The sequence below is a fragment of the Prionailurus bengalensis genome, chromosome X, assembly GCF_016509475.1.
Source record: "Prionailurus bengalensis isolate Pbe53 chromosome X, Fcat_Pben_1.1_paternal_pri, whole genome shotgun sequence".
Lineage (NCBI taxonomy): Eukaryota > Metazoa > Chordata > Mammalia > Carnivora > Felidae > Prionailurus > Prionailurus bengalensis.
In genome coordinates, this window is record NC_057361.1 from 46,205,433 (window position 1) to 46,349,196 (window position 143,764).

At 46.1% G+C, this 143,764-nt stretch overlaps 3 protein-coding genes and 3 long non-coding RNA genes across 29 annotated transcripts; 5 read left to right on the forward strand and 1 right to left on the reverse strand.

Annotated features, from left to right (window-relative positions):
* Positions 1 to 2,424: 2,424 nt before the first annotated feature.
* On the forward strand, positions 2,425 to 6,061 carry LOC122476976. Its single transcript, XR_006295631.1, has 2 exons — positions 2,425 to 3,381; positions 3,551 to 6,061. It is a non-coding gene; the product is annotated as an uncharacterized LOC122476976 (long non-coding RNA).
* Positions 6,062 to 11,495: 5,434 nt separating this feature from the next.
* Positions 11,496 to 16,759, forward strand: LOC122476978. Of its 3 annotated transcripts, none has more exons than XR_006295637.1 (3): positions 11,496 to 12,781; positions 13,930 to 14,079; positions 14,249 to 16,759. It is a non-coding gene; the product is annotated as an uncharacterized LOC122476978 (long non-coding RNA). The 3 variants fall into 3 exon arrangements; XR_006295636.1 differs by lacking the exon at positions 11,496 to 12,781 and adding an exon at positions 13,127 to 13,558; XR_006295635.1 differs by lacking the exon at positions 11,496 to 12,781 and having other exon boundaries at positions 13,125 to 14,079.
* A 7,057-nt stretch (positions 16,760 to 23,816) lies between these two features.
* LOC122477020 lies at positions 23,817 to 26,074 on the forward strand. Its single transcript, XR_006295648.1, has 2 exons — positions 23,817 to 24,774; positions 24,935 to 26,074. It is a non-coding gene; the product is annotated as an uncharacterized LOC122477020 (long non-coding RNA).
* A 12,577-nt stretch (positions 26,075 to 38,651) lies between these two features.
* FAM156A (family with sequence similarity 156 member A) lies at positions 38,652 to 85,924 on the reverse strand. 22 transcript variants are annotated; one of them, XR_006295726.1, is made up of 6 exons: positions 85,630 to 85,923; positions 76,905 to 77,058; positions 43,309 to 43,514; positions 43,014 to 43,099; positions 42,617 to 42,737; positions 38,652 to 39,110 (listed from the first exon to the last, which is right to left on the reverse strand). XR_006295726.1 is itself a non-coding variant. In XM_043570725.1 (5 exons), exon 5 carries the CDS (start codon positions 44,890 to 44,892, stop codon positions 44,236 to 44,238), a length of 657 nt encoding a protein of 218 aa, XP_043426660.1. In that variant the 5' UTR covers positions 44,893 to 44,996; positions 50,412 to 50,675; positions 76,905 to 77,058; positions 78,005 to 78,244; positions 85,630 to 85,880; the 3' UTR covers positions 43,565 to 44,235. The 22 variants fall into 22 exon arrangements, 17 of the variants coding, with proteins under 17 accessions (XP_043426660.1, XP_043426665.1, XP_043426657.1 ...); XR_006295725.1 differs by lacking the exon at positions 38,652 to 39,110 and adding an exon at positions 39,463 to 39,779; XR_006295728.1 differs by lacking the exons at positions 38,652 to 39,110; positions 85,630 to 85,923 and adding exons at positions 78,005 to 78,244; positions 78,391 to 80,321 and having other exon boundaries at positions 41,751 to 42,737; positions 76,973 to 77,058.
* A 22,100-nt stretch (positions 85,925 to 108,024) lies between these two features.
* On the forward strand, positions 108,025 to 131,516 carry GPR173 (G protein-coupled receptor 173). Its single transcript, XM_043570340.1, has 2 exons — positions 108,025 to 108,932; positions 128,626 to 131,516. Exon 2 carries the CDS (start codon positions 128,724 to 128,726, stop codon positions 129,843 to 129,845), a length of 1,122 nt encoding a protein of 373 aa, XP_043426275.1. The 5' UTR covers positions 108,025 to 108,932; positions 128,626 to 128,723; the 3' UTR covers positions 129,846 to 131,516.
* A 2,333-nt stretch (positions 131,517 to 133,849) lies between these two features.
* On the forward strand, positions 133,850 to 140,863 carry TSPYL2 (TSPY like 2). Its single transcript, XM_043570368.1, has 7 exons — positions 133,850 to 134,835; positions 136,145 to 136,222; positions 136,347 to 136,458; positions 136,546 to 136,691; positions 136,823 to 136,920; positions 137,234 to 138,069; positions 140,131 to 140,863. Exons 1-7 carry the CDS (start codon positions 134,011 to 134,013, stop codon positions 140,304 to 140,306), a joined length of 2,271 nt encoding a protein of 756 aa, XP_043426303.1. The 5' UTR covers positions 133,850 to 134,010; the 3' UTR covers positions 140,307 to 140,863.
* The last annotated feature ends 2,901 nt before the right edge of the window (positions 140,864 to 143,764 follow it).

Genomic DNA, 143,764 nt, shown 5'->3' on the forward strand with positions numbered 1-143,764 from the left:
TGACTATCTAGCATTCTCCTCTCTCATCACCACAAACAGGACGCCCTGTTCTCCAGCTCCCTCCCTGGAATGCCTGTACAGCCACAGCTGTCAGCCCTTTTGAGAGCCACCAGTTTGAGGGCCACAGGGTTACTTCAGTGTAGATTGTGCTCCCCTCATCCCCACGTAATGAGAAAAGTTTTGTTTTTGAAAGATTAACGTATTGAGCCAATCTCAAGTGCTTTAAAAAAAAAAAATGTTTATTTATTTTTGAGAGACAGAGATAGAGCGCCAGCAGGGGAGGACCAGAGAGAGGGAGAAAAGGATTCCGAAGCAGTCTCCAGGTTCTGAGCTGTCAGCACAGAGCCCTAAAGCCCCATGCAGGACTCAAACACACAAACCTGAGATCATGACCTCAGCCCAAGTAAGAAGCTTAACTAACTGAGCCGCCTAGGCGCCCCAAGTGCTGCTCTTTTAATTGATTATGTGGTAAATAGGAGACTGGAAAAAAGGTTGCCAAACCTCCAAGATACTCCTGGACTGGTCACCTAGGAAGACACACCCGGGTTTGCCCCAGAACTCCTGGAAGACATCACAGGCTTTGGGTAAGTTCATCTCTGCTGCCTGAGTATCCTTAATAGTTACCAGGCACTGGTGGGAGCAGAAGACTTAGGATTGAAGCTCTCTGGGTACTGACGTTACAATTGCTGACAAGCATCTCCTAGGAACCTTTTAAAACATGGTGTCTGTCTTCGAACTCTGAGTTTATTTTTATGGATCGTCCCTGCTGACGATGGCACAAGGGTTCATGATTGGTAATCCTCTCTTTTATGTTTCTTTCTCAGCTAGCCAATCCCTTTTTGCTTAATAAAAATAAGAAACAAAAAAAGCAAATCCTAAAGCTTTCCCTTTGGGATCTGGATATACTATATACGAGTCTTGTCAGCATGAAGGTCAAGCAAAGATGAATGTTGTCTCCCAGTATTGGAGGAGTACATGACACAAAGAGGTGGCCGATGGAGGTAAGGCTCTCAGGTCAGACTCCCCTGAATGGGAGGGGACAAGTGAGATGTATCAGACAAGTGGAGGAAAGGATTTTGCACCGATTTGCGTTTGGGACTCAGAGGAGTTCACTTTGCAGGCTGACCCAGCAGTCTCTTTGGGCAGAGGGATGGCTGAAGTTTAGGAACTTAGCTTTCTGGAGCTGATCTTGGCTCCTGCTGTGCTGTGACCTCCCAGAGGCTGCATCCCCAGGTAAGGAAATGTGGAAAGTGAGTGACTCCCCATCAGGGGTTAATGAAGGAGGACTAAGCATGCAGCAGACTAGGTGACCCTGCAGCTGAGGCTGTGGAGCAACAGCCCTTCCCACAGAAGTGATGGACGTTGAGACCAAGAATCCAAGAGGTCTCCACATGCCAACACAGGTGAGCTGAGGCTGGGTCAGCCAGGAAGCAGCAGGTACTGGCCAAGAGGAGAGAGGAAAAAGCAGGTTTCACCAGCCACATGCAAGGTGGTGCAGGTCACTTCACCAGGTGGACCAGGGACACAAGAGTCCTCCTTCCCTCAGAAACCACCCGGGACACTGTGAGCAACATAAGGATTTCATACACCCCATCCCAGCACCACCCGGGGAGACTTGTAAGCCACACATACACCTTCCCCACTTGGAGGCAAGAAGGAAGGTGTGGTGGAAATCTGAGCGACTGAGCACTTCCTCAGCTAGACCAGTCACATGATTGATATCAAAGATGCTTAGCAGATCATCAATGAATTCAGTGGGGTTTTTGCTCCTTTTCTGTGTAGTCCTGAGAGTGAATAATCATGAAGATCACATCAGCCAGAGAGAATCAATTACCCACCGTGCCCTTGTGGTCTGAGGAGCACTGGTGAATCTGTGATCCCAGCTCACCATCCCCACAGGCCCCTGCTCTGTCCACCCTCCAATCAGTCCATGTTAGAGGAGGATGGGGCATCCTTGCCTTGTCCTCTCCTTTAACTAGGACAACGTTTCATGTCCCAGAAATGGACCCCCAAAGCAGAGCACAGAAGGAAGAGCAGACCAGACAGACACAGCGGAGTAACTCATAAGAGCTGTCACTGAGGTGAGCAGGTCCTTCTCAAGTCTGTCATGCCCTCCACGAGTGATGCCAGGCTCCATTCTCCTTTAACAACACAGGCCCCTTTTTCCAGGGCCTGAGCCATGCATAAAATGCTGTAGCATCCTTTAGGGCTGGAGAAAATCACAAACACATTAGAGCTACTCTGCTTTCATTGCTTCCGTAGCCTTCTGGGACCTCACTGTTGTGCAGGATGCTTTTTTGGGGGGCTGTGGTTCCTCCCCCAGTTCCTTCTGAAGGCATCTCAGGATTATACCTCTCTCCTTCCATCCTCTACGATACACCCATCCCTTCAGTCCTAGCCAAAGCACATTCCCATTCTGAAGTGAGATCTATCAGGCAGTGAGAGGGAGGGAGAAGGGGCTGTGTGCTGGAAGGGGGTGAGCCATTCTGTTGTCATGGCAACATTCTTCTGCAGCTCCTCACTGGGTCACTCAGTCTCAGGCGTCAGCTTGCCTGAAGGTCCAGGATAGATGGGAAAGCACTTGTCTCCCTCTCCTTGTCTTTTTGTGATGAGACGTTGAGATGATTTAAAAAGAGAAAAATGGTTACCAGGGTAACTGAAGCTTCATCCATCTGACTCAAGAGGAAAAAAGCCCAAGCCACAAAAGGGAGTAGAAACTAAACCACAGGATGTATCGTGGGAGGCCACCCATAGAGAAAGGGTCCTGACTGTCAGTAAATGTGCTTGTTACACACGCACACGTGGATACAGAGGAGCACTGCTTCCAGCCCAGAGCAGCACACTGACTGAGGCAATAGGTACCAAGGGGGAGACCTGATGAGACAATGAGGAGGGAATGCAGGCCAACCCAGATCAAGCAAGGCAAGAGGGGCAATGTACCTTTTCAGTAGTTATCTACCGGTTCTTTCACGGCTTATTTGAAATCCGCATTTCATTTCCACCTATTTGTGTAACTACTTATTTAGGACAAACTCTATCCTATGTCACCTGTGTCCTCTCCCTTTTGTGGTACTAAAACCGATCACATAAAATGTACCATGTTAAGCATGTTTAAATGAGCATCGATTGGTTCCATCAGGAAGTTCACACTGTTGTGCAACTATCGCCAGTATCATCCATTTCCAAAATTTTCATCATCCGACCTGTATCTTTGTACTCTTTAATTAAGAACCCCCCCCCCCCCCCCCGCCAGTACCGCTTCCCCTCCGCGCCTGGTAATCACTACGTGTGGAGAAAAGCCAAAAAGCAGACGACTTAGAGACGCAGACATCCAAGTTGGTGAAGAACCTCGGCAGCAGTTTAAGAAAAGCAAGTTGAAAGGTAGAAAGATTTTATGCCAGGGCTGCATGTTTTATTGGGTCCCTAACACGTAGAAAAAACCTATTTCCAGCCAGGGCAGCCAAAAGCGCGCATGCGTAAAAGGAAGGTCCTGTTTTTGTTTTGTTGTTGTTGTTGTTGTTGTTGTTGTTGTTGTTGTTGTTTTAAAAAGAAGGCAGCTCTGAGTTTTTTCAAACTCGGAAGGCGGGGGAAGAGGTGGTCCGAACTGGTACAGTGCGCAACACTGCCACCTACTGGCCAGAGAAACGGAACGACACACATCACAAAGGAAAATCCATCGTTTCCTCTGTTCGCCTGTAAAGAGCCCTGCAGATCATAGCTGAGGTGGCAAAGAGGAATGCTGCTGAGGGGGAGCGAAGGCTGCGGTACAATCGAAGTGGCCCGGCCGAACGGTCTTCGGCACAATAGCCTTCTATGGTCCCGCCCCGGAACTAAGCCAACAGAAGCAGGAAGGCCCGCGTCCGGAAGTTCCGGCGCCCGGTAGAGGAAAAGGCAGGGCTTCGGGATGCGTTCCAATTGTGAGGGTCTGAGCCTGGTTCCGGCGACTGAGTGAGGTCCTTGCCAGTCTGTGTGCCCAGCTCTGAAGACGGTTTCCATACTCGTCCAAGGCCCCAAACCCCTGTTATCCGGCTGCTATTCCTCGATCCCCGGACTCTCAGACCGTCCTTTGGGCGAGGCGTGTCCGAATCCCCTGGTCATTGTTCTGCCCACTCCAGCCTGTGAACGTTGGTCCCAAGGCACAGTTGCTATCCTCCTCTCAGCCCTCCCTCCCCTGCTGCCTCCAGGCCTATCAAGGCCCTAGAAGACGAACCGGCCACCCCCGGTCCTCTCCGTCCTCAGGGTTGTTCTCCCCAACACGAATATCCAGCTGCCCGTGGACCTGCCTTGGACCCTGGACATCAGGAACCCCGCTCCCCTCCCTGGAGTCGCTGTCTAGCATTCCTCTCTCTCATCACCCCCAAAAGGCCTGTTCTCCAGCCCCCTCCCTCTACTGCGTCTACAGCCTAGGCATTAAGCCCTTTAGGGAACCCCCGGTTCCATGGCCACTAGGTCATGCCACATTCTATTAGGCCAGCTTAAGGGGCTATAAATTGTCCCGCGCAAAACAGGTCTTTGCTCCTTCCTCTCTCCTCTCCTGGTACACCCTAATAAAGACGAAATCCTGCAACCTCCTGACCTGTATCTTTTCTCTATCTGCAGTAACCTTCTAGTGCTCCATGACCCACGCTTCTCAAGAAGTTCAATGGTAATACGTTAAAAAGAAGAAGAAGAAGAAGAAGAAAAGAAAAAAGAGCAGTTATCAGACAGGAACTCTCACCACTTCACAGCAACACCTGATCTGCACCTGTATCTCTGCTATCCCTGTGGAATAAAGGACCTTATCCTACCTGAGGCCAGGCCCTTCACCTGGATCCCATGCCCATCTTCTGGAGGAGGAGTAGGACTTTGCAATGATTCCAATGATCACCTATCCATTTATTTCTCCATCATTCTGTTATCTATGATACAAGAGGCAGTAAAACGTAAAGCCATCCCTTATCCCATATCTTTCTGAGACACTGCCACATTTCGCTTGCTGTAAACAGCAAGTCTTCCCTTGTTCTGTAACTTTTTTTTTTTTTTTTTTTTTTGCTAACTTCTCCAGTCCAGCTTCTATCAGCCTGCCCCCCAAATGAAAACAGCTGTCAAGGGCACCAGTGAATCCCTTTGACGATGTCCTCTCCTCAACCTACTGTACCTCTCAGATAGCTCTGGTACACTTAACAATTGCCTGGTTCTTGAAAATGTCCCTCCCTCCCTTTCTTCTAATTTGTATTTTGGCCTATTTGAAAATTTACTCTTTGGGTGATGTTCTCGCAACCCCAGTGGCCACTGTGCTCCTTGTCAGTGTTTATTGCTCACTCCCTATTCCACAGGGCTTTTAACAGGGCCCTTCCCATCTACACTCTCTCTGTGGGTTGTTTCATCCTTGGTGCCAGCACAGAGCACGGACACAACGGGACCTCCCACGTTCGTACCTCACGCATCAACCTGTCCCCTGAGATCCACATTTGTCTGTGTCTTTGCTGGATGACCAGAAGGGAGCAGACACTTAACATGTCCCAAGCACGCCTCTTCATGTGACGTGTTCCTTTGGTCTCCACTGCAACCCAGCACCACGTCCTCTGGATTCGATCTTCTGAAAACATCCTGTATCCATCCCGTTCTGTGCTCATCTACTGCTACTGTTTTCGTATCCAAATAAACTGCTCATCTCTTGTCTTCACGGCAGTAACTCTGGCCTACTCCCGTTCCTTGCACATGCTTCTTCCCTCCTTAGGACATTGGTGATCACAGTTGTCTCTGCCTGGAAGAGTCTCTCCCTGGATCCTTACATGGTGGGTTCCTTCTAACCTTCTGGTTTCTGCTCCATTATTGCCTCCTCAGAGAGGCTCTCCGTGACCACCTTGTGTAAAGTAGGTTGTTCCTGGCCTAGGACCTGGGTTATTTTCTTCCTAACAGCCCACTAATTTGCTTATTCCTTGGTTGGTTGGTTGGTTGGTTTGTATTCTCTCACTCCCCAGATAAGTGCTACGTGACCAGCTTGTACAAGAGCACCACACACCTATTAAGAGGGGCTCTCATTAATGTTATGGAATGCCGAATAAAAGGTCACCTGACACCTGTTGTTGCTTTGTTGTGGGTTACTGAAAGGGTATCACTGGGGCGGGGGAGGGTTCCTGGATAATCTCCCTTTAAACCCACAGGAACACGTGTGCCCCATGGTAACTCCTGCAGGTTTTGAGGTGTTTGTACTAATGACACACAAAAAACTTTCTTCTCAGTCGTTAAATTACTTCACTTGCTGCTTAAAATGAGATACCCATGATGAATGAGAGAAAGAAAGAGAAGAGGTTGGCCCATCATAAGGACACCTAGGGTGGGCAGCAGTGCTCTCAAGACTTCATCTAGTGAACTCGCAGGCTGCATAGCAGCAGGCGCGTTCCTTAGTGTCCCTGTGACTTGGTTTCTCCATCTGCACTTAGGACAGTCAGGGCATGTGCCCGTAAGGTGAATGAAACTATTTTCAGAACAAAGCTGGCACCAGGAGTTCTCAGGATGTTTGATAAATCATCGCTTCGCATTGTGAGTGACTGCCTGTGGGAGAATCAGGAGCCTGAGAAGAGCTGCTGGAGGCCAGAGTGTTCCCACGTGTATTGTCTGTATGGGACCCACATCCATGGAACTAGCTAGGGAGAAACTGTCCTGGTTAGGACCGAGCCAGGAACCTGTATTGTAACTCCAGCAGGAAGGCCACTAAAGGCATTGTGCCCAGAATGCGAAGTTCTCAAGCAAACACTTTCATTTTGGGGATTTTACCTTTAGGGCAGTTGTTCTTTAATTCTGTTTTCCAGTCATGTAGACTGTGCTTCCCCCGGTAATGAGAAAAGTAGTTACTTTGAACGATTAAACTATGGAGCCAGTCTCCGTGCTGCTGTTTTAATTCATTATGTGGTAAATAGGAGACTGGAAAAAAGGTTGCCAAACCTCCAAATACTCCTGGACTAGTCACCTAGGAAGACACACCCAGATTTGCCCCAGAACTCTTGGAAAACATCACAAGCTTTGGGTAAGTTCATCTCTGCTGCCGAGTGTCCAGGTGCTGGTGGGAGCAGAGGATTTAGGATTGAAGCCCTCTGGGTACTGATGTTACAATTGCTGACAAGCATCTCCTAGGACCCTTTTAAAACATGGTGTCTGTCTTTGAACTCTGAGTTTACTTTTATAGATCGTCCGTACTGACAATGGCACAAGGGTGCATGACTGACTGGTAATCCTCTCTCTTTTATGTTTCTTTCTCAGCTAGCCAATCCCTTTTTGCTTAATAATAATAAGCAAATCCTAAAGCTTTCCCTTTGGGATCTGGATATACTATATACGAGTCTTGTCAGCATGAAGGTCAAGCAAAGATGAATGTTGTCTCCCAGTATTGGAGGAGTACATGACACAAAGAGGTGGCCGATGGAGGTAAGGCTCTCAGGTCAGACTCCCCTGAATGGGAGGGGACAAGTGAGATGTATCAGACAAGTGGAGGAAAGGATTTTGCACCGATTTGCGTTTGGGACTCAGAGGAGTTCACTTTGCAGGCTGACCCAGCAGTCTCTTTGGGCAGAGGGATGGCTGAAGTTTAGGAACTTAGCTTTCTGGAGCTGATCCTGGCTCCCGCTGTGCTGTCTCACCTCAGGGGCTGCATTCCCAGTAGAGGAAATGTGGAAAGTGACTGAGGCCACATGAAAGGGTCCATGAATGAGGTCTAAATAGGCAAAGGACTAGACCCTGCAGCTGAGGCTGTGAAGCAAAGGCCCAAGGGTCAAGGGTGGTGATGGAGGTTGAGACCAAGAATCCGAGAGGTCTACAGATGCCAGCACAGGTGAGCTGAGGCTAAGTGAGCCAGGGGGCATCCTGTGCCCATGAAAAGGAAGACAGGGACATGTAAGTTTCACTAGTGAAATGCACACATGGTGCAGGTAACTTCACCAGGTGGACCAGGGAGACGAGAATCCTCCTTCCCTAGAAACCACCCAGAACACTGTGAGCAACTTAAGAATTTCACAAACCCCCCTTCCAACATCACCCAGGAGACTTGTAAACCACAATACACCTTCCCCACCTTGGAGGCAAGTAGGGAGGTTTGGTCGAAATCTGAGTGAGTGGGCATCCTCAACTAGACCAGTCACATGATTGATATCGAACACGCTTACCAGCTCAGCAATGATATCTGTGTGCTTTTTGTTCCTTTTCTATGCAGTCCTAAGAGAGGACAGTCACGATAAAGATCACATCAGCTAGAGAGAATAAATTAACCACAGTGCCCTTGTGGTCCAAGAAGCACTAGTGAATCTGTGATTCCCAGCTCACCATCCCCACAGGTCCTGCTCTGTCCACCCTCCAATCAGTCCATGTTAGGGGAGAATGGGGCATCCTTGCCTTTTCATCTCACTTAACTAGGACAACGTTTCATGTCCATAAATGGATCCCAACAGTGGGGCACAGAAGGAAGTGCAGACCAGACAGACACACAGAGCGGAGTAACTCATGAGAGCTGTCACTGAGCTGAGCAGGTCCGACTCGACTCTGTCATTGTCCTCTCCACGAGCAATGCCAGGTTCCAGTCTCCTTTAACAACACAGGCCCTGTTGTCCAGGGCCTGAGCGGTAGAGCTTGTCCTCAGAAAATGGTGTAGCCTCCTGTAGAGCTGGAGAAAATCATAAAAACACATTGGAGCCACTCTGCTTTCATAGCTTTCATAGCCTCCTGGGATCTCAGTGCTTTCTAGGATGGTTTCTTTGGGGCTTTGGTTCCTCCCCCAGTCCCTTCTGAGGGCATCCCAAGTTTACACCTCTCTCTTTGAATCCTCTACTGTACATCTATCTCTTCCCATCTAGCCCAAGCACATTTCCATTCTCGTAGGAGATCTAGCAGGCTGGGAGAGGGAGGGAGAAGGGCCTGTGTGCTGGAAGGGAGTGAGGGATTCTGTTGTCTTGGCAACATTCTTCTGCTCAACCTCAGGCATCAGCCCCTCTGAAGGTCCGGTCAGATGAGAAAGCACTTGTCTCCATCCCCCTCTCTTTCTGTGATCAGACATTGAGATTAACAAAAACCAAAACTGGTAACCAGGGTAACTGAAGCTTCATCAATCTGAAGGAAAAAAACCCAAACCAGAAAAAGCAGTAGAAACGAAACCATAGGATGTATTGTCTGAGGCTGCCCACAGACACCGGGTCCTGACTCCAATAAATGTGCTTGTTCCAAGTGTCCTGTGCACCGACATGTGCACATGTGGATACAGAGGAGCACTGCTTCCAGCCCAGTGCAGCACAGTGACTGAGACAAAAGGTACCTACAGGGGATGAGACAATGAGGAGGGAATGCAGGCCGACCCAGATCAAGCAAGACAAGAGGGGTAATGTACCTTTTCAGTAGTTATCTACAGGTTCTTTCACGGCTTATTTGAAATCTGCATTTCATTTCCACCCATTTGTGCAACTACTTATTGAGACCAAAGTCTATGATTATCACCTTCACCTGAAAGATGTTTTTTCTCGCTTGTGGTGGCAAAATATCCGTCACAAAATTTACCATGTTAAGCATGTTTAAATCAACATCGATCGTTTCCACCAGGAAGTTCACGCTGTTGTGTAACTTTGATATCGCCAGTATCATCCATCTTCAGAGTTTTCATCACCCGACCTATATTTTTGCACCCTTTAAATAAAAACCCCCAGTACCGCTTCCCCTCGGTCCCTGTAATCACTACGTGGGAGGAGGGGGCTGGGGGGGGGGGGGGGGGAGAAATGAGCCAAAAGCCAGACGACTTAGAGTCGCAGAAATCCAAGTTGGCGAGGAACCTAGGCAGCAATTTAAGAAAGGCAACTTGAAAGGTAGAAAGATATCCCAGTGCTGCGCATTTTCGGTGGGTCCCTAACACGAAGAAAGAAGCAATTTTAGCAAGGGTAGCCAAACGCGCGCATGCGTGAAAGAAAGGTCCTTTTTTTTTTTTCCACCCCCCCCCCCCCCAAGAAAATCATTCCGAGTTTTTTCAAACTCGAAGGGCGGGGGTGGAGGTAGTACTAACGGGTACAGTGCGCAACACTGCCACCTACTGGTTAGAGAAACAGACTGACACACATGGCGAAGGAAAATCGATCTTTTCCGCTGTTCGACTGTAAAGAGCCCTGCAGATCGGAGCTGAGGGAACGAGGAGGAATGCAGCTGAGGGGCAGAGAAAGCTGTAGCACGGTCGATGTGGCTAGGCCTAACCGTCTTTGGCACAGTAGCTTTCCGTGGTTCCGCCCCGGAATTAAGTCAACAGAAGCAGGAAGTCCCGCCTCCGGAAATTCCGGAGTCCGGTAGGAGAAAGGCCGGTCTCAGGGGTTCCTTCCATTTGTAGGGTTTGAGCAGGATTGCGGCGGCTGAGTGAGGTATCCAGCAGTCTGTGTGCTCATCACTGAGGACTCCTTCCATACTGGTCCAAAGCCCCGAACACCTGTTATGCGGGTGCTATTCGTCGATTCCCGGGAGCTCCGACTGTCCCTTGGGCAACCGAGTCCGGATTCCCTGGTCATTGTTCTGCCCACTCCGGCCTGCGTACACGTTCTTCCCGTGGCACAGTTGCTGTAGTCCTGTCAGCCTCCAGGAGACAAACCGGCCACCCGGGTCATCTCCGTCTTTAGTGTAGTTCTTCCCAACCCGGGCATCCCGCTGTCCTCGGACCTCCCCTGTGCCCTGGACTTCTGGAGACCCTGCTCCCCTCGCTGGTGTGACTATCTAGCATTCTCCTCTCTCATCACCACAAACAGGACGCCCTGTTCTCCAGCTCCCTCCCTGGAATGCCTGTACAGCCACAGCTGTCAGCCCTTTTGAGAGCCACCAGTTTGAGGGCCACAGGGTTACTTCAGTGTAGATTGTGCTCCCCTCATCCCCACGTAATGAGAAAAGTTTTGTTTTTGAAAGATTAACGTATTGAGCCAATCTCAAGTGCTTTAAAAAAAAAAAATGTTTATTTATTTTTGAGAGACAGAGATAGAGCGCCAGCAGGGGAGGACCAGAGAGAGGGAGAAAAGGATTCCGAAGCAGTCTCCAGGTTCTGAGCTGTCAGCACAGAGCCCTAAAGCCCCATGCAGGACTCAAACACACAAACCTGAGATCATGACCTCAGCCCAAGTAAGAAGCTTAACTAACTGAGCCGCCTAGGCGCCCCAAGTGCTGCTCTTTTAATTGATTATGTGGTAAATAGGAGACTGGAAAAAAGGTTGCCAAACCTCCAAGATACTCCTGGACTGGTCACCTAGGAAGACACACCCGGGTTTGCCCCAGAACTCCTGGAAGACATCACAGGCTTTGGGTAAGTTCATCTCTGCTGCCTGAGTATCCTTAATAGTTACCAGGCACTGGTGGGAGCAGAAGACTTAGGATTGAAGCTCTCTGGGTACTGACGTTACAATTGCTGACAAGCATCTCCTAGGAACCTTTTAAAACATGGTGTCTGTCTTCGAACTCTGAGTTTATTTTTATGGATCGTCCCTGCTGACGATGGCACAAGGGTTCATGATTGGTAATCCTCTCTTTTATGTTTCTTTCTCAGCTAGCCAATCCCTTTTTGCTTAATAAAAATAAGAAACAAAAAAAGCAAATCCTAAAGCTTTCCCTTTGGGATCTGGATATACTATATACGAGTCTTGTCAGCATGAAGGTCAAGCAAAGATGAATGTTGTCTCCCAGTATTGGAGGAGTACATGACACAAAGAGGTGGCCGATGGAGGTAAGGCTCTCAGGTCAGACTCCCCTGAATGGGAGGGGACAAGTGAGATGTATCAGACAAGTGGAGGAAAGGATTTTGCACCGATTTGCGTTTGGGACTCAGAGGAGTTCACTTTGCAGGCTGACCCAGCAGTCTCTTTGGGCAGAGGGATGGCTGAAGTTTAGGAACTTAGCTTTCTGGAGCTGATCTTGGCTCCTGCTGTGCTGTGACCTCCCAGAGGCTGCATCCCCAGGTAAGGAAATGTGGAAAGTGAGTGACTCCCCATCAGGGGTTAATGAAGGAGGACTAAGCATGCAGCAGACTAGGTGACCCTGCAGCTGAGGCTGTGGAGCAACAGCCCTTCCCACAGAAGTGATGGACGTTGAGACCAAGAATCCAAGAGGTCTCCACATGCCAACACAGGTGAGCTGAGGCTGGGTCAGCCAGGAAGCAGCAGGTACTGGCCAAGAGGAGAGAGGAAAAAGCAGGTTTCACCAGCCACATGCAAGGTGGTGCAGGTCACTTCACCAGGTGGACCAGGGACACAAGAGTCCTCCTTCCCTCAGAAACCACCCGGGACACTGTGAGCAACATAAGGATTTCATACACCCCATCCCAGCACCACCCGGGGAGACTTGTAAGCCACACATACACCTTCCCCACTTGGAGGCAAGAAGGAAGGTGTGGTGGAAATCTGAGCGACTGAGCACTTCCTCAGCTAGACCAGTCACATGATTGATATCAAAGATGCTTAGCAGATCATCAATGAATTCAGTGGGGTTTTTGCTCCTTTTCTGTGTAGTCCTGAGAGTGAATAATCATGAAGATCACATCAGCCAGAGAGAATCAATTACCCACCGTGCCCTTGTGGTCTGAGGAGCACTGGTGAATCTGTGATCCCAGCTCACCATCCCCACAGGCCCCTGCTCTGTCCACCCTCCAATCAGTCCATGTTAGAGGAGGATGGGGCATCCTTGCCTTGTCCTCTCCTTTAACTAGGACAACGTTTCATGTCCCAGAAATGGACCCCCAAAGCAGAGCACAGAAGGAAGAGCAGACCAGACAGACACAGCGGAGTAACTCATAAGAGCTGTCACTGAGGTGAGCAGGTCCTTCTCAAGTCTGTCATGCCCTCCACGAGTGATGCCAGGCTCCATTCTCCTTTAACAACACAGGCCCCTTTTTCCAGGGCCTGAGCCATGCATAAAATGCTGTAGCATCCTTTAGGGCTGGAGAAAATCACAAACACATTAGAGCTACTCTGCTTTCATTGCTTCCGTAGCCTTCTGGGACCTCACTGTTGTGCAGGATGCTTTTTTGGGGGGCTGTGGTTCCTCCCCCAGTTCCTTCTGAAGGCATCTCAGGATTATACCTCTCTCCTTCCATCCTCTACGATACACCCATCCCTTCAGTCCTAGCCAAAGCACATTCCCATTCTGAAGTGAGATCTATCAGGCAGTGAGAGGGAGGGAGAAGGGGCTGTGTGCTGGAAGGGGGTGAGCCATTCTGTTGTCATGGCAACATTCTTCTGCAGCTCCTCACTGGGTCACTCAGTCTCAGGCGTCAGCTTGCCTGAAGGTCCAGGATAGATGGGAAAGCACTTGTCTCCCTCTCCTTGTCTTTTTGTGATGAGACGTTGAGATGATTTAAAAAGAGAAAAATGGTTACCAGGGTAACTGAAGCTTCATCCATCTGACTCAAGAGGAAAAAAGCCCAAGCCACAAAAGGGAGTAGAAACTAAACCACAGGATGTATCGTGGGAGGCCACCCATAGAGAAAGGGTCCTGACTGTCAGTAAATGTGCTTGTTACACACGCACACGTGGATACAGAGGAGCACTGCTTCCAGCCCAGAGCAGCACACTGACTGAGGCAATAGGTACCAAGGGGGAGACCTGATGAGACAATGAGGAGGGAATGCAGGCCAACCCAGATCAAGCAAGGCAAGAGGGGCAATGTACCTTTTCAGTAGTTATCTACCGGTTCTTTCACGGCTTATTTGAAATCCGCATTTCATTTCCACCTATTTGTGTAACTACTTATTTAGGACAAACTCTATCCTATGTCACCTGTGTCCTCTCCCTTTTGTGGTACTAAAACCGATCACATAAAATGTACCATGTTAAGCATGTTTAAATGAGCATCGATTGGTTCCATCAGGAAGTTCACACTGTTGTGCAACTATCGCCAGTATCATCCATTTCCAAAATTTTCATCATCCGACCTGTATCTTTGTACTCTTTAATTAAGAACCCCCCCCCCCCCCCGCCAGTACCGCTTCCCCTCCGCGCCTGGTAATCACTACGTGTGGAGAAAAGCCAAAAAGCAGACGACTTAGAGACGCAGACATCCAAGTTGGTGAAGAACCTCGGCAGCAGTTTAAGAAAAGCAAGTTGAAAGGTAGAAAGATTTTATGCCAGGGCTGCATGTTTTATTGGGTCCCTAACACGTAGAAAAAACCTATTTCCAGCCAGGGCAGCCAAAAGCGCGCATGCGTAAAAGGAAGGTCCTGTTTTTGTTTTGTTGTTGTTGTTGTTGTTGTTGTTGTTGTTGTTGTTGTTTTAAAAAGAAGGCAGCTCTGAGTTTTTTCAAACTCGGAAGGCGGGGGAAGAGGTGGTCCGAACTGGTACAGTGCGCAACACTGCCACCTACTGGCCAGAGAAACGGAACGACACACATCACAAAGGAAAATCCATCGTTTCCTCTGTTCGCCTGTAAAGAGCCCTGCAGATCATAGCTGAGGTGGCAAAGAGGAATGCTGCTGAGGGGGAGCGAAGGCTGCGGTACAATCGAAGTGGCCCGGCCGAACGGTCTTCGGCACAATAGCCTTCTATGGTCCCGCCCCGGAACTAAGCCAACAGAAGCAGGAAGGCCCGCGTCCGGAAGTTCCGGCGCCCGGTAGAGGAAAAGGCAGGGCTTCGGGATGCGTTCCAATTGTGAGGGTCTGAGCCTGGTTCCGGCGACTGAGTGAGGTCCTTGCCAGTCTGTGTGCCCAGCTCTGAAGACGGTTTCCATACTCGTCCAAGGCCCCAAACCCCTGTTATCCGGCTGCTATTCCTCGATCCCCGGACTCTCAGACCGTCCTTTGGGCGAGGCGTGTCCGAATCCCCTGGTCATTGTTCTGCCCACTCCAGCCTGTGAACGTTGGTCCCAAGGCACAGTTGCTATCCTCCTCTCAGCCCTCCCTCCCCTGCTGCCTCCAGGCCTATCAAGGCCCTAGAAGACGAACCGGCCACCCCCGGTCCTCTCCGTCCTCAGGGTTGTTCTCCCCAACACGAATATCCAGCTGCCCGTGGACCTGCCTTGGACCCTGGACATCAGGAACCCCGCTCCCCTCCCTGGAGTCGCTGTCTAGCATTCCTCTCTCTCATCACCCCCAAAAGGCCTGTTCTCCAGCCCCCTCCCTCTACTGCGTCTACAGCCTAGGCATTAAGCCCTTTAGGGAACCCCCGGTTCCATGGCCACTAGGTCATGCCACATTCTATTAGGCCAGCTTAAGGGGCTATAAATTGTCCCGCGCAAAACAGGTCTTTGCTCCTTCCTCTCTCCTCTCCTGGTACACCCTAATAAAGACGAAATCCTGCAACCTCCTGACCTGTATCTTTTCTCTATCTGCAGTAACCTTCTAGTGCTCCATGACCCACGCTTCTCAAGAAGTTCAATGGTAATACGTTAAAAAGAAGAAGAAGAAGAAGAAGAAAAGAAAAAAGAGCAGTTATCAGACAGGAACTCTCACCACTTCACAGCAACACCTGATCTGCACCTGTATCTCTGCTATCCCTGTGGAATAAAGGACCTTATCCTACCTGAGGCCAGGCCCTTCACCTGGATCCCATGCCCATCTTCTGGAGGAGGAGTAGGACTTTGCAATGATTCCAATGATCACCTATCCATTTATTTCTCCATCATTCTGTTATCTATGATACAAGAGGCAGTAAAACGTAAAGCCATCCCTTATCCCATATCTTTCTGAGACACTGCCACATCTCGCTTGCTGTAAACAGCAAGTCTTCCCTTGTTCTGTAACTTTTTTTTTTTTTTTTTTTTTTGCTAACTTCTCCAGTCCAGCTTCTATCAGCCTGCCCCCCAAATGAAAACAGCTGTCAAGGGCACCAGTGAATCCCTTTGACGATGTCCTCTCCTCAACCTACTGTACCTCTCAGATAGCTCTGGTACACTTAACAATTGCCTGGTTCTTGAAAATGTCCCTCCCTCCCTTTCTTCTAATTTGTATTTTGGCCTATTTGAAAATTTACTCTTTGGGTGATGTTCTCGCAACCCCAGTGGCCACTGTGCTCCTTGTCAGTGTTTATTGCTCACTCCCTATTCCACAGGGCTTTTAACAGGGCCCTTCCCATCTACACTCTCTCTGTGGGTTGTTTCATCCTTGGTGCCAGCACAGAGCACGGACACAACGGGACCTCCCACGTTCGTACCTCACGCATCAACCTGTCCCCTGAGATCCACATTTGTCTGTGTCTTTGCTGGATGACCAGAAGGGAGCAGACACTTAACATGTCCCAAGCACGCCTCTTCATGTGACGTGTTCCTTTGGTCTCCACTGCAACCCAGCACCACGTCCTCTGGATTCGATCTTCTGAAAACATCCTGTATCCATCCCGTTCTGTGCTCATCTACTGCTACTGTTTTCGTATCCAAATAAACTGCTCATCTCTTGTCTTCACGGCAGTAACTCTGGCCTACTCCCGTTCCTTGCACATGCTTCTTCCCTCCTTAGGACATTGGTGATCACAGTTGTCTCTGCCTGGAAGAGTCTCTCCCTGGATCCTTACATGGTGGGTTCCTTCTAACCTTCTGGTTTCTGCTCCATTATTGCCTCCTCAGAGAGGCTCTCCGTGACCACCTTGTGTAAAGTAGGTTGTTCCTGGCCTAGGACCTGGGTTATTTTCTTCCTAACAGCCCACTAATTTGCTTATTCCTTGGTTGGTTGGTTGGTTGGTTTGTATTCTCTCACTCCCCAGATAAGTGCTACGTGACCAGCTTGTACAAGAGCACCACACACCTATTAAGAGGGGCTCTCATTAATGTTATGGAATGCCGAATAAAAGGTCACCTGACACCTGTTGTTGCTTTGTTGTGGGTTACTGAAAGGGTATCACTGGGGCGGGGGAGGGTTCCTGGATAATCTCCCTTTAAACCCACAGGAACACGTGTGCCCCATGGTAACTCCTGCAGGTTTTGAGGTGTTTGTACTAATGACACACAAAAAACTTTCTTCTCAGTCGTTAAATTACTTCACTTGCTGCTTAAAATGAGATACCCATGATGAATGAGAGAAAGAAAGAGAAGAGGTTGGCCCATCATAAGGACACCTAGGGTGGGCAGCAGTGCTCTCAAGACTTCATCTAGTGAACTCGCAGGCTGCATAGCAGCAGGCGCGTTCCTTAGTGTCCCTGTGACTTGGTTTCTCCATCTGCACTTAGGACAGTCAGGGCATGTGCCCGTAAGGTGAATGAAACTATTTTCAGAACAAAGCTGGCACCAGGAGTTCTCAGGATGTTTGATAAATCATCGCTTCGCATTGTGAGTGACTGCCTGTGGGAGAATCAGGAGCCTGAGAAGAGCTGCTGGAGGCCAGAGTGTTCCCACGTGTATTGTCTGTATGGGACCCACATCCATGGAACTAGCTAGGGAGAAACTGTCCTGGTTAGGACCGAGCCAGGAACCTGTATTGTAACTCCAGCAGGAAGGCCACTAAAGGCATTGTGCCCAGAATGCGAAGTTCTCAAGCAAACACTTTCATTTTGGGGATTTTACCTTTAGGGCAGTTGTTCTTTAATTCTGTTTTCCAGTCATGTAGACTGTGCTTCCCCCGGTAATGAGAAAAGTAGTTACTTTGAACGATTAAACTATGGAGCCAGTCTCCGTGCTGCTGTTTTAATTCATTATGTGGTAAATAGGAGACTGGAAAAAAGGTTGCCAAACCTCCAAATACTCCTGGACTAGTCACCTAGGAAGACACACCCAGATTTGCCCCAGAACTCTTGGAAAACATCACAAGCTTTGGGTAAGTTCATCTCTGCTGCCGAGTGTCCAGGTGCTGGTGGGAGCAGAGGATTTAGGATTGAAGCCCTCTGGGTACTGATGTTACAATTGCTGACAAGCATCTCCTAGGACCCTTTTAAAACATGGTGTCTGTCTTTGAACTCTGAGTTTACTTTTATAGATCGTCCGTACTGACAATGGCACAAGGGTGCATGACTGACTGGTAATCCTCTCTCTTTTATGTTTCTTTCTCAGCTAGCCAATCCCTTTTTGCTTAATAATAATAAGCAAATCCTAAAGCTTTCCCTTTGGGATCTGGATATACTATATACGAGTCTTGTCAGCATGAAGGTCAAGCAAAGATGAATGTTGTCTCCCAGTATTGGAGGAGTACATGACACAAAGAGGTGGCCGATGGAGGTAAGGCTCTCAGGTCAGACTCCCCTGAATGGGAGGGGACAAGTGAGATGTATCAGACAAGTGGAGGAAAGGATTTTGCACCGATTTGCGTTTGGGACTCAGAGGAGTTCACTTTGCAGGCTGACCCAGCAGTCTCTTTGGGCAGAGGGATGGCTGAAGTTTAGGAACTTAGCTTTCTGGAGCTGATCCTGGCTCCCGCTGTGCTGTCTCACCTCAGGGGCTGCATTCCCAGTAGAGGAAATGTGGAAAGTGACTGAGGCCACATGAAAGGGTCCATGAATGAGGTCTAAATAGGCAAAGGACTAGACCCTGCAGCTGAGGCTGTGAAGCAAAGGCCCAAGGGTCAAGGGTGGTGATGGAGGTTGAGACCAAGAATCCGAGAGGTCTACAGATGCCAGCACAGGTGAGCTGAGGCTAAGTGAGCCAGGGGGCATCCTGTGCCCATGAAAAGGAAGACAGGGACATGTAAGTTTCACTAGTGAAATGCACACATGGTGCAGGTAACTTCACCAGGTGGACCAGGGAGACGAGAATCCTCCTTCCCTAGAAACCACCCAGAACACTGTGAGCAACTTAAGAATTTCACAAACCCCCCTTCCAACATCACCCAGGAGACTTGTAAACCACAATACACCTTCCCCACCTTGGAGGCAAGTAGGGAGGTTTGGTCGAAATCTGAGTGAGTGGGCATCCTCAACTAGACCAGTCACATGATTGATATCGAACACGCTTACCAGCTCAGCAATGATATCTGTGTGCTTTTTGTTCCTTTTCTATGCAGTCCTAAGAGAGGACAGTCACGATAAAGATCACATCAGCTAGAGAGAATAAATTAACCACAGTGCCCTTGTGGTCCAAGAAGCACTAGTGAATCTGTGATTCCCAGCTCACCATCCCCACAGGTCCTGCTCTGTCCACCCTCCAATCAGTCCATGTTAGGGGAGAATGGGGCATCCTTGCCTTTTCATCTCACTTAACTAGGACAACGTTTCATGTCCATAAATGGATCCCAACAGTGGGGCACAGAAGGAAGTGCAGACCAGACAGACACACAGAGCGGAGTAACTCATGAGAGCTGTCACTGAGCTGAGCAGGTCCGGCTCGACTCTGTCATTGTCCTCTCCACGAGCAATGCCAGGTTCCAGTCTCCTTTAACAACACAGGCCCTGTTGTCCAGGGCCTGAGCGGTAGAGCTTGTCCTCAGAAAATGGTGTAGCCTCCTGTAGAGCTGGAGAAAATCATAAAAACACATTGGAGCCACTCTGCTTTCATAGCTTTCATAGCCTCCTGGGATCTCAGTGCTTTCTAGGATGGTTTCTTTGGGGCTTTGGTTCCTCCCCCAGTCCCTTCTGAGGGCATCCCAAGTTTACACCTCTCTCTTTGAATCCTCTACTGTACATCTATCTCTTCCCATCTAGCCCAAGCACATTTCCATTCTCGTAGGAGATCTAGCAGGCTGGGAGAGGGAGGGAGAAGGGCCTGTGTGCTGGAAGGGAGTGAGGGATTCTGTTGTCTTGGCAACATTCTTCTGCTCAACCTCAGGCATCAGCCCCTCTGAAGGTCCGGTCAGATGAGAAAGCACTTGTCTCCATCCCCCTCTCTTTCTGTGATCAGACATTGAGATTAACAAAAACCAAAACTGGTAACCAGGGTAACTGAAGCTTCATCAATCTGAAGGAAAAAAACCCAAACCAGAAAAAGCAGTAGAAACGAAACCATAGGATGTATTGTCTGAGGCTGCCCACAGACACCGGGTCCTGACTCCAATAAATGTGCTTGTTCCAAGTGTCCTGTGCACCGACATGTGCACATGTGGATACAGAGGAGCACTGCTTCCAGCCCAGTGCAGCACAGTGACTGAGACAAAAGGTACCTACAGGGGATGAGACAATGAGGAGGGAATGCAGGCCGACCCAGATCAAGCAAGACAAGAGGGGTAATGTACCTTTTCAGTAGTTATCTACAGGTTCTTTCACGGCTTATTTGAAATCTGCATTTCATTTCCACCCATTTGTGCAACTACTTATTGAGACCAAAGTCTATGATTATCACCTTCACCTGAAAGATGTTTTTTCTCGCTTGTGGTGGCAAAATATCCGTCACAAAATTTACCATGTTAAGCATGTTTAAATCAACATCGATCGTTTCCACCAGGAAGTTCACGCTGTTGTGTAACTTTGATATCGCCAGTATCATCCATCTTCAGAGTTTTCATCACCCGACCTATATTTTTGTACCCTTTAAATAAAAACCCCCAGTACCGCTTCCCCTCGGTCCCTGTAATCACTACGTGGGAGGAGGGGGCTGGGGGGGGGGGGGGGGGAATGAGCCAAAAGCCAGACGACTTAGAGTCGCAGAAATCCAAGTTGGCGAGGAACCTAGGCAGCAATTTAAGAAAGGCAACTTGAAAGGTAGAAAGATATCCCAGTGCTGCGCATTTTCGGTGGGTCCCTAACACGAAGAAAGAAGCAATTTTAGCAAGGGTAGCCAAACGCGCGCATGCGTGAAAGAAAGGTCCTTTTTTTTTTTTCCACCCCCCCCCCCCCAAGAAAATCATTCCGAGTTTTTTCAAACTCGAAGGGCGGGGGTGGAGGTAGTACTAACGGGTACAGTGCGCAACACTGCCACCTACTGGTTAGAGAAACAGACTGACACACATGGCGAAGGAAAATCGATCTTTTCCGCTGTTCGACTGTAAAGAGCCCTGCAGATCGGAGCTGAGGGAACGAGGAGGAATGCAGCTGAGGGGCAGAGAAAGCTGTAGCACGGTCGATGTGGCTAGGCCTAACCGTCTTTGGCACAGTAGCTTTCCGTGGTTCCGCCCCGGAATTAAGTCAACAGAAGCAGGAAGTCCCGCCTCCGGAAATTCCGGAGTCCGGTAGGAGAAAGGCCGGTCTCAGGGGTTCCTTCCATTTGTAGGGTTTGAGCAGGATTGCGGCGGCTGAGTGAGGTATCCAGCAGTCTGTGTGCTCATCACTGAGGACTCCTTCCATACTGGTCCAAAGCCCCGAACACCTGTTATGCGGGTGCTATTCGTCGATTCCCGGGAGCTCCGACTGTCCCTTGGGCAACCGAGTCCGGATTCCCTGGTCATTGTTCTGCCCACTCCGGCCTGCGTACACGTTCTTCCCGTGGCACAGTTGCTGTAGTCCTGTCAGCCTCCAGGAGACAAACCGGCCACCCGGGTCATCTCCGTCTTTAGTGTAGTTCTTCCCAACCCGGGCATCCCGCTGTCCTCGGACCTCCCCTGTGCCCTGGACTTCTGGAGACCCTGCTCCCCTCGCTGGTGTGACTATCTAGCATTCTCCTCTCTCATCACCACAAACAGGACGCCCTGTTCTCCAGCTCCCTCCCTGGAATGCCTGTACAGCCACAGCTGTCAGCCCTTTTGAGAGCCACCAGTTTGAGGGCCACAGGGTTACTTCAGTGTAGATTGTGCTCCCCTCATCCCCACGTAATGAGAAAAGTTTTGTTTTTGAAAGATTAACGTATTGAGCCAATCTCAAGTGCTTTAAAAAAAAAATGTTTATTTATTTTTGAGAGACAGAGATAGAGCGCCAGCAGGGGAGGACCAGAGAGAGGGAGAAAAGGATTCCGAAGCAGTCTCCAGGTTCTGAGCTGTCAGCACAGAGCCCTAAAGCCCCATGCAGGACTCAAACACACAAACCTGAGATCATGACCTCAGCCCAAGTAAGAAGCTTAACTAACTGAGCCGCCTAGGCGCCCCAAGTGCTGCTCTTTTAATTGATTATGTGGTAAATAGGAGACTGGAAAAAAGGTTGCCAAACCTCCAAGATACTCCTGGACTGGTCACCTAGGAAGACACACCCGGGTTTGCCCCAGAACTCCTGGAAGACATCACAGGCTTTGGGTAAGTTCATCTCTGCTGCCTGAGTATCCTTAATAGTTACCAGGCACTGGTGGGAGCAGAAGACTTAGGATTGAAGCTCTCTGGGTACTGACGTTACAATTGCTGACAAGCATCTCCTAGGAACCTTTTAAAACATGGTGTCTGTCTTCGAACTCTGAGTTTATTTTTATGGATCGTCCCTGCTGACGATGGCACAAGGGTTCATGATTGGTAATCCTCTCTTTTATGTTTCTTTCTCAGCTAGCCAATCCCTTTTTGCTTAATAAAAATAAGAAACAAAAAAAGCAAATCCTAAAGCTTTCCCTTTGGGATCTGGATATACTATATACGAGTCTTGTCAGCATGAAGGTCAAGCAAAGATGAATGTTGTCTCCCAGTATTGGAGGAGTACATGACACAAAGAGGTGGCCGATGGAGGTAAGGCTCTCAGGTCAGACTCCCCTGAATGGGAGGGGACAAGTGAGATGTATCAGACAAGTGGAGGAAAGGATTTTGCACCGATTTGCGTTTGGGACTCAGAGGAGTTCACTTTGCAGGCTGACCCAGCAGTCTCTTTGGGCAGAGGGATGGCTGAAGTTTAGGAACTTAGCTTTCTGGAGCTGATCTTGGCTCCTGCTGTGCTGTGACCTCCCAGAGGCTGCATCCCCAGGTAAGGAAATGTGGAAAGTGAGTGACTCCCCATCAGGGGTTAATGAAGGAGGACTAAGCATGCAGCAGACTAGGTGACCCTGCAGCTGAGGCTGTGGAGCAACAGCCCTTCCCACAGAAGTGATGGACGTTGAGACCAAGAATCCAAGAGGTCTCCACATGCCAACACAGGTGAGCTGAGGCTGGGTCAGCCAGGAAGCAGCAGGTACTGGCCAAGAGGAGAGAGGAAAAAGCAGGTTTCACCAGCCACATGCAAGGTGGTGCAGGTCACTTCACCAGGTGGACCAGGGACACAAGAGTCCTCCTTCCCTCAGAAACCACCCGGGACACTGTGAGCAACATAAGGATTTCATACACCCCATCCCAGCACCACCCGGGGAGACTTGTAAGCCACACATACACCTTCCCCACTTGGAGGCAAGAAGGAAGGTGTGGTGGAAATCTGAGCGACTGAGCACTTCCTCAGCTAGACCAGTCACATGATTGATATCAAAGATGCTTAGCAGATCATCAATGAATTCAGTGGGGTTTTTGCTCCTTTTCTGTGTAGTCCTGAGAGTGAATAATCATGAAGATCACATCAGCCAGAGAGAATCAATTACCCACCGTGCCCTTGTGGTCTGAGGAGCACTGGTGAATCTGTGATCCCAGCTCACCATCCCCACAGGCCCCTGCTCTGTCCACCCTCCAATCAGTCCATGTTAGAGGAGGATGGGGCATCCTTGCCTTGTCCTCTCCTTTAACTAGGACAACGTTTCATGTCCCAGAAATGGACCCCCAAAGCAGAGCACAGAAGGAAGAGCAGACCAGACAGACACAGCGGAGTAACTCATAAGAGCTGTCACTGAGGTGAGCAGGTCCTTCTCAAGTCTGTCATGCCCTCCACGAGTGATGCCAGGCTCCATTCTCCTTTAACAACACAGGCCCCTTTTTCCAGGGCCTGAGCCATGCATAAAATGCTGTAGCATCCTTTAGGGCTGGAGAAAATCACAAACACATTAGAGCTACTCTGCTTTCATTGCTTCCGTAGCCTTCTGGGACCTCACTGTTGTGCAGGATGCTTTTTTGGGGGGCTGTGGTTCCTCCCCCAGTTCCTTCTGAAGGCATCTCAGGATTATACCTCTCTCCTTCCATCCTCTACGATACACCCATCCCTTCAGTCCTAGCCAAAGCACATTCCCATTCTGAAGTGAGATCTATCAGGCAGTGAGAGGGAGGGAGAAGGGGCTGTGTGCTGGAAGGGGGTGAGCCATTCTGTTGTCATGGCAACATTCTTCTGCAGCTCCTCACTGGGTCACTCAGTCTCAGGCGTCAGCTTGCCTGAAGGTCCAGGATAGATGGGAAAGCACTTGTCTCCCTCTCCTTGTCTTTTTGTGATGAGACGTTGAGATGATTTAAAAAGAGAAAAATGGTTACCAGGGTAACTGAAGCTTCATCCATCTGACTCAAGAGGAAAAAAGCCCAAGCCACAAAAGGGAGTAGAAACTAAACCACAGGATGTATCGTGGGAGGCCACCCATAGAGAAAGGGTCCTGACTGTCAGTAAATGTGCTTGTTACACACGCACACGTGGATACAGAGGAGCACTGCTTCCAGCCCAGAGCAGCACACTGACTGAGGCAATAGGTACCAAGGGGGAGACCTGATGAGACAATGAGGAGGGAATGCAGGCCAACCCAGATCAAGCAAGGCAAGAGGGGCAATGTACCTTTTCAGTAGTTATCTACCGGTTCTTTCACGGCTTATTTGAAATCCGCATTTCATTTCCACCTATTTGTGTAACTACTTATTTAGGACAAACTCTATCCTATGTCACCTGTGTCCTCTCCCTTTTGTGGTACTAAAACCGATCACATAAAATGTACCATGTTAAGCATGTTTAAATGAGCATCGATTGGTTCCATCAGGAAGTTCACACTGTTGTGCAACTATCGCCAGTATCATCCATTTCCAAAATTTTCATCATCCGACCTGTATCTTTGTACTCTTTAATTAAGAACCCCCCCCCCCCCCCCCCGCCAGTACCGCTTCCCCTCCGCGCCTGGTAATCACTACGTGTGGAGAAAAGCCAAAAAGCAGACGACTTAGAGACGCAGACATCCAAGTTGGTGAAGAACCTCGGCAGCAGTTTAAGAAAAGCAAGTTGAAAGGTAGAAAGATTTTATGCCAGGGCTGCATGTTTTATTGGGTCCCTAACACGTAGAAAAAACCTATTTCCAGCCAGGGCAGCCAAAAGCGCGCATGCGTAAAAGGAAGGTCCTGTTTTTGTTTTGTTGTTGTTGTTGTTGTTGTTGTTGTTGTTTTAAAAAGAAGGCAGCTCTGAGTTTTTTCAAACTCGGAAGGCGGGGGAAGAGGTGGTCCGAACTGGTACAGTGCGCAACACTGCCACCTACTGGCCAGAGAAACGGAACGACACACATCACAAAGGAAAATCCATCGTTTCCTCTGTTCGCCTGTAAAGAGCCCTGCAGATCATAGCTGAGGTGGCAAAGAGGAATGCTGCTGAGGGGGAGCGAAGGCTGCGGTACAATCGAAGTGGCCCGGCCGAACGGTCTTCGGCACAATAGCCTTCTATGGTCCCGCCCCGGAACTAAGCCAACAGAAGCAGGAAGGCCCGCGTCCGGAAGTTCCGGCGCCCGGTAGAGGAAAAGGCAGGGCTTCGGGATGCGTTCCAATTGTGAGGGTCTGAGCCTGGTTCCGGCGACTGAGTGAGGTCCTTGCCAGTCTGTGTGCCCAGCTCTGAAGACGGTTTCCATACTCGTCCAAGGCCCCAAACCCCTGTTATCCGGCTGCTATTCCTCGATCCCCGGACTCTCAGACCGTCCTTTGGGCGAGGCGTGTCCGAATCCCCTGGTCATTGTTCTGCCCACTCCAGCCTGTGAACGTTGGTCCCAAGGCACAGTTGCTATCCTCCTCTCAGCCCTCCCTCCCCTGCTGCCTCCAGGCCTATCAAGGCCCTAGAAGACGAACCGGCCACCCCCGGTCCTCTCCGTCCTCAGGGTTGTTCTCCCCAACACGAATATCCAGCTGCCCGTGGACCTGCCTTGGACCCTGGACATCAGGAACCCCGCTCCCCTCCCTGGAGTCGCTGTCTAGCATTCCTCTCTCTCATCACCCCCAAAAGGCCTGTTCTCCAGCCCCCTCCCTCTACTGCGTCTACAGCCTAGGCATTAAGCCCTTTAGGGAACCCCCGGTTCCATGGCCACTAGGTCATGCCACATTCTATTAGGCCAGCTTAAGGGGCTATAAATTGTCCCGCGCAAAACAGGTCTTTGCTCCTTCCTCTCTCCTCTCCTGGTACACCCTAATAAAGACGAAATCCTGCAACCTCCTGACCTGTATCTTTTCTCTATCTGCAGTAACCTTCTAGTGCTCCATGACCCACGCTTCTCAAGAAGTTCAATGGTAATACGTTAAAAAGAAGAAGAAGAAGAAGAAGAAGAAGAAGAAGAAGAAAAGAAAAAAGAGCAGTTATCAGACAGGAACTCTCACCACTTCACAGCAACACCTGATCTGCACCTGTATCTCTGCTATCCCTGTGGAATAAAGGACCTTATCCTACCTGAGGCCAGGCCCTTCACCTGGATCCCATGCCCATCTTCTGGAGGAGGAGTAGGACTTTGCAATGATTCCAATGATCACCTATCCATTTATTTCTCCATCATTCTGTTATCTATGATACAAGAGGCAGTAAAACGTAAAGCCATCCCTTATCCCATATCTTTCTGAGACACTGCCACATTTCGCTTGCTGTAAACAGCAAGTCTTCCCTTGTTCTGTAACTTTTTTTTTTTTTTTTTTTTTTTGCTAACTTCTCCAGTCCAGCTTCTATCAGCCTGCCCCCCAAATGAAAACAGCTGTCAAGGGCACCAGTGAATCCCTTTGACGATGTCCTCTCCTCAACCTACTGTACCTCTCAGATAGCTCTGGTACACTTAACAATTGCCTGGTTCTTGAAAATGTCCCTCCCTCCCTTTCTTCTAATTTGTATTTTGGCCTATTTGAAAATTTACTCTTTGGGTGATGTTCTCGCAACCCCAGTGGCCACTGTGCTCCTTGTCAGTGTTTATTGCTCACTCCCTATTCCACAGGGCTTTTAACAGGGCCCTTCCCATCTACACTCTCTCTGTGGGTTGTTTCATCCTTGGTGCCAGCACAGAGCATGGACACAACGGGACCTCCCACGTTCGTACCTCACGCATCAACCTGTCCCCTGAGATCCACATTTGTCTGTGTCTTTGCTGGATGACCAGAAGGGAGCAGACACTTAACATGTCCCAAGCACGCCTCTTCATGTGACGTGTTCCTTTGGTCTCCACTGCAACCCAGCACCACGTCCTCTGGATTCGATCTTCTGAAAACATCCTGTATCCATCCCGTTCTGTGCTCATCTACTGCTACTGTTTTCGTATCCAAACAATCTGTTCATCTCATGACTTCACAGCGGTAACTCTGGCCTACTCCTATTCCTCGAACACACCAGGCTTCTTCCCTCCTTAGGACATTGGTGATCACAGTTGTCTCTGCCCGGAAGAGTCTCTCCCTGGATCCTTACATGGTTGGTTCCTTCTAACCATCTGGTGTCAACTCCATTTTTGCCTTTTCAGAAGGTTTTGAGGTGTTTGTGTTAAAGACACAATACTGTTCCCTGTCTTGTTTACTTCTAAATGATTAAATTAGTTCACTGCTACTTAAACTGACATAAGCATGAAAAATGAGAGGGAGAAAGAGAAGAGGTGGTCCCATCATAAGGTCACCTAGGGTGGGCAGCAGTGCTGTCTCAATTTCATCCAGTAAGCTCTCTGGCTGTACGGTGGCAGGCCATGTCTCCCTGTGCCTTGGTTTCTCCATCTGCACTTAGAACAGTCAGGACACGTGCCCACACCGTGACTTGAGATTGTCCATTCTCAGAACAGGGCTGGCACCAGGAATTCTCAAAATGAGTTTGATAGGTCATTTCTTTGCATGTGTGAGCAACTGTCTGCGGGAGAATGAGGAGCCTGAGAAGAGTTGCTGGAGGCCAGAGTGCTCCCACCTGTCTTTTCTTGATGGAACCCACAGCCATGAACTAGCTAGGGAGAAACTGCCCTGGTTAGGACTGAGCAAGGAACCTGTAATGTTACTTCAGCAGGAAGGCCACTGAAGGCATTGTGCTCATAATTGGAAGTTCTTAAGCAAACATTTTCATTTCAGGGATTTTATCTTTTAGACAGTTGTGCTTTCATTCTGTTTTCCAGTCATGTAGACTGTGCTCCCCCCCCTCCCCCCACCATGGTAATGAGAAAAGTATTTACTTTGAAACATTAAACTATGGAGCCAGTCTCTGTGCTGATCTTTTAATTGGTTATGTGGTAAATAGGAGACTGGAAAAAGGGTTGCCAAACCTCAAGGATATTTCTGGACTAGTCAGATTTGAAGATGCACCCAGGGTTTCCTCGTAACTCCTGGAAGACATCACAAGCTTTGGGTAAGTTCATCTCTGCTGCCAGAGTATCCTTAATAGTTACGAGGTGCAGGTGGGAGCAGAAGATTTAGGACTGAAGCTCTCTGGGTACCGACATTACAACTGCTGACAAGTATCTCCCAGTGATGAAGTTTTCGGGTGATGGTGGGGTGGTCTGGAGCTGACAGCCAAGAAAGAATTATTGAAGATGTCTTTGTTGCAAAACAGTGATTTCATTAAGGTATGGGGACAGGACCCATGGGCAGGAAGAGCTGCCTGGGACCCTTTGGAGAGACTGTTTATATATTTGGGAGTTGGGGGAGGTAAAGTCAAGTGGAAGTTTCCAGTGGGACTTTCATATGCTAAAGAAGACTCACAGGATACTGGAGGCTTATCTATTGTCCCTGAGTTGGAATCCCACCCCCCAGCTTCCTCCCCTGCCCCCCCCCCCAGGCTCTGTGCTGACAGCTCAGAGCCTGTAGCCTGCTTCTGATTCTGTGTCTCCCTGTTTCTCTGCACCACCCCACCCTGCCCCTGCCCCTCTCGCACTGTCTCTCTCAAAAATAAACATAAACAAAAATGGTGTAGCATCCTGTACTGATGGAGAAAATTACAGAACCACATTCGATCTACTCTGCTTTCATACCCTTTGTAGCCTCCTGGGACCTCAGTGCTGTACAGGATGCTTTTTGGGGGCTGTGGTCCCTCCCCCAGGTCCTTCTGAGGGAATCCCAAGATTACACATCTCTCTTCGCATCCTCTGCTATACATCTATCCCTTCCCTCCTAGGCAAAGCACATTCCCATTCTCAGAAGAGATCTAGCAGGCAGGGAGAGGGAGGGAAAGGGGCCTGTGTGCTGGAAGGGGGTGAGCTATTCTGTTGTCATGGCAACATGAGCTCTGCTTGACCTCACTGAGTCCTGACATCAGGCTGACTGAAGGTCGGGGCAGATAAGAAAGCACTTGTCTCCATGTCTCTTTCTTTCTGTGATCAGACTTTGAGATGATTAAAAAAAATGGTTACTAGTGTAACTGAAGCTTCATCCTTTTTACTCAGGAAAAAAACAGAAACCACACGAAGGAGGAGAAACTAAACCACAGGATGTATTGTGTGAGGCCACCCACAGACACGGGGTCCTGCCAATAAATAAGCTTGTATCAAGGGTCCTGTGCACGCACAGACACATGCACATGTGGATACTGCTGCGCACTCCTTCCAGCCCAGAACAGCACAGTGACTGCTGAATAAGGTACGGGAGGGGGAGACAGGGGATGAGACAAAGAGGAGGGAATGCAGGCTAACCCAGATCAAGCAAGGGAAGAGGGACAATTTACCTTTTCAATATTGCTAGTATTCGGTTTTTTCATGCATTATTTGACATCTGTAATTTATTTGGATCCATTTGTACAACTACTTATTTAGAAAAAACTCTATGCCAAGTCACCTTCATCTGAAACATGTTTTTTCTCATTTTGGTTGTGCTAAAATATCCATCACATAAAATTTACCATGTTAAGCATGTTTAAAATGAACACTCTGTAGCACTGATGAGATTTTGGGGGTGATGGTAGTGGGTCCAGAGCTGACAACCAACAAAGAATTCTTGAAGACGTATTTGGTGCAAAAAGGTGATTATATTAATGCATGGGGACAGGACCTATGGGCCCTAAGAGCTGCTCTGGGGTTGTGAAGAATGACTGGTTTTATACTTTGGTGTTGGGGAGGTGAAGTCAAATGGGAGGCCTCCACAGGGACTTTGATATACTAAAGAGGACTCCTACCTTACCTGAGGCCTTGGTATTATCAAGCTATGGTTGTTTTCCCTCTAGTAAGTCACTAACATTATGACGGGGAGAAATGTTATACTCTGTATTTGCCTTAAGTATTTGTCAATGGGCTGCAGGTTATAAGGAAATTTAATTTTACCTGTCATTTCCTTCTTGCCTTTGTTTCCCATATCACTATGGAGGGGTGATGTGGGGGCTCCAGGAAACAGTCTACAGGCTTCTAGAGATTAGGCTGTTGATAAGATTGCCTTTTTCTTGTAATTTACTAAATATTTGTACACTGATGGAGATCCAAGTCCAGTAGGACTATGATCTCTTATCAGTTGGCCATTTGTTTTCTTTCCTTTCCTATGTCCTTGGGCAGCCACGAGTGCCTGAGGAATATCACACACATCCCACCTGGGGGGCGGGGGAGGGCAGGGGTGCACTAGCTTGCACTTCAGCCTCAGACCACCCCATACCCCCTCATCAGAACCATGAAGTTCACACTGTTGTGCAATCAGCACCACAATCATCCAACTCCAGAAGTTTCATCACCCCTAATTGTTTCTTTGTACGCTTTAATTAAGAACCCCCCAGTACCTCTTCCCCTCAATGCCTGGTAACCACTAGGTGTGGCAGAAAGTCAATTAGAACACTCAGAGACGCGCAAATACTATTTGCAGAGGAACCTGGCAACTATTTTACAAAGCATTAAGAGTTTTGTCCCAGGGCGTCTGGGTGGCCCAGTTGGTTAAGCCTCCACTTTGGCTCAGGTCATGAGTTAGTTCGAGCCCCCTGTCTGGCTCTGTGCTGACAGCTCCAGGCTTGGAGCCTGCTTCAGATTGCCTCCGTTTCTCTGCTTCTCCCCCGCTCGCACTCTTTCTCTCTCTCTCTCAAATATAAACATTTAAAAAAAGATGTTCTACAGCTGTGCATCTTCACTGGTGTGCTCACCTACTGAGAGAGGTGACAGAACCAGGCTAGACTGCCTAACCGCCCAGGCGCAAAACAAAACAAACAGAAAAACAAGCCCTGGTTTTTGAATAGAAGGCAGCTACTCTTTTTTCAAGCACAAAGGGCGGGGTGGAAGCCCACCGAACGGGGCAACACTGTCACCTACTGGCTAGACAAACTGAATACCGCACATCGCGAAGTAAACTCTTTTTCGTTAGTGTCATAAGAAGAGCCCTGGAGACCATAGCTGAGGGAAAAAAGAGGAAGGCCACTGAGGGGGAGAGAAAGCTGGAGCCAGGCATAACTGGCTCGGCCACACCTCCTTTGGCACAAAAGCCTTCCGTCATCCCTCCCCGGAACTATGCCTGCAGAGGCAGGAAGTCCCTTCACCCAGGAGGTAGAATGCCCGGGCTTGGGGCTGCGCTCCGATTGGTGGGTTCTGTGAGTGCCTACGGTGGCTGAGTGAGGTCCTGGACTGTGTGCTTGCCTGAGTCTGACGAGGTTTCCCGACGCGTCCAAAGGCTCGAATCGCTGATATCCCAGTCCTGTGCTATTCCCGGGCGCCCCGACCATCCCTTTGGCGATGTGTGTATGGATCCCATGGTCATTGTCCTCCTGTTCACCCCAGCTTGTGAAAACGCTCCTCCCTTGGCACACTGGCCGTCGTCTCAACCCTCCTTCCTCTACTACCTCCTGGTCTCCTCAGGATTCGAGTAGAGCACCTGGCCACCCCCGGTCCTCTCCACCCTCAGGGTTGTTCTTCTCCCCAACCGAACATCCCGCTGCCCGGGGACCTGCCTTGGGGTGTGGACATCAGGAACCCCGCTCCCCTCCTTGCTGTCGCTGCCAAGCATTCCCCTTTCTCCTCACCCCCAACAGGATGCCCTCCTTCTCCAGCTCCCTCCCTCTAATGACTCTACATCCACAGTATTCAGCCTCTTGGGGGCTTCCAGTCCATGGACCCCTGGGCCACCTCGTGGTTCACTGGTTCACGCCCAATACCAACACTCCCTGCTTGTATCTGAGCACCAGAGCATTCATGACAAAATTTAAAATCCTACTGAATTCTTTCATCTTAATCCCATGGTCAGGAGAGAATGGCTTCTCACTCCCACTCATCCTGCCCACACTACTAACTACATCACTCACTTGCAATCCTCTTCCATTCCAGTGCACCTCCCTAATAATTCAGGGAGAAGACAGTAGCAATCAGGTGGGGCTTCTCAGAGCTTCCTAAACCCAACCTACCTGATTCTGTCCTGGCATTCTCTGCTGCCCCTCTGCATACCAGCCCCTCACTGCTGCTCGGGATCCCAGGCCTCCCACCTTCTCAGAGACTCTGCTCCTGCAATTGTCTCTCCTCTATCCTGAACCATCACCTGCTCTCTCTACATTGGAGCATTCCACACCCAAGGCGGGGGGGGGAACCCATCTTCTTCCCACATGTCATCTTGCAGCTACTGGCACATCATCTGTGCCTTTCAAAGCAAAACTGCTTCAACTTCTCCTGAGACCATTAGCTCCTCGACCCCCTTCAACAGAGATTCTGTCCTTGTCACTCCACTGCAAGTGTTCTTGTCAAGGCCACCATTAATATCCATGTTGCCTGACCCCACTCACACCCTAAGCACATCGTAGGCCACCTCGGAGGAGCCTTTGGCATTCTGCCCATTCATTTCTCCATCTCTTTCTTTATACATATTTTTTGAGTGGGGGGGGGGGATAGGTCACCACAATTTCCATTGTTTTTGACAATGTGCCAATTTCTCATTATGCTCCTTTTCACCTGGATATAGCATGGGAGGTTGGGTCAATAAGAAAGAAGAGCCAAAGAAAGAGTGTCCGTTTCAGTCCAGGGCAGCAAGGCCCACAGAGCAAGTGGTGGCAGAGGCAACACAGCTCAGACAAGGGATGGGTGTCAAGAAGCGAGGAGGAGCACCAAGGAAAGGAGGGTTTCACCTCATTCACACTTGGGATGCACAGGTACCCTCTGCCCAATGGCCGTCCTCTCTCTTTGGGTAGAAGGGCAGCTGGAGTGTGGATATGTAGCTTTCTGGAGCTGAAATTAGTTCTTGCTGTGGTGTAGGTGTGACCTGGGGGTGGGGGTGGGGTGGGGTGGGTGGGTGAGGGAAGCTGTACTCCACCCTGGGGGATGTAGAATGTGGCTGAGCTCCTAGCCAGAGGTTCATGAAGGAGGCTTTAACCTGGCTGGAGACTTAGATGCCTCTGCAGCTGAGCCTGTGGACTGGACGCTCTTGCCCAGGGGTGGGGTGGAGGATGCAACCCAGATTCAGAGGCACTGGCAGATGCCAGCAAAGTGAGGTAAATCTGAGTCAGTCAGGGACTACCAGGACCCGACCAAGAAGAGAGGGACAAAAGTGCAAGTTACACAAGCCCCATGCACGGCATCACCAGCTGGACCTGGGAGACAAGTGTTGTCCTTCCCTCAGAGACCACGAGGGCACTGTGAGCCACATAAGTGTGTCATAGACCCGCTACTCACATCATCACACAGATTTGTAGCCACACATACCCCCTCCTCATCTTGGGAGGAGGATGCAGGGGGTGGAAATGTGAGAACACTTTCACTTAAAGAGACTGAGCATTTGTATATTTGGACAATTCACTGATTACATCTGACCACATGTAGCTATCATAGTGGATGTAAATTAATGGCTCTTCCTCCCCCCTCCCCTTGCATTCCATAGTCCAGAGGGTCAGCTCTCATGGTGTAGATCAGATCAGTCAGGGACTAAATAAGCCAACGTGCCCATGGGGTCTGAGGAGCATGAGTGGCTCTGTGATCTCAGCTCACCATCCCCACCTGCTCTTCCTCTGCCCACTGGCCAAGCCGTCCATGTGAGAGATCAGCGGTCCTTGTCTTGTCCTGTCCTTTAACTCAGGAAGCTTCAAACATCCACAAACAGACCCCCAGAACAGATGAAGGAAGGGAGCCCCCCCCCCCCCCCAGACCCGCAGAGTGGACTCAGTGACAAGGGCTGTCACCGAGGTGAGCAGGGCCTCCTGATGGCCTCCTTGCCCTCCATGGGCAATTTCTCCTTTGCTACACAGACATTCACTTCAGTGCCTGTGTTGTGTTGTTGGGTTTCATAAATGTTCCCAGAACCAGAGGAGAAAGCCTGGAGGACCGTGTACAAGGCCACCAGTTTTTATTAGAAGAGGTAGAGGTTTTCCTTTCTTGTGTCCTTGGACGGTAAATCATGTGAGTTTCCTCCTGAGAGTTGAGAGGCAGGGGTGACAATCCCAGTGGTTGCTGTCAGACCTGGCAATATCTCCCAAGTTCTTTTCCCCCTCTGTTGGGTCCTCAGCATATCTAATCTCCAAGGTAGATCCTCCCCATGTCCACTATACCTGACATGGCCTCAGGTAGGACACTGGCTTTTGTTCTGAGAGACCAGCAATCAAACTTCCCCTAAAGGACATGTCTCACGTCTACAGTTGCTGTCATTGGCCCCCTGAGTGTGCTTTCCATGAAGGAGAGCCCATTATGTAACAGTAACACAGTTATGCAGCAGGAACAGTACTCCATTCAACAGGCTTTCTTTACAGGAGGCTGTAGGACTTGGAACACATTGATATATCCATTGTCCCACTTGGTTCTTGGAATTCAAAAATCATGCTTTCTCCCACCCTTCATCTTCATGGGACAGTGGTGCCCTGAGGCCCTAGAGTCTCTCAAATGGAAGCCAGGGACTAGTCCTGAAGAAGCCTACACCCCCTTGTGTCACTCTGGGGATGGAAAGACCTGGAGCAAGGCCTTGGTCTCTTCTTCCAGCCATGGTCCACCTGGCCTCCATTCCTCATCGGGGCTCCTCTCAGATAATGGCCTGTCCCTCCCTCCCCCATCAAGCAGTGAGAAGGAGCTTTGGAAAGATGGGGTTTCCATCCCAAAGACCTTGAGCTCTGCAAGTGCCTGGGCTGTGGCCATGTAGCAATGGCAGAATTTGCTTTGGGATTGGACCTTGGTCCTTCGCCTGAGAGCATTCGCCTGAGTTATTTCATGGTGGCTTGCCAGGTGGCCCTGGTGTGTGATCTTAGAGCTGGGCCACTCGCTGTACTTCCAAAGACCCACTGCAACCTGCACCCTGCACCCCCTTCATGGGGATCCGAGGATACACTTTGTGGTGGTGGGAATCACATGGGAGTTCTGTTCTGCTGCTCTACGGCCCAGCCTCTCTGTTCCTCATCGGAAGGACCCCCAAAGCACCCTCACCACCAGATAGGACATGTTGAGGCCAATCTCTTGAAGAGGCCTTAGTTTTACAGAAGACTCAAGTCTATCCAGGCACAGGCCACAGACAAGGTTGCACCAAACCAAGAAACATCTTTTTCGCAGATACTGGGTCTGAATGTGGTGGCCTAATGCCCACATCCCCAGCCCTCCCATCACCCCAAACCCAAGCCCCTTACATCCACTGCTCTCAATGGCATCACTGCTCTGAGCACCCCCAACAGGACTCCTGTCCTCTGATGTCACCTCTGCCAGAACTTCCCAATCTCTCCCCCTCCGTTCCTCTCTAGTCTGACAACTCAATGTTGGACTCTCCCCGGACACCATCCACTGAGGCTTTTACCTGGAAGATGTTGAGTCTCTGTAGCCACATCTGCATGGGTCACAGGGGTAAGGATGGCATGGGAGATGATGGAAGACTTCCTGTAACCCCACTGCTGCCCAATCCCACTGCTCTGCCCTGAAAGAAACACCTGTGAGACTCATCCAACTCTCAACTCGGTCATCTGTTCAACAGTGCTCACCATCCAGAGGAGGTTCCAGAACCTGCATCTTGTTTTGTGTCTTGCTTTTGGGGACAGAAAAGAACATCCCCTGAAAGCACACAGCCAATTGTCTCTACCACCCTGGCCTTGATTCTCTTCAAGCCAGGCTTCTTCAAAGTGTAGACTGAGGAGAGTACTTTTTACCTCTGGATTTCCCTCTACCGTGTCCCCCACCCGTGGAACATTCCTTTGCTAAATTCTCCAAAGAGCTCCATGTTGCAAAACCAAAGTACCCGATGCTGTCTTGGCAGCCTGAACATTCTTTTTTCAAAATGCTGTCTTTCCTCAGCATCTGTGACAGCAGCCCACCCAAGCTTTCTTCCTACTTCTCAGTCGTTAGTTGTAAGTCTCCTTGTTGGCCCATTTCATTTGATCCCCTCCTAAATCTTTTTCTTTTTTCTCCCAGGGTTCCAACTTCTTCCCTGTGCTCTCCTCATCCTAATACATGATTCGTGGGTGACCACATGGCCATCCAGAGCTCCACGCATCTAACTTGATTTCATCTATTTCCCCTTGTATGCTGATGGCTTTTCCCATCAACAAGTCTACCTAAGAAATGTCTGCTGGGCCCCAGGACCCCATGGGCTGAACCTATAGGACACCTCTACTCAGGTGCAAATCCCACAAGCCCTACAAATCTGCACAGGACCCCAGACCTCTATTCCCTGTCTCATGGCTGGACACTGCCATCCACCCAATTCCCGAAGGCAAAATCCTAGAGATACTGCTAGGTGTGTTCTCCATTGTCCAATGACTCTCTGGGACCTGCTCTGGAAAAGGCTAAGCCATGATCCTCACCTTGCCACAGATGTGTGTAAAGTCCCCCAGGAGGGATCCTCCTCGGCAGATGCACTCTGATCGCATCCTGAGCAGAGATTTCCCCTGGTTTGGGTGGCTCCACACAGGAATTCCGAGCAGAAGACCTGGGCCCTGTAATATATCTGGGAGACTGCACTCCTCATCTTCTGTAAGAACTCACAATGTCTAACCTCAATGGATTAGGCATAGCAGTGAGCCCATGATTTGGAATATGGACTTGAATACCCAGAAGGAATCGCTAAAAGAGAAAGTTTGGGGAGGCACGTGTCCATGCATGAGCATGAAACAAGGGACTGCTCAGTTTTATTTTTCATCGTAAATACCTGGACCTAGTTGGTCTCTTATCTGAGCATGTGAATTCATTTAAACATTTAAATTATAATAAAAAGTTATTAAATTATAATAAAGTTATTGTTAAATTATAATAAAATTATTATATAAAAATTATATAATAAAATTATTGTATAAAAAATTATTAAATTATAATAAAAAGTTAAAAAAGGAAACTCCATAACTTGGCAGATAAGCCTGACCGCTGATCCATCCACATCAACTGATACAAATCTCAGCCAATCCATCTTCAAAGAATGATTGTGATCTGTCTGGAGAAGTTATCTATGCAATGCAAAGTTTAAAGTAAGTAAGCACAAGGGATCTTGACAAGCAATAACAAGTCACACGCTTCAACAGCAAATCCAGGGTTTTAACTTCAAACTTTGGTTTTCGCCAACATTGAGAACAGCAGATACAATGTCAGTTTTAAAACCCGCATTTACATGGCATGTTTTTCCTCTCCTCAAGCCTGTGAGATCTGCCAACCACAGCAGGTAATGATGGAAACCTGCTTTCCTTGCAAAGGAGTCTCACATTTCTGATTTTAGGTTTTCTCCTTAAGGATAGTTCTATTTGCACAGCTGCAATCTAAGTTTTCATAGGAGACATTTCCAAATACTGCTTATGTGGGGGCCACATTCCAGACTCGCTAAATCAGGCTCTCCAGGGATGGAGCACTAGCATCTGTCCCTGGTTTCTTTTTTGTCTTTCTTTCTTTTTTTTTTTATTACAAAGTTTATTTTAAATCCAGTATAGTTAACATACAATATTAATTTCAGGTGTACAATACAGTGATTCAACACTTCCATACAACACCCAGTGCTCATCAGGACAAGTGCACTCCTTAATCCCCATCCCCTATTTTAACCATCCCGCACCCCACCCCCCCACCACTTCATGCCCCCTCTGGTAACCATCCCTTTGTTTTCTTGTTTAAATTTTTTTTTAATTTTTATTTTTGAGAGACAGAGAGGGACAGAGGATCTTGAAGCAGGCTCCATGCTGTCAGCACACAGCACCACGTGGGGCTTGAACTCCTGAACCTTGAGATCATGACCTGAGACGAAGTCCGATGCTTAACCGACTGAGCCACTCAGGATCCCCTTCATCCCTTTGTTTTCTGTAGTTAAGAGTATGTTTCCTGGTTTGACTCTTTTTTCCTTTGCTCATTCTTTGTGGTTGTTTGTTAAATTCTGCTTATGAGTGAAATCATATGCTATTTGTCTTTTTCTGACTGACTTATTTCTAATACTCTCCAGCTCCTTGCATGTCGTTGCAAATGGAAAGAGTTCATTCTCTTTATAGCTGAATAATATTCCATTGTATATATATACATCTTGTTTATCCATTCATCCTTCGATGGACATTTGGGTTTCCTCTGTAATTTGGTTATAACAAATGATGCTGCTAAAACATAGAGGAGTTAATGCATCCCATTTGAAGTAGTGTTTTGCATTAAAATTTTTTTTTTATTTTTAAGGGTATTTATTTATTTTGAGAGAGAGACAGCAAGCGGTTTAGGGGCAGAGAGAGAATCCCAAGCAGGCTCCACACTGTCAGCACAAAGCCTGATGTGGGGCTTGAACTAACAAACTGCAAGTTCATGACCTGAGCCAAAACCAAGAGTTGGACAGTTAACCGACTGAGCCACCCAGGTGCTGCTAACAATTTTTTAAATGTTTATTTTTGAGAGAGAGGGAGGGAAAGAGAGAGAGCACGAACAGGGGAGGGGCAGAGAGGGAGACAGAATCCGAAGCAGGCTCCAGGTTCTGAGCTGTCAGCACAGAGCCCCACACTGGGCTCGAACTCACAAACTGCGAGATCATGACCCGAACCGAAGTTGGACACCTAACTGACTGAGCCACCCAGGCGCCTCAATGCTTTGGTATTTCGGGGGGTAAATGCCCAGTAGGCGATAGCTGGATCTTAGGGTAGTTCTATTTTTAACTTTTTCAGGAACCTCCATACTTTTCCACAGTAGACGCACCAGTTTGCATTCCCAGCAACAGTGCAGGAGGGGTCCTTTCTCCAGACACTCGCTGACACCTGTTGTCTCTTGTGTGTTTGAATTTAGCCATTCTGACAGGTGTGAGGTGATAGCTCATTGTGGTTTTGATTTGCATTTCCCTATGATGATCGGTACCTATTATCTATTCATATGTCCATTAACCGTCAGTATGTCTTCTTTGCAGAAATGTGTGTTCATGACTTCTGCCCATATTTAACTGGATTGTCTGTTTTTTAGGTGTTGAGTCATTCTAAACTGCTCCAGGAAAGATCTGATGCACAGATGGTGTTGAGAAGCATCTCTGAGCTTCACCTGTCCTGGTTTAAATAGAATCTTGAACTTTAGAGCCATGTGTGTTACCACTGAAATTAAAAAAAAAAATTCCTTATGTGTCTTCTTTCAAGAGCTATTTTTTTTTTACATGAGTAAAGTTGACACACAATGTTACATTAGTCACAGGTGTATATCACAGGGACTTAACATGTCTAGTGTTATGCTCTGCTCACCACAAGTGTAGCCACTATCTGTCACCATACAATGCTATGACAGCAACTGACGACATTCCCTGTGTTATGCCTCTGATGCAATGACTTATTCATTCCTCCTTCTCTGAAGGCCTGTATCTCCCACTCCCCTTCACCCATTTGTCCCATCCACCCACCCCCTTCCCTGCAGCAGCCATCAGTTTGCTTTCTGTATTTATTAGTCAGGAGCTGTTTGTGACATATTTATTTTACAGCCACACTTAGAACAATTACAGGACAGAGGAGTGTGTTTATGCATCTGCGTCCCCTTCTTTACATGACACTCAGGCAGGCAGAGGGGAGAGAGAAGGGCCTCGAGGCAGTGGGATTTCCATTGTCTTGGTTACCTCTCTGCTGTGTCTCCACACTGGGCTGCTGGGTGCGGCAGGGGGCCCAGTGGGGGGCGGACAACACCCCTCCCCACTCTACACATCTTCCTGTGGCCAGAAGTTAAAGCTAAGGATGAGGCTGGTTACCAGGGAAACTGCAGCCAGGTCCATGGGATTCCTGAAGAAAGGAAAACTCCTAAGTGGGTTTTCAGATGCAGGATGGACCCTAGGAGCCTGACCCCAGCCACGGATTTCTGAGCCAACCATTAAGTTCACCCAGCGGGTGCCTGCACATGAGCGCACACACACACACACACACACACACAGACACACACACACACACACACACACGCACAGACGTGTGCACTCAGCAGCATTCCTTTGTAATGTGCACAGTGACTCATTCTGGTGGGAGCACCTCACCCACAGGGAGGAGGCAGGTGATGATGGGTCGTGCAGGCAGGACCCAGAACATGGAAAGGGAGACGGGACAGTTCCTTAGTGTTATAAAATCAATGGCATACCTTTTCCACCATGACTTACTTAGACATTTGCATTACATTTTCCAAAGGGCTTTATTGGGCTCTAATTACACACCAGTGTCACCCAGTTAGACAGTCCAATGCAGTGACTTGTAGTAAATGTACAGAGTCGTGCAGCCATTGCCACAGTTCAGTTTTAGAACATTTCCTTCTCTCCAGAAAGACCCTGTGTACCCATCAGCGCTCACTTCCCACTACTACCTCCAGGCTGAGGCAGAGTCTAATGTAATTTCTATCTCTGTAGGTTTGCACTTTCTGGGCATTTCCTAGAAACTGACTCCTGCTTTAAGTGGACTCTTGTGTCTGTGTCTTTCATGTAGCTGAACACTCTGGGGGCTCATCCACGTTGTAGCAGAAATCAGAAGTTCATCCCTTTTCATAGATCAGTGGCATCTTACTGCATGGGTTGCCACATTTCGATTATCTATTGACCAGCTGACAGACTTTTTTACACTGTTTTGCTCTCTGGCGATTATGAATAATGCTGCTGTGAACATCTGAGTACAAGTCTTTGCTCAGACATAGTTTTTGTGTCCAGTTTCTCCATGTTTTCGTTTCTTTGCCTTGCATGATTGCGCTGGCTGAAACTTTCAGTCCATGTCGGGCAGAAATGGTGGGAACCGCCATCCTTGCCTTGGTCTGGATCTCAGCGGGAAAGCATTCATTCACTAATAAATATGTGACAGGAGACATATTTTTCTTGTAGATAGCCCTATCAGAATGAGGACATCCCCTTCTGTCCGTAGTTGGACGAGCATTTTTATCACGAATGGGCCTCGAGTTTTGTCAAATGTCTTTGTCTATCAAGATGATCACATGGTTTCTGTCCTCAATATATTACTATGCTGGTTGACCCGAATTGTATTTTGAATGTTAAAGCGATATTGCAACCCTGGGATAAATCTCACTTGGTTAGTTGGTTTTCCCCTTGCAAATGTTGTTGGATTTGATATGCTATTCTGTTGAGGATTTATGTATGGATGTTAATGATAGATATTGGTGTATAGTTTCTTGTGTTGTCATGTGTGGCTTTGGTGCAGGGTAATATTGTCCTAATGGATGAGTTAGGAAATGTTCCTTCCTCCTCTCTATCTGGAACAGCCTATGAGGGATGGATATTATCTCTTCCTATAGTTTAACAGAACTTAGCAATGAGGCCAGCAGGCCCAGGGCTTTTCTCTGTGGGAAGGTTTTTAAATCAATTTTTAAAATTTATTCATTTTGAGAGAGAGAGAGACAGAGAGACAGAGACAGAGACAGAGAGAGAATGTGGAGCAGGGTCAGAGAGAGGGAAAGAGAGAATCCCAAGCAGGCTCTGCACTGACAGTAGGGCTCGATCCCATGAGTCAGACACTCAACTGACTGAGCCACCCAGGTGCCCCAGTGGGAAGGTTGTTAAATAACAAATTCAATTTCTTTACTTGTGATAGGTACATTGAGATTTCTGATTTGAGCATTCCACTCTACCCCCATGCTCTCCCTGTATTTCTTGCCTCCTGGTGGTTCTCCCTCTGCCTCTTGCCTAGAATTTGACATGCTGATGCTTCAGATTCTGTGTCTCCCTCTCTCTCTGCCCCTCCCCCCCACTCCCACTTTGTATCCTCTCTCTCTCTCTCTCTCTCTCTCTCTCTCAAAAATAAACATTAAAAAAAATGCAGAATTTGACATGCTGAACATCTCTGGACATTAGTGGATTCCATCTCCTAGTCTATAACTTGGGACCGTGTGCTGACTCAGATGGGACCCCCAGATACCCACATACACTTGATATGTGGGCAAGGGGACAATGACTTTGAGGCAGGGGTGGGATGGTACCACTGGGTCTGTCAGTCACACCTGCCCACCCATTCCCCATGTGCCCCAGTGCAGGCCATGAGTAAGGGTGGTCAGGAGCACCTTCAGCAAGCCCCACATCCACACTGCCCCACCCCGTTTCTTCTCACCCCTCTCGTCTCCTGGCCACAGAGCCACAGAGGGGCTCCATGACGGCTCTTTGCCACATGTATGGGCGTTACAGGTCTCCCTGATTAAAGGCTCAATCCCGAGGGCCAGGATTGTCTTGTGATTACTCCAAACTTCCCCACCCCAGCAGCCAGCCTTGCGTGGAGTGGGGGAGGCAAGAGTGAGACGATGAAACCTTAACGAGTGGCTAAACATCTGTCTGTGGTTGGTGTGGCTGCTGCGGTAAAGACATCTCTTTATGACTTCCTTGAACTCTGCCAGGTGGGTAGGAGTGCCCCTGCCCTAGTGCATTCAAGGAGGAGGATGGGGAGGATTCAAGGAGGTATCTTATCAGACCTGAGGCTTCCAGCTGGGAAACGTCCACCAAAGTCATTGGTTCTCCGCACTTCACCCCTGGCCTCTATGGAGGTTAACGTTGGTGAGCTGGTTAGGAGTCATGTTCTGAATTCAGTCCGCCTAGGTTTGCCTGTCACCCTCTCCTTCAGTGCCTCTGCGACACTGAGCAACTCACCTGACCTCTCTGTACTCTGCTTTTCACACACAAAGTGAGATCGAAGTCTTGCTCAATGATGGGTTCTGGGAGTGGATTCCATAAGCTGATATATGGAGATATGTAGAATACTGTCTGATACCTAGGACAAGATCAATAAAGTGAAATGCGCATGTTATCCTGCTAACCACACCCCAAATGACCAGTGTAAATTTAGGCCTCAGAGTTTCAAGGAAGAAAATCCCTGCTTTGTTTACTTTCTCCTGTCAAGTGGGACACGAGCCTGGCAGGGTCACCTGAGCACCAAGATCTCTGGAGAGATCACACGTTCAGAACATAATAAACACACCTGCTCTGACGCCACTTCTGTCTGCAGAAGACTCACAGATGTTTGCAGCAACACGGCTCTGGACATTACCTAATTACGGAGACTGAGCGCAAGCAGACTTTCTCTGTAGTTCAGAGGGACTGCACGGGCACTTCCTGGGTTACACAGCACTGGATCTGTGGAGAGGAAGAAGGATGATGCCTCATTAATGCCTCCTGAAATGAAAAGGCACACATGTAAATCCCAAAACAACTCTGAAATGACTCCGTGATGCAGGCATAAAACTGCTGTTCGCATTCCCCACCCCAGGGACACCGGGCAACAAGGTATAGCCCCTGGAGATGCTACGCCAGGGGGGCCGGCACCATCCCCCAGGACCTCATACCGTGGGCAGTGGGCTGTGCTTCCAGCTCTCTGTGGGCAGGAAGACTCTCTTCCACTTGCTCTGCCCGGATGATCCGAAGGCTGCTCGTGCTGCGGGGCTGCAAACGGTGACTCGATGGTGTTCCCTGGTGCCCTCCGGGCCTGGCTCCAAACCTCCTGATAAACTGTGATCTGCTGCTCTAGAATTTAAATGCGGTGACCTCACACCTGACAAAGAACAACCCAATATGGATAAAGAACCTGAATGCAAAAGTTAGGGTTTTTTTTATATGTATATTTATTTGGCAAGGATGATGAGGTAACGGGTCAGAAATTCCTTCGAGGGGAATACCATCCGTGTTATAAAGCAGGGAAACAATGTTCTACACTTAGCTCAGCATACTCATAACGGCTTACACAGACAACACAATAGTGAACCACCAAGTTCCAGTTCCATGTCCCTTTCTGCACCTCCTTTAGCGTCAGTCTCTTGAAAGTGGATCTCCGTTCAGCACACGTCCATTCCAGCAGACCAGTGCTGCTGCTGGGAGGCAGTCCGTGAAATGGCACAAAAGCACATGGCCATCATCAACGGGGCATTCATGCTACAGAGAAGCTCTCTACCGTACTGACAACAAGGCAGGGAGGAGAGGCAGAGTTCGGGGTGGGAAAGTGACAACATGCATCACGGGAGCCATAATAAGGAAGTTACGGACCCCTGGGGTATGCGGTGTCCCATAGAAAGCCCCACAGGGATCCACAAATTCAAGGTAGGAAAGACAGAACCTTCCTGGGATTGGATGAGGGCTCACGCCGATCGAATTTTCAGTCATCAACGCTGCTCTTGTCACTTCTCTGACGACTGCTTACTGGTTGGTCCCCAAAAGAAATCCACGCTCAGGATCATGTCTGGAGCCATTCAGACCTGCGTCACGTGAGGATGAGAGCCTCAGTTTTCTTTCAACCACTGCTTTAGGAGCCTCTGAAACATCCTTTTGCTTTCCTGCTGCATCTCCAGTTGGAGCTTCTCGTCTCTTTCCTGCTGTTGGAGCACCCCTTCGGGCAGCAGGCCAGGTCGGCTGGTGCTCAGGCTGAGGGTCAAGCCGCTGAGGCCCTGTACCAGTGTCTCCCAGGAGGAAGCATGGGGGGCCCCTTTCCTCTCCGCAGACATCCCAGAGACATTTGGCCTATGGCTCTGGCAGTATCGACATTCGCATCTGAATCTGTTCTGATCTCTATCACCTGAGGAGGAGATCCTGGCTTTCCTCTCCACCCGATAAGGTGCCACCTGATCGAGGTGCCGCCGTCTCATGTGCCCCAGAAGGGTTTTCTTCCTCTGAGGGGACGCTGACCTTTCCCACCGCCTCTCTTGTAGGGTTTTCTCATCTCTGTAGCGCTGCTGGAGCAGCCCCTCTGGAAGAGGGGCAGGGTATTTGGTGCCAGGACTGGTTTTGAGGTCACCCAGGCCCATCATAAGCAGTTCCGAGAAGGAAGGAGAGGAGGCTGCCGTGACTTCCCGGGAGGTCTCTTCAGAGATCATCGGGGAAGACTCAGAAATCAGTGTTGAGCTGCATTTCCGGAGCGGATCCATGGAGGTGTGGTCCATGCTCACAGCTCCACCTGGCCCTTGGTCTAGACAGCAAGCTGAAGACAAAGGTTGTCAAAGAGCTGGAAGCTAGCAAGGGAGGTGTGTGGCCAGAAGGACCCAGACTACATCAAATGGTGATAAAAGAAGAAAGAAAACTCCATTATTATTCACCTGACTTAACGTTTCTGAGCCTCAGCTTCCTATCTGTTAAATGGGGATAATAATGAGCCCTACTCCTTATTCTGGGCTTTTAAATAAGAGTATACATTTCCAAGCTCAGAATTCGGATGGCATATAATCAGGATCTCAGGCGTGAGATTAATCATCAAAACCACATCATAGGTAATGAAAAATGGTGCCCTGCAGTCAACCATGTGAATCCCCTGCCCACTTTTTTTGTTGTTGTTGTTGTTGAAAGAGAGAGACAGAGGGCGCGAGTGAGCAAAGGGGGGGTGGAGAGGGAGAGGGAGAGGGAGAGAGAGAGAGAGAGAGAGACAGAGAGACAGAGAGAGACGACAGAGAGAGAATGAATGAATAGGGAGCCTGAAGCATGGCGCAAGCTCAGTCGACCCTGCCGACTTTTTATAACCATTCAAGCATAATTTTAAGAACACTCCATGTGTGACCAGCATCTGCTATACTCATAAGTGTCCATGTACTTTCCAAAAGGAGACAATGGCTAAAATTTCCACCATGGTGACACATTCTTTTGAATATTCACTGGCTTTCATCTAGGTAAAAAGGATGTTCAAACCTATGGAAGTCATTTCATAATCCTCAGTAAGCAGCAATAAGAATTTTACTAAAATACAAGAACAGAGATCAATGAAATTTCTAACAAGACAGATTAGAGAAACTCAAATTAAAAGTTGCTTCTTTGGGGCGCCTGGGTGGTTCAGTCGGTTAGGCATCCGACTTCGGCTCAGGTCATGATCTCGCGGTCCGTGAGTTCGAGCCCCCCGTCAGGCTCTGTGCTGACAGCTCGGAGCCTGGAGCCTGTTTCAGATTCTGTGTCTCCCTCTCTCTCTGACCCTCTCCTGTTCATGCTCTGTCTCTCTCTGTCTCAGAAATAAATAAACGTTAAAAAAAAAAGTTGCTTCTTTGATGGGGCGCCTGGCGGGCTCAGTCAGGCGTCTGACACTTGATTTCAGCTCAGGTCATGATCTCGAGGTTCGTGGGATTGAGCCACATGTCAGGCTCTGCGCTGACATTGTAGAGCCTGCTTGGGATTCTCTCTCTCCCTCTCCCTCTGCCCCTTCCCCACTCACACGCTCTTTATCTCCCAAAATAAATAAGTAAACATTTTTTTTTGTTTTGTTTTTTTAATTTTTTTTTTCAACGTTTATTTTTGGGACAGAGAGAGACAGAGCATGAACGGGGGAGGGGCAGAGAGAGAGGGAGACACAGAATCGGAAACAGGCTCCAGGCTCTGAGCCATCAGCCCAGAGCCTGACGCAGGGCTCGAACTCCCGGACCGCGAGATCGTGACCTGGTTGAAGTCGGACGGTTAACCGACTGCACCACCCAGGCGCCCACGTAAACGTTTTTTTAAAGAGTTGCTTCTTTGAAATAATCAATAAAATTGATAAACCTCTACAGGACTGAAGAAGAAAAAAAAGGAGAAGAGCAAAGAAGACACATCACACTTCTGACTTCTAGCCATACTACACAGCTAGAGTAATAAGAACAGTGTGTTACTGGCATAAGAACTGACACGTGGGCTAACGGAACAGAATCGAGAGCCTAGAAGTAACCCCATGCATGTATGGCCAACTAATATTTGACAACAGAGTCAAGAATACTCAATGGATAAAAGACAGTCTCTTCAATAAATGCTGCTGGGAGAATGAACTATTCACATGTAAAAGAATAAAGCTGGATTCCTATCTTACACTCACAAAAGTTAACTTGAAATGGATTAAAGGCTTAAATGTAAGACTGGAAACTAAAACTGCTAGAAGAATACATAACGACAAAGCTCCCTGACACGGGTCTTGGCAATGGATTTTTGGATATACCACCCAAGGCACAAACAACAAAATCAAAAACAAGTGGGGCTACATCTAACTAAAGAGCTACACACTAAGGAAACCACCAAGGTGAAAAGACAGCATATGGAATGGGAGAAAATATTTGCAAACCGTATATCTGACAAGGATTTAATATCCAAAATATAAAGACCCCATACATCTCCACAGCAAAAACAAAACAAAATAAACTGAAAAAAAACAACAACTAATCATCGAATTTAAAAATGGGTAAAGATGGGGTGCCTGGGTGGCTCAGTCGGTTGAGCATCCAACTTCAGCTCAGGTCATGATCTCACGGTCCGTGAGTTCGAGCCCCGCGTCGGGCTCTGTGCTGACAGCGCAGAGCCTGGGGCCTGCTTCTGATTCTGTGTCTCCCTCTCCCTCTCTGTCCTTGCCCCTGCTCGTGCTCTGCCTCTCTCTGTGTGTCAAAAATAAATAAACATTAAAAAAATAAAATAAAATAAAAATGGGTAAAGGCTATGAACAGACATTTTTCTAAAGATGACGTACAAATGGCCAATGGGTACAGGAAGAGCTGCTGCAAACCACCAATCATCAGGGAAATGCAAATAAAAAGCACAATGGGCTATCACCTCACACCTGTTAGAATGGCTAGCATCAAAAATACAAGAGATAAAAATGCCAGCTTCCATGTGCAGAATAAAGAATACTTGTGTACTGTTGGTGGGAATGTAAATTGGTGCAGCCACTATGGAAAACAGTATGGAGGTTTCTCAAAAAATTAAAAATAGAACTACCATATGATGCAGACATTCCACTTCTGATAGTATATCTGAAGGAAATGAAACCACAATGTCAAAGATATATCTTTACCCCCATGTCCACAGCAGTATTATTTACAATAGCCAAGATATCGACACAGCCTAAGCATCTTTGATAGATAAATGGATCAAGTAAATACACAGACACGCAGACACATACACACACACACACACACACACACACACACACACACCCACCCCACACACACACCCACACACACACACACACTATTATCTGGCCATAAAAAGGAGGAAATCCTGCTATTTGTGACAACATAGTTGGACCTTGAGGGCATTATCTCACTTATGTATGGAATTGAAAAGGAAACTTCCAAATATACAGAAAAAGCTATCAGATTTGTGGTTGTCAGAGGTGGTGATTTGGGGAGGGAGAAGAAAATTGGAGGATGATGGCCAAAAGAAACAAACTTCCAGGTATAAGAAAAATAAGATAAATAACGAAATATAATGTACAACATGATGACTATAGTTAACACTGCTATGTGATATAAATGAAAGCTGTTAAGAGAGTAAATCCTAAGAGTTCCCTTCACAAGGAAAACATTGGTTTCTTTTTCTTCTTTTTGTGTCTCTGAGATGGTGGATGTCAACTAAACTTACTATGGTAACCATTTCATGATATATGTGAGTCTGATTATTATCCTTTATACCTTATCCAGTGCTGTCAATTATATCTCAATAAAACTGGAAAGAGAGAGAGAGACAGAGAGAGAGAGAGAGAGAAGAAATTGGTTACTAACAACAGGAATGAAAGAGGAGACTTCCCTAGAGACCCAGGAAATATGAGAGAAACGATATTATTAATATTACATGAAAATCTCCATACATAAATGCAACAATGTGCAAATGGATTGATTACTCAAAAACCATAAGCCACCAAAACTTACCCAAGGTGAAAGAACATGCATATTTCAGAACCATTTACAGAAATTGAATCAGTTGTTAAAAGCCTATGATGAAAATCCCACATGGTATCACCAGTGAATTCTACCAAATATCGACAGGAATAAAAACACCCACACACAAATTCTACACAATGTCCTCCAGGAAACAGAAGTGGGGGAAATACTTGCAAGCGATTTTATGAGGCTAGCATTTCACTGATACCAAGAAAAGTACTGACCAATATTCTTCCTTAGCACAAGCACAAAATTCCTCAACAAAATACTAGCAGATGGAATCCAGCAATATATTCAAAGGAAAAACAGCATGATCAAGTGGGTTAGCTCAGGAAAGCAAAGGTGGTTCAATAATTGAAAACCAACTAATGCAATCCTCAGATTTAGAATATAATTGATTAATCAATCAATGTAATCTATAGTTGAAGATGAAAGATTAAAAAGAAAAATGATAGCCTCAATGCTATTCCTCTCAAAACCAAATGGCATTTTTCAGTAAACAATTTTAGGAAAACAATTTTAGAAAAACAATCCTAAAATGCATATGAAACAACAGAAGACCCAGAATAGCCAAGGCAACCTGGAGGAAGAACAAAGTTGGAAGTACCCACCCTCCTCATTTCAAAACATATTTCAAGGCTACAGTAAGTAAATCAGTGTGGTAGTGACAGAAAGACAGACACTGGCCAATGGGACAGAAGAGAACCCAGAAATAGACCCACGCATGTACAGTCAGCTGATCTTGACAAGGGTGCCAATAATACGCAATGGGGAAAGGACAGTCTCTTGGACAAATGGTGCTGGGAAACCTGGACACCCACGTACAAAAAGGACGATATTGGACCCTACGTTACACCACACACAAAAATCAACCCCAAAGGGATTGAAGATTAAGTATAAGACGTGACACTGTAAAACTCCTGGAAGAAAACATAAAGGAACATCTGTGCGACACGGGTCTTGGCAAGTGATTTCATGGAAACGACACCAAAAGCAGTCATGAAAAAGCAAAAACGGCCAAGTGGGACTACATCAAACTTAAAAGCTTCTGCACAGCAAAGGAAAACATCAACAAACCGAAAAGGCAATCTACAAAATGGGCAGAGATGTGCAAACCATGCATCTGATAAGGGTTAATTTTCAATATTTATAACAAACTTTTCTAACTCAATAGTTAAAACAAACAAACCAATTTAAAAATATGCAAAGGATCTGAATAGACATTTCTCCAAAGAAGACATACAAATGGCCAAAAGGTATATGAAATGATGCTCCCCTTCACTAAGCATTAGGGAAAGGCAAATCAAAACCACAATGAGATGTCATGTCACACATGTGACACGTGAGGATGGTTATTGTCAAACAAACAAAGAGCAGATCACAAGTGTTGGAGAATATGCAGAAAACTGGAACTGTCGTACGCTGTCGGTGGGAACGCAACTGGTGCAGCCACAATGGAAAACAGTATGGAGGTTCCTCAAAAAATTAAAACTATCATATGATCTTGTTCATATCCAGATGTCCCCTCCAAAACAACTAAAAACAAACAAACAAACAAACCACAAACCAACCCCCAAAAAACCCATCATCTGATCCAGCATCCCACTCCTGGGCATATATCCAAAAGAACTCAAGCCAGCCTCTCACAGAGATGTCTGCATTCCCATATTTACTGCAGCATTAATCGCAGTAGCCAGGATAATGGAAACAACAATCCTGTCAATCGACAGTGGAATGGATAAAGGAAGTGTGACACATCTATACAATGGGATATTATTCAGCCGTATAAAAGGAGGAAATCTTACCCTTTGCATTCCAGGTGCTGTGGATTAAAGAAGCGAAACAGATAATGCTGTTTCTTATCCAGCGCCTTCCATGTGCCAGCTAATGTCAGCTAGGTGTTTTACATTTGTTGTCTCCTGGAAGTCTCCCAACAAACCTTGAGTAGGCAGGATTATTGCCTTTAACCAGGAGGAATTTGAGGCTGAAGGAGAGAGACTGAAGTGGCAGGGTCTGCCCTGGAATCCAGTGTGAGTGTAATCCGAATTTTAGGGCGGAGGGAGGCGAGTCTGGAAAGAAAGGCAGGCACTAGGATGCAGACAGCTTCCGATGCCGTGTGGGTGTAAGGGAACATCATGTGCTCCGTTACCTGCCCTGGGGTACCCCCCACCCCCACCCCGGCACCAGGACAGGCTATCTGAGGACATAACTGGAGTGTACTGAATTGATGCACACAGTGTAAGACGGTGTGTATTTGTGGTCCCCAGGTGGGAGAGTCAGCCTTCTGGTGACGGATCGTCCGTGCATGACGCAAAGGATGAGAATGTATGGCAGAGGAGGAGAGTTTCCAGGGCTGAACACAGACGTGTAATGTGATCTTTATGTTCTTTGCTCTAGCTCACGTGGTGTAAAGCCTGACCTGCCACCTCTCCCATGGCAGCGTCAGTAGGTGTAAAGATAGGGAATGTGGCAGATGCAATTCTGTGAACCATACTTGCATTACGTCATTATGTATTCACAAATGCAACCCTCTCTGCTTGGTATTGTCACTATTAAGAATAATAAGCCCATTTCACAGGTGAGGATAGTAAGGCACAGGGCCAGGTACATTTCTCAAAATGACAGGACTGCAAGTGGCAGAACTGAGTTGGAAGGAAGGTTGTTTAGGAACAGAGCTTGTGCCCTTACCCACGACACGACATGGCTCCCACAGAAAAGAAAACCAAACCCCACGATGCTCCCCATATCCAGAAGTCTGCTTTGTGCTGTGAGTAAAGAGGAAACCCCTCCTCAAACAGGTCTAATCACAAAGGCAATTCACAATCATACAATGAAATCAGAAGTAAGGGTGGGTGCAGGCGGGGCATATTCTGGGGTCTGGTGATGCCATCAAGGACCTAGGTTCTTTCCAGTTCTCTGATCTGTGTGTGTGTGTGTGTGTGTGTGTGTGTGTGTGTGTGTGCGCGCGCGTGCGCGCGCGCGCTTGCTTTCCGTCCTGTGCTTGTCAGAAGAGCCCTGGAAGCAAGGAAGGCAGGTACTGCCATCCCCATCTTAGAACAACAGAAGCTGCATGGCCAGGTCTGGACATAGTGGCCCCAAAGACAACAGGCACTCAGCTATTGCAGGCAGGGCCTTATCCTCTGAGTTTCTGGTCAGACTATGGCTACTGGAGAGCAGGGATCTTTCCTCAGCATTCAGGGCCCATGGTTCAGGCTACAAGTGATGCATGAACACAATTCCACTCGTTTGAGGAGCTGCTCAGGGGCTGGCCTGCCTTCGGTGATAATTTGACCTCCCGTTTTCTTGGGTGCCCCTCTGCCTTTTAGTCAGAATATTAGGACATTCTCCAGGTTCTTCTCTTTGGTTCTAGACAAACTCTTTGTCTCTTAGACCCAGGCGCCCACACGTTTGCTGGCAATGCCTCTCCAGATGATCTGTCAGCCCCAAAAGCAGAACCTAGAAAGTATCCCCAAGGGTGTGAATTCAGGGTTCACGAAGAGGTGACCTTTCAACAAACATTGTGAACAGGGAGAGGAATCTGACAAGCACATTTCTGGGGTCAGGACTTTCCTGTCAAGAGGGAACAGTTGGGAAGAAGTGTCTGAGGCAGAGGCTTCCAGAAACAGTGCAGATACTGCCAGAAGGCTGGAGCAGCTGGGGGGTAGGGGAAGGGAGTGAGAGCCTAACAGAAACCAGGGGAGAACAACGGGTGACAGGCACTAGATCCTGCTGTGCTGAGTCAGCTTCTGTTCAGTCAGCTGGACTGCAAAGGACACCCAAGGATCACAGATGCCGAATGACAGCCTGTATCGGGCTGTAAGTTAGGCAGAGAAGGGACATGGAGAGGACCACTTAGAGAAGAGGCAGGTTTGGACAAAGAGCTGGAAGGACAGTGAGGAGGAGCGCCTTCTTGTGAGGCTGACAGCAGTCACCTGGATTGACACAGCCTTCACCCGTGTGCTCATGTCCCGTCCCCCAAGGGGATTTGTGCTCTTGCCAGAGCATCCCATATTTAACTAGCAGCCTTAATTCACTCAACAATCCACCTACTGGACAGATCACTGTGGGCACCTACTCTGTGCACCAGTCGCTCGGGACTTGGAAAACATTCTCTGAGTTGCCTGGAGCTCCAAGGATCTTGACCCAAGTTCCATTGTGAGACCAGAACTGTGGCCGACGGGGCAACAGTGACCCACACATTGAAAATCCCTTTAGAGCCTCTTTAAGTTTCTGGAATTAGAGCTGGTACAAAAAATCCAATCTTCCTCCTCCTCACAGAGAATCTGAGTACAGAGATGTCCTGTTTACTCCATCCTCCTGTGTCATAACCGGTACACGAGCTGCCCTTTGGGATGAAGGACCCTGGGTGGAGGTCCCTCCTTCGCTGAAGAAACATGTTCTAAGCACCACCCGAATTCATGTGTCAGTTCACTGGACTCAGTGGGGACACAGGGATCACACAGGGTATAGTCTGCAAGCAGATGACCACTGCACATTGTGTGAGAAGAGCGGTGGCAGAATTGAAATCACAGTACCTTAGGGACACAGAGCAGGGCCTCTTACCCCTACTTAAGTGTATGTGTGTGTGTTTGGTCAGGACACACCTCTCAAGGCTGGGGAGGCTGATGACACAGGCACTTTGCTCACCCACAGTGTACAGACATGCACGCCGAAGAACAGAGAGACACCTAGTTAGAGTCGGACTGCAGTCCTTGGGCTACTGGGCTTCAAATCACCAGTGGGGTCTGGTCAGTGCTACGGCTGTGATGCAGCTACTAAAAGCACTTCCTCTGCTTGCCTCTCAATTCGTAATACCTGGTCACCAGTGAGACAGGTAGAGACCTAATTTGGGTGGTGGGGTTGCTTGCAAAGGCTCTCTAACATGGCAAAGTACCACTCCACGGGGGGAGCCCTGGACATTGAAGTCCTGCTTGGCTGTTGGTTCTGAGGCAAGCCTTCCATGCCAAGGGACTCCAGGTCTGTTGGCTTCAGGGCAGCTCATCAGAGGACAGACACAAAATCTTAGAACCTTTCAAGGTTGCTGAGTACCTCCATTTCAAGGTGGACAGGTGTTGGGACCATGATGACTATACAATACTGGAACAATATATGCATTTCAGCAGCTGAAACACAATCCAGGAATATCACTGTGAGTGCAAAGTCGGGCTTTGGAGTCAGGCGAAATGGAGGTGTGATGCCCAGATCCACCCTTTCCTGCACCAGCGACCTAAACCTTTCCGTTTGTTTCCTTGTCTACAGACAGTGGGCTTTGACACTTACCTGAGTTTTTGGGTAATAAAACTGTATATACCAGCACAGCTGAGCTCCTCAACAGCCAGGCTGCAGAAGAGACAGTCACACCGTGTCCTGTGTTAGGGACATGTCAGCATGGAGCAAGTATGCCAGGACCCTGGGACTCTAGTCCACGCCTCTGGCTGAGGTTCGGGTTTGGGGGTTGTGGTGGTGGCTGGACTGGTGGTTCCATCTTTTCTCTTGTCCAAGGGACACACTTCATTTCATGCCTAGGCAGAGGAGTTACAGTGAATGAGGTTAATGCTCACAGTTGAGTCTATGACAAGACAGAACCAGCAGGGGGTGCTGCTGCCCACTGGACCCCACAGGAACTGACAAACTTTCCTCCAGGGGTTTCTGGCACCTGGTAGGGACCCCTAAGGAGTTCTATGAAGGCACTGTCAGGATCCCTTAGAGGGCTCCAATAGTGAGCAGCAGCTGATCTTTGCCTCCTTGATGGCCACAGGGACTAACAGACCAAACCTCTTGTAAAGGGAAGATTAGTTAGTACACTTTCTCTTGTCCCAACAGAAACTCAGACTGCAACTCCGAGTGAAACATTATCAAAACAAAGTCCAAGGGAGGTAGTGGAAGGCATTTAATTTCTTGGGTCAAAGGTGCCATAAAGTGACATATTCTTTCCACGTTTCTGCTTATCCCTCCTCACTGGAAGGCAGGGCCCCTTCACATTGGGAAAGTTTGTGACACATTCCAAACTCCGTGTCCAAGTGCATCAAAGGATCCATATGAAAGGAGATGAGATCTTTGCTGTGTGTCATCCTATTCCTAGCAAGGAAGCCTTTTCCAGAACAACTGTGCTGTCAGATTGCATCTCCAATTAACTCACTGTGAACCAGGGTAAAACATCTATTTGGGAGAATTTATAATGAAATCTCCATCACTTTTCAGTAAAAAGTTTTATTAACAGTGCCGTTTCATCCAGGGATTCCTAGGGTTAAATGGAAATCGCTCTCTACTTAACCTGATAGCTTGAACATCAGTAGGAATCAGGCAAATGAAGGCAGGGGACAGGAGACGCAGGGAGGAGAGAGAGTGCCCAAGCCCAGTGGCCATCTACTGAACAGAAAGAGGTTTAAGTTGGCTGGAATATGAAGTGGGGGTAGAGGAGGCCATCTGCTGAAGATGAGGCATTTGAGGGTAGGCAAGGCCTGCTGTGCCTGGTCCAGGAGGCTGGACGTTATCCCAAGAACAGCAGGAAGACCCTGCAGAGTTTTGAGCAGGGTACACAAGACCAGATTAGGATTTAAGAATGGCCCCTCAGGTAGCGGGATGAAGAAATTTGTGGCCAAGGGTTAATATTGGTGGTAGTTATCAAGCAGAGAGGAGGGTCATGTGGCCTAGGGAACTAACTGTAGTGATGGAAGTAAGTGTCAAGATCTTATTTTGAAGGACGTAGGAGGTTGGACTGGACGGACTTGGTGTTTGAGGGGGTGGTGAGAGAGAGGCAGCAAGGAAGGACGGCTCTAAGAGTCGCTGGCCGAAGCAGCTGGGTAGAAGGCTGCTTTTCACTGGGTTAGGCAACACTGGAGGAGATGCCGATGCATGGGGAGTGGGGGTGGGTGCAGGTGCGTTCACTTTTGGACATGTTGTGTATCCTTGCCTGTGGGGCTCAACCACTTAGTACCTCAGTGACTTGGGGGAGCTGACCTAGCCTCTCTGTGCCTAAGATGCATCCTCTGTAATAGGAGAATGATGCTAATAATTAGAAAACGCAGCTAATTTCTGATTCATTTAGTCCCCGATAATGTTCTCTACTTGTACAGCAGAATGCTGTTTTCAAGTTAGGCAGTCCCTAGGCAAAACGGGAGTCTCTCTGCTTATCCATGTATTGGTTGGCTTTACTTACCTGCCGTGTGTATTTTCAACATGCAGTGTGTTTTGGCAGTGCTAAAAGAAAAACAATTAATGCAAAGAAATGTGTTTAGGGGCACCTGGGTGGCTCAGTTAAGGTTAAGCGTCTGACTTCGGCTCAGGTGATGATCTTGTGGCTTGTGGGTTCGGGGCCCACGCTGGACTCTGTGCTGACAGCTCAGAGCCTGGAGACTGCTTGGGATTCTGTGTCTCCCTGGCTCTCTGTCCTTCCCCTGCTAGTGCTCTGTCTCTCAAAAATAAATAAACATTAAAACAAACAATCAAAAGAAATGTGTTTATCACGTGTGATATGTTAGCCCGTCAGTTTGTCCCTCAAAGAAACAGCCCCCCTTCAGGCCCTCCACTCTTCTTCTTGTAGCCTCACTCCCTCAGAGGGACCTACTTTCTCCAACAGTTCTCTTCTCTGTAAAGTCATCTTTACAGAGTCCCAGAGAGTGCCTAGCACCTGTTGAGTGCAATCTGTCTGTGAGCCTGTCAGTTGTCTCAGGTGTGAAGTTAGGGGACAGGAGAGAGCCGGATGTGTGGATCTGGAAACCAACAGTGTGTGCCTGTATTGCAGGCAGGTGGTGAAGCCATATATACCAAGACTTGAATCAGGGCCCCATCACTTACTCCTTGTGTGACTCTGGGCAGGTTACTTCACCTCCCTGTGGTCAGTTTCCTCATTTGTAAGATGAGGATGATGATCCTATTCTAGGATAATGACTCATGGTTGCCTCCTTCTTTTAGATCAAGAAAATACTACCTTTTAAAACTATAAAGTGCTCTTCAAGTGTAGATTACTTCCAGGGTTAAAAAGAGAATCTCTGCTCATCTAGCTTTCTGCTTGGACAGGCACGAAACATGCCATGCTCATTTTTACCCTGTAGACAATGTTGAACTTCACTCGAGCCCTGAAGAGAGCCACAGTCAAGAAATCTCGACAGGGTTTCATGTTTCAGAAATGGCTTATCGCAAAAGACCACTCTTCCCCCCTTTAACCTAGAAAAGGCTTGCTCCTCATGCTTTGTCACGCCCTACCATATGTCTGTCGGGTGGCTCCTGGGTTTACATGCGACAAGGCCAAACACAGACCTTTCTCCTTTTGCTGATTGGGCCAGACACACAGTCCCTGCAGCTCCCTGATGTAACTGAGATCAGAAGTCAGCCCTCCTGAAACTAGCTAGACACAGAGAGAAACATTTCTTGTTCGTGGAGACTAATCCTGAATGCAGAAACATCCTACCTTAAGTCTCCCCCACTATAATGGGTCTACTCAATCCTTAGGGGAAAAAAAGGCAAAACCACCCTGCGGAGACCGTGTGATGTTCAGATCTGGGCTGCTCTCAGCATTGCAACAACCTGAATAGTGAGGTGCTGTACTAGTTTGGTTTTTGTCTTTCCTAGTATGCACGCATGCAAAAACGACCGGTAAGAACACAAAGATCTGAAAGTGGTACTTCCTGCCACGCGTGCGCCCTACAAAGGAAGTAACCCAACGTCACTCGTCACTTGCAGCGCCTGGAAACTCTCCCTGCCACCTCGGGAAATATGTATCCTGTGCAGTCACTCAGGTGCGCCACAGTCACTCTGGGGTGGGTTCAACCTTCTCTACTCCCTGCGTGGTTACAAGTCCCGGATCCCAAGTACCCACGCCATGGCCCACGGAGAGGAAGCCACTTCACCCCGGGGCACCCCGTTGTCCCTCCCTGTCCCGTGCAGCCGGAGGAAGGTTAAGGAGCACCCGGCTTCTCCATAGTGTCCCATGTCTGTGATGTCACACGCAGTCCCGCAGCCCCTCTTCCTGTGGCTGGTCTCTCTAGGAAGTCGGGAGGTCTTCCCCTCTCGGTGGTCTTAGCCCTTCTCTTCTGGGGAGGTGGGGGTTCAGACCTGGGGCTGAGGATAGGAGGGGGTGCGCTGGCGCAGGGATGGAAAGAACAGGATCCCGGGAAAGAACATGCATGAGAGCAAAAGCGGGAACCTAAGAATAAAAGAGGGAGAATCTCCCTAGAACAAGCCGGGTGTGCATTCGTGTCACAGGACCACCGTTCTTTCTGCGCCACACAAGAGCAGTGCTCTCTGAAAGAACAGCTGTTTTTCTCAGAAGCCTGCCTCTGCAGTGTCAGAACTGAGGTTTGACAACCTGTGTGTGGCATATTTCTCTTTCTCTAATTGGGGATGCCATATTTAGTGGAGATGAGATTGACACTTCCCATGGGCATTGCTAGACAACCCCCCCCCCCGCCCCCAGGCCATAACTGGGCTCCAGTCCGTGTTCCACGGGTTCAGAAACAGTCTGTTTCCTTGGCATCACTTCCTGTATTAAACCATCTGAGGAATTCTGTCTAGGAGGTGACATACAAAAAATAGGCTCTGTCATTCCTACACTGGTATACAATTATTTAGACTGTTGTAATCAGATTACAAGCTCCAATATATAATATTTACAAAAAGAAGGCATGTTTGGTTGTCCAGTTTGCTGAAAAACAGCCAATCCTGGGCAGCAGACATATAAGTGTGATGAGAAACTTGGCTTTATAATTAATCACAGAATTCCATTTACATTTCCAATACAATTTCCTTACATTGACTACTAATGTGTGTATTGGGTGGGTCGTGTGTGTGTGTGTGTGTGTGTGTGTGTGTGTGTCTATGTGCACACGCGTGTGAGTGTTAGGGTGTTTTGTCAAAAACCGAAAAGTGAATTGCCTGTCTTGCCCGAGCCTCTCAAGCTACCAGTAACAGAGAGAAAAGATTTTTTAAAATTCCATATTGTAAGGAGCAGATTGTGAACAAGTTCCTACTGGAGTGTCTTACCTGGAACCTCCTGGGATTCAGCAAAATGTTTTGTGAATAGTTTTTTTTAGGGAAGCACTGGTTCTACTGTTTTTAGTTGAATATGGACTACACTTAAAACTGTACTTGAGATTGTATGAAATAGGTAAGCTAAAGCTCAAGATTGGGAGAACCCAACCCTAGGGAAGGGTCTCAGGGAAGCTAACCACACAGAGTCAATGGTCTAGACAAGGAAGACAGGTTGTTACGAGCTGGAACAGACGAGTTCAGTCAGTCAACTCAGATCAAGCTCTGTCTTTCTGGACAGTTGTCAGACTGAAACATCAGGAAGAGGCCACAAATACCTCAAGTATGAACTTCAGTATGTGACAAAGGCTCTCTATAAACACTCATGTGGCTCAGAAGTGTCAATCCCTGGAAGAAAGCACTGAAGACAGAGGCGAGTTTCCTCACCCTGGGACCCAGATCTCTGAAGCATCATACCCTAGACACAGACTCCCAGATACTTCATGGGCCTCCCACTATGGCTCTCAAAACCCAAAATATCCCATTGACACACTGAGGGAAGCCAACCACATTGACTCAATGGCCTAGACTAGGAAGCCAGGTTGTTCGAAGCTGGAGTGGATGAGATACAGACCCAAGAGAAGGCAGCTAGGAGACCTCAATGCATTGGACATACAATATCAAACCACCCACAGAATTCAAACTCCTATGGAACTCGAGATATGAGGAGAGACACAAAACAGCTCAGAGGCGATAAATTCTATAATACAGATCCACATGCATTTTAGCAACCTGGCAACCTGCAACATAGAAACTTAATAGCTCATAGACCTTACACCTTGCACACAGATGCCATACAATCACAGAGCTGACAACCTTGCATGCAGGCACACAAACAGCACAAAACACCTGTACCGTGAACCTAAGCTTGCTCAGATACCTCCTGTCCCATGACAAATAACCTTTGCAATCTCACAACCTAGAATATGGGCCCCCAGGAGCTCAAATATGCCAACCTCAACAGAGACCCTCAGGAGAGCTCAAACCCTAATTCCTGAAATACATAATGGGAACAGCCCCAGACAACTTACATTCTGCACGCTGCACCTAAAACAGATCACATACCTCACTCACCAGGAGAGACCCCTAATAGCCCAGACAACTCTCACTTGGACACACAACCCTCCACAGCTCAGTGATCTCCCATACTGGACACAGACCCTCTCACAGCTCATACATCTCAAATCCTGGACCCCAAAATGGCTCGTAAAACGACATCTTGTTTTTGAACACAAAAAGTCACTCCATACAGGACACATGTCAATTAGAGACACAATGAGGTCTCACCCAGCCCCATGAGTGAATAGCACAGAGAGACTGAAATACAGAATTACAGACAGCCTTTCTGGGAAACCGCTGTCTCCACAGTATTAGCCCCCATCCCAGTGCACCCATCCAGGCACGTGAGGAACCTCTTTTCCCAGGGATAAATGACCCCAGGTTTGGCCATCATTGGCTGTTCCTGGACAATAACTCAGCTGCACTGGTCCCAGGCCACAACTAGGAGGGAAGCCCCCGCTCACACGTCTGACAGACAGTAGAGCCCTCCACCCATCAAAATGGGGAGACCTTCTAGGTTGGAAGGGTTCATGCCATCTTCAGGAGACTCCCACTGTCCTTAAGGCCCCAGAGCCCTCCTGCTGAGGAGCCGTTGCCTCATTGTGGGGATCGGAACCTGTGGGGAAGGCAGAACAGGACAGTCCCACGCTGCTCAGGGTAGATCCATGCCCTCTCAGTCTTGTGGAAGGCCTGTCCCTCATCCCATTCACCCTGAACACACTGCTCGCTTCAGCCTTCTCAGCTCCTAACCCTTGGAGGCACTGCAGCCACCCAATTTTCCCAGTGTCTATGTGAGCCCCAAACACAAGGACACCTTCAGTCAGCAGGTCTGTTGCAAGCCAGTGAACACCAGTGGGGGAAGGAGATGGTGAAGGGGTTCACATTGCCGTGCCAGGATGACCCGCCACAGACCACTTACCTGACCACTGAGGGTGCCCCTGTTCCACCCGCTTCTCTACCTTATCATCTCCCCATCCACCCAAAGGAAACCTGTCCCCTTCTCTCAATGCATAATTCTGCTTTAAAGGGGAAGGTGGTATGAGGGTGTCCACAGTTCCCGTGGGGCTTTGTGCAAACTGTGAGGCGCATACGTTTCCCCCGCTGATCTCCCACCATGAAGCCAACACCAGAGCAGGCCTATTTGCTCACGGGCAGAATCCACGGCGAGGCTGACGTGGGCCTGCCTGGGGCATGCACCTTGTCCTCCTCAGGGGACACACACACTGGCCCATCTCTCATGCCATTGTGAATTTCCCTCCCCCAGGAACACAGTCTTGCATCTGCAGCCTTTCAGGCACAGGTGTGAATACAGTCAGGGCTTAAGGAACGACTGGGGAGAAGTTCACGGACATGAGAACCCACCTATCTCTTACTTGCCTGCCCTCACTCAAACATCTCTCCTGTCTCATGCTTAAAATCCTATCCTCTAAGTGTTCACTTCTCTGGGTTGAGTAGGGCACCTTGTTTCCCTCGAGAAACTGGCTTGGAGTAGGTCATGAGCCCCTCTTTGAAATATCTCTGCCCATCCAAGACTTATAGTCTGGTGGACACATAACAGGACACTGGAGAAAGATTTAGTGATTTGTTATTGGGCTCATTTCACTATAGTGGGATCCTGGAAGCACTGTTAAAAAAAGAAGTTGCAGGAAGACTGACTAAAGGACAGACTAAGAGAAGCCAGTGATCCCACTGACCTGGGTAGCATCTTCAGCCTCTTTTGCTGGTGAGCAGCCTGAGGTTCCACGGCATGATTCCAAACCCTCCACTTCCACCTCCACTCTTCAAAGCCCCACCTGTGCACCCATAAACTCCCTGAGAAGGACACCCCACCTCCAGCCAATGGGATTCTTTTCCTTGGAAGATCCTGGCAGGCAATCCCATCTAGACTAACCAGTCTAGTGTGGTCCTTAATCTCTGCTCTGCTCACCCATGAGGAAACCATTCATGTGCTCCTCTTCCATGTTCCCTGGTCCCCACTTGGTTAGAATCTGTACAGATGACGGGCTGGGGCCAGAAGTGGGACGATGGTGACCTCCGGAGAGGTGGAGGTCCTTGCATGGTGGTGAGCTCCCCTGCACCCTGCCCGCAATGGTTTCTTTGGGAACACAAGACTCCCTCACTCCAGCTGTACCTCCCAGAGGAGACTGCTTCATCTGGGACTTCAGTGGTACATCCTATTACAGGAAAGTACAACCTGCTGCTCCTCTAGCAACCTTTCACCCTTTCCTGCCACCCCACACCCTGGTAATTTGCCCAGATGGGGTCACATCACCTCCAGCTCCACTCCTCCCCAGGAATAAAACTAATGGGCGCTGCATCCTTCCATCATAGTCTCACTACTCTTAAACTCCCCACAGGGATCATTCCACTTGCATACGCCAAGATCTTGTAGACAGCCTGAGATAAAGTGTCCAGCCTCCTGTCTACATCTCCTACGTCACGAATGGGGTGCTTAGGGTGCCAGCAAAGGGGCATTTGTTACTCCAGTCACACCGAGGGTAGTGTGACTTGGTAAAAGAACTTTGCAGGGCTCTCTGACGGCGTCTATCAAAATTTGATTCTACTGTGTCCCTACCCTCAGTAGAATTTCAGCTTCATGAAAAGAGGAACATATGTGGGTCTTCTCTAATGTCTCCCCAGCACTTACAGTAGTATCAGGCACACAAGAAGGTACTTCAGAGATGTTTCCTTAGCAAAAGGTTGCCTTGATCCAGCAATTTCCATTGCTACGAACTTGTCTTAAAGAAATATTTACACAGCCACAGAAGCATGTGTACAATGAGAATAGCAAATTTCAGGGAGTGGGGGTGGGCTCTAAATGGCCATTGGTAGTCAATGACCTTTGGGAGGGTAAATGAAAGATGAAGTGTTCCTATCCTACAATGGAGCACCCACTGGCCTTGAAACAGAATAAGAGGAGCAAATTTGTACTGACCAGAGATTTTTATTTTATTATTATTATTTTTTTTTCAAATGGGGAGTAGCAGATCAGTGGTAATCCTAACTCAACCAGTGTCTGTAAGTGTATATGTATGTGCAGGTGCAATTTGTAAATACTGATAACAGGGACAAGACGGAAACACCTATCAGACTACAGTGGTCACCTCTGATGATCAAACTGGTGAAGGCAAGACCTGGACAGCGTATTACATCTTCTGGGGTAGGCAACTGTACTTCTAAAATGGCCAAAATCATATTCAAAAGCAAATGCTTTCCTTTACAATATTTTTTTCATTTTGTTAAGCTGTAAGTCACATTCCATAAAATTCACCCTTTTTTGTTGGCTTTTACTATGTACATACGGTTGTGCCAACCATCACCAACATCTAATTCCAGAAGAAACCCTACGCCATTAGCAGTCCCTGCCCAATCCCCCCTCCCAGGAGCCCTGGACATTTACTAGCAGCTTTATGTCTCTACAGATTTGTCCATTCTGGACATATCCACTAAATAGGATCCTACATTATGTGGCCTTTGAGTCTGGCTTCTTTCACTTAGCATAATGTGTCCAGTTTTCGTCCATGTTGCAGCAAGTATCACTACTCCATTCTTTTTATGGCTGGATAATATTCTACTATATGGATACATCACCACAGGTGATATATTCATTATTTGGTTGGCACTGGGTTGTTGGCACTTTGTTGTGATTAATGCTGCTAGGAACACTCGTATACAAGTTTTTGTGGGGGCTTATTCTTTATTTGTCTTGGATATATATACCTACGATGGCATAACTGTGTCATACAGCAGCTCTGTTTAACTTTTTGAGGAGCTGCCAAACTGTTTTCCACAGCAGCTGTGCCATTTTGAATTCTCACCAGCAATGTATGAGGATTTCAATTATTCCACACCTTCCCCAACACTTGTTATTTTCGCTTTTAAAATTATATCCATATTAGAGGGTGGAAAGTTATAATTCATAGTGCTTTCAATTTTTGTTTTCCTAACGACTGATATTTTTGGGCATCTTTTCATGTGCTTATTTGGCATCTGCAGATCTTTTTTAATAGAAATGTCTATTCAAATGCTTAGCCCATTTTTTTAATTGCGAGAGACAGAGAGAGAGAGCGAGAGAGAGAGAGAGAGCGCGCGCACACGCTCAAACAGGGGGAGGGGTCGAGAAAGAGAATCCCAAGCAGGCTCCATGCTGTTGGCCCAGAGACTGATTTGGGGCTTACTCTCATGAACCGTGAGATCATGACCTAAGCCAGAATCAAGAGTCGGTCACTTCACTGACTGAGACCCCAGGTGCCTCCCTTATCCCATTATTAATTGGGTTGTCTTTTTACTCTTATCTTGCAAGAGTTCTTTTTACATTCTGACTACTGGGCCCTTATCAGATATACAAATACTTCTTCCCATTCTTTTGGTTTTTTCACTTTCTTATGGTGTCCTTTAAAGCAAAAACTTTTTCTCATTTTGATGAAGCCATTTTTACCTAACTTTTCATTTATTATCTGTGCTTTTGATGTCCTAGCTAAGAATCCATCACCTAACCCAATGTCACAAAGATTTACTCCTACACGCTCTTACAGAAGAAGTTTTATAGTGTTAGTTCTTACATATGGACTTGGATCCATTTTGACTTAATTTTTATCTGTGGTATGAGGTTTGGACTCAAACTGATTCTTTTAAATGTTGACTATCCAGTTGTCCCAGCACCATTTACTAAAATGACTGCTCCTTCCCCATTTAATTGTCTTGGCACTGTTGTCAACAATTAACTCACCATAGATAGACGGGTTATTTCCAGACTCTCAATTCCATTCTGTTTACCTCTGAGTGTATCCTTAAATCAGTACTACATTGTATTCATTACTGGAGTTTTGAAATAATGTTTGAAATGGGAATGCACGAGTCTTCCACTTTTGGCTGTCTCCTGCAAGATTGTTTAAATTAATTCTGGGTCCATGAAATTTCCACATAAATTTCAGGAGCAGTCTCTCAATTTCTAAAAAGCTGCAGTTAGAATATCAATAGGAATTACACTGAATGCTTGGATCAATTTGGGGAATGTTGCCATCTTAACAATATCAAGTCTCCCAATCGATGAACACACCCAGTCTTCCCATTTTTTAAAATTTGCTTTAATCTCTTTCAACTGTGTTTTGTAATTTTCAGTGTGTAACTCTCACACCTGCTTGGTTAAATTAATTCCTAAATATTCTTCTTACTCTATCGTAACTGAAGTTGTTTTCTTACTTACTTATTTGGATTATTCACTGCTAATGTACAGAAATACAATTGATTTTTGTATACTGATCTATCTTGCACCCCGAACCTGAAGTCTATTTTACATTTATTTTTATTTATTTTTAAACGTTTATTTAATTTTTGAGAGAGAGAGAGAGAGAGAGAGAGAGCACGCGCGCGCAAGAGCGAGCACAAGCAGGGGAGTGGCAGAGAGAGAAGGGTACAAAGGATCTGAAGTGGGTTCTGTGCTGACAGCAGGGAGCCCAATGCAGGACTCAAACTCACGAACCAGGAGATCGTGACCTGAGCAGAAGTCAGACGCTCAACTGACTGAGCCACCCAGGTTCCCAAGTCTATTTTATATTTAAAGTGATTATAGCAACACAGGACTCAAGCCCAATCAACTAATGGAAAGACTGATTCAAACACCAACACTGACATCCTGTGACAGAAAAGGAAAAGAAGAGACACATTACATACAAGGGAACAAACAGGACAGAATGGGCAGACGACTGATCAGAATCCATGCAAGCCAGAATTTTCTGATTAATGCAAATGTTTCTTGAAAATGAAGGTGAAACAAAAACTTTCAAAGAAATAAAAAAGCTGAGAAAATTCACTGCCAGAAGATCTGCCCTACACAACACGTTAAAGGGAGTTCCTCAGGAAGAAGGCAAATGAAATCCAAAGAAAATCTGGATCTATACAAAGAACTGAATAGTGCTGGATGTGGTAAAGTTGCGGGCGTATACGAATTTTTTCCTTATATTTAATCTCAGTAAAAGAAAACCATCTAAATAATAGTAACAATGTATTGTGGGGTTTACGACCTTGGTAGAAATAAAATGCAAGAAAACAATAGCACTAAGGCTGGGAGAAAGGACATGAAGGTACATAGTCCTACGATTCTGACAGTGTACAGGAAGTGGTATAATATCGTTTGAAGGCACAGTGTGAAAAGCAACGATATGTATTAGAACCCTAGAGCAACCGTTTCGAAAAGATGTTTAAAGATATATAACTAGTAAGCCAATTGTGGAGATAAAATGGAATAACACCAAATGTTCAACTGATCCAAAATTATAGAGGGAATAGGAAAGGAAAATGTGAATAAAATATCCATAGGATAAAATATACAGCCAGATGGCAGACTTAAATGTAAACTGTTAACACACTAATTGTACACTGCCTACACATCAATTAAAAGACCTAATTTGTCACTTTAGATAAAAATAGAAAGACCCAACTATGTACTGTCAAAAGGAATCTCACTTTAAATATGAATACATAAATTAAGTTAAAAGTAACTGAAAGGAAAATTTATCGATAATGCTATGGTTTGAAGATGTCTCCTCCAAAATTCCTATGTTAAATCCTAACCCCCATACCTCCTAACCTAGGAGGTGTGGCCTTTGGAAGGTGATGAGGCCCTGGGGCAGAGCCCTCATGAATAGGATTAGGGCCCTTATGAAAGAGGTTCCAGAGATCCTTTGTCCTTCCACTATGTGAGGACACAACCACAAATCTGTGACTTTGAAGAGGGTCCTCACTAGAACCCAACTATGCCGGCACCCTGATCTTGGACTTCCAGCCTCCAAAACTGTGAGATACCAAGTTTGTTTATAAGCCGCCCAGTCTGTGGTATTTTGTTCCTGCACCCCGAACACACTAAGACACATACACCCAGCAAACGTGAATCACAGGAAAAGCTGGAAGGGCTAAATTAATATTACAGAGAATATACTTCAGAATGAGGATTATCACAAGGGGAAAAGACAGATGTTACTTAATAAAAGAGGTCCAGTCATCGAGAAGATCCAAAAATCATGAATGTGCATGCATTAGTAAAAACTGATACAAGAGCTAAAAACTGATAAAACTAAAAGGAAAAACAGAGAAATCAGTTAGCTGAAGCCTTCAACATTCCCCCATCCACAACTGACAGTACAAGTGGACAACACAATCAGAAACTATATGGAGCAGTGGAGCAACACTATCAACAGCCATGGCCTAACAGATGCTTACAGAAGGACAGCACAAGACACCATCTTCTGAAGTGCACACACAAGGTTCACAAGACAGGCCATATTCTGTGCCATAAAGTAAATCTCAACAACTTCTAAACGGCTGAAATCATACAAACTGGGTTCTCTGACCGCAAAGAATTAAACAGAAATTAATTGCAGCAAGGTGTCTGGAAAACCACAGAATATTTTGAAATTAAATGGCATTTCTCAATAATGCAGGGATCAAAGAAGAACCTGCAAGAAGTAGAAAACCAAAACACAGTATATCAAAATCTGTAAGGTGAATCTACAACAATGCATTGAGGGGAATTTTTATCATTAAATATTTACATTAGAAAAGAAGAACTGTCTGAAATCAACTGTCTAAACTGTCACCTTAAGAAATTAGAAAAGCAAAATCAATTTAAACCTAAGGGAAGCAGAAAAAGTATAATGAAGGTTTGAACAGAAATTGACCTACTAGAAATCATAAAATCGATACAAAGGAATCAGTGAAACTAAGAGCTGGTTTTGTGACAGGACCAGTAAATCTAATAGGTTTAGCCAGACTGATAATAAGGAATGAGGGCAGAGTGACATGGATTACTAATATCACTACTGCCAGAGGAGACATCAATACAGATCTTTCAGACATGAAGTGGATGAGAAAATATTATTGAAAATATTATCCAAAAAAAAGATGAAATGGGAAAACCCCTTGAAAGGCCCTGGCTCGCAGGCCCCAGTCAAGAAAATAACACCACTAGCCTTATATCTGTCAGAGATTGAATTCACTAAATCAAACAGAAAACAAAAACCCTTCCCTCACATAAAACTCAAGGCTTGAATGGTTTCACTGTTTAAATTCTATCAAACACATATGAAAGAAATAATGCAGGTTTGAACAAAGTCTTCCAGGCAACTGAAGATGAGGTCACACTTCCTAACACATGTTATAGAGCCAGCAATATCCTGATATGAAAGCAAGACAAAAAATTAAGAAAATAAATAACAGACTCTGGAAAAAAAAAAAAAAAAAAAAGAGAAACCTCACTAGAGTCCAGAGCCTAGAAGGGAGAACCATACCACTTCAACGTCAATTACAGGAAGAACTGTCAGTTATAGACCCAACAGAAGAATAATCAACATGAAAGAATCATGTAGGCCCCAACAGGAAAAGATGTACATTGCATGTCCTGTAAGATACTGACTACGCCTCCAACTCAGCCAATGAGAAACTGTCATTACCCTGAACTCTTGCTTTTCTTCGATGGACTTTCATTCAAAACAACCCTTCCAACTTCCTCCTTCTTCTCCATAAAATAACGTTCCTCTACTTTGCTTATTGGACTTGCCTAGGATTTTGCCTTAGGTTGCTTGTTCCAAACTGTAATTCTCTGCTATTCCTGAATAAACTCATTTTTGCTGGTAAAATAACTGGCTGTTCTACTTTTGAGGCTAACAAGAGCAATAGCACTCATGAACACAGATGCAATAATCCAAAATAAAATATCGGCTGTTTGAAACCAGCAATATAGAAAAAAGACAAAATACCATAGTGAAATGGTTCCACAGCTTTGAGAGTGGTTCAATGTTTCAGAATCACTCATGCTAACTGACCATAATAACAGCCTAAAAATATATAAGCATCTCAATAGATGCATAAAGAGTATTTATTTGATAAATTTACTTGATAAAAACTCCTAGCAAACTAGGAATAAAGAAGGATTTCTAGCTTAGTCTCCTAGGGCTGCTGCAACAAAACTACCACAGACTGGATGACTTCTAAAAACAAGAGAAATCTATTTCTCATATTTCCAGATGCCAGGAAGCCCAAGATCCAGGTGCCAGCAGATTTGGGATGTGAGGCCCTGCTTCCTGCTTCACGGACTGCTGACTTCTTGTCCTCACATGGCAGGAGGGCCGAGGGAGCTCTCAGGGGTGGGTCTCTTTTATAAGGGCACTAATGCCATTCATGTGGGCTTCACCTGAATGACCTGATCACCTCCCAAAGGCCCTACCTCCAATCACCATCATACTGGAGAAAGGTTTCAACATGAATGTTGGGGAGATGGCAAGATTCATTCAGTTTATTGGCAACATCCTTAAGCCGATAACTGGCATCTACAAAAATATCTAAAGCCACTGTAATCGTTAATCCTGAAGGTCTGAATGTTTCCCTCCTGAGACAGGGAACAAGGTAAGTATGCATACTTTCACCACTTCTAGTCAATATTTTCCTGGCTGTTCTAGCCAATAAAAAAGTCAAGCAGAAATAAAGAAGTAAAGAAATAAAGAAGTAAAACAGTCATTATTCACTGGCAACACCTGAATCTGTAAGAAAAACCCATAAAACATTACTTGAATTAAGAAGCGAGTTTAGCAACGTGAAGAGACACATAGTCAGTATGTAAAAGTAAATTCTGCTTCCATATACCAGCCATAAACAATTAAAAATGGAAATTTTCAAAAGCAACGCTACATAGTGTAATGCTGAAAAACAGGATTAAGAATGTGCTGCCATTGTCCCCACTCCCCAACTACAGAGTTGTGGCTCAGAGGTTTTGAAGCAGATAGCTCCTCTCAGAGGAACAAAGTTCATTTGCAAAGGGGTGTTGAGGAGAAGGTCAAGCAAGCCTAAGGGCACTTGCAAAACAGTGGAGGTTGTGGTACAAGGCAAACGGTGGGAGACTGGTAGAAGTCTTGGACATAGAGGATCAACTGTAGGCTGGCCGGATTACCTGAGACAATCAGGGAGAAGAGACAGCTGCAAGGAGCCTGCCTAGGGTCAGAAAAACTCTGAAACAGTAACTTCAGCAGCTAGCCCTTCAAAGGAGCATGGATTTCACTGGTTTAGATTATGAAGCAATATATCCAGGGTATCGCTGAAAACAGTTGAACAAGTAGCCCACAGTCAGTGAACCGGAACAGCTGGGTGTGGTCAGGCAAAGAGACAATCAGAGAGAAGCCTGCCGCAACCAGTCATCCCAAGGGGACAGTAGGCATCCCCAAGACGTCTCTCCCTGAGGACTAAAATCTGAAGCCTAACACAAGGGTGGGGGTGGGCGAGAGTAAGGAGAGAAAACAGACTCCACTAAAATAAACCAGCTAGACACTAAACAACTAGACAAGGAAACAGAGGTAACAAACCCAGGAAGGGGTGGGATGGATCAGTACCCAGTACTGCTCCAATATTTTAGATAGTTAGACAAGAAAAAAATTATGATAATTCAAAAAACAGGAAAGCATGAATAAGCAACAGAAACTGCCGGTGCTTGCGACCAGATGTCAGATTTGATAAAGAATTCAAAGTAGCTGTTATAATCAGGTCCAAAGAACAAAGAAAACCACAATCAAAAAAGTAAAGGAAGGTATGATGAAAAAGTCACATCAAAGACAGAATAACAATAAAGTGAGAAAAATTATTTAAGAAAGAACCAAATACAAGTTCTGCAGTTGAAAAGTGCGGTAACTAAAGTGAAAAATTCACTCGAGGAGATCGACACTAGTTGAACTACCAGAGAAAGATTTAGCAATCTTGAAGACAGATGGACAGCGATTATACAGTCTGAAGAAAGTGAGGGAAACAAATGAAGGCAATAAACTGAGCTGCACAAACACATGGAACACTCTTAACACCAACACAGATGCAGGAGAGTACCAGAACACAGACAGAAAGGAGCAGAAAAAAATATTCAAAGAAACAGTGCCTGAAAGCAACTCAATGAACTCCAAGTAGGATAAATGAGAGATTCATAGACACATCACAGTAAACATGCCGAAAGCCAAAGGCAAGGAGAAAATTGTGAAAACAACAAGAGAAAATGACCAGTCACTTATGAGGGAAATACAATTAATAGCAGTTTACTCAGCAGAAAATATGGAGGCCAGAAGGAACTAACTGGGTAATTAAAAAATTAAAAAATGCTCAACAACCAAGAATCTCATATCCAGTAAGCTATTTTTAAAAATGAAAGTAATGTTACTGAATTGGTTCCTTAGGTATAACAATTTCTTTTTGTCAGAATCTTCAGGGTTTTACACAGATAAGAGCATGTCATCTGGACGTGGAGGACTTGATGGCTACTAAAATAAACCAGACACAGAAAGACAAATACTGGGCTATCTCCCTTCTACGTGCAATCTAAAATAGTCAGACTCCTAGAAGCTGAGGGTAGAACAATGGCTGCCAGGGGTAAGGGGAGGGGTAAATGGTGAGGTGATGGTCAAATGTACAAAGTTACAACTATGAAAGAGAAGTATGTTCTGGAGACCTACAGAGCGTAGTGCCTTTACCTAACAATACTGTGTTATATACTTAAAATTGCTAAGAGATTATCTTATGTTAAAAGTGTTCTTACCGCTAATGATAATCATATAATAACAACCACACCAACAAGAAGAAAGGGTTGTACATGTGAATACCTTTACCTATAGCTTTACCTATCAATCAGACCTCAATAAAACACACCTCTTTGGTACCACTAGTCACGGTAGTAATTTTTACATTGACTTATATGATTGTTAGATTAACTATTCTCGAATGATTTGGCTTAAACTCACTCCATGAAGGCAGTCTTTGTTTACTGTATCGCCCAGGCACCCAACACAGTGTCTACAGTGTCTAGGTAAGAGCTGAAGCTTATTTAGTGAATCATAGTTAAATGAATAGAGTCTCTCACCCTATATTTGCCCCCCACACACACACACACACACACACACACACACACACACACGGTTACCATCATACTTATGCAGCTCAGGGAACAGTGCCTGGGCAGCCACCCCCCAGCTGGATCAGGAGATGGAGGAGCACCAGTGGTGTTGCCAGATGGCGGCTTCGAGCTTCTGTAAGGTGAGGCAGCGTTACTCTCAGCAAGGCTAAGAAACTTTATGAGTCTGTCTATGGTAAAGGCTGAGACCTTTGTGCCTTCACACACTCAGTGTCCCCTCGTTACTGTTCACGGTGGGTCATCAGAACGCTCATCACTAAGTGCAGCGATTCCCTCCCGGACCTCGGACCAGGGTAACCTCTCCCCACAATACTAGAGCACTCTATTTTCATAGCAGAAAAGCAAGGCCAGAAAATGGGATTTTCGCTGTTTGTCCCCTCTTAATGTGTTTTCTCACCTTGTACTCACTTCCATGCTTCTTCTTTGAGTCACCCAACCCAACCCTGCTACTTCCCAACCAATGACTACAACACCTGTGCCTGCATCTCACTTGCTATGTAGGGCTCTACTGGAGGTGGCTGGATCTAACTATTGTACTATGCATTTGCTTTCTGTTTTCTCTTATGAATCCGTAGGCCTCCAGACTTCAAGTAACGTGCTCCAGGTGGCCCACAAACGGAGAATGCTTCAGGTGAGGCTGCCACTCTCACCCACAGCGTGACCAAAGCAGTGCTACCTTGTAAGAACCACACACTGCACCCTGGGGGCCAAAAGAGAGCAGAAGTCTAAGAAATTTTAATAGAGATACTTATCTCAATAGCACAACTGTCTCTTCTTAGGGACAAGCAAGTTGCTGTCTGATTTGGTTTGGTTTTGGCCTGCATCGTCTGTGGCATTTTCATAGCCCTTGCAGACTTAGCTAACCTTCCATCCAAACCTCTCTGCTTCCCTCGCTGCTCTGCTCTACTGTCCCACATAGCTCTCCTCCACTTTAAATGCACTGATTGGGTTTTCAGCTGGCAAGGATATCAAAGCAATTCATTATCTTGAAATGTCAAGATACCAAAGAGACCGAGTCTTTAGAAAAACGACTTTAAAATCTATAGGATTTTATCTGTTGTTTTGTTTCCAAACATTATATATACCATAAACTACTGTCCATAATGATCATGATGAGGATACCAACGCTGAAATCTGCCTCAGCAAACGCGTGTATAGACCTTGATATGAACCAGATCCCGACTTAGTGATGTGCCTGTATTGACTTGTCACCTCACAGTCTCTCGTGCACCTGAGACATCATGTTCTATCCAAGCACTGATCCAGTGTAATCAGGATAAGCTGTCTTACACGTTCACCTGTCTTTTGAACCAAAGGACACTGGACACTGAGGTGCACTGCAGTTTATGGCCAAATCCCATGTCTCTGTATGTTTTTCTCTGACCTGGATTTAACCCTGACCTTGCCCTTGCTGAGTAGGTGGCTCTGGGTAAGTTACTCCACCCCTTAACCTCTACGGGTCTCAGTTTCCTCATCTGGATGGAACAAGGGACGATACCCTTAAAAACACTTACCTCACAGTGCTGCAGTGGATACTCCATGAATTTTAAAATCATTGCTGTAGGGAAAGAGCTAAAAACAAATCCAGGCCTGTAGTAAGCCTCCTGAAGTGTGAGCTTGTATTCCCGTCTCTTTCCTTCTGCTTGTATCCATTATCCTTCCCTCCTGTTTGCTACTCCTTCTCTCTGCCTGCCCCCTGCACACTTTCACCTCATCCTCCACTCCCATTCTCTCCTCACTGCACCTTTCCTAAGACTCTCCAAACACACTGTTTACCACCTCCTCATGACTCAGTTCAGAAAATACTAATACACCAGCCTTTTGTTAAATGAATAATGAATATGAGTGGAAGAAAAACAAATGTTACTGATGAAAACTGGACTGTTAACAGCTTCGTATCTTTACCAGACTCACATCTTCCCAACAGACTGAACTCCCAATAGGAGTTCAATACAACTAATGGCTGTAGAAGCCACCACATGATGAGGTCCTTGGCCTTTACATTTCACTCTTTGAAATGTTTACGCAAATTTATACACTCGTGTTCTATCATCATCCAGTGACCACTTCATTTTCCAAACACTGTACAAAATGTGCAAACAGGTCATTCATTCTAATTTCCTAGAGAAGTTTCCATTCAAGTTTTCCATAGGAGCCCACGATGATGGAACCAAGCATTGCATTTAGGCTTCCCAATGGCCCATAAGGAGAGCTGAATACTCGTTATGCTAATAAAAACACGCCCTCCACCGTGCCCCACAGACTCAATTCCTGAGTCCCCAAGGAGCCGAAGTGATAGTGCTAAGTCCTTCCAGTGAGTCAAAGGTAGTCTTGACACCATCTGTCCAGAACATGCTTCCCGGAAATGTGGGAACAACAACAGTAACAACAACGGCTAGAATTGATCGGCAATTTGCCACATGCCGGGCACTGTCCTGATGACTTTTTTTGTCTTAACACAGTCAGTACTCTAAACTGCCCCCAAGAAGTAGCTACACTTACTACTAACTAGTGTTTCCACGTTGCTAATGGAACCGAGGCACACAGATGTTAAGTAACTTGCTCAGTGGCATCGGGCCATAAGTGGTGCAGGCCCACGTTGCAGAAAATTCACTGTACTGTGTACTTGTTCAGTCAATATTAGGATCCAAGGGCCAGTGCAAAATATTTAGAGTTACACCTAACATATAACACAAACTGATTTTATAGCACGGAACTGCATGGTATACAGAAATTTGATTTCAACAGCAATCACTTAGATGGAAGCTTGACAGGGACTGGATTCAGGATACTCTGTGGAAACAATACTCTCCGAGCCTTGTTAGTACAGCAGACAGCACATCAGTCTCCTAGCTGAAGTTCTTGGGTTTGTGCATCAGAGAAGGCACCAAACTGTTGTCACTTCTGCACCCTCACAACAATGGAGAGAGAAGCCAAGCAGCAGAAAAACGGGACCACTGACTGCCCTGCTCCAGTAGTTCCCAGACAAGGAGTCCTCCTAAGTCAGAACCCAAGAAGTTTTTAAAAATGCACATGCTATGATCCATACCCAGTGAATCTCATTTAGCGTGGTCACAATGTCAAGAATCTGTGATTTTTAAAAAAAATGTTTATTTATCGAGAGAGAGAGAGCGCGCGCGCGAGAGCGAACATGCACGTGAATCGGGTAGCAGCAGAGACAGAGGAAGAGAGAGAATCCCAAGTAGGCTCTGCACTGTTAGCATGGAGCCCAATGCGGAGCTCATTCTCATGAACTGTGAGATCATGTCCTGAGCCGAAATCAAGAGTCGGATACTTAACCAACTGAGCCACCCACGCACCCTAGAATCTGTGATTTTTAACTCTGCCTAGGAAACTCTCAAGAACTTTATTAAATCCCTGTGGTAGCAAGCCTGACTTCAATGTACTGACTCTTTCCAGACAAACACACACATGAGAGACCAATCTGAAAGCACACAGAAAGCAGAACATAATGAGCACAGCCTGAGACTCAAACCAAGGGCAGGGCAGATTTTCTGAGAGGACATCACGACCCCACTGGACGTTCTCCATGAAAGCTTCGGTCTATCTCAAATCCATTCTCTTTGTGGCCAGTGGGTAGGGTTGGTGACAGAAGATGACATTAAGTTCTCATAATGGCACGGGCTTTTTTTGAGGACCACGTAAACCATATGATGTGAGGTTATGCAATCTATTCTCCCCATGTCCTCGCAGCCTTTGGTTCATTCTTACACCCACACTCCACTCCACGTCAGCCTGGCACAACCAGAACTTGGGCGCATGTCTTCCCTTCACCTATCAAAAACCTGCCTTTGACCTTAGGCGATCATCTCCCTCTTGTCCTTTCAGCTGTCCTGTGACATCATCTGCTGTCCCGAACAGGACAAAAGCTTAAAGCCCTTTCCCAGCCCCTTACTCTGGTGTCCATACCTAGAAAGGCTTGTCATCAATGAGGAGGAGAACCCCAGTCCCAGGAGCTAAGAGCCAAGACGAGCACAAAACCATCCGGGCGTGGACATTCCACGGCAGTGGTGACCTCTGAAATGAAGCTTTACCTCACATCTCAGCTGTCCCTGAAACACGTTCTTATCACAGAAAGCAGGCAGAGGATGAGGGTGCCCGGAATCCTTCCCAGGGAGTACTTCCTGGGAGTACCATGCTGCCATGGTATTTCCTCTCACCAAATCCAGGCAAGGACCAGCATATTATGTGGGTTATAACCACAATGGCACATTTTGAAAATTTCAGAGGGAGACTGTGATTGTTGAAATGATTAAAGGGAAGTATCAGTATTTAAAAAGGGAAAGTTTGGGGCGCCTGGGTGGCGCAGTCGGTTAAGCGTCCGACTTCAGCCAGGTCACGATCTCACGGTTCGGGAGTTCGAGCCCCGCGTCGGGCTCTGGGCTGACGGCTCAGAGCCTGGAGCCTGTTTCCGATTCTGTGTCTCCCTCTCTCTCTGCCCCTCCCCCCGTTCATGCTCTGTCTCTCTCTGTCCCAAAAATAAATAAACGTTGAAAAAAAAAAATTAAAAAAAAAAAAATAAAAAGGGAAAGTTTCAGGGAGGCAAATCTTTTTGACAGAGACTTACATAAGGTGGATTTTCCATAAATGTTAACTTCCCTGTAAATTGAGGGATACTTGCATGTTGTTTTACCTGGGAAGGTACCAATAATCCTTGACTGTTTTGGAAAATACATCAATGAAAGCAATTCTGTTCATGGCTTTGTGTCTCATACAACATGCCAGTATCACTTGATATCTGTAGCTGTGCGTGCAGGAAATAGAATGAGGGGAACCCAAATGTACTGACCGGATGGGTCTTCTCCAGGTTATGCTGTGAAAGGACCGGAGGAATTAAGTGGGAGATGTTCACAATGTGATCTGCCAGCGGTCACTGAACATTGCCACTTTGTTTCCATATCTGTCTCCCTCGTGTCTGTCTCGTGGAAGGTTGGAAACACAGCTCTTGGTGTCTTCAGGCCAGAGGACCTGACACTCGGCAGAAGGCCAGTCCACACTTGTGGAATTGAAGTCAAATGGGAATGAATGGACCTAGTGTCATGATGATGAACCACACAGATGCCGGTCTGCAGAGGGCAGGAGGGACGTGCCACAGGTCTCAGTCTTAGGACCAATGCGGTAGGGTAAGACCAGCCTGCAGGACTGATCTCCATCACGTCCCTCAGGGGTCCTAGATTTAACCAGTTAAAACAATTTGCACTAACCACAAAGGTCTAATGTAGAAAAACAGGTAACTTACTGCTTAGTTTTTTGTACGAACCTTCTTTTTAGCTGGCCTGACGCACAAATTCAGGCACAGCACACACTGGTCGAGAAGCAGAACCTGACCTGAAAGTCTTCCAGGCTGAGGCAGTGTCGGGCTGGTCAGGGCACACACACAGGAAGGGTAATCCTAGCGGGCACACGTGATTCTCCTGAAACAGAGTTTACAATCGTTAGGGAGCCCAGAGCTGGACATACACCGAATCTGGCAACACGGCTCACCGGGGCCTCAATGTGGCCTCCCGCCACGGGCCTTCCCCTCTAGGACTCCCTGTCCACTTGGAATATCCATTTGAGCCCTTGGTTTTAGAGGGATGCCTGGAGGCAGTTATTTCCCAAAGTTGTGTCTGTCCATGACACCAGTTCATCCTCTCTCTGAGGGTGGAGGTCACGTGGAGGTGCCATGCGTGCAACGCCCAGGAGCTGGGGCCACCCCTGCTGTCCCACAGTCAGAGCTCTGGCAGGTATGGCTCGAGGCTCAGGAGTCAATTTGCATTCGCAGTGCTCACAAAGGCTTGCAAAGGCTGCACTGAGAGTGTTTCCTTAACAAAAAATAGAAAATTTCCAAGAATAGTCTGGACAGACACAGGCCATTAATGTCCTCGCCTCTTCCCTCTGCTTCTCCCCAGGTGCCAGGTTTGTTTTCTCCACTGTTACAAAATCAGTGCGTACAATTCTGAAACTGAACCTTTCCGTGTCTTTATTTACCCCCTGCTCTCCTCCAAACCTTTTGTAAGGAGGGCCTGTTAGCAAAAGGGACCAAAATATTTTCATAGAAAACTCTATTACATAACGAGAAAGACTCATGATCATTAGGAATTGTTCAGGATGAAATTCTGAATTTTCAAAATTTTCAAAATGGGTTTACATCACCTCCTGTCCCTTTTGTCTCTCTCCTTTATCCAGCAGCCAGGCTAGAACAGGTCATACCCTTGCTGGGGGCAGCTGCTTTGAACAGTGGCCCTGCCTAACATCTTACATCAGCTTTCTCAGACATCCAGGCACCAACAGCCACAACGTACAAAGCCACTTTTAAATCCTCCCTTTTCGCTCTCACTGCAAGTTTACTGAAACTCCTAGCAGTAAGTGGACACTTACCGGGTGACCATACAGGGGACATCCTGGTTGGAATGCTGGGAGGCGCAGCCACAGCAGCAGTAAGCCAGCTGAAGACAAGGCTGGAATGCCTTCCCCTCCGTCTTTGCCTCTGGTTTATGTAAAGCTTTTTCTAGCCCAGGCAACCAATTAAATTTGTCTTCTCCCACGTGCAGGAGACAGCAAGTTAAACTTTCAACATTTTTGTTCACCTTTGGGAAGGTCTGGATCCTTTTCCCTGGCCTCCAGAGAATAAAGACCCAAGTCATAAGTTGGCTACACTTGTTCACCTCATATCATCCAGCATGGCTAAAGCAGCCAAGGCATGCAGTGAGCCAACGCTCTTGGACTTGGACCTTTTATTTTTGCATTCCGTGTGTAACATTTACCTTTCAGAACAGCTCAGCTGCTCTTTCATATCGTGGGCACATCCATAATCACTGAGGCACAAGCAGCTTATCATCTCTACCGTGCCATCCTTTCTTTACGCAAAGTCTTCCACCATATTTTAGTGAGTCAGGGTTTTCCTGCTAGTGAGTCCCATGGCTGCCACCATGGTTTCGGAGGTCCCAAGACCACCCTTGCTTCTGCTGCATCCCCAGGAGGACGTGAAGGTCATCCTCAGGGCTAAGATTTATTACAGCAAAAGGATAGAAAGCAAAATTGCCCAGGGGAAATGGTGCCCTGGGTAACATCTGGAGGAAACCAGTGCAAGCTTCCAAGAGTCCTTTCCCAGGAGAGTCACACAATTTGTGCCTTCAGCAAAAATCATGATAACTCATGTGAAATGCTGTCTACCAAGGGTACCTCGTGAGTAACACAGCGTCAGAGGTTTGGGATGGAGGCTGGTCACGTAGGCACTGTCTGCCCAGCACAGACCAAGATTTCAGATTCCCAGAAGGAAAGGTATTTTCATAGATGTCTATGTGTTGAGATGTTTCATAGATGTTTAACATGAAACATATTGTTTGGACAGTTTAGGAAGAATAAAGCACCCTGCTCAGGTAGGGAATGGTGGGAAACCTTCTGAAATTCAAGTTCCCGGATGCCAAGATAAGGACCAACATGCTGATGTTTGTAAGCACAGTAGTTTCAGGCCTACTATGTTAACTCTTCTCTGCACAACACCCAATAACAAAGCTTCGAAATATATAACCAAGTCAGACAGAACTGAAGGATAAATGAACAAATCTACAAGTAACAGTTATAGAAGTCAACACTCTCTCAGTCATATGCAGAAGGAATAGAAGGAAAATTAGCAATATGCGGATGAACTGAACACTGTGAACTACCTGGATGTAACTGACAAGTATAGAACCCTTCACATATGGAAGTTTCACCAAGGTGGACTGCATCCTGGGTCACGAAACACATATTAGAAGTTATAAAATAGTTGAAATCATACAGAGAATGTTGCCTGAGCAAAAGAAAAAAAAAACCCAATATGTAAGAAAATGTGAAGAGGAAAATCTCCAAACACAAGGAAATTACACGATACATGTCTAAATAATCCCATGGTGCAAATGGCAAGGCTCAAGGGAAATTAGAAAATATTTTGGATACTAACCCTTTATCAGATGAACTGAATGCAAACGAAAATACAACATATCCAAATTTGCAGGATGCAGCTACAGCAGTACTTAGTGTTAAATGTACCGCATCAAATGTTTGTATTAGAAAGAAGAAAGGACCCACGTTAATAATGAAAGCTTCCACCTTAAGAAACTAGAAACAGGACATAAAAATAAAGCAAGAAAATAAGAAAAACAGGATTTAGAGCAAATATCAGGAAAAGAATAGAGATAGTCAATGAAACCAAAAGCTGGTTCTTCGAAAAGGTCAATAAAATTCATAAATTTCTATCCAGACTGACACAAAAAGAAAGATAAGTAAAATAAAGGCACAACTTACCAATATCCAGAATGAAATAGGTTACAGAATCCAGAGAATTTGAATGGATTCTAACAAATAATCTATGCACTTACATTTGGTAATTGAGATGGAACAGAACAATTGCTTGAAAGACACAAACTATTAAAGCTCAACCCAAACAAAACAAAACCAAACAAAACCAAAAAAACAAAAAACCACCACCCAGGTAATCTGAAAAACACACATATATTTCTAAAATATCATTGTTAAAAACTTTCAGGAAAGAAATCTCCAGGCCCAGACGGTTTCTCTGGAAAACTGTACCACACACTTAAGAACAAGTAACAGTGTGCTATCAACAACAGCCAAATTATGGGAAAAGCCCATATGTCCATTGACTGATGAATGGATAAAGAAGAAGTGGTACATATATATACAATGGAATACTACTCGGGGATTAAAAAGAATGAAATCTTGCCATTTGCAACAATGTGGATGGAAGTAGATCGTATTATGCTAAGCAAAATAAGTCAGTCAGAGAAAGACAAATACCATACGATTTCACCCCTATGTCAAATTTAAAAAACATAACAGATGAACACAGAGGAAGGGAAGCAAAAATAAGATAAAAACAGAGAGGGAGGCAAACCATAAGAGATTCTTAAATACAGAGAACAAACGGAAGGTTGCTGGAGAGGTGTTTTGTGTGTGTGGGGGGGGGGGGGGAGGGAGTGAGCTTAAATGCATCATGGGCATTAAGGAGGACACTTGTTGGGATGAGCACTGGGTGTTATATGTAAGTGATGAATCACTAAATTCTACTCCTGAAACCATTACTACACTATACACTAACTTGAATTTAAATTTTAAAAAATTCTACAAAAGTAGTAGAAATATAATAAGAAATAACAGCAATTCTACAACCTCTACAAAGAAATAGAAGAGAGGGACCACTTCTTGAATCATTTCATCAGACTGGCATTACCCTGATATCAAAATCAGACAAAGACACTACTAGCAAATCATTCAATAATATATAAAAAGAATAATACAACATGAGCAAGTTGGATTTACCCTGGAAATACAAAGCTGGTGCAGAATTCAAAAATCAGTTAAGAAATCATATTAGTGTATCAAAAAAAAAAAAGACCCACATGATCATATCAATTGATGCAGAGAAAGCATCTGACCAAATTCAACAGCCATTCATGATAAAAAAAACATTCAGCAAACTATAACCAGAAGGGAACTTTCCTAACCTGGATATAGTGTGGCCACGCACTGAAGAAGTTCTCAGACACCAGACCGAGCGGGTGTGCAGGGCTGCCTCTGTGAGAGAGCAGCAGACTGCATATAGCCCTTATTTCATATTTCATTAGATGGAGGATCAAAGAATATCAAAGCATGGATAGAGAGCACAATGGACCTTTAGACATTAACCAGACATACATTTGGTGGCTACGTGAAGGCATGCAGGAGTACGTGAAGTTTTAAGGAGTGTCAGGGAATTACAGCAGGTTTTGTATCTTAACTGTCCTCTGGGGGATCGTGGGGCTCTGTAGCTCATAATGCTACCACGTTCGACAGCCTTGAGACCAGAACATTGCTGACGTTTCAGCTATTGCCCCGTTCACCCTCCAGGACTTACAATACTTTCTCTAGAAACAACTCCACAATACAGAGCATCTTACAAAAATACCTACACCCTCCATCCTGCTTAATGAGGAAAGACTACATGCTTTCTCCCTAAGACCAGGAATGAGGCTACGATATCCACTCTCCCCTCTGTTAGTCAGTATTTTGCTAGAAGTCCTAGTCACTCCAGTAAGGAAAGAAAAAAGAAAGGTCAGGAAGGAGGAAATAAAACTTCCAATTCACAATGACATGATTATGTATGTAGAAAATCCCATGAAATTACAGAAAAAAAACCTCCTAGAACCAATACGTGAATTCAATGTTGTCACAGCATAGAAGCTGAACACAAAAAAATCAAGCAACTTTCTGCATGCTAGCAATGAACAATTACATAACAAGACAAAATACAGAAACCACCCGCAGGTACCATTTACAATCGCTTCCCCCGTTCCAGTCTATCGAAACATATACAGGATGTATATGCTCAAAACCACAAAAAGCTGAGGAAAGAAATATAAGACCTAAATGAATGGAGACACATACTGTGTTCTTGGGTTGATCAAATCAAAATAATGTAGGCGTCAATAGGCCTCAAAGGAATGCAACATTTTAATACAATTCCAATAAAAAAATCCCAGTAGGACTTTTTGGACATATAGACTGAATTTGAAGTTTATGTGGAAAGGTAAAGGAACTAGAATAGTCAAATAATTTTGAAAATGAAAAACAAAATTGGAGGAGTAACACCGATTTTATGATTTACTGTGCAGCAACAGCCAAGATATGGAAACAATGTAAGTGTCCATGGAGGGATGAATGGATCAAGAAAATGTGCTATAAATACACAATGGAATATTAATTGGCCATAAAAAGAAAATCCTGACTTTTGCAACTAAATGGATAGACCCTGAATGCTTTACACTGAAAGAAGACAGAGAAAGACAAATACTGTATGTTCTCACATATGTGGAAATTTAAAAAGCCAAACTCATAGAAATAGAGATTAGAATGGTGTTTGTCAGGGGTTGGGGAAAACGGTGGTCTTGGGTACAAATTTCCAGCCATAAGAAGAGTAAGTTATGGGGATCTCACACACACACACACACACACACACAATTTATATATATATATATATATATATATATATATATATATATATATATCTCATCACCGTGTATACCTTAAGCTTACTTATGTTATATATCAATAGTATCTCATTAAAGCTGAAAAAATAAAATCATCCCCAGAATGTCCAGTGGGAGCCCCTTCAGGCTATTTTCTGTGTCCTTCTGACATCACCAAATCAGTCTTTGAACTGTCCCTTATTGTTGGTACCACAAGTTTCCTTGAACTGTCCCTTATGATTGGTACCACAAGTTGAGCCAGGCTCATTTGTCCTTTCGCTCTCCCAGCCTGGGAACCCATCACTGAATGCAGAATAATATTTAGAAGCCAGGACGTCGGGGCTAGGTGTACTTATTACTATTGGGATGTTGCTGTTTCCAGAAAGTTTGGAATACATGTATGTACACATTCAAACACACACGCATACATATGTACATCTGTATCTATCAACATATGCACATACGCACACATACATATCATAAAGCATGAGTTCACATGGAGACCTCCAATCCCAATAGAACACCTCAGAATTTGTTTTCTTCCTTTCTGTATTTGAAATTTCCTCTTCCAAAAGTGAGAGTCGGGTCTTCCACATTTAGTGAGTTGACGAATCCTAAAGTATATAAGGCATCCCAGTTGCACACAGAGGCCCACCCTCACATGCTCTGCTGAACCAATCCCTGACCTTGACCTCCACACTCCACTGAAGTTTGAACCCTTGAGCCAGTTAGCCTTCTCCCCATCCAACCCCCAGGGACATCCTCCTTACTACCTTGGGCTCTGTCCCCAATGCAGTCTGCCCCTATGTATGGATGCCCTTCTCACTGTGCCTGGGCTCTGACTCCAAGTGTGGGATGCCCCTACATGCACACACTTGCCTTGCTCTGTAGCACCTAATGGCTTTAGGGCTGAACTGCTCAGGCACAACAGGAGGGAAGGGAAGGGAAAGAAAAGGGAGGGGGAGAGGTGAATATATCTCAATACAATCAATTAATTAAAGGGAATTGGGGCAAATCCAGGCAACATCATGAAGCCAGTGTGTTGGTTTTTTTTTTTTTTTTTTTTTTTTTCTCATTGCTCTCCAGCTTCCCCTTCCTGCCTCTCTTCTCTGCCCCATTTCTTTTTCAGTCCGGACCTCCATCAAGTGTAGAAATGTAATGAGGGGCATGATTCCCATATTATCGCTTATATCTGCTGGCTGGCTGACATCCAAACTGGATGGTGTGGGTCCTGCAGCTCTGACACTCAAGCCTCTCATGTCTCAAGTCTTTCATGATGGAGCACAAGGTTTCACTCCTCTTAGCAATTTCAGGTGTAAACAGGAGAGAAGATTCTGGGCACTTCTTGGAGCCTCGCGTCCTTTATAAAATGGGGATGAAGACCACCTCCCTCACAGGTTGTGGGAAAAATAGAGACAGCAACACCAGACACCTTTCACTGCGCTCTATGTGTCAAACCAGTTTTGAGGGCTTTTGCCAGCATTACAGGACTCCTTGATATCCAGGAACACACTCAGTGGATTTCCCCTCAGTACTGTTGCACCTGCTGTACCTTCTGCCTGTAATGTTCTAACAATTGCAGGTAGTTCCACGGCCTGCTCCTTCACTTCCTCAGGAATCTGCTCAGTCATTACCTTCTGAGGGAGTCATTCCCTCATCACCCTGCATAAATACCAACATGATCCCCACATACTCCTTCCTCCAACCCGCCTTCTCTTTCTATGTAGCACTTGACATCCTCTGACAGTCAATACATTTACTGGCTAACTCTAGGGAATAAGACACTTTGTCAGTTTTATCCTGTGTTGTACTTCCAACTTCCAAGGAAAGTACTCAGGCACACAGCCGGTGATCAGAAAATTCTTGTGGAAGGATGGCTGGGAGTCAGGACCTTTACACACACTTCTAAGTTGCACAGGTACCCTCCAAGACACACACTGGCCCCATTTTATTGATGCTGACACATATTTAATCCTCAGGAAACAAATGACTTTCCCGATGACACACAACCAGGATTTGGGGGTCCGGGCTTTGGAATCATATCTGCCAGCTTCCAAACCCCTCAGTTCCTGGAAAGAGACCTCACAACCACAAAGATAAAAGATTTTACTTCTCAGACACAGACCCCAAACAGCTCAGATACCCAGGGACACCAAAAACAGATCCCTGAACACACCCTAAAAAAGATTCCAAAAATCTCTGCACAAAGAGCTTGCAACTTGAGTCACAGAATACAAAAAAAACAACAGAGACCATACACACTGAAACAACTCCTGCCCCCCCCTCCCCCCCCCCCGCAACAGATCAACGTGTTCACTCCAGGAAACAAATTAAATCTGCTCAGAGACCTCACATCCTAGAGAAGACTCCCAAACCCTGCAGACACCTCCCAAGCTATTACAAGGACCTCAAAATAAAAAGGGAAAGACAGAAGCTCAAATAACTCAGAAACATCACATAACCTTTATCTTTAAAGTCCCCAGACATTTCAGAGAACCCACACCTTGGACTCCCAAACAGCACAGATCCTTTACACCTTAAGATAATACCCCCCACCCCACGCAGCTCAGAGATATCACAACTTGAAACAGAATCACAAACAGCTCAGAGACCTCACACCTGGGGTGCAGACGCCCACACAGATCTCAACCCCACAGACATAAATGCGCAAAAAGCTCAGAAAATGCACCCCCAGATATACAGACACGCACGGCCTAAAGTCCTTATCCCGTGCCGTACAAAATCCACTCAGATAAAATATCCCATTCACTCACAATCTCCTAAAAGGCTCAGAAAGATCAAATATACTCAAACCGTGCCTGTGATGTCCTCTCTAGCCACACACATCCCCAAACTGCTTGACACACTCTACTTCCCAGGCAGGGACGCCAAACAAGCGCATAGACCTCGCCCTGGACTTAATTGATGGCGCCGTGCCAAGTGCGCCCGACTAGGCTTGTGACCGAGTTAGGGCTGAACAAGACTGAAAGAGCTCACGTGAAGACAGTTGCACAGTCACGGCGCGCGTCCAGTGCCAGACTCTGGCTACAAGCGAGCTGTTGCGCCGAACCTCGCCACCGACTGGGGCAGCATCTTCAGCCCCTCGGGGCAGTCAGTCGGTGAGTAGTTCAACTCGGAGAAAAACCGTGCCCTCTGAAAAGCCACACACACAAACAAACACACCCACACCCACACCCACACAAACACACACACCCACACCCCTCGCCCAGAGCTCCTGCCCTCGTTGTGCCTGACCCCGCTAGATAGCCAATGGGAACGGGGTAGACGAAGACAGGGGCGGGGAGTAGGGAGTTTTTCCGGAGCCATTTTGCGCCCCGGGAAGGGCTTACTCTGGCACACTCTCTCCCGGACCAATCATCACCCAGAAAGCCTCTGACCTCGCCCCCTATATATCGGAGAGCCAATCTCTCACCTCGTTGCTGCCCAGCTGGACGTAACCATGTAGAAACGGAGGGGTGGAGTCGGCGAAGTGCAACTGAATAAAGCGGCCTGAGACCCGGTGTTCACATAGGCTCACATGGGCAGGAAGAATGGAGTGGAGCGAGTGGGGAAGGACCTGGCGGCGCCATTAGCGCCTCCGCTGCGACCTGTGGCTGATGCCACACGCTGTATAAGCAGACCCTTAGTACTGTCACATACACAATGGATTATTCCAAAATCGGAGTCCCCTCTCTAGTGGTACCTCCCGGAGTGGACGGTCCTGCCTCTGTGGCCCTGAGGGGTGTGTCCAGTGACGCTTACCGTTCCAGCTCGCGCGCCCCTTAGTGGCGCGTACCTGGAATGGCTGGTCGATGCAGATGCCCACGGACCATTCCAGGCTGGTCCCAAAGGGAGGGAGGGCAAAGCCAGGGTGTAAACCCCAGCTTGCTGCAGTGGTGGACTCGGGAGAAAGTCTTCCTGAGCTGAAATTTACCTCTCTCCGGTGGCCGCCAGTGTAATAGGGAGCGTTAAAAGTGATTTTTTTTTTTTTTTTTTATGTGGTAGGCGTTGTGCTGGCTTATGCCTCCGTGGGCAATGCAAACTAGGTCTAGTGGGGGAACAGGGGCAGGAGGGGTAGAGCACGGGGATGGTGTTAGAGGTCTGCTGTGTGTCAGGCCTTTGTGATTGACTGTCAGTAATAAGTCATTTGTTTCTGTTAGGGAAAGGGCCATCTTCCAGGGGCCCCAAGGACACTGAGAAAGTGATATAAAGACTGCGGACTTTGTCAGCATCCTGTCACCCGTGAACATGTTCCCTAGGAGAATCCTTTGGCCTGTGTAGTTATGCGTCTCACCACAGCCTTGTACTTACTTATTCATTCTCTCATTCATTCATTAATTCCCTCCAAATTATGTGTCAGGCACTATTATGGGTGTTAGGAATACGACCGCGTGGAAACAACAAAAAAACCCCCTTGCTCTCATGGAGCTTACATTCTATTGGGATCATACAGCACAAAAATGTAAGTAATTTGGCAATTGCGATTAAAATTAAATCGGAATAGTGAAATAGAGGGGGACAATTTTTAGAATCAGGTCAAGGAAGGTCTTTCAAAGAATGTGATCCTTGAGCAGACACCTGGAGATGAATATCTGCTAGAAAACAATCCCAGACAGAGGTAGGAGCCAGTAGAAAAACGCAAGAGTGGAACTCAGAGCAGGGTGTATGAGGTACAGTGAGGAGGCCACTGTGGCTGGCTAAGTATGGTTGAGGGAGAGAGGTAGGAGACAAGGTGAGAGAGGTAATGGGGGCCAGATAGTGAAGCACCTTCAGGGCCATGGTGAGGAGTTTGACTATCGTGTTTGAGCCATGGAGGCTTTTTGTTGGTTGGTTGGTTGGTTGGTTGGTTGGTCGGTCGGTCGGTTGTTTTTTTTAGCAGAGAAGCCCCTATTTCAGAAGCCCCCTTTCAGAGGCCAGAGGCCCAGGCCACCCAATACATGGGGATCAGCTCCTTGCTTGCCCTAAGGGAGAACCTTTTTTCTACCCATCTGCAGCTGAACATGCCTTCTTGGACAGTTCCATAGACTCGTGAGCAACCCCGTAACAGTTCCCCATGAGTATCCATGTCAAAGGATGATAGCCTCAGGAGAGGCCAAGCAAGGGTCCTCTTGGGTGAGTGAGGTCCCACCCACGTGGGTGGGCAACAGAGACAAAGTTCCAGGCACAGAGAAGACAGAAAGGAAGATAGCATTAGAGAGACTGAGACAGAGAGACCATCTGGCAGCACCACTGTCCCCACTGAATTAGTACCCACCTATGGGCTCCCAGCTCTGCTACTGGATGATGTGCCTGTCTCTCCAGAGGAAAAGACGCCCCTCCCCAGGGGTATCTAGGAAATACCTCAGCAGCCTGTGGTCTTGGTCTCAGTCCCACTGCTTTGACATACATCAGGACCCTCTGCCTATAAGGACAAGGACACATTTCAGGTATGGGGAGGCTTATGCTGTACACAGGGTTGCCCACACCCCCTCATGACCTTGACTGCCCTCCTTCCGATCTCAGTGCCCAAAAATGCTGCAAGGAGGGAAGTGGAGGCAGGAATCTCTAGGTTTGCTTGAGGCTTTGTGAAAATTGGTGCATTTGAGGTGCTTGCCTCACCTGTCTACCCTTCTACCACCACCTCTACGTTTGTGCATCAAGTATTGTGCCCGGGAACGGGGCATGTGAGTGAGCGCCAGAGAGGGACAGACATCCTGAAAGTGAGTCAGTTACAGGGTCCTTGTGGCCATGCACTAACCTCAGCTTTCCCCCTTCCTGGTCACCTCCTACCTGGCCTTGCTGTGCTGACGTCTCCCTGCCTCCTTCAAAAAGCTTAAGTTACATCCAGTTCCTCCCTCCTCAGGAGCTTAGATTGGCCTCCCTTGCTGGGCCTCAGGCTCCTCACCTGCAAATAGCGACCTTCTCCTTGAGGATTGGGCAGATCAGCTGAGCTAGTACATGTCCATAGGTTTGTCACAGTGGTTGGCCCCTAGCAAGGATGGGAGTAATGCTAAACAGATATTCCTTTGATCTGTATTGTTACCATGGGCTCCTAGGGGCTGTGTATGGCTGAGGAAAGGCCCTCCCTGAGGATGGGGGCCCTAAGCCCTCATCCCTAGCAGGGCAGGCATGGGGGAAAGCACAGCAAATGTGAAATCTCAGGCCTAGTGCTAAGCCCTGTGAGAGTAAGGTGCATCCTGCCTTCCTCTCAAAATCATTCTCAGATGCAGATACATGAACATTTCAGAGACCCACCCCTCTGGACAAAGACTCCCCCAAATAGTTCAGAGACCTCATACCCTGGGATAGAGGCTCACAAATCATTCAGAAGCCTCTCATCCTAGACCCCAACCACAAACAGCTCAAAGATGTCACATGTGACAACTAGACTCCAGTCAGCTGAGAGGATTCCTAGTTGAGGTAATAGCTCCCTTTCAGCTCAGAGGCCTCACACACCCACTCACAGAGACTACAGGCTGCACCCTGTGACACAGAGCCACAAATCTTCAGCTCAGGGCTGCTGTGTGGGCCGTGACAGTGAGTCTCTGTTCAGTCCACCCTATGGGGGAGAGGCCTGGGCTCTTGCAGCCCTCGCTGTCTGCAGTCACCACCACGTCATCAGGAAGGCAGGTTCACCCCAGGGATGCGGAGGTCTCTTAGACTGAAGGATTCTGAGAGACATCTCACGTCTGGGTCCTGGGAATGACCATCGTCTGACCCACCCTGGTCACCTCTGATCATAGCGACTTCTGCATCCTGCCCCACAGGGTGTTAAGGTGAATCCCAGATCCACAAATGGAGGTCGTGGATCCTGTCATCTCTGCCATCTCTCCGCGCCCACTGTGGGATACTGTATCCCGGAGAGAGGGATACTGTATCACTGCCTCTGGCAACCCCCTTAAATCCCTCTGATCATCCCTGTTCTTTCCCTAAACCCCCTCTCCTGGTGGCAGCTGCTTCACCCCTTCCCTCTGCTGAAATCTCTCTGCTCCCCTTGCCAGCCACCAGGTGTCCCCTTCTCCCCCAGGAGCCTCTTTAGCCCCCTCCTCCAGCCCTAGTCTTGGGCCTCAGTTACACCCTGTCCCTCCTGTTTTTGTCCTGTCAACCAGCACCCCAGTTCTACCTCAGAGGACCCACCCAGAGCCTTTCCTGCTCCCTGCAAACGCACAACATTGTGCAGGACAGAGGTCTTCCTGCCACCATGTAAGGGTCTGTAATAATGTCCCTGTTAGGGAGGAACAGAAAATTCTCCAGGATTCAGGTGAAACTCCAGCCCTGGACTGGGGATCCAGGGCAGTCCCCCAGGGCTGGAGGTAAAGGGAAGGTTTTCTGAGAAGAGGAGCTGGGATGAGTGTCCCATCAGGAGGTGGGATGACACTGTGCAGGTCTGGGTCTGTGAGCACAGAGAAGGGACCCTCGGGGGGACTGGGGGAGCATGATCGCAGGAGTGCTCCAGTGGCTGTCCCCATGGGATTTGGCCTCTGGCCAGCTGTGCCCCAAGGCTGCTGGACAGCCCAAGCAGAGGCCAAAGCCCATAAGGACAGCCACTGGAGCACTTCTTAGGAGTTTTTGATTCCCACCATCTGGAGGGCATCATCACTTGCCTTCCTTCTGGCCCCTTTGCCCTCTTCGTGTGTGTTCCCAGTATTCACTGCCCACAGCAGCCCTCTCTGATTCCTTCTCTGAGTTTTCAGCCCCAGCCGAGGCCCCTCTGGAATGGACCACTCCATGCCATACCCCATCCCCAGCAGTGGTCAGGAATTTGGGTTCTGGTGTTTTCCTGAGTGCCAATCTCAGCTTGTTCTCTTCATATCAGCTGTGTGACTGGGGATTTTCCCTTACTGTCTCTGTGCCTCAGTCTTCTCCACCATGAAATAGTGTCAATCCTCATAGGTTGTAGTGAAAAGCAAATGAGATGACCCTAGCAGGAGTTTTCATAGCGCCTGATGCAGAATAAATTTGTGATAAACATTAACCAGGATCATTATTGTTTTTGTCAGTATTGTTTCCACAGATGCCCTGTTTTAACCATCAGTTAACTCCGTTAATAGCCATAACATCTTTGGGAGGTGGTTATTATTATTAATCACTGTTTTACAGATGAGTAACTTATACTATGTATCAGCTAACTATCTTACTGAAGCTCACCAGAGCCAGGAGGGGAGATACCAGCACCCACTCCCAGGTATGTCTGGCCCCAGAGCTCCTGCCCATAATCCCTGGCTGTGCCTTATTCCACAGCAGTGTCAGTGACAGCAGTAGCTGCTGGCATTATAAAAGTAGCCAAAGCTGAGCAAAGACCCTGAAACAAATATGGTCCCCACAACATGAAGTGGAAAGACTAGATATCCAGAGTACTCTCAATCTCAGTGAGTCACTCCTCCCTATACATGTCCCGTGGGCTTGTTTTCCAGGGACTTCTTAGCCACTTGCAGGATATGTCCAGGGATGATGCAAGCAACATGCACCTCTCCCTGCACTGCTGAGTGGGACATGCTGAGGCCCCGTGTTCTATGGACTCTCTGCCTCTGGACCCAGCTGAACATTCACAGCCTCCTTCCTGGCACTCTCCCCTTTGAGTGGGTGCAGTAGCCCACATTCACCCAGATTCTGTTAGTAGACCAGTTGATGAGGAAACTTAAGTACCAAGGGGTTAGATCCCCTTGCTATACCAACGGGTTAGATCCCCTTGCTAGTCCACAGCAAAGCCTGCACCTTGTGACTCTAGGTGTATTGACCTAAAACAGTATTCCTTTCTGCCTCTAGTAGCAGATGTTCTTTAATGGTGCCCACATGCCTCATGCTTTACACACAATTCTGTAACATCCTCATTATCATAAATAGTGGTAATTGTTAGGATAGCAACAACTGTTACACCCTTACACTGACAGAACTCTGGGAGCTTCCTTGCACCTCTTCATCACAGGACACACACATGTCATATGAGAAAGACAGCTGATCCTATTAACACAGCATTCAAGGATTAGTTCAAGACTGACTTAGGATTTGGGGGCACCTGGGTGGCTCAGTCAGTTAGGCGTCTGACTCTTAATTTTGGCTCAGGTCATGATCTCAGCGTTTGTGCATTTGAGCCCCACGTTGGGCTCTGCGCTTATAGCACAAAGCCTGCTTGGCATTCTCTGTCTCCCTCTCTCTCTGCCCCCCCCCACCTCTGTCTCAAGAATAAATTTTTTTTTTAAATTTCCCCCATCTTACTGCCTGGAGAGGGTTTTCAGGCATCAGTGCAGGGAGAGGAAACCCAAATTAGTATAATTTCCCCCATCTTACTGCCTGGAGAGGGTTTTCAGGCATCAGTGCAGGGAGAGGAAACCCAAAACAGAGGCCCATGATCTCCCCAGAGTTGAGGAAGCAGTTGAGAATTCAGGGAGGCCAAGACAAGGAAAATTCCGAGATTAGAGGATCAGAGAAAAGAGAGCTGCGTGGAGGGTGAGAGAACTGCAGAGAGGAGAGAGAGAGAGAGAGAGAGAGAGCGAGCGCACGCTCTGGAGATCTGCATAGGGCTCCCCTAGAGTCTCCAGCTGAATTCTGATCAGTGCATATGTGTGAGGAAATTGCCCAAGCAAGGGAAAAGTACCACCAAAAAAGAATGTGTGGAGCAACCCCAGAGTTCACAGAGGGACGGAAATAGTTCATCTTCTCACCTGCCAGAGGTGAGAAAACCTCAAAATATGCAGGGGTTGGGTAGATCTCACAGCTAGTTATTACCTCAGTAGTTGGGAAAATTTACCATGGACTAAAGGCTGTTCTGGTCACATATAATAATGCTTAAAAGCAAGCCTTAAAAGGATAAAACGGTTTCCAGGTAACTTATCTGCATCCCAGCACAAAGCTCAAAATCACTTAAAGGAATTATTACTGTTATTATAAAACCCAGAACCCCACAGGTAAAATTCACAATGTCTGGCATCCAATAAAAAACTATTGCGGGGGGGCGCCTGGGCAGCTCAGTCGGTTAAGCCTTCTACTTCAGCTCAGGTCATGGTATCACTGTCCGTGAGTTTGAGCCTCGTGTTGGGCTCTGTGCTGACAGCTCAGAACCTGGAGCCTGCTTGAGATTCTGTGTCTCCCTCTCTCTCTGCCCGTCCCCGGCTCAAACTCTGTCTCTGTCTCTGTCTCTGTCTCTCTCTCTCTCTCTCAATCACTCAAAAAATAAATAAACATTAATTTTTTTTAAAAAAACTATTAGGCATGCACAGAAGTAGAAAATGCAACCAATAATGAGGATAAAAATCAATCAATAGAAAGAGATCCATAAATAACACATGTGATAAAGTTAACAGATGTAGACATTAAAACAGCTGTTATAAATGTATTCCATGGGTTGAAGAAGATAGAAGTAAGAGTGAGCATGTTAATAGGAGACATAGAGTTATTTTTAAAAGACTCAAATGGAACTGCTAGAGATCAAAAGTACATGGTCTGAGATGAAAATTACATCTCATAAGATTAAAAGCAGATTTCAGAAGAAAAGATTAGTAAACTTGAAGACATAATGAGATTTTTTTTTAACCTTCAGGGGCACCTGGTTGGCTCAGTTGGTTAAGTATCTGATTCTTGACTTCGGCTCAGGTCATGACCTCATGGTTCATGAGATAGAGCCCCCCATCAGGCTCTGTGCTGACAGTGTAAAGCCTGATTTGGATTCTGTCTCTCCCCCTCCCTCTGTCCCTCCCCCATTCTCTCTCTCTCAAAATAAATAAAAAATAAATATTTTAAAATAATTTTTAAAAACTTTCAAAATGCACACATTAGGGGGGAAAAAAGCTTTGTTAAAAATGAAGTGGAATCAACAATAGCCAAACTATGGAGAGAGCCCAAATGGCCATCGACTGATGAATGGATAAAGAAAAAATGGCATATATAGACAATGGAATATTACTCAGCCACCAAAAAGAATGAAATCTTGCCATTTGCAATAACATGGATGGAGCTAGAGTGTATTTTGATAAGTGAAATAAGTCAAGAAAGACAAATACAATATGACTTCACTCACGTGGAATTTTAGGAACAAACAGATGAACATATGGGAGAAGGAGAAAAAAGAGAGGGAAACAAACCACAAGAGACCCTTAACAAGAGAACAAACTGATGGTTGATTGGGGGAGGTTGGTGGGATATGGGCTAGTTGGGTGATGGGTATTAAGGAGGGCACTTGTGATGAGTGCTGGCTGTTGTATATAATTGATGAATTACTGAATTAATTCCTGAAACCAATTAATCCTGAAACCAATACTATACTGTATGTTAACGATTAATATTTACATTTTTAAAAAAAAATTTTTTTTCAACGTTTATTTTATTTTTGGGACAGAGAGAGACAGAGCATGAACAGGGGAGGGGCAGAGAGAGAGGGAGACACAGAATCGGAAACAGGCTCCAGGCTCCGAGCCATCAGCCCAGAGCCTGACGCGGGGCTCGAACTCACGGACCGCGAGATCGTGACCTGGCTGAAGTCGGACGCTTAACCGACTGCACCACCCAGGCGCCCCAACATTTACATTTTAAAATACCTACTACACTAATATAAAACAAAGCATAAAAAGAGGATACTGGGGATGGAGAACGGATGGGCCAAATAGAAAACAAATAACAATATGGAATATGTAAACATAGACATATCAATAATCATATTAAATATAAAGGGTCTAAATGACTCCATTAAAAGACAATGATTGTAGGGTTAAATAAAAGCGCAAGACCCAATTATATACTGCCTGAAAGAAACCCAATTTGAATTTGAACGTAATGATACAAATAGGTTAAAGGAAAAAGGGTGGGCCACTCAGGGGATTCCACTTCCGGAATGGCAACACAAAGAACTCTGTGGACCTGTTCACCAGCAAAGAAACTAGTAAAAATTATTGTTTTACAACCAAAACATTTAAAGTCTCCAGAAATTGTCCTAAAAGAATACAACAAATAAGGAAACGTTTATTCAAGAAAGTCTATTAAATCTCACAGTGAGAGTCTGTGGCACTTGAGCCACTCCATCCTCCACCCCAACTCAGCTATAGGGAGGGTCCACTTTGGGAAGATGTGGCCAAAAAAATTGGAGATCCCTCTCCATTCAGCTCCCAATCAAGGGATACAGGATCTCACTGGAAGGGGCAGGACGCCAGGATTTCTCATCCACTCCCTCTCCAAGTTGCAGAGGCCAAATTCCTGGTGAAAGCATCTGAAAATTCTGATGTTCCCGTCCTCCATCTAGCCCCCACTTATAGAGTGGAAAACTTATCTCAGGCACAATAGGTCCCAAATACTAAAGCCTCTATAGCCTTTGCCCCAGCCCACACATGAGAAGAAGTTTCAGTTGGGAAAGGCAGAAGTTACAACCCTTACCCAGTGCCTGGAGCAGTGGCTCAGAGATTTTGTCCAGGGAGAGAGGCAGTTCCTATGGGAGAACTCCAAGTTATCCTCAAAGGAAGTAACTTTATTTGAAACAGAATTTGGAGAAGTTCAAACTCAAGTATACTCTGAGACTATGGAGATCCTGCTGGTAAGCGATTAAGAGGAGGCTGGTAGTTCCATGAGAGCAACAAGCTAAACTGACTAGAGGCTCTAGCCAGGGCAGTTAGGTTGGGCCCTAAATCCAATGACAGGTGTCCTTATAAAAGAAAGGCAAAGGGAGATTTGAGACTCAGAGAGGAAGGCAATGTGAAGACAGAGGCAGAGACTGGAGTGATGCATCTATAAGCCAAGGAATGTCAAGGATTGCTGGAAGCCACCAGAAGCTGGTGAAAAGAGGCATGGAACAGATTATCCCTCAGAGTCTCTACAAGGAACCAACCCTGCCTACATCTTGATTTCAGACTTCTGCTCTCCAGAATGTGAGAGAATAAATTTCTATTGTTTAAAGCTATCAAGTTTGTGGTAATTTGTTATGGCAGCCTTAAAAAACTAATACAACCTTATGGTGGACCATAAAACAAATCTCTGTAAACTTAAAATATTGAAATCATATAAAGTATTCTCTCTCAATGCAATGGAATTAAATTGGAGATAAATTTTTAAAAGGTATTTGGGAAATACACAAATATTTTGAAGCAAAATAACACTTCTCAATATTGTGTGGAGGAAGAAATAAAAAGGGGCAACAGAAAAAATTCTTCCACTTTATTGAGGTATTATTGACAAATGAAATTGTGGGGAGATGGGTGGGGGGATGGGTGAAATAGGTGAAAGGGATTAAGAGCGCACTTACTGTGATGAGCACTGAGTAATGTATAGAATTGTTGAATCATTACATTGTACACTTGAAACTAATATAACACTGTATGTTCATTATACTTGAATTAAAAATAAGTAATAATTTAAAAAATAAAAATAGCAGGAAAAAATAAAATGTACAACATCATGATTTGATATGTTTGCATTGTGAAAGTATTCCCACCACCATTTTCATTGCCTCACTTACTAACCTGTTTGGTGTTTTTGTTTTTGCTTTTTTGGGTTTTTTGGTGAGAACATTTAAGTTTCACTCTCTTAGCACATTTCAATTATATAATGCTGTATTATCAAGTATAGTAGTCACCATGTAACACATTACATCCTCAGACCTTATTCATCTTATAACTGAAAGTTTGTACCCTTTTACCAGCCTCTTCCTTTTTTCCCCATTCCTTAGTCCCTGGAAACCACCATTCTACTGTTTCTGTAAGGTCAATTTTTTTTTTAGATTCCACATATAAGTGATATCATGCATAATGCCCTTCAAGTTCACCCATGCTGTTACAAATGGCAACATTTCCTTCTTTTTAAAGGCTGAATAATATTCCTTTGTGTGTGTATGTATGTGATATATGCATATATATGCACATATGTAAATATATAACATTTGTGTATACTTGTATACATACATACGTATATGTGTATGTATGTTTATGCATAACATATATACATAACACACACACACACACCACATTTTCTTTACCCATTCATCTGCTGGAGACAGGTTGTTTCCATGCTTTGGCTATTGTGAATAATACTGCAATGAACATGGGAGGACAGATATCTTTTTGAGATAGTGGTTTCATTTCCTTTGGTTATATACCCAGAAGTGTGGTTGTTGAATCATATGGTATTTCTATTTTTCATTTCTTGAGAGACCTCCATAGTGGTTGCATTCCACCAGTTTACATTCCCACCAACATTGCACAAGGGTTCCTTTTTCTCCCCATCCTCACCAGCATGTGTTATCCTTTGTCTTTTCTAATAACAGAAATCCTAACAGATGTGGGATGATATTGTGATGTTGATTTGCATCTCCTTGATAATTAGTGATGCGAGCATCTTCAAAAAATCTACAGCTAATATCATATTCTATGGTGGAAAGACTGCCTTCTCTTTGAGATCAACAACAAGGCAAAAATGTCTGACTCCACTTCTGTTCAACATTGTACTGGAGGCTCTAGCCCTTGAAGTATGGGAAGAAAAAGAAATGCATCCAGATTGTAAAGAAAAAAGTAAAGCTGTCCTTTTGTCATATAACAGTTCTGTCTATAGAAAATCTTGAGTGGGGCGCCTGGGTGGCGCAGTCGGTTAAGCGTCCGACTTCAGCCAGGTCACGATCTCGCGGTCCGTGAGCTCGAGCCCCGCGTCAGGCTCTGGGCTGATGGCTCAGAGCCTGGAGCCTGTTTCCCATTCTGTGTCTCCCTCTCTCTCTGCCCCTCCCCCGTTCATGCTCTGTCTCTCTCTGTCCCAAAAATAAATAAACGTTGAAAAAAAAATTAAAAAAAAAAAAAGAAAATCTTGAGAAATCTACACACACACACACAAACACACACACACACACACACAATCTCTTCCAAATGAATTTAGCAACTTTGCAGGATAAAACCTCAATATTGAAAATCAACTACATGTCTATATACTAGCAATTAACAATTGGAATTTGAAATAAAAATACCATTTAAAATAGCATTACAATATATACAGTACTTAGAGATAAATTTGACCAAAAATGTGCAAGGTTTATACCCCCAAAATTACAAAACATTACTAAGAGTAATTAAAGAAGATCTAAATAAATGGAAAGATATCCTATGTTCACAGACTGGAAGACTCAATATTGCTAAGATACATAAATTGACAAACCAATTCTAAAATTCATATGAAAATGCAAAGGATCTAGGATAGCCAAAAAAATGTTTTTAAAGAACAAAGTTAGAGGACTTACACTACCTGATTTCAAACTACAGTAATCAAGACAATGTGGTATTGGTGTAAAGATCAGTGAAAAAGAGAGTCAAGAAACAGGCCCATATATATGTTTAATTAATTTTCCACAAAAGTATAAATGCAATTCAATGAGGGGAAGAATAACATTTTCAACAAATGGTGCTGGAACCATTGGACAGCCATATGCAAAAAAAAAAAAAAAAAGAACTTTGAGAGTTACCTCACAACATATACAAAAGTGGATCATATAAATGTAAAACAAAAAACTAAGAATTTATTAAAGAAAACATAGAAGGAAATCTTAGTCACCTTTGGTTTAGTAAATATTTCCTAACTAGGACTCAAAATGTATGGTTATAAAATAAGTATTGATAAGTTGGACTTCATCAAAACTAGAAATTTTTCTTCAAAAAGAGACTGTTATGAAATTCAAAGGCAAGCCACAGACTGGGAGAAAAATTTTTGCAAAATAAATATGTAATAAAGAACTTGTACCCAGAGTATATACAAAAACTCTGAAAAACTCAATAATAAGAAATCAAACAGCACATTTTTTTAAATGGGCAAAAGATCTGAATAGACACTTCATTAAAGAAATGTACAGATGACAAATACACACATGAAAAAATGCTAAACATCATTGGTCATTAGGGAAATGCAAATCAAAACCATGATAACGTGCTACTATGCACTTATTGAAATGGTTAAAAATTTAAGACTGACCGTAGCAAGTTTTGGCAAGGATATGAAGGAACTGGAAGTCCCATACACAGCTGATGGGAATGAAATGGTACAACCTTTGGAAAACAGTTTAACTGTTTCTCACAAAATTAAACATACATCTACTATACACTCATTCCTATGTATTTACCCAGGAGAAATGAAAGCATATGTCCATACAAAGACGTGTGCACAAATCTTCATAGCAGCTTTATTTGTAATAGACAAAAAGTGGAAATGACGTAAATGCCTATCAACGGGTGAATGGATAAAGAAATTGTTGTATATAAATACAATGCAATACTACTCAGCACTAAAAGGAATGAACTATTGACACACGCAACCTCAAGGATGAATCTCAAACTAATTATGCTGAGTGAAAGAAGACAGACAAAAAAAAGAAGCAAACATATTGTATGATTCCATTTACATGAAATCTAGGAAATGCAAATGAATAGGTTAGTAGACTTCAGGATGGATTGGATGTGGGGTGTGGAAGAGAAAAGAGTAAAGAATAACTCTAAGAATGTGGCCTGAGCAACCAAAATGATGAAATTGCCAATGTGATAAGAACAAGACTGCAAGAGGAGCTGGTTTTAGGGGTAAGGTCAAGAGTTCATTGTTGCTTGTGTTGAGTTTCAGAATACCTAGCAGACATTCAAGTGGACATGTTGAATGGTAAGTTGGACATGAGAGTCTGGAGATCAGGAGAGAGAACTGGGCTGGACAAAATTTGGAAGCCTGACTCCAGAACTTTCACTCTTAACCACCAATATGTCTCGTTGCCTCCTGCTCTTCCCCTTCCAATCCATCATTCCTGCCATGGCCAGAGAGACCCTTCTAAACTGTAAAATAGGCCATATGATGCCCCTGCTATAAAAATAAAGAGAAAAAAATGAATGAGGAGGAGAGAAAACAATCTTTCAGTAGCATTCCAATCCCCTAAGGGATGAAGTCTCATCTTCTTAACCTAGCACCCTAGGACTTTTGTGACATATCCTTTGCCTTACCAATCTACTCTGCTACCTTGGTTCTCCCTTCCACCTCTAAATGCAGCCCCCTCTGACTCAGCCTTTCCCAGATGTTACTGGTTCCCAGATCCTCACCATGCTCTCCCTCTGCCCGAGGCTCCCTGTCTCTTTCTGTCTCTGTCTCTCTCCCTATATATTCTTAGAGAGATCCTATCTTCTCATCCTTCAAAACTTACCTCCAACATCTCAAAGTCCATCTATCCATAACTCCACATGTATAGTTCTCATAAAGAGCTTGTTCTGGAACTCTGCCTCATTTGTCTGTCTCACCTATGGGGCCGTGATCTTCAGTTTGTTTTTTCTTTCTTTTACAAGCTATGTATACACAACTCAAGTTTCCAACAATGCCAGTGAAACAGATTTTTTTTAAATTGTGGTGTATTCATACAATGAGATGCTATTCGGCAATAAGAATGAACTATCTTCATACAACGGACTGGATAAATCTCACAAACATAATTAAGTAAAAAAAGCTACCGTCTATTAGCTTTCCACTTATGTAAAGAGCAAAAGTAAACCATGTTCTTAGAAGTCAGAGTAGTTGCCCACCTTGAGGTAGAAAGTGACTGGGAGGAGACACAGTTGGGGATTCCAGGGGCATGATCTGTTTCTTGACTTGGGTATATTCACTTCGTGAAAACTCATCAAGTTGTCCATAATTTTTGTGCACTTTTGTGTGTGTGTGTGTGTGTGTGTGTGTTATCTTCGAATAAAGGCAAAATGAAACTAAGGTGGTTAACTGTAAAGAAAAGCAAAGAAATTGTATGCCGATTATGTGTCAATAAATAAAGAAAGAAAAAAGAAAAGCAAGGAAGTAAATACCATAACATTCAGGATGAGAGAGAAGGAGCCATGATTGGCAAAAGTCACCCAGAGGACTTCTAGGATGCTGACAATGCCTGTTTCTTTTTTTTTTTTTAATGTTTATTTATTTTTCTTGAGAGAGAGAGAGAGAGAGAACAGGGGACAGGCAGAGAGAGAGGGAGACACAGAATTCAAAGCAGGCTCCAGGCTCTGAGCTGTCAGCGCATAGCCCAATGCAGGGCTCAAACTCGGGCCGTGAGATCATGACCTGAGCCGAAATCAAGAGTAGGATGTTTAACCGACTGAACCACCCAGATGCCCCTGACAATGTCTATTTCTGAAGCTGTGTGGTGCTTATATAATTATTCTTAAAAAATGAATGTATGTTTTATGTATTTCCTGTATTATATTTTACCACTAAAAGGTTTTTATAAGTATATACATTTTACTTTTTTTTTTTTTAAAGGGTTTTTTTTTTTTTTAATTTTTTTTTTCAACGTTTTTATTTATTTTTTTTTGGGACAGAGAGAGACAGAGCATGAACGGGGGAGGGGCAGAGGGAGAGGGAGACACAGAATCGGAAACAGGCTCCAGGCTCTGAGCCATCAGCCCAGAGCCTGACGCGGGGCTCGAACTCCCGGACCGCGAGATCGTGACCTGGCTGAAGTCGGACGCTTAACCGACTGCGCCACCCAGGCGCCCCACATTTTACTTTTATAAGTATATACATTTTCAGGATGTATTGTAAAGCAAATAGTGCAAAGAAAAGCAAAGTGCAAGAGTGTATCTATAGTATGCTATACTTTGTGTAAAAAAGAAGTAGGAATGAAAAATACAGTGTTGTTTATTTGTGCAAAAAGAAACACAATCAGGGTAAACCAGAAACTAGTGGGATTTACTATCCACAGGAGATGAGTGGGAATGGGATGAAAAAGATGGAGGATGGGAACAGGGTACAGGGATGGGAATTATACCCACTTCTTTGGCTATTTTTCTCGTATAGTTTTGATTTTTAAAATCATTTTATTGTTGGGGCGCCTGGGTGGCGCAGTCGGTTAAGCGTCCGACTTCAGCCAGGTCATGATCTCGCGGTCCGTGAGTTCGAGCCCCGCGTCAGGCTCTGGGCTGATGGCTCAGAGCCTGGAGCCTGTTTCCGATTCTGTGTCTCCCTCTCTCTCTGCCCCTCCCCCGTTCATGCTCTGTCTAGCTCTGTCCCAAAAATAAAAATTAAAAAAAACGTTGAAAAAAAAATTAAAAAAAAAAGTTATTTGAAAAAAAAAATCATTTTATTGTTTTACATAATCAGTCAATCAACAATGATGGGAAAACAAAATGGAATACAAACAGAAACAAACGAGCCTATTTCAAATGAATAACATAACTACACTGAAGGGGAAAACGGAAAAGAACTGTAAACAAATATTGAGCCTTAGTTAGTAGCTTTAGTTTTCACAGTGGTGTGGGCTGGCAGTTCTGAAACTACTGAATGTGTGTCCTAGAATTGAACAAGTAAGCAAATACAATGTAGATAATGAGAACCAGGTTTCTCACTGTTAGAGAAGGGAGTTAGAAAATGAGGAGGCTAGAATGAACCTTGTGGTTTGAGATTGGAATTGGAGTACTAGGACAAACTCATTATTTTTAAGATGATAACAGAGATTGCATAGATAGATAATGTGTATCTATATATTTCTATATTTATATGTATATATTTCTATATATACACACATACATATACATGTATATGTGTGTGTGTGTGTGTGTGTGTGTGTGTGTGTGTGTGTGTATTTCTATACTAGCTCTGTGCCCTGAAATGGCCTAGGAGCAGTGAGTACACTTAGTACCCGTATCTTGGTATCTCTACAAAAAGGAACCAAGGCAGAATTCTTGGAGAAATGGCTGATTCCAGAGCTGGGACAGGAAAGGTACAAGATGAACCTGGAACATCTTGCTGTTCCATAAAATAAGGAAGTGTTCAAAGAATGTTGGGCATATCAAAAGGACACAAAAGCAAGCTTGAAAAGACTCCCCCGTCCTTGTCAAATTCTGGGTTAATTTGAGCATCAAAATAAATAATTAATGCTGCAATGTATAACCTATTCAATAAAATTAGAATCCACAAATCCATATGACAAAACTAAATAAATGAATAAACAAATAAATGGAGGAGAAGAGGAAGGTCTTCCTTATTGTAGGATGTGAATTAATAAAGGTAGAAGGAATAATGGAATTAGAAAATCACCATTTGGCAACTGCCATCGGAATAATTATTTCAGTCAAGTGTAGTGGGACTGGATGAGAGTCAAGGCAAACAATGGCTTGTTATTCCATACACTTCTGTGTTGCTCAAGCGTCTCACAATGTGCGTGTTCTCATGCATAACTTGTGTAATTAAAAATTTGTTTATTCTTTTGACATGCTGAGGGACAAGTGTTTGTCACTGTCAGTGCTTACTGCAAGATAGTAAAAGATAAATAAGTCACACTGAGGTGGCATCCAGGAGCACTGTATCCTGAGAGACAAAGATAACAGCCGCAGCCCTAATTAACTGTAGTACCAAAAAATGCACAAAAACATGGTGATAAGTGGGATTGTTCTTGCCTGAGTTCCTCAGCCCAGTGCTGGGAGTATAATAACCACTCAATAGGTGCTTGCAGAAGGTGTAAAACAGTATATCCAGGCTGTGCCCTTTGCGTAAAGAAAGTGGGAAATGCAAAGTGTATTATATATATATATATATATATATATATATTATATATAATATGTAATATATATATTCCAGGTCTGGATCAGGAAATATTCAATATGAGCCTGAGACATCTTTTAATACTAGAAGCCAGGAAAACAATAAAAAACTACTAGTGTCATGTCAAAAAAGCACAGGAACAAACTTGAAGAGGTTCCCACTGGCCAAATGAGGGGTAATTTGAACATCAAACAGAATAATGATTAAAATGGATTGAAACACGCCTAATATATTTATTTTTAAAAATCCTTGAGTTCACAGTGGCACTAAAAACAAGAAGAAGCAAAAAAACAAAGAAACAGTCTAAACAAAAACCTCATTTGAACCATTGGAACCATAGGGCATCAATTACTCTCAAATTGGCATCGGTAATGACAGAATTACATCTTTATCTTAACTGTATTTTAGATAACACAATAGCCCAAGTTGATGAAAGAAAGTTTTTACTTATGTAAGAATGTAGAAAATCAATAGAATTTTAAAAAAGTTTTAGAAAAATTACTGATTTGGACGACAATCAACAGATGAGATCATTAGATAAATGGTTGATGGAGAAATTTTCCATGGAGAGATCAGACTGTTACCACCTTAACTCACTGATGAATCTTAACATCATTAAAAGTAGGACCACCAGATATTATATGCCTCCTGGTGTGATGAAATATGAATCTCACAGCACCACCTATGAAGTGTTCTTGCAATAGTAATAATAATAATAATAATAATAAATAACCTGAATGCAATAGAGTCCTCAGAGCTAACTTCCATATCTAGGAACAATGGAGAGTAAAGAACATGTTAAATGACACCACCAGGAAGCAAACAAATAAAATCAGAAGATTAATCCATCTATAGCACAACTACAAGTCAAGAGCATGACATGCACACAAAAAAAATCAGGAAGAGACGACCTGTTCTAGATTAAGGGACCCTCAAGGACACATCAGACAGTGCAGTGTATTCTGATTAGAACAAGCTCACTGTAAAAAGACATTTCATTATGAAGACAATCGAGTAATTGTGGAATTGCGTATTACTGGACATTAACAAGGAATTGTTGCTATGCTTAAATGTAATGATGGCATAGTGGTTTTTAAATTATGTCCCTTTTTGGAAATGTGTACTGAAGCATATAGGAATGTGATGTGATGTCTGGGATTTGCTTTGGAATGCTTCAAAAAGAAGAATGGAAAAGATAGAACAAATAAGGCAGAATCTTATTCATTGTCCAAACTTGTGGTGAGTGTATGTGTGTGCTCATGCTACTCTCTGCTTTATATGTTTGAAATGTTCATTAAAAATTAAAGTTTTTGGAAGAATTAATGAAAACCCTAAGAAAAATTGTAGAATAAATTGGAAAGAAGCCTTTGTATTCAAGCCTGGGTAAAAGCCTTGTTTAGATTCAGTAACTAGGACAGTTAAACATGGGTGAGAAATATACCAAACCATTCCAAGCTGTTTAGACACCAAGTAGAACATTCCTTATGATAGGAATATGTTATTTGTTCTTTAAAATGGGGGGGGGGGGCGCCTGGGTGGCTTAGTCGGTTAAGCATCCGACTTTGGCTCAGGTCATGATCTCACGGTCCGTGAGTTCGAGCCCTGTGTCGGGCTCTGTGCTGACAGCTCAGAGCCTGGAGCCTGCTTCAGATTCTGTGTCTCCCTCTCTCTCTGTCCCTCCCCAACTTGTGCTCTGTCTCTCTCTGCCTCTCAAAAATAAAATAAAATGTAAAAAAAAAATTTTAAACGAGAGAGAGAAAGAGAGAAAGTCTGAGATCCCCAGCCTGGCATTCAGGGTCTGGCCCGTGCCAGAGTAACATCCCTCACCAGGGCCACAGCAAATTGCTTTCACTATGCTCCAACCCATCTTGCCTTCTGGGACCCCCCCAAACTTTTGTACAGGCTGTTTCACTTGCCGAGGCACCCCTTTTTTATTTAATCAGGATGTGCATGGTACTAATTATGTCTTGGCATTATTATAAACACTTTACAAATATTACCTCATTTATCCTCACAACCCTATGCTGTAAGCACCATTATGACCCCATTTAACAGATAAGGATCTTGAGGTGCAAGAAGGGTAAGAGGCATGGATTCAAATCCAAGCAGCCTGGAGCCAGAGTAAGTGCTCTTAGCAATTGCACTGTATTGCCTCTTACACTTCTTCCAACTCACCTTCACTTCTCCCACACTTAACTTGGGTAAAGCACCTCTCCCCACACTGCCCCTGACTCCCTTGAGTTCCTACTGCTCCCAATTCCCACCTTTGCCCCCCATTAGGCTGAAACAATCTGACTGCTTATTTTACTTTTTCATTTTTAAAAACTTTTTTGTCTTGAACACACATAAAGAAAAGTAGAGGCATAAATGCACAGCTCTCAGTGAACTGTTCCTGAGTAATCACCCATGTAATCAGCACGGAAATCAAGAAACACAAGGTTCCTAGCACTCTAGAAGTCTCCTTAGGCCTCCTACTCAGACCTGAAAGCCAATCTCGAGTCTGACGTGTATCACCATAGATTAGTTTCACCTGTTTTAGAACTTTATCTACATGGAATCATACAGCAGATGCTCGTTTGTGTGTGGTTTATTCTGCTCAGCATAATGTTTGTAGAATCCATCCATATTGTATGTAGATGTGGGGTATTTCTTATTGATGTGTAGTATTCCATTGTGTGAATATGCCACAATTCATTTCTCATTTTTCTGTTGTTAGCATTTGAATTGTTTCCAGTTTGGACTATGACAAATAGTGCTTTTAGGGGAACATTATTTTATGTGTCTTTTGGTAAACATATAGAAACATTTCTGTTGGGCATATACCTAGAAGGATTGCTGAGTTATGGGGTGTGGATATGGTCACCTTCAGTGGATATTGCTAAGCAGTTTCCAAAGTGACTATATTAATTTATACTCTCATCAACATTGAATGAGAATTCCGGTCACTCCACATTCTTAGCAACATTCAGTATTGTCTTTTTTAGTCATTTTAGTGAGCTGATTTATTTCATACTTTCTTGACTAATGAAGCTGTATGTTCATATTTTCCTTTCTAACCCTTATGTATTTTTATTTATTTATTTATTTATTTATTTATTTATTTATTTATTTTACTTTAGTGCACTAGCCAGGACTTCAGTACAATTTGAATAAAAGTAGTTATGATGGGCATCCTTATCTCATTCCCAATCTTAGATGGAAAGCATTCAACATCTCCCATTAGGTATGATATTTGCTATAGGTTTTTTGTAGATGACATATATTAAATTAGAGAATTTCCCTTATATTCTTGGTAAACTTTGTCATGATGCTTTTTTTGTATATATTGAAATGATCATACAATTTGTCTCCAATTTCCTGAAGGAATTTGTGTAAAATTAGAAAATTGGTGCATTTTGTCTTTAAATATTTTGTAGAATTCACCATTGACAGTCTCTGGGTCTGGAAGATTGTGAAAAGCTTTTTAATTATAAATTCAATTATTTAATAGTTACAGGATATTTTACATTTAAGCTGTTTTCTTGTGTGAGTTTTAGTGAATTGTATTTTTCCAGGAATTTTCCCATTTATCAAAATTTTCAATTTTTTTGGTATAAAGTTCTTCATAATACTATCTTATATTTTAATGTATCTGTGACCCAAATTGTGCTTCCTCCTTTTACTCCTGATACTAGTTATGTGCCTTCTATATATTTTTTCCAAATCAGTGTTAGCGCTTTATCATTTTTTCTAGTTTTTTCAAAGAACCAACTTTGATAAAATACAGACTTTGGAGCCTCATCTCAAACCTCCTGGATTAGTATTTCTGGGAAGTAAATCTGGAGATCCACATTTCACAAGCTCTCCTGGGGATTCAGATGCAAGTGGGTTGCAGGACCACAGTCTGGTAGCACAGCAAGGGTTTCCTAAGGACAGGGAGCAAGTCTGATCCACCTGTATCTCCAGTGCCCACCAGGGGCTTAGCACAAAGCCATGTTTAAGAAATGAGTGAGCCAATGGATGAGAGAAGGAAACAAATAAAAGAAAATTGCTTATATCAAGAGAGTCGGAGTTTTGGAATGCTATGAATTAGCGAACCACTATGGCATCATTTGGCCCCAATTGAATCCATTCAGGACAGAAATATTTTTTCCTTGTCTTAAAATTTCTGCCTACTAGGGTTCCTCACCTGTCCCCTTCTGCTGTCCTGGAACACGGCCTTAATTATGAGTGTGTGCCTGTCTACTGGCACAGAGAAAGTAGGAGTGACAAGGGAGGTGTCCTGAGAGGGGCTGTTCAGAGCTGAGCAGGGCTCCCTGCCCCTCTCCCACCACCAGCCCACAGGCCTTGCTGGGAAAATCCTCACACAACCCATTCCGAATGAGGTTATGAGCTCTACCTCGCAGAGCTCTAAGCATTCCCCGCCCCCTCCCCTCCATCCGAAAGCTTTTGAGAAACTTCCATATGACCTCTCAGCCCAGATCCGACCCCGGACCCCTACCCTTGCCTCCTCTGCACTTGTAGCCCAGGTGAGTTGCTCTCTCAGCAGCCCTTTGGCCGCCTCTCCCCACGTCCACGCCTGCCTCCCTCAAGCATCTCAGAAAAGCCGGAGTCTGACTTCCCCAGCCAGCTATTGTCCGGGCAGCACAGCTGCCATGCCAGCGTCCCCACCTAGTCCGCCAGCCAGCAGCCTGCAGCTCCCCAGCCTCTCCAGCCCCCACCGCGCCCCGCCCCGCCCCGCCCCAGGGAGGACCAGGCTGGCGGCTGGGAGTCTCCCTGCCTGCTCAGCCTCCCTCCTTCCCTCCTTCCCTCCCGCTCCCTCCTTGCCTGCCTTCCTCCCCCGCCCGCCCCTGAGGCAGGGACCGTGCAAATCAAGGAGAGGGGGGACAGACAGGCCGGATGGGGTCCAGCTTAAAGCCCTGGGCTCCCCACTGATGTCCCATCCAGGCCGGGTGTCCCCAACATCTTGGGACCCGGATCTGTGTGAGCTGGGGTGGTTGCCAAGTCAGGAGCATCCCTCCGGCAGGCCCGTGGTGCCCCCGTTTTGCATCAGGACCCCCCCCCCCTTGGATGCTCTGAGCCACTCTCCTCAACCCGGATCTAAAACCCGGGACACAGCTATCTGGCCAGCCTCTCTCTCCACCCCACCCCCTCTTTCTGGCGTCCATCCCCTCCCCAACACCACCTCTGCTGCTGCCTCTGGCTGTGGACCTGCACCTCTTCCCCATCCCCGCCAGGCCTGTGGAGCGGGGTGAGCCTGGACGAGAGCCCCCCAAACTGGGGCTCTCCCAGGCCATGGCCAGAGTACTCCCAGAGAGGAGCCCCGGCCCCTAAGCATCTGCTAGAAGCTTGGCAGAGGCCCCGCGGGGACCGTGTCTTCTGAGGACAAAAGGCGGCGGCCAGCAGGCAGACGGGGTGGGGGGAGGGGGGAACCGGCAGCCAGGCGGGCAGACGGGTAGCAGGGGCCAGCGCTGGTCCCCCTCCCAGCTTGGAGGTGGCATGAAGATGGGGGTGGGAATGTGTAGTGGGGGAAGCACCTGCCTGGACCTTCACCTGCCAGCTGGCTGGGCACCCCAAGGCTGTGTGCTGCCCACCTGGTGTTCCCTAATGCCCCCAGCCCTGCCCAGTGCACCCCTTCGGTGCCTGCTTCCCCTGATGTCTGCGTTTTAGACCAGCCCGGGCCGCTGTATCCACGGCAACAGAAGCAGGAGTGTCACTGGCCGCCACATCACTGAGGACACATCTGAGGGTCCCACAATGTGGCCTGGGCTGTGATTTATCCTGGGTGAGACAGCTTGAGCCCCCTCCCTGGATTCCAAGACAGCCCTGCTGAGAGAGCCCAGGTAAGTAGTCAGCACCCCTCCAGCAAGGATGAGGGGCTGAGACTTCTCTTCTGTCTCCCCACACATATTTCAGAGTCTCCATCACTGCCATGCTCTCTGTCTCTCTCTCTGACTCTGTTAGTGTGTCTCCCCCGCCCCCATCCCCGTTCCATCACAAGGACTACTTGGACACCCAAGCCTGGAGAGTCCTCTAGCCATCTCCATCTTCCCCAATCCCAAATGTCCCATAAGAAAGGGAACTACCACCTGTTTCCCCACTCCCCACATGGGGTCTGTTTTTATCATGATGGTCGCTTTGGGGCATGAGGCTGTGTTAATGTCCCCTTGTGTGCTAGCTGTGGAAGGCATGCCTGGGAGCCTGGCAGTGCTCTCCTCAATGCCTGCACCCTGGGCAGGCTCAGCCTCCTGCGGCTGCCTCCTCTCCCTCTCCATCTCCCTCTCCCTCCTCCTCCACTCTCCTCCAGGTTCCTTAGCCTGCATGCAGGGTGTGTGGATTTCTGTCTGTGTGTGTGAACAGGCAGGTGGGTAGACATGACAGAGAAGCTGATCCCAGCCCAGACCACCGCCCCCCCTCCTTTCCTTCTTTCCTCTCTCCCGGCTTTCCTTCCTTTCTACTTTCCCCAGTCTCTCCCCACAGGTAGCACAGACTTTTGCTCACTCACCACTGAAGATATTGCTGTGATTCCTAGCTGGTAGGGAAAGTGAGGTGGGGGTGGGAACCACGTCCAGGCCCTAGGCTGCCTGGTGGCTCTGTGGGGGCAAGGACCATGCCACACAACCTGCAGGGGCCACAGTGTGGGCCCCAGCCTTCACCCAAGGCTATCTTTGCTTCAGATGCCCGTGTTGTATCTGGGACCCCCAGATCTTATGGTCTTGTGCACAGTGTGGCCGGTGGTCCCTATATCTGAAGGGGCAGGGAGGCCTAGTGCATGAAGAACATGGATTCTCCAGGGACACTTCCCCCAACTACTAGCTCTGCAACTGTAGTGAAAGTGTGCCACTTATTGAACCTCAGTTTTCTCATCCGCCAAAGAGACTGGTGACCCTCCCATCATGGGTGTGTGTAGTGACTAGATGAGTTGGTGCATGCAAATAAAGGATGTGCATAGAAGTGGCCCTGAAGCAGTATCAGCAAAGCTCATGGTCAATATCGCTGATTATTCATGATTAATATTGTTAATGATTATTTGGAGGAGGGACTGGCCCCTCTTCTCCAGGGTCTTGGCAGAGATCTAGGGAGGACAGCAGGTAGGCAAATGGGGGTTGGGAAGTGGAGGGGAGGCAGGAGCAGCTCAGTGTTGTCACTCTTTCTTTGTAGGGAGTGATGAGTGGTGGCTATGGGCAGAGCCTTCCACCCCTACTCCACTCCAGTCTCCTTTCCCTGCACTTGCCCCCTTGCACGTGCGTGTGTGTGTGTGCACACACAGACACAGACACACACACACACACACACACACAGGCTTGAGCCCCCATGAGCTAGCAGAGGCCTGGCTTGCAGCCTGCAGCATTCCTGGCCCTGGTGATGTAGGCATCTCCCTGTTGAGGGGAGACTTGGCAAGAGTTTGGCCTGTGGTCAGTGGTTGGCAGGGCCTGGAGACAAGGCTGAAGCTTCTGAGATGGCAGGGCTTCAGGTAGAACTGGGGTGTGGCCCATGCAGCAGCTAGACCTGTGGGAGACGGGTCCCAGGGACCCTAGTCTAGAGCCTAGACTGGGTTGGAGGGGGACAGTGGGGTCTCCTGGCTGGTTTCTGGGCATAGAGATGTGGTGGGACATTGCGTGAGGGGTGGGTGGCTGGAGGAAGGTCTTTAAGGCCAGGGGAGGAATAGGAGGGGGGGAAAGTCTGAGACCCAGAAGACCCCATGGTGAGGGTAGGGAAGGGTGGGGCTTTGGGGTATGGAGTAGACTTTTCTGAAGAAGAATTTGGAAGAGAGAGTACCCAGACTGTGGTTTAGAGGCATCTGGATCTGAGATTGGGTATATATGTGTAACTGTGTGCAGTCTGTGTGTCTGTGTATCTGTTCATGGGCATTGTGGATATATGTGAGCCTGTATGTGAGCAGGCCACATGATGGTATGTGCAAGTGTGTGAATGTCTGGGTAGGCTTTGTGTACAGGGGAGTGGGTATGACTTTGCAGGTCTGGGTGAGCAAATGGGCATGTTTGATTATGAGGCTGAGTGAGAATGTTTCTGTGAGCCAACAGGCCTGTTGAATGTCTAGTTGTGTATGTTTGTGGTATCAATTTGTCTTTGAATGTACATGTCTAATTATATGCATATGAGTATGAGGGTTTCAGAATGCCTGGGTATGCATACTGAATTAGGTGAATGTCTAGCTGTATCTGTGTATATTGGTGTGTGTGCCTATGTGTGCATATGAGTGTAGGTGTATCTAAACGGTGTGTTTATGAGTATACGGGCATGTGTGTGTGTGTCCATGCATGTATGGAAGAGTATTTATGTGTGAACATGCCTCTGTGTGGGTGTATCTGTCATGTATATATATGAGTTGGTCTGTGTGTTAATGCCCATGTGGATTCTCCAGCATTTTGGATTATGTGTATGTCTGTGTGTGTGTTTTGAGTACATATCGTCTGTAGACAGGCCTGTGGGTCCACATCTGATTAGGGGAATGTTAGTGTAGATGATCACATGAGTAAAAGAACTAATTGTGTGGGTAGAGGGGAGTGTGTGAATACATGTTTTGTGCATGAAAATATATTGTGGGTATCCCCATGTGTACACATTTGATCATGTATATGGGTATGGCTGTGGTGGGGGGAGGTCTGGGCCTGTGTGTATATGCACAAAAGGCTATGTGCATAAGTGAATGAATGTATTTGTGTACATGTCTATGTGTGTTTGTGGGTACACTGTTATGTGTGAATGCGAGTCTGATTGTGGTATGCATGAGTAACTACATTTCGTAATACTTGGTGCACATATCTCAATATGTGTTTTGTTTGAATTTCTGAGTGCAAGTGTGACTGCGTGAGTATGGATGTGCCTGTGAGTGACTGGGAGTGTATATGTGTGAGTATATGCTACTGCCTGTGAACATATGGCTGTGTGTGCATTTGAGTGAACATGTCTGTATATTTGCCACCTCTAAGTGTGTTTGTGTGAATATGCCTGTGTGTGCCAGTCTGTACAGGTATATGGATGTACGACTTTGTGTAGTTCTAATTATTTGTGTATGTGTATTTGTGTTTATTCCGGAACATATGTTCTAGAACAGTGTAAGTGAATGTATGTGCATGCCCTCTTGGTCTATAAATATGTTTGAGCTTGTGTGTGAAAAGTGTTATCAGTTCTTCTTGTGCAGATATACAAGCATGTAAGAATATCTGACTGTTCTTCCATGTGCACATGTGTGTGAACAGACCTTTGTGTCCAAGTCTGTCTAAGAATATAAGTATAAATGGATCTTCTTTTGTTTGCATAGCTTCTCATATGGGTGTATAGACATGTGGGAATGTACATGGTGTACATATCTTATTGTGATTGTGTGAGTGTATTTTGTAAGTACATTTGTGTCTCTGTGTCTGGTTGTGTGCATATAGGAATGAATGATGTACATGTCTATGTATATGTGAATATGCTCACAGGCATACATGCCCAGTTGTGTGTATATGTCTATGTGTGTTAGAATGTCTGTATGTGAATACATCATCTCACTGACAAGCATGTGCACATCTGGGTGTTTATGTGTGAGTACACCCTCATGTGAATGCTTGAGTGAACCCTCATGTGTGAAAATGCTTATGTGGTCATGTCTGGGTGTGTGTGTGTATATATATTTGGGAGCTCACTTCTGTGTGTCCTGTTTCTTCATTGTCTCGCTGGGTATGATGTAGAGTGTGTCCATCTGTGGACATGTGAAAGTATGCCTGTGTGTACACCTGTGTTTGTGAGTGAATGTATGTCCTTCATGGGTGTTATGTCATGGAAATATATGCCATGCATGTATGCCTGTGTTTGAGAGTAAATGGAAATGCACATGTGGGACCAAGAGCAATGCGAGTGTGCCTATGTGTAGGGATAAGTGTAGGTATTTGTGCATGTGCCTGTCTGATGGTATGTGTGTGTGAGAGAGATTTGGCCTTGGGCTTACCCAGATAGGCCTAATCACTGAAAGAGTGATAAAGGAGGGTACTTAAGAGTCTGTGTGATGCTGTGTGTACACCCCAGCATGTGTTTATGTGCATGTCTAAGAGTCAGTGGCACCCTGCTAGACCATAGCTGGCTCTGTGTAGACATCTTACAGGATGGCAAGCTATAACACCTAAGCAATCCATGACCCTCTTCTGGGGCCTCTTTGGCCTTGACCATATGCTGGGTTTTTGTGGGGGGGAGGTGTCTCAGGATAATTCCCGTCATCATTCACACTCAAGATGTGGGAACCAATCATGGCTGATGTCCTCCTAAGGACTGAAGTCCTCTTAGGAAAGGGGACCTTGTAACCTTTTAGAAAAGGATTTCTTGAAACACAAAGACCTCCCTTCCCATCCCCCCACCATTGAAGGCCCAGAACAAAATGGCATTGTGTAGTGTCTAAGGTTGGTAAATGGTTTTCACAGACAGCACCCAAATTATGCCATCAAGGCAGAAATCTAGATGTCAATGTGTATGTATAAGTAAAGGTATATCTAGGTAGAGTGGTGTGTGTGTGTGTGTGTGTGTGTGTGTGTGTGTGTGTAGAAGGTAGTATATTTGGTAAGAGAATGAAAAAGAAAGAGAGAGAGAGAAGGGATCTGGGTTCTGTGTATGTAAGAGACTCTGGGTGTTTCTGGGAAAAATACGTATGTGAGAAATTTGGCTGTATTTGGGAGGGGTGAGTGTGAGTGTGGGTTTATGTAGATGGTGTGTTTGTGAGGTGTTATGAGAACATCAGCCTGTTTGGGTGGAGGATGGTATGGGTGAGAGTTTGGGTATGGGGGTGGTATGATATGTATTGGGTATGGTATGAGTGGGAGTGGGAATATGTGTGAGGATGTGTGTTTTTGAGGAGTATGTGTGTACGGGTGTATCTGGCTGGTGCAAGAGAGTGAGGGGGTGTTTGGATGATGTATGTGTTTTATAGTGTAGATGTATCTGTGAAAGTGTGGGTGTTTCTGGGTAGACTGTGCATGAAGGAGTATGGGTGTATTGGGGTAGGAGCATTTAAATATGGGTATATCTGGATAGTGTGTAGGTGGGTGAGCATACAAGTCTATTAGGCAATGGAAGTATGCGATGGAATATATCTAGATGGTGTGTATGTGTGTGGGGGGAGAATTTGGGCACATCTGGGTGATGATGGGGGTGTATGTGAGTATACATATAATTGGGAAGTATCTATGGTTGGTGTGTGGGAGTGTATGTGGATGAGATGTGTGTATAGTGTGTGAGAGAGAGTATGGGTATATCTGCATTGTATGTGTGGAGTGTGGGTATTCTGGATGATGGTGATGAATAGAGGGGAATCTGGATTGTGTGTATGTGTAAAAGAGTATGCAGGTGTTTCTGAGTATGGTAGGGATATGACAGTATGGAAGTATCTGGTGGGAGAAATGTGTAGGTGTATCTGGATAGGTTGTAAGTGTTTGGGTTTACCTGGCTTGGGGAGTGTGAGTGGGTGTGTCTGGATGTTGTGTGTGTGAGATGTGGGTATATCTGGATGGTGTGTGAGAGAGAGCATAGTGGTACATTTGGGCTCTGTGTTAGATAGTGTGTGGGTATAGTTTGGGTGGAGGGTGTTTGAATATGAGTGTACCTAAATGGTGGGTGGGTGAAAGCACAGGTGTGTTTGGGTGGTGGAGTGCATAGTATCTCTAGGTGGTGTGTTGTAAGAGCTTTGGTTGTGTATCTGGGTATGGATGTACTTGGACGTGTGTGAGTGTGGGTATAACTGGATGGGGTGTTTAAGAGAGTTTGGGGGGGCATATCTGGGTGGAAAGTGCGTTTGGAGTGTTAGTGCATCTGACTGGTGTGGAGGGGATGAAAGTATGGATGTATCTGGGTAGTGGAGTGTCTGAGATGGTATACCTGGATGGCATGTGTAAGAGTTGAATATATCTGGGTGGGATGTGTGTGTGTGTGTGTGTGTGTGTGTGTGTGTGTGTGTGAATGCAGACGTGTCTAGATTGTAGTGGAATGTATCTAGTTGTGTGTGTGTGTGTGTGTGAGAGAGAGAGAGAGAGAGAGAGAGAGAGAGAGAGAGACAATCTCGATGGTCCACTTGTGATGAATCTGGATGGTGTATACATATGTATCAGGGGGTGGATGTATCTGGGTGGGGCTTTGTGAGTGGATCTATTTGCTGTGTGTGAGAGAGAGAGAAAGAGGGAGAGAACATGAGAAAATAATGGGTGTATACGTATAAGATTTGTGTGTGAGCAGGTGTCTCTGGATAATGTGTAGGTGCTGTGTGTGTGAACTTACTTAGGCTGGGAATTTGTGAGTGTGAGTATCTGGGTTGGCTGTGTGTAAGTGTAGTGTCTGTGAATGGTGTGTGTGTCATTGTGGGTGTGTGCCTTGATACCATGTGTGAAGAAGATAGTAGGTGTGCCTGGGTCAAATATGAGGGTTCTAGGTTGGGAGTGTCTATGGATTTGAATATATTTGAATGTTGCACATGAGAGTGTGGGTGTACTGAGTTGGGAGTTTGCAGAAGTGTGGCTGTTGTTGGGTGGAGTGCCTGTGGAATGTAGGTGTGTTTGAGGTGGGTGTGTATGAGGATGGGTGTGTTTAGATGGGATGTGTGTGAGAGAATGTGGCTGTATCAGTATTGGGTATGTGTGTGAAAGTGGGTGTGTCTGAATGGTGTGTATAAGAAAGAGTGTGCACGTATCTGTGTTGGGGTGTGGTTGTGTGTGTATCTAAGTAAAGGAGTGTGGGCTTCTCTCTGGCTGGTATATGAGAGATGGATAGGGTATATCTGGGTGGTATGTGAATGAGAGGATATAGGTGAATCTGGGTGGGGTGTGTGAGTGTATCTGGGTGGGGGTATGAGCATGTGGGTATATCTGGATAGTGTGTGTGAGAGTGTTTGTGTGTATTTGGGCGGGGAGCATATCTGAGAATGTTGGTGTATCTGCATGTGAGTGTGGATTTGTCCAGATGGTGTGTAGGTGGTATAACAGGGTGTTTTGTGTGTTTGATAGTGTGGGTGTGTCTGGGTGGGGTGTGTGATTGTGGGTATGTGTGGGAATGTGTATATATTTCCTAGGGCATATATGCCTCTGGTAGAGTGTAAATGTGAGTATGTATGTGCTTACATGTGTGTGGCTATTGGTACCCACATATGTTGGTACGTGGCTTGTGTGTGCATGTGTTTGTGCTAGAGTGGTGTGTATCTGTATGTGTGTGTGAGGTGAGTGTGTTTCTCCCTGTGAGTAAGTTAGATCCGCAAGGTCTCTGGAGGTAGGCTCTAGATTTGCATCCTGGTTCTGTCATTTATTAGCTGTGGGGCTTTGGGCAAGTCACCTAATCTCAACTAAGCCCCAGTTTCGTATTTGTAAAGTAGGGGTAATAATAGTATCTATCTCATAGGGTGAGGATCAGATGAGTTAATATTTGAAAAGTGCTTAGGACAGTGCCTGGCACATAATGAGTCCTCTGTGCTGTATCAGGTGTTACATAGTACTATAATTATTGTATGTGCCTGGTGTGTAACAGTATGTGCCCATCAGCAAGTGCAATGGAGTAGTTTCTATGTGCGTATTTCCTACATTATTTGTGTTCATGTGTATGTGTAAGAGAGTGAGTGGATCCTGTGTGTTTGTACATAAAACTGGCTTTATATTTATATGTGTCCCATTGTGTATATAAAACCATAAGCATATGAGAAAGGAAGTGTGTGTCTAGGAGGTCAATGGAAGGGGTTTGGCCATGCATGTGTATTTCCCAGTGTACATCTTCGTGAATGAATGCATATATCTGTATCTGTGATGATGTGTGTCCATGTGAGTTCAGGTGTTACCTGCATTGCTGGTATGCTGCATATATGAGCATGTGTATGTGTATTTTAAAGTTTATTTATTTTAAGAGAGAGAGAGAGAGCACAAGTGGAGGAGGGGCAGAGAGAGAGAGGGAGAGAGAGAAGCCCAAGTAGTCTCCACACTGTCAGTGCAGAGCCTGATGTGGGGCTTGAACTCACAAACTATGAGATCATGAGCTGAGCCGAAGTGGGATGCTTAACTGACTGAACCACCCAGGTGCCCTGTGTGTGTTTTTATCTGAATATGTAAACAGGTTTGTACTAGTCAGGATGTAAATGTGTATGTGTGAATCTCTGTTGTGCCTATACATGTAGGAAGGTTAGTATCCAGGTTTATATATGATGATATGTGTGTATAAAGGATTTGTGCCCATATGGCCATGTAATAGGATGTATGTATTTGTGTTGTATAAGTGAATGCATAGGTGTGAATGGGTGTGTTTATCTGAGGGTTTGTGTCTGGCTGTGTTTATAAGCATCGGTGGCTACATGGCTGTGTGTGTGTGAGTCTGCATTGCTCTGTATATGCCTGCCTCTGTGTGTGTAGCAGTGAATCTGAGCAATGTGCCTGTATGTGTGAGAGTGTCGGTACTGTGTGTATAATGTATGTGTACCAGGGCAAGGTTTGTATAAAACAGTGGATTTTAATCTCTTAATGTAAGATCCTGGGGGTAGGGGAGGGCCTGGATCTATAGGATGTGAATAGGACTTAACCTGTGTCAGAATGCCAGTTCTTATGTCTATGCATATGCATGATTGTATCTGAAAGCATGTAGGCCCGTATGATTTGGTTTGTATGTGTATGTGTCTGCATGTGCCCATGTGTATGGTGAATTTTTCTCTGCCTAGGCCTCCATTTCTGTTGAAGGGTAGTTATCTGTATGTGTGTATGTGTATGTTTGTGTGTTTTTTTATATCTTTGCATAATTTGCTGTTAGATGGGTACCTACACACATGCCTAACTTTCTGTGTAGAAGAGGAGGTGTGTGTGTGTGTACATATACAAATGCACCTGATTGTGCTTATCAGCTGATGTAAGTCTGGATGTGAGTGCAAATTTGAATCTCCATGTACACATGTGCCTGTGTGCACATATCTGTCCATGTGTGCTAGTGGGTCTATGCATTGTGACTAGATGTGACTGTCTTAGGGCATGCCCAACCTGGCACATGGAGAAGGGGACTATCCATATGACACATTGGAGTAAACTGAAGAGGATTTAGGGGTACTGGGGTTTGGTGAAAAGAAATTCCATAGATTTTATTTATGTTACACAAATTGTGATAAGGATAACAAAAATGCAAAGTTTTGAGGGAGTTATTAAATATTGAATTCAAATGACATCTTTTCAGGAATTTTTCACAGCACACGAGCTCACTTCTAGAAATATAACTTTTATTCACTCATGCATATTTGCGGTGGTCAACATTCATGCCCACCTCTGAGCCTTTGATCATGACTGCTTTTATTTATTTTATGGTAATCTGACTCATTTATGGACATTTTCATCATGATTTGGTAAATCAGTTTGTGCTGAGCATAGATCTTCTACATCAAGTAATCATGTTTCTTGATAAAAACGCAAACAAAACAAACAAAACAAGTAACCATTAGTAGTTCTGACATGGATATAAACTTATATCATGACCTGCCACTTCGTGGTCTTGGAAAGCCTATTGTTGAAGGTAAGATCTATTCCATGGAGGTTGTGCAGGCACAGTTTGCCCTGATGACTTCAGTAATTAGCTTGAATGTGTGAAACATAGCTGCATGATTCTGTGGGTCATCAAAGCTCACCTTAAAGGCATCAGCTTTGGGGTCATCAGGTACCATTTTGGTTTCTCTGAAGCTTTCACACCTTACCAACCTTTCTTAAGAAATGCAACAACTAACTGCTTGTTTGTGCCTTTTTCACCTCCCTTTCTAACTCACTTGTTTTTGCCATGGCCAGGCAGAGAGACCCATGTTACCCAGGTTCTCTGCTGAAATAGCTAATAATCTCTTCTGTCTCTTGGTAGTCACCATCAACAGGAAATTGCTTGCATGTGTAGGTGGCAGCAAATGATCATTGTTTTTTTGTTTTTTACTGGTTAAAGCCTCTTTCTCCTCAATAATCAGAACTTGGATAATTACAGTCTTTGAATTTTGTACTTCAAAGGTAGGAACCTTCTTTAAATCTAACACTTCTTTCTTTTCTTTCAATCAAATGTGATGTTGAAACTCTTGTAATGAATGCACATTAGGGGCGCCTGAGTGGCTCAGTTGGTTGAGCGTCTGACTCTTTTTTTTAAGTTTATTTATTTTGAGAGAGAGCACGCACAAGTGCAAATGTGCATTGTGGGGGAGGGGCAGAGAGAGAGGCAGAGAAAGAATCCCAAGCAGGCTCTGCCCTGATGTGGGGCTCAATCCCAGGAACCGTGAAATCACCACCTGAGCCGAAATCAAGAGTGGGTTGCTCAACCAACTGAGCTACCCAGGGACCCCTGAGCATCCAATTCTTGATTTCAGCTTAGGTTATGATCCCAGGGTCGTGGGATGCAGCCCTGTATAAGATTCTATCTCTCTCCCTCTGCCCCTCTCCCCCACTTGCGTGCGCTCTCTCTCTAAAATAAAAAAAATGCACATGAATTTTGAATCCAACAAAAAATTTTCATTTTGAGTATTTCAAAATAATTGAAGAAGCTTTTACCCTAAGGAGACACAGACATTGCTCTACTCATCTTAATAAGTCTTTAATATTCAACTTAATAACACCAACTAAATATCACCTAGGGAACCACACATGACCTCACTTCTTCTAAGTTGAAGTTTGGCTTTGAATCCATAAACCTTAACAGTATACTTTCATATATATATATATATATATTTTTTTTTTAATATGAAATTTATTTTCAAATTGGTTTCAAATTGGTTTCCCAGTGTTCCTCCCAACAGGTGCCCTCCTCAATGCCCATCACCCACCCTCCCCTCCCTACCACTCCCCATCAACCCTCAGTTTATTCTGTTTTTAAGTCTCTTATGGTTTGGCTCTCTCCCTAACTCTTTTTTTCTTCCCCTCCCCCATGGTCTTCTGTTAACTTTCTCAGGATCCACATAGGAGTGAAAACATATGGTATCTGTCTTTCTCTGTATGGCTTATTTCACTTAGCATAACACTCTCCAGTTCCATCCACATTGCTACAAAAGGCCAGATTTCATTCTTTCTCATTGCCACGTAGTATTCCATTGTGTATATAAACCACAATTTCTTTATCCATTTATCAATTGATGGACATTTAGGCTCTTTCCATAATTTGGCTATTGTTGAAAGTGCTGCTATAAACATTGGGGTACAAGTGCCCCTATGCATCAGCACTTCTGTATCCCTTGGATAAATTCCTAGCAGTGCTATTGCTGGGTCATAGGGTAGGTCTCTTTTTAATTTTTTGAGGAACCTCCACACTGTTTTCCAGAGCGGCTGTAACAGTTTGCATTCCCACCAACAGTGCAAGAGAGTTCCCATTTCTCCACATCCTCGCCAGCATCTATAGTCTCCTGATTTGTGCATTTTAGCCACTCTGACAGGCGTGAGGTGATATCTGAGTGTGGTTTTGATTTGTATTTCCGTGATGAGGAGCGACGTTGAGCATCTTTTCATGTGCCTGTTGGCCATCTGGATGTCTCCTTCAGAGAAGTGTCTATTCATGTTTTCTGCCCATTTCTTCACTGGATTATTTGTTTTTTGGGTGTGGAGTTTGGTGAGCTCTTTATAGATTTTGGACACTAGCCCTTTGTCCAATATGTCATTTGCAAATATCTTTTCCCATTCCGTTGGTTGCCTTTTAGTTTTGTTGATTGTTTCCTTTGCAGTGCAGAAGCTTTTTATCTTGATGAGGTCCCAATAGTTCATTTTTGCTTTTAATTCCCTTGCCTTTGGGGATGTGTCAAGTAAGAAATTGCTGCGGCTGAGGTCGGAGGGTTTTTTTTCCTGCTTTCTCCTCTAGGGTTTTGATGGTTTCCTGTCTCACATTCAGGTCCTTTATCCATTTTGAGTTTATTTTTGTAAATGGTGTGAGAAAGTGGTCTAGTTTCAACCTTCTGCATGTTGCTGTCCAGCTCTCCCCACACCATTTGTTAAAGAGACTGTCTTTTTTCCATTGGATATTCTTTCCTGCTTTGTCAAAGATTAGTTGGCCATACTTTTGTGGGTCCAATTATGGAGTCCCTATTCTATTCCATTGGTCTATGTGTCTGTTTTTGTGCCAATACCATGCTGTCTTGGAACAAGTAAGCATCAAATCAGCAAATGAGAATCATTCACAAAAAAAAGCTGAAAATATTCTTTTAGCTCATAAATCTTTTACAAAATCCTTATACACTTAGGTTTAGAACAATAGAGATAAATGTACTGATATCAAAACTTCACAGAAACCCAACACACAGGTGGGTAGTGCTTTGGATTTAATCAAACCCACCTACCATCATTTACTGTGGAAATCAGACCTACAGGCAAACTTTGATAGGGGGGTGCTCCTTGGTGCATGAATCTCGGCATTTTCAGAACAAATTCCCAATGCAAATTTCATGCCATCTTAGCAGCATCAGTTTATGGACTAATGTAGAGTTTCCACAGTATTTCAAAATACTCATGTATCACTTTGAATATTTCAACCTTAGTTTATTTTGGTGCTTCTTGCATTTCTCTTCAGGTTTTCTGACTAGTACTATGAACTGAGCACAATTAATCAACATGTAGAGACTCCTCAATGTAAAATGAAAAACACTTTTGATTCAACAATCTTCTGGGTTAGTGTCATTTCAATGTCCTTTGACCCACCATCACTATATCTCCTAATAGCAATAATTGAAAATGACCCCTTTCTTATTCTTTTTACCTCATTGGTCCCAAATGTGGTGTGGACAATTTTCTGGCAGATTGCTAACATGTGAGATTCTACTGAGAGGAGCACCTTAGCTTTACTTGTTAATCCTGCAACCCTGTCACTAGCTGGTTGAGCTCTATCTAAGGATGTTATAACCCATCCCATAAAAGAGCCAGGTTTCTTAATTTGCACTTTGAGATGCTTTAAAAACTCCAAATATTTCTCTGTGTGATAGTGTTTTGTGGCCAGTTGACTGACATACCCTACTGGGAAATGAAGTTTCTTTTGATAACTTTCCCACGCAAATCGGACATTTAGGTTGAGGAAGAGAGGGCTTATTTGTTTTGTTTTGTTTTTTAATATGAAATTTATTGTCAAATTGGTTTCCATACAACACCCAGTGCTCATCCCAACAGGTGCCCTTCTCAATGCCCATCACCCACTTTCCCCTCCCTCCCACTCCCCATCAACTCTCAGTTTATTCTCAGTTTTTTAAGAGTCTCTTATGGTTTGCCTCCCTAGAGAGGGCTTATTTGGCAGCTGAATCCAAATTTGAAACAATCCTCATTAAACTGCTCAAATTAGGGACAGCCTAGATTTTTTTGAGGGAAGACTGTGTTTGTCTTGTGAGTCTCCTGATTTTCCAGCTTTAATCAAAAAGTCCATTTTGATGGGAAAAGAAGTATCTTAAAAATTAAATCTACTTGAATATAAAGTATTGAAGGGGCCATCAGATCTTTGTGACTTCTGAAAACCTATTTTTTAAATCTTTTTTAAAATTTTTAATGTTTATTTATTTTTTGAGAGAGAGAGACACATACGCAGAGTATGAGCGGGGGAAGGGCAGAGAGAGAGAGAGGGAGACACAGAATCTGAAGCAGGTTTTGGGCTCTGTGCAGACAGCTCAGAGCCCAACACGGGGCTCAAACCCACAATCCATGAGATGATGACCTCAGCCGAAGTCAGACGCTCAGCCTGAACCACTCAGGCGCCCCTGAAAACCTATTTTTTTAAAACAGAAACTTGAGGTCTTTTGCGCTGTTAAAAGAGCAGCACTCTGTAAACAAAGCCTTGAATAAAGGCCTTGCTTTCCCTTTAATGAATCAATTCAACTCAACTACAGTTGGTCTTTATTTATTGACAAATATTTTTACCTAAAAGCAAAAGGTAATAATTAATTATGAAATCCCACCAAGAATCAGATTTGGCTAACTTTTAATATTAAAAAACCAGTCACAAGTAAGTCAGTAAATGAACCAAGAGATAATAAAAATTATATTGTTGTAATGTCTTTAAAAGAGTCCTTTTAGAAATACTTATGGATGAATGGTTTGATAGATATGCTTCAGAGTACTCTGGAAATGGATGAGTTTATAGGCAAAACAAGACCCTGAGAGTTGATCATTGGTGAATCTGGGTGATGGGTGCACTGAAGTTCATTACAGGATTCTTTCTACGTTTTTATATCTGAAATGTTCTAGAAGGGAAAAAAAGTTTATGAAGAAGCAGCAATCAAGGCAATTAACAAAAACAATTATATTCCCTTAGGAATACCTTATACTATATAATAATAAAAAAAAAGTTGTGGAAAAATAAATGAGGCCAAATTAAAAAGAAAAAAACCCGCTGTACATGTATAGGCCAAACCAAAAAACCTCACCGATGAACCAGGGTGGCAATCAAAGTAATAATCAGATTATCTGGGATGTTTCAATAGGAAGGATCCAAACATTTACAATTTCCCTTTGAACCTCTAGAGGGCTTCTTGCTCTGGCTCCCTGCTGTGGCAGGTACCCACCAGCCAAGTAGCTCTGCTAATGTTTCCACCTGTGTCTGAAGGAAACATGTGTGGGTTTTCTCTGGGTGTACATCTGTTGCAGGGTATATATATCAAGTAATGTGAGCATGCTTGTGTGTGTACACATCCCTGTGTGTGCAAGAGTGTGTTTGTATACACGGGTGGTTTTTCTCTTTGTGGTTGGTTGTGGTTGCATATTGCAAAGAGGGGTGTGTGTGTGTGTGTGTGTGTGTGTGTGTGTGTGTGTGTGTTGGAGCTGGTATACTTCTCTGCATTAGTGAGAGTGTACATGAATGGGTAGCTGTGTGTACATGTGCCAAGATGTACATGTCTGTTTTGGTGAGTATGCCTAATCTGTGTGAAAGGGTTTGGATCAATCGGCCTCTGTGTGTTAGAGTGTGTTAGAGTATGTACATGTGTGTATATATGAGCAGTTTTTTGCTTGTCTATTTTTTCTCTATGCAAATATTTCTGTGGATATTTAAGGGGGATTCTGTCTGTGTGTACATGCCTGTGTGTGTTTATATGTGTGTATGCATGTGGGAGGGTTCAAGTGCATGTGAGTATGGTGGCATATGTAAATGACTTTGAATGTTAACATGTGTAACAGTGTTTGTATGTGATGATATAGGAATGCCACTGTATACATGCCTGTGTCACAAAAGTTTGAGTGTGTGAGAGGATTTGAACAATGTGTGAATGGGTTTGCATATGTGTATCTACCTGTCGGGATTTGAATGTTCATCTGTGTGTGTGTGTGTGTGTGTGTGTGTGTGTGTGTTAGGGGAGTTATAATTGTGGGTTTATGGGCCATTGCACATGTGTGTGTGGGTGTGGGTGTGTGTGTATCTGTGTATATGAGCAATTCTCAGCCCTCTCATACCTAACACTCTCTTGTATGTAACACGTATTTTGTAACACCCCTTTACTATATGGACATGAAGTTCTTAGATAATATAGTCTCTGCACATATAATTTCAAAAGAAAATCCATATAGTATTTTATGCAATATGCATATTGTATTAACTAATACAAATAAGTAAAAGGGAAGTAATTTATAAGAAAATAATTTATATTTCAATATGTAAATGTTTGGGCATGGCACTCCGCAGGAAATTCAATAAGGTAGAGGCTTGTAACGTCTTGTGAGTAAACATGGGTTTGGGAGGGGAAAACTCAGAGGCTGCCCCATGCCCAAAGTGCAGGAAAATGACAGGCAAAGGCCTAGGGGTGAGATTTTCTGAAATAGTGAACAACTCAAAGAAAGTGCTCCCCAAAACAAAGTGCAGTCACCTCTGGATTTACTTGACAGCTATATTCCTGGAGAATTTAGGGTATATTAAATTAGGGGGATTTTGTATTTATATGTGAAATACAGTTAGATTCAAGGTTCAGCTCATTACAAGTATAAAGTCTAGGGGATTCAGGATGTATGCTGGCTGTGTGGGACTGCCCCATAGATCACTGGATGGCCAGCATCCTTGTCTGGACCCCTAAATGTTGGAAGGACATCCTACACGTCAGCATTGTGGCCACCAAAAATGCTCTTACAAATTTCCAAAATGTCCCCTAGGGGGCAGTAATGCCTTTGTTGAAGACGGAGCACTGGTGTTTAGACAGGGGTATTCAGTGCCTGTGGGAAGGAGGCAGCATCAGATGTACTGTGTGCGAGTATGGGAGGGGCAAGGTCCGTATGTGTGAGCTGGTTGCTGTCTGTAGGTCTCCATAGCAGTAGGCTATGTGTCCGTGTGAGCGTGTGTGTAGGTGTCTGCGTAACTTTCTGAGGGTGTCTGGGCACGAGCAGGTGTGAATGTGTTTGTGTGCATGCACTGTTTTTAGCCCAGGATGGGTCCAGGCTGTGGCTGCCAGTCTGCTCAGAAGGAACCTCTCCTCACCTGTAGAATCGCCCCAGCTTTCTAGGCAACACTAGGGTTTTGTTTGTTTGCTGCTATTGTTTTGTGTTGTTTCATTTTAGCGTTTGTTTTTGTTTTCACTGAGACTCTGGACTACAAAGTATCCACCTTCTCAATCTTAGTGTGTTTCTCTGTGTCTCCCTCTCTCTATCTCCATCTTTGTTTCTGCTTCTATCTCTATCTCTGTCTCTGTCTCAACCCCTGTCTCTATGTCTCTATATTGTTCTCTCTCTTTCCTGGCATCTCTCTCTTATCTTTCTGTCTCTCTTTCTCTCTCCCTCCTTCCCTATCTCCTTTTGTCTCATTTTTCTTTCTCTCTCTCCTTCTCACTCTCTCTTTCATTCTCTATTTTCCTGCCTCTTTTTCTCTTCCTTTTCTGTCTCTTGTACTGTCTCTGTTTCTGTGTGTGTCTTTGTGTCTTTTTTCTCACTCTTCTTCCCCTTTCTGTCTCTATTTCTATCTCTTCCTGTTTGTGTGTAAGGCTCGCTCCCCTTTCTCTGTTTATTTCTCCCCTTCTCCCTCATATGTCTCTGTCCCTCTCTCACACACACAAACCTCTCTCCTCTGTCACTTTCTGTGTGTCTCTCTTCTACATTCAATCTCTTTCTGTCTTTAATGCTTTCCCCTTGCTTCCCCTCAAGGCTAAGGAGTGTGTGTGTGTATGTTTGTGCACATTTACACACACTCAGTTGTCAGCTAGTCCACAGTTTTGTGGGAGTTATCAGGCTTTGAGCAGCTGAGAGGGCGTCCACCAAATCCATTTCTCCCAAGCCCCTGCCCTGGCACCTTCTCATGGCCTATTGGCACCATGTCTGAGACTTTGGGGTGTCATCAAAAAAGCTTGGCCCAAGGTGGCTGTGGCAGGCCAGGTTGGAGTGAGCTGGGAAACAGTACAGAGGGGTGACTTTTTTCCCGGGAGGGGAGGGTAGAGAGGTTCCATTCAGCCCCGTAGCCCCCAACCTCCAGCCCATCCCAGCCCCAACAGTAGTTCTGAGCTTCCTCAGCTTCTTCCCAGGTTGCCTTGCTACCTTCCCTCTGACACCTACCATATTACCTTATAACACTCCCTCTCCCCCCGCCCCCAGCTCGCACACACCAGGAGTCCCCCTGTTCCCCCCCTGCCCCCCACCCCCATGCAAGCTTTGCCCGTGCCCTCCCACCCCTGTATTGGCCAAAGTGCTCTTTCAGCTTATCTTACCTGGGTGCCTTCAGGCAGCCGTCCTTGAGCCACCAGCCCATTTAGTCCCTCAGCCAATTAACTGATTTGAAAGCCTTTAACTGAGGGTCTACCATGTGCTATGTACTGCTCTTCTGGAGAAGAGCATGTGAATCTCTAATCCCTGCCCTTGTGGAGCTTTTCTTCTAACAGGGAGAGGTGGATAATAAACTGAATTTTGAAAGTAAGTTATATAGTGAGCTAGAAGAGATAAATTCTAGAAAGAAAAATAAAGCAGGGCAAGGGGCATGGAGTGCTATCATTTCTCACCTGAATTACTGCAGGAGCCTCCTGTGTACTCTCCCCAGTTCCACCTTTGCCCCACATGGTGTGTGCTCCTCCCAGCAGCACGGGGGATGCTGTGCAATCCTGAGTCATCACATCTTGCTTTTGTTCCCATGGCTCCCATATCACTCAGAGTAAAAGTCAAGGTCCTCACGATGGCCTACGTGATCTGGCCTCACCACTTTTCTGACTTCACCTCCTACTACTTTCTGATCGCTCACTCTGTTCCAAGCACAGTGGCCTCCTTACTCTTCCCCAAATATACCACATGTAATCCCACCTCAGGGCCTTTGCACTGGCTGTTCCCTCTGCCTGGACTTCTCTTCCATCCAATACCCACATGGCTCACTCTCTTGCCTCTTTTAAGTCTTTGCTTAGATGACACCTCCATGAAGCCTTTGCTCTCCATTTCATCCAAAAGCATACCTCCCCTACCCCTAGCACTTCCTATCCCCTTTCCCTCCTTTACTTTTCTTTTAAGGAACTTACCATCATCTGACCTACTATACTTCACTTATGTATCTTCTTTATTATCTAGAATATCAGCTTCATAAGGGCAGGGACGCTTGTCCATCTGACTCACAGCTGTACTCCCAGTGCCTGTGATACAATAGATGCTCAATAAATCGTTTTTCAATGAATGAAAGCACACAAGCATACCTACATCTTTAGATTCACAATACTCCCCACCTGACTTAAAATAAAAACCTAAGTCCTTGTCATGGCCCACAGCCCTATATAATCTGGCCCCAAACACCTCAGACACCTCTGTGATCTCACTTTCTACCACTGTCTCCCTTGCCTGCCCTGTTCCAACCACATTGGTCTTCCCACTCTTCCTTGATCATGCTAACCACATTCCTGATCATGAATATATAAAAAAAGCCTATTTAATGAGTGGCTACCAACATCCACAAAAAGTCATGAAATAGAGTAGAACTAATGGGGTATGTGACATATAGGATCAGTACCATTTTCTGAAACTTTTGGTTCAGCTCTGTGTGCACACATGTGTGTGTACCGGGTTGTGATGTAAAATGTATGTCTTACTATGGGTAGAGGTCAAAAATAGTTTGAGGAACATAACCTTAGGGCCTTGCAAAGGGGGAGGAGAGCTGCACCAACACCCCCGCCCCACAGAACCACCAATGGAGGAAACAGGTAACCGAGGACAAGCCAGAGAGGTGAAGCACCCCCCGCCCAGCAAGGAAGGGGTAGGAGCAGCAGTGGGCCAGGGGCAGGACCTGACACCAGCCAGGGAGTAAGTGTGGAGGCCATGTAGACCCACTAACACTGCCCTTTCTGTTTCTTCCTCACCTGTCCTTTCCACCTGTTTCTCACTGTCTCTTTTTCTTGTGTTTCTCTCTCCCTCCCTTTCTCTCTCTCTCTCCATTTCTATCTCTATCTCTCCTTTCCCTCTTTCCCTGTCTCTCTGGTTCTGTTTCTTCTTATGTCTTCTCACTCTCACCCTCCCATTGCTGTCTCAATTTGCATCTATTTATGTCTTTGTCACCATTTTCTCTTTGTTCTATCCTTTCTTGCTCTGTCTCTGTGCCTCTGTGTTTTTCTCTCTGTCTCTCTCCTGCCCTCATCTCTGTATCTCTGTCTGTCTGTCTCTTCCCCATTATCCCTATTTGCAGGTGCAGCCCAGCAGGACAACTGATGGAGTCTCCCAGGGCCCATCAAATACCGGACTGGCTGATCCTGTAAGGCTGGGAGCAGCCCCTGCCCCTTCAGTATGGCCAACACTACTGGAGAGCCCCAAGAGGTGAGCGGCGCACTATCCCCACCATCAGCATCAGCTTATGTGAAGCTGGTGCTGTTGGGACTGATCATGTGCGTAAGCCTGGCGGGCAATGCCATCTTGTCCCTGCTGGTGCTCAAGGAGCGTGCCCTGCACAAGGCTCCTTATTACTTTCTGCTGGACCTGTGCCTGGCTGACGGCATACGCTCTGCCGTCTGCTTCCCCTTTGTGCTGGCTTCTGTGCGCCACGGCTCCTCATGGACCTTCAGTGCTCTCAGCTGCAAGATTGTGGCCTTTATGGCTGTGCTCTTTTGCTTCCATGCGGCCTTCATGCTGTTCTGCATCAGCGTCACCCGCTACATGGCCATCGCCCACCACCGCTTCTACGCCAAGCGCATGACACTCTGGACATGCGCAGCTGTCATCTGCATGGCCTGGACCCTGTCTGTGGCCATGGCCTTCCCACCTGTCTTTGATGTGGGCACCTACAAGTTTATCCGTGAGGAGGACCAGTGCATCTTTGAGCATCGCTACTTCAAGGCCAATGACACGCTGGGCTTCATGCTTATGTTGGCTGTACTCATGGCAGCCACACATGCTGTCTATGGCAAGCTGCTCCTCTTCGAGTATCGTCACCGCAAGATGAAGCCAGTGCAGATGGTGCCAGCCATTAGCCAGAACTGGACATTCCACGGTCCTGGGGCCACCGGCCAGGCTGCTGCCAACTGGATCGCTGGGTTTGGCCGTGGGCCCATGCCACCAACCCTGCTGGGTATTAGGCAGAATGGGCATGCAGCCAGCCGGCGGCTGCTGGGCATGGACGAGGTCAAGGGTGAAAAGCAGCTGGGCCGTATGTTCTACGCAATCACACTGCTCTTCTTGCTCCTCTGGTCACCCTACATCGTGGCCTGCTACTGGCGAGTGTTTGTGAAAGCCTGTGCCGTGCCCCACCGTTACCTGGCCACCGCTGTTTGGATGAGCTTCGCCCAGGCTGCCGTCAACCCGATAGTCTGCTTCTTGCTCAACAAGGACCTCAAGAAGTGCCTGAGGACTCACGCCCCCTGCTGGGGCACAGGAGGTGCCCCGGCTCCCAGAGAACCCTACTGTGTCATGTGAAGCAGGCGGGTAGGCAGACAGGCAGGGAGGTCATGGCTACCTTGCTGGAGCCAACAATAAGGGAAGGGTGGGCCTCCTACAGGAGCCTTTCTTTCTGAGCTCCAGCCCCAGCCCCTGGAACCACCCGGAATCTAGGCACCTTTGCCAACACCTCCCCAGGGTTGGAGACCGGGGTGGGGGACTGGGAAAGAGGTGTTTCTAATTCTGTGGGGCCTGTCTCTGCTGCCTCATTCTCCACTTCTACAATCTCTGTCATTTCCTCTCTCTCTCTCTCTCTCTCTCTCTCTCTCCTCTCTCTTTTCCTCTCTCTCTCAGAAGTGACAATTCAGAAAAAGAAAGTAAGACTGAAAATGCAGGTTTTTCTACTAACAGCTGAGGAGATAGGCTTTCTTGCTTTAATGTCTCTCCTTCTGACATTGTCCAGAAGGGGGAAATTTGTCCTGTAAAATAGACTTCCAGAGCTCTTATTGCCCCCTCTGCTCCCATGCACCCTCTCCTTCCAAGTCCTTTATCAAGACCTGAATTTTAGGGAGAAATTCATCTGCTGACAACAGGGATCAAAGGGGGTTCTGGGTCCCCAGGGAGCGGGGATGTTTAATGGCTGCGTTGTGTGCAATTGTTGTTTTAAGCTAACCCTGGTCCCAAGCCTGGTTTCCTCTCCCTCCCCACCATGTCCAGACCTCCTGAGTGTTTCTTGAGCATCTGTTCAAGAAGCCAGGAGGGGAGGGAGAAGGACCCTTGGAATGGGCTCAGGCTAGGTGAAGAATGGGATGTGAGCTGCACGCCTCGAGTTGAAGAGATCTGAGCTTGGCTGCATTCTTTCGAGCTGCCTCCTGGATCCCCAGCCCCCAACTCTTCTTCCTGAGGATGGAAATCCACTCCAGCTCCACTAGGGCTGATGTGGGTGCCCTGGGCAGGAGCATTCCCCCAAGGAAGTGTAGGGAGAAAGCCAAACTCCCCAGAGTAACTGGAAAGGAGCACCTGGGGTCAGAGCCGAACTCAACCCCAGAATTGTCTCCTGGGTTCATACTATTATCCTGAAGATGAAAAGTTGGGGGTGGCCTTGGTATAATGCATAATGGTATAAGCTCCAAGGCATTGTGGACTTGAGTCCATTCCTATCTGACCTCTTTTTGTCCCCTTGAAGCCTCAGGGGCCTTGCCCCTCTTGGTAGCCCTTGGCCTTCTGGGCCCTCAGCCCCCAGATTCCTTCCCCTGAACAGCCCTTCTCCCCTTTTTTCCTTCCACCCAAAGTGGAGCAGACTACAGCCAGATTCTTCAGGTGGGAGAGCCCAAGCCTCCCTCCCAGGGCAGAGTCCACCCTGGACTCACATCATGGCCAGTTCTTATGGAACTGGTGAGCCAAGCTGGCATTCCTTTGCCTGGTCTTGCCCAGATTCTTTGCCCCCCTCTCATTTCCTGGGGGAGGGAGGGATCTGTATTTATCCACACCCTTTTCCCTTTCTGATAGAAGCCCTTGTCCTAAGCTCCCTCCCTACCCCCAAGACAGTCCCAGCACTGGGGAAGCCTTGATCCAAGAGGAATGGAGAGGGCACTCTAGGCAGGAGAGACATTAATGAGCCTGGCTGTGGAGCAGCTCTGGAAAGGCAGGCCAGAGTGGCTGAGTGGGTGTGGGGGTGGGTACCTGTTCTCTCAGTGATAGTGATGGGGGTGCCTTTCCCAGGGAGTGGGGTGGGGGGACCACAGGGGTGGGAGTAGATAGGGTATATTCTGGAAGGTTTTCCTCCATTTCTTTTTTCTAACTGCCTGGATTCACCATTGGATTTTGTAAATGGAAAACTGAAAAGAACAATGCTATATTGGATGTTTTCTCTTTCTGACTCTGTGTGTGTGTGTGTGTGTGTGTGTGTGTCCTGTCTGCATGACCACATGTGGGGAGGTATGGTCAAGTGAGACTGTGTGTGACTCTGTGTGGGGAGGCAGCACTGCCTGGTGCACACATGTGAGCAAATGCCTGTATGTGGAGACATATGGCACAAACACACACATGTACACATATGCACCTAACTGAAAGGAGACAAACTAGAGTATGTCCTTGCAGCAGGAGGTTGAGTGGTCAGAGAATAGAATTTTAAAACTGTACATATGTATGCAGCAAGAGGGTAGACTCCCATTTCATAAATCTTCCTCCTTTGGCCCAGGCTGTGAACATGGAGCAGGGGCAGGATACTTGAGAACTCCATCTCTTCCCAAAGCCTGGAACCCCCAGGTACCATTCCAACTCCATGGTCAGTCTCCTCTCAAAAACACAAATGAAGTGTTCCTGAAAGTGGACTGCAATGGAAAATAGGGACTGGGAATTGGGGATTAAACTTGAGGGTGAACTAATGGGGTTAGAAAATGCTCCCTACAAAGTAATGGCTTCTGGAGGGACTGCTCAGTCTGGGATGGGAGCCCTTCTGAAGAGTCCACTGTATACAGCTGGGACTTTGGTAACCTTTGACTAAATTCAGAGGAGGGATGTTAGGGGTGAATAAAGAAAGCCAAGCCTGGGAGTCTACCCAGCTAGCCTGCTACCTGGGCACTCAAATACTTTATTTACTTATTCTCTCAGGTGCACAGAATTGAGTTGACCATACTCCTCAGTTCTTGGCACACTGTATCATTGTTGGTCCATGTGAGTCCCTTTTATTCTTTTGTTTTGTTTCATCCCTTTCATCACTCATCCCTGATCCAATCCCCCCTCCCACATAGACACCCACTCTTGTGTATTTAATGTATGTCCTTCCAATTCACCGTTCATGTATTTGTTTACATATATGTGTATCTGTGAAAAATATATGGTATTGTTATGTGTTTTAATTTACGTAAACAGTATTGTACTTTAAATCTTGTTCTGTTTCTCTTTTCACTCAGCATTCTGTTTTATAAAGATCCAGCCTTGTTGCTGTATGTAGATCTAATTCATTCTAGTGGTCCATCTTCTACATGTATCACATTTTTCTTATCCATTCCCCTGGTGATGGGTCTCCAGGTTGCCTCCAATTTTCCGCTACCACAGAAAGGCTGCAATGGGCAGTTTCCTACAATTCTTAAGGATCTCTAATTTAGAGGAGAGGAAACTGAAGCTCAGAGAAAGGCAGTGATTTGGTTAGTGTTACAAAATGGAAGAGCAGGCCCCTGATGCCAATCCCAGACCAAAGCCAGAACCCACCACCCTACCTCACTAAAGACCATCCATCTGGTCCCCAAAGATCTAAAATACAATTTTTAAAAAGCATACACTGGGTAAAGGGAGAGGAAAGGATTGGGAGGAGGGCAAGTATTGAGCAGACGAAAAGATAGAAAATCCTAGAAAAATCTAGCAGATGAACGGAATCACAGTCATGTTAATGACGCAGAGAAAGTTACTTCTTGTGTGTGATTATTATTTCTAGAGTCATTTTGCAGAAATGGAAAACGCCACGTCAAAACCTAGCTCGAAACCAAAGGTCCTAGGTTTCGAAATTCCAGACCCCTTTAGGGCAACCCTAGCCCCCCGGAGGGGCCATATCAGAGTTCGCCAAGGGGGCAAACGCTGGGCACGGGGGAAGGAGCAGATTTAAGAAGTGCGTAGTTGCTGAGGGGAGGGCCGCTAAGAGGGAAAACGATAACGAGGCTCTTCCAATTTTATCTGAGCACATCCTGCTCGGTGCCTGCGTTTGTTTTTTGTTTTGTTTTTTGGTCTTCAGAACCACTGGTACTTTTCCCATTGGATAAAATGCTGGAGGGGTGAGGGAGAGGGGTTTCTTCCCCCTTAGCTTCCCTTGCAGCCAATCGCCCTGCAGTTTCCCTCTCGTCGCTGGCGGAGTCAGCCCGGTGATTGGCGGGCCCGGAGGGGAGCCAATCGGAAAGAGATGAGGTGTGGTGTTGGCAAGCGGATTGCGTGAGAGTAGGCAGAGGTCGAGGGAGAGCGAGCACCGCGGCCGCGGCTGGCAGCCACTGGAGAGGACGAATGGGCCTCTGACGTCACGGAGAGGGTGGGGCCTTGACGCTTGGCGCGGAGGGAGTAGGGTTGGCGCTGTGGGAGGGAACGCCAGAGCGAGGCTGTGGGGAGAGCTGGTCGTGTGAGGTGCAGTGGCTCTGCTTCAGGTGTGACAGGCAGCAGCGGTTTGGCCGAGAGCGAAGGGGCGAGTGCGATCCCCTGAGCTGTGAGCGCGGTCGCCATGGACCGCCAGGATGAGGGGCCTCCGGCCAAGGCCCGCCGCCTGAGCAGCTCCGAGCCCGCTCAGCACGACCAGCTGCCACCGCCTCCGCCGCCTCCGCCTCCCCCGCCACTCCTGCCTCCCCCGCCGCTCCTGCGACTGCCCTTGCCTCCACCCGAGCAGCGCCCGAGGCTCCAGGAGGAAACCGAGGCGGCACAGGTGCTGGCTGACATGAGGGGGGTGGGGCTGGGCCCCGCTCTGCCTCCGCCGCCGCCCTATGTCATTCTGGAGGAGGGGGGGATCCGCGCGTACTTCACCCTGGGTTCTGGGGGTCCCGGCTGGGAGCCTGAGATGGAGTCAGGGTATGGGGAGGCGCCCCCTCCCACGGAGAGCCTAGAAACATACTCTCCTTCGGAGGCTTCTGGGGGAAGTGTGGAGATTGACTTTCAGGTTGTGGAGCCCGGCAGTTTTGCTGGAGAGAATGTCCTAGAAACCTGTAGCGCAGGGCACTGGGCGTACCAGAGGTTAACCGGTCCAGGGGGGAAGGAAGAGGCTATCATCCTAGTGGAAGATGACGATGAGGATGAAAAGGAAAGCGTGAGGAAGCGGAGGAGGAGGAGGAAGAGGAAGCAGAGGAAGGTGAAGAAGGAAAGCAAGAAGAATGCCGAGAAGATAGAGTGCATCCTGCAGGCACTGGAAAACATTCAACTGGACCTGGAGGCGGTGAACATAAAGGCAGGCAAGGCCTTCCTCCGTCTGAAGCGCAAATTCATCCAGATGCGAAGACCCTTCCTGGAGCGCAGGGACCTCATCATCCAGCATATCCCAGGCTTCTGGGTCAAAGCAGTATCCTTGTCATCTAAATTCATGGGCCAGGAGCTCATGATAAAAAAGGGGGGGGAAGGGGGAGGAACAGAAAGGGTGAATTTGTGTGTGGGTGGATCCCATTGGAAAAATGCCTAGGTTTGGTGGAGGAGGAATGGAAGGAGAGGGGCAAAACATCAGAGAAGCTGGACTACAGATGATGAAGGGGGGAGAGAGGCACACAGCATAAAAACTGGACCACAGATGGGAAAGAGAAAAGGGGAGGAGCATAATAAAAATCAATAGTGAAATGGGGAGGATGGTAGAGGGACACACAGAAAAATTGGACCAGAGATGGTGAAAGGAGGAGGGGAGGGACACACAGAAGATAAAGTGGCTCAGAGATGGTGAAGAGGGAGAGGAAAGGCACACAGCAGAGAAATTGCCCAGAAAGGATGCCTAAGTCACAGGTGGCTCTTCAAGTCTAGGTCTCTGCTGAGATACTAGGGAGACCCCAATCCTTGCTAGAGAGAAGGGGGCTAGAAAGGAGCTGGAACCCCTAAAAGGTCAGAAGAAGGAGTACCTAGAAGTGGAGATCAAGGAGTTAAGTGAAGGAAAGAAGAGTAAGAAGAATCTTCTTCACTATTGGTGAAAATCTTATCTCTGGGGTACATATATACAACATGTTAGGAACACATGGGTTTAACTTCATAATGGAATTACATGGATAGAGACCCTTGACACTCTCATACAAAGTATCACATGATCCCAGTCTGTCAGCACTCAGGCACACAGTATTATGTGGCCGCAGGTCCTCAGCATGCAGACATGTAGCATCATGTGACTTACTGGTTTTCAGCATCCAGACACATTATTACATGGATACAAACCTTCAGACTCAGATACCCAAAATCATGTGGACACAGACCTGTAACACTCAAATAAGCAACATCATGACTACAGGCCCTCAACAACCAGATATAACATCACTTGGGCCTGGGGCTTCAGCCCCCAGACACACAATGTCTTGTGAATACAAATTCACAGCACCCAAGGATACAACATCACACAGACATAGGACCCTTAGCACCCAGACACACAGCAAATATGGACCATGGCAAGGCAACCTAATAACAGATGTCTGACATTGCATAAACATAGGTTCTCACCACATAGTATCATAGGAAGAAAAGTATGGGTCATGTCCCATGACCCACTTGCTCCCCACACGTCACATGAACACAGAAGGAATTCTGCTCCAGCTTCTCTTTTGCTCTGCCCTGCCTGGCCTTCCCTCCCTCCTTCTCTCATTGAACAGTCACTCCTTGACCTAAACTGCTCCCTCCATCAGTTCCTCAACCACCCCAAAATTTCAATCTTGATCAACCGACGTGATGAAGACATTTTCCGCTACTTGACCAATCTGCAGGTCAGACCAAAGACATGTTTTTTACTAGGATCGGGCAAGGAATCTGGTCCTTGGAGGTGAGGGGGTTTGGGTGGGAAGGGCCTTGGTGTGGTGGGGATTTCAACATTACCTCTAACCTGAGCAGGTACAGGATCTCAGACATATCTCCATGGGCTATAAGATGAAGCTGTATTTCCAGACAAACCCCTATTTCACAAACATGGTGATTGTAAAGGAGTTCCAGCGCAGCCGCTCTGGTAAGAGGTGGTCCTAGGGAAAACCGTCACTCCCCACTCCCATCTGTCTTTGTCCAGTGCCCTCTCTACAGCCTCCTTTCCTCTCAGGCCGGCTGGTGTCCCACTCAACTCCAATCCGCTGGCACCGGGGCCAGGAGCCCCAGGCCCGCAGGCACAGGAACCAGGACACCAGCTACAGCTTCTTCAGCTGGTTCTCAAACCACAGCCTCCCAGAGGCTGACAGGATTGCTGAGGTGGGGCCCCTCCTGGCATTGCCAGAGAAAGCCTTGCTAGGCTTGCTTCTGGATGCTTGGGGAATTGGGAGTAGGCTCTGGGGCTTTTACCCATAACTCTGTTCCCCTTCCCCCCTCATTTCTTTCAACAGATTATCAAAAATGACCTGTGGGTCAACCCTCTGCGCTACTACATGATGGGAGAAGGAGGCTACAGGGCAAACAGAAAGAAGCAAGAAAAGGAAGAAAGGTGATGGGGGGGGGGAATTGGTGGCTGAGAGGTGGTTTGTTAGGGACAAAGATTAGGCAAGTGTTACCCAGAATTTATAGGGCCAAAGGGACCTTTGAGAGAATTCAGTATGTTTTACAAGTGGAGAATGATACGCATAAGTGGGGTGTGATTGGCCTGAGGTCGTGCAGGCAGGAGCAGAAATGGGACTCTCCCCACCCTAACCTCATCCCTTGAATTCCTTGTAACCTACTGCCTCCTCAGTTACTTAGCACCTTTTAGTGTCTGCCCTGCCTCCCACCAATCCTATACTCAACTCCAGGCTTCCCCACAGTAAAAACAGGGACAAGTGTGAGGTGGTGATTATGGAAGACTCTGACGACTATCACATAATGGAAGACATTATCAGCGAGACTTCAGACAGTGATGACATCACCGACAATGAGACCATTCATGACATCAAGATCTCTGACTTCATGGAGACCACCGACTGCTTTGAGACCACTGACAATGAGATAACCGACATTAGTGAGAGCCTCTGTGACAGTGAGAGCCCTGACCACAATGAGAGCCCTGACAATGAGACCACTGACAACAATGAGAGCCCCGATGACCACGAGACCACTGATAATAATGAGAGCTCTGATGACAACGAGACCACTGACAACAACGAGAGTGCCGATGACAACAGTGAGAACCCTGACGACGAGAACCCTGACGACAACAGTGAGAACCCTGAAGACAATACTGATGACAACGAAGAGAACCCTGATGACAACGAAGAAAATACTGCTGACAACGATGAGAATCCTGATGGTGATGAGAACCCTAATAGTGCCGAGAATCCCAAAGGTGGCAACCATGGCAGCAGCGGTGACAACCAGGACAGCAGTGACAGTGACAACGAAGGAGACAACGAGGGCAGTGATGATGAAGATAATGATGGCAATGAAGGTGACAATGAAGGCAGTGATGATGATGGCAATGAAGGTGACAATGAAGGCAGTGATGATGACGACAGAGACATCGAAGATTACAGGAATGATAGTGATGACCCTGACAAGGATCAGGATAACAGCAACAACCAGGATGACTCTGAGGCCGAAGTGGAGAACATCTCTGAAGAAGGATCCTCAGTGGAGGAAGAAGAAGATGAGGGCAGTGAGGAAGGTGAGCCTAGAGCCCCCCTCTTTTCTCTTTCTCTTCCCAGAAAAAAGCTGGCCAGGGTCAGGATATCAAGGCATGAGTACAGTCTGTTCTTGTGGAGAAAAGAAAAAGCATTTTATGCAACTTTTTAAACAAAGCAAGGCCAGGGAACCTTTAACTTAACAATTGTAAGAGAACCAAAGAAACAAATTTCAGTTCTAGCTGGTGGGTAGATAAGTTGTAACAGAGCAATAGACAAATAAGGAATGAAGAGATAGAAGGTGGGTAGAAAATTGAGAAAGACAAGTTCACACACAGAAAGGGGGAAACTGGCAAACGTATTACAATTCAGCACACTCTGTACCCAGCCCTGGCCTTCAGGGAACTCCCAGGCTTGTTTGTCTTCTGAGGATCCTTCACCAGCCCTGAAAGCTGTTTCTCACAAAAAGGTCCAGTAGTCAGGTATGTTGGGGACAATACTGCATACGTTAATATTTGCAGGTAGAGTGACAGGTACATTAGCCCCTTAAAGGCTCTGAAAAGTCCTGCTGTAAGAAACCTATGTAAACATTGTGGAACCCAGCATTTCCCAAACTTCTTAACCGCAGAAGCCACTGTTTACTGCTCACCAAAACATGTATTTTAGGAAATGCTGAGAAAGGTTTGCACGTGGGGGGTTGAGGGAGAAGGCAGTATTTACGGTGACTCCCAGGTTTGGTCTGGCCTGGATGACTGGCAAACGGAGGTACCATTTCTTAGGATTGGGAACGACATGGTGGCAGGATTGATGAAATGCAGAGGGGAACATGGAGTTGGAAAGGCCTGTTGGACATAAGGTACAGGTAGCCCAGGCAGGTGGTTGCTTATGTGTCTGGGAAGTCAGAAGTTATAAATAAAAGGGGGTAACAAGCCAGAACAGAATCCTAGCCCTGATTCTGGCCAGTTAACATTAATGAAGTGTTTAGTATATGCCAGGCACTATCGTAAGTGATTTACTTACTAACTCATTTAATCCTCACAGCAGCTCTTATGAGCTAGGTACTGTTATCACCATTTTATAGATTAGGCAACTGAGGCTCTGAGAGGGTAGAATTAGGAAGAGAACTGGGCATGGAGGGGATTGTGGGCAGTGTCCAGGTCAGGTATAATGAGGACTGGATTTGGCACTGAATAGGTCATCTGTGACCTTGCCAAGAGTAGTTTCAATGGATTGGTATGAGCAGAGCCACATCAGTAGGGTAGGAGGAGGGAATGAGCAAGGGGCAAGGCAATAGAATCAAACCTTGGCTAAGAAGGGGATGGCAGAGGACAGGCAAGGGAGATGTTTGAGCCTGGCTGTGGGCAGGCAGACCTTGGAGAGGCAGGCCCCTGGGGGAGGTAGAAGGAGCTGGAAGACCAACCACTCCTGGGGGTTTTGGCCATGGGGTCTCTGGCAAATTTCCATTGAGGGCAGGGGCAAGGAAGGAGGCATTGAATGTAAATTCAATCTAGACGTATATTCAGTTAGAATAGGGAAACTGAAGGAGTTGCCACTGGATGGCATCTTCTTTCGGAGAAGGGGACGAAGAGCTATCTGCCCAGCCCTAGGGTGGGAGTGGGGGTAGGGAATTGGACTAAAGAAGACAGAGTGTGTGGCCTGTTTGGATCAGACTGGGGAAAAGAAGAGGGGGAGCTGCCTGGGAAGAACAGAAGGTTTATTCAGCCAAGGTTAGAGCTCAGAAGACACATACATTGACACATTACATGGGGAGAAAAAGCTACTTTCAGACATGGTATCAATTTTGATAAGCCAGAGGCAGGGCTCCCACCCCTCCTTCCCTCTGGGCTTGCTTGAGATAACACACACACACACACACACACTTGCTTTTTCCAAGCAGAGGTGCTTGGGGAGTGGTTCCAGGCCCCCAAAGCCCTGGCTATAGGCTATAGGCTCTGTTCACTGTTAAGTACTATCCTCCCGCTTCCAGAACTGAGAAGATAAATTTCTGTTGTTTAAACAAACAAACAAAAGAGTGACATCTACCTGCTCATCTAACCACCCTCTCTTTTCCCCTCCTTGCCCCTTGTCTCTCTTCCCCTGTACAGACAGCCAGCAAGAAGGTGAGGAGAGTGACGATGAGGAAGTAAGCGAGGAGGAGGAGGAAGAAGGGATCGAAGACGACTTCGAAGGAGGGGAAGACTCTGAAGACTCTGACATGGAGGAGGTGCTTCAGGTCCAAAATGTTTGGGCCAACCCGGGGAAGAGGGGCAAAACTGGATAAACATTTTACCCTTGCAGGGGTTGCCTCTCTGTATCCCTCTCCCCCTGCCCCATTTGCCCTCCCCCTCAGCTAGGGCCGCGCGGCCCCATATTGCACTTCTGGGGGGTGACCGACTTCGTACACGGGTTTAAAGTTTATTTTTATGGTTTAGTAATTGCAGAGTTCTTATTTGGGGGGGGGAGGGAAGGGGGGATTTCCCCCTTCCTTTTGGCCCTCCTCCCCTGCAAGCTTCTGTGTGCTGCTAAACGTATTTATTGTGATGCCTTGGTCAGGGCCCCTCTATCCTCCTCCTCGTGCTGTGTGGAGTGGACACCCTTGATCCCGAAGCGGGGAGGGCCGCTGTGGCCTTGGGGGGCTCTACTGCCACCCTGTTCTCCCAAGCCTCTCTTTGCCTCCGTCCCTCGCCCCCTCCCCACGCTGTGCCCGCTAGCTCGCCTTGGTGTCTATGCAAGGCCGCTTGTCATTGCGGTATTCCTGTTCTCCTCCCCCCCAGAAGCCCCTCGTTGTTCCTTGTGAACCTTGGTAATCCTAATAAAACTGAGCAAATTCAAAGTGCAGCTTCCAGTCTTTTGTCCTGCTTGGCGAGCCATCCCCAGGAGCCAGTCTACATTCCCACAGGCCCTCAAAACGCCATCCGTTTCTCCGCACTGGCCTGCAAGATGGTGGTGGCGGTGGGAGGGGGGGTGTTTGGTTTTCTGGGGGCGAGCTCTGCAGGACCGCAGAGGTGTTGCGTCAGCCAATGCGGACCATCTTGGCCAATGGCAGGGCGAGGCTGACAAAGCCCCACCCCCCCCCCCCCTACCGGAGGCTGCAGTGGACCAGCCAGGTAGCAAATAACTTCCCACGCCGTCCGGTGTCACGCAGGCGCACAGAAACGCCTTGCGCCCTGGAATATCCGTTTGTTAGTGATTCATCTTTTTATTTATCATGCGTCAAACCTTTCCTCAGGCCTAGTGTGAGCTGGGCGTGGGGAGCCACTGGAATCCATTTTTTTCTCATTTGCATGTAGTTTTAAAAAAATGATAATCTGTCGAGACATTACATCCTAATAATGCAGGGATGCTCTCTCATTTTAGGGAGAGGGAGCAGGGTCCCTGGAACTGGGCCTGGAAGAGAAGGCAAGACAAGATGGCTCGAGCCCAAGAGTGCATAGGGATAAGGAGAAAGCAAAGGGAGATTACTATGTAGCTGTGTGATTGAGGGGGGGAGTGTCGGGAGTTGGACGTCTGAAAGGCAGACTATCTGGGAGACTTTGGAAAGGCTGAGTTTCAGATTTTGGATAACGGTAACTTTATTAAAGCGGACATCGTAAATACCTCCAGATTCTTTGTGCCTCATAATAATAACTTATACAAACATCCAGGTTGGTCTTCGGCAATATACCTCCCGAATTTTCCATGCAATGCCCATGTTTTAATGAATGGAAGGCTTCAGATACAGATTTGAGTTTTAGCGGATGCCCTCTGCTGGCTGCCAGGAGAATGGATTGGAAGGAGGGAGAGCAGTGAGGAAGTTAAGCTATTCTTCAGGTGAGAGTGACGTAATGGGCAGACATGGGAGGATTTTTAAATAAATTTTTTATTTTAGAAGTTTTAGATTTCGGGGCACCTGGCTGGTTCAGTCAGTAGAGCATGCAACTCTTGATCTCAGGGTTGTGAGTTCGAGCCCCACGTTTAGTGTAGAGATTACTTAGAAAAATAGAATCTTAAAACAGTTTTAGATTTATAGAATTATTGCAAAGATAATACAGAGAGTACCCATATACCCCGCATCCAGTTTCTCCCATTGTTAACATCTTACATTAGTCTGGTACGTCTGTCATAATTAATGAACCAATACCAATACATTAGAGTCCACACTTTATTCAGATTTCCTTAGTTTTTTAAAATATTTATTTTTGAGAGACAGAGCATGAGCAGGGGAGGAGCAGAGAGAGAGAGAGAGAGAGAGAGAGAGAGAGAGAGAGACAGAATCTGAAGCAGGCTCCAGGCTCTGAACTGTTAGCACGGAGCCTGATGCGGGTCTTGAACCCACAAATTGAGATAATGACCTGAGCCGAAGTCAGACACTTAACCAACTGAGCCACCCAGGTGCCCCAGATTTCCTTAGTTTTTAATGTAAGTTTTCTGTTACAGGATGCCATCCCAAATAACATATTACATTTATTTGTAATGTCTCCCTAGACTCCTCTTGGCTGTGACTGTTTCTCAGACTTTACTTGTTTTTGATGACCTGAAGTCATCAGCATTTGAGGAATACTGGTCAGGTATTTTGTAGAATGTCCCTCAATTGGGATTTGTCTGATGTTTTTTCTCATGATTAGATTGGGGTTATGGGTTTGGGGAAGGAAGACCACAGAAGGAAAATGACAGCCTCATCATATCAAGGGTATATGTTATCAATATGTCTTACATTGTTGATGTTAATTCTGATCGCGTGGCTGAGGTATGTCAGGTTTTTCCACTGTAAAGCTACTCGTCCCCTCCCCCCAGCCCCCTTTCTGTACCCTACATACTTTTTGGAAGGAAGCCACTAAGTGTAGTTTATGCTTAGGGAGTGGGGAGTTAAGCTCCATCTCCTTGAGGGGGAAATATCTACATAAATTAATTGAAATTCTTTGACAGGAAAGACCTATCTATTCTATGAGAGCTTTTAAGATGATGGAATCAATGGACTTTGGATATGGGAAAAGAGGGGACTGAGAGGAGTCAGGGATGACTGCCGGGTTGTTGTGGGACCTTGGGCAAGGCCCCTTCCCTTCCTTGTCCCACCTCTGTGAAATAGTTGGAACACCAGATCTTGGACATACTCCATGATTCTGATAAATGTTTTGGGGAGAGCATGAAGGCTTTGTTGGCTCTGGTTCTGACCTGGGACTGCACTGTCAGAGGTGGGTAGAGGAGACTCTGGCCCAGAAAGGGTAACATCTTGCCTCAGGGCCAGAGCTGAGAGTGCAGGATCCCAAGTCAAAGGCATATCGTGCAGAGGAAAAAGATACCACTGTGTAGTATCAGGGGCCAGTCCCAATTATCAGGTGGTGAATTAGGGGAGAAACATCAGGGGCAAAGGGCCTGGAGTAGGCCAGGAAGAGGCCAGTCTGAGAGACAGACAGCCTGGCCTGGGTATCCTTCCCTCAGTGTGCTCTGCCTCACAATGTGATTCCATCACCCTCGCTAGAGGGTCTTTTTCCCTTCTGCAAACTTAGATCAAGCATGCTGGGACATCAACACTTGGAGAAACAATCTGCCCAGGATCCCAAGATGGAGACCAGCCCTGAAGCAGACCTCTGAAGCCTGGCCCTCATCATGCTCTTCCCTGATTTCCTTTCTGCTCTCCTAATCAAATCCCCAGCCCCTCATCCTGGCATTTGAGGCTCCTCTTCACCCACACTGTCATAGAAGGCCTCTGGCTTCAAGGACACTGTTAGAAGCCAATTATGGGATTCTAATATAGTTGGC

What these genes read in the sequence shown, in the direction of transcription:
- FAM156A (XM_043570728.1), bottom strand. Translation starts at nt 44,892, where the DNA reads ATGGACCACACCTCCATGGATCCGCTCCGGAAATGCAGCTCAACACTG.
- GPR173 (XM_043570340.1), top strand. Translation starts at nt 128,724, where the DNA reads ATGGCCAACACTACTGGAGAGCCCCAAGAGGTGAGCGGCGCACTATCC.
- TSPYL2 (XM_043570368.1), top strand. Translation starts at nt 134,011, where the DNA reads ATGGACCGCCAGGATGAGGGGCCTCCGGCCAAGGCCCGCCGCCTGAGC. An exon ending in GTTCCAGCGCAGCCGCTCTG is followed by an intron (nt 136,459 to 136,545) that starts GTAAGAGGTGGT and finishes CTTTCCTCTCAG; the next exon opens with GCCGGCTGGTGTCCCACTCA. An exon ending in AGGCTGACAGGATTGCTGAG is followed by an intron (nt 136,692 to 136,822) that starts GTGGGGCCCCTC and finishes TTCTTTCAACAG; the next exon opens with ATTATCAAAAATGACCTGTG.